At 37.9% G+C, this 144,179-nt stretch overlaps 3 protein-coding genes across 4 annotated transcripts; 1 reads left to right on the forward strand and 2 right to left on the reverse strand.

Annotated features, from left to right (window-relative positions):
* Positions 1-374: 374 nt before the first annotated feature.
* CAPZA1 (capping actin protein of muscle Z-line subunit alpha 1) lies at positions 375-23,884 on the reverse strand. Of its 2 annotated transcripts, none has more exons than XM_083358074.1 (10): positions 23,826-23,884; positions 13,655-13,718; positions 11,857-11,908; positions 11,596-11,659; positions 10,291-10,497; positions 9,925-10,004; positions 8,176-8,254; positions 6,637-6,708; positions 3,340-3,402; positions 375-1,413 (listed from the first exon to the last, which is right to left on the reverse strand). In XM_083358074.1, the coding sequence occupies exons 1-10, from the start codon at positions 23,862-23,864 to the stop codon at positions 1,273-1,275; spliced, it is 861 nt and encodes a 286-aa protein (XP_083214200.1). In that variant the 5' UTR covers positions 23,865-23,884; the 3' UTR covers positions 375-1,272. The 2 variants fall into 2 exon arrangements, with proteins under 2 accessions (XP_083214200.1, XP_083214201.1); XM_083358075.1 differs by lacking the exon at positions 23,826-23,884 and adding an exon at positions 17,980-18,247.
* Positions 23,885-24,484: 600 nt separating this feature from the next.
* On the forward strand, positions 24,485-73,435 carry ST7L (suppression of tumorigenicity 7 like). The gene is made up of 15 exons (XM_083357936.1): positions 24,485-24,844; positions 25,754-25,836; positions 26,870-27,035; positions 28,178-28,232; positions 28,904-29,019; positions 31,856-31,934; positions 32,902-33,056; positions 37,175-37,272; positions 38,023-38,137; positions 41,445-41,517; positions 43,096-43,198; positions 50,432-50,582; positions 51,981-52,073; positions 57,884-58,023; positions 73,076-73,435. The coding sequence occupies exons 1-15, from the start codon at positions 24,646-24,648 to the stop codon at positions 73,169-73,171; spliced, it is 1,722 nt and encodes a 573-aa protein (XP_083214062.1). The 5' UTR covers positions 24,485-24,645; the 3' UTR covers positions 73,172-73,435.
* Positions 73,436-90,208: 16,773 nt separating this feature from the next.
* On the reverse strand, positions 90,209-125,240 carry WNT2B (Wnt family member 2B; the record flags this gene model as incomplete). The annotated part of the gene is made up of 5 exons (XM_083360376.1): positions 90,209-90,438; positions 91,153-91,417; positions 92,538-92,815; positions 98,551-98,771; positions 125,083-125,240. The coding sequence occupies 5 exons, from the start codon at positions 125,238-125,240 to the stop codon at positions 90,209-90,211; spliced, it is 1,152 nt and encodes a 383-aa protein (XP_083216502.1).
* Positions 125,241-144,179: the final 18,939 nt, after the last annotated feature.

The following is a 144,179-nucleotide window of genomic DNA, read 5'->3' on the forward strand; positions in this document are numbered from 1 at the left end:
AGATAACAGCCAATGTATCTAAGCTGCATTCTGCAGCTTGCAACTTATTTGTTCCCATTTTGTTTCACCTGCCTATAAGAGTAAGTAAAATAGCTTAATATCTAAGCCTACCATCATTCTTTATAGTTTGTGAACAAGACAGAATTTTAAGCCATATTGTAACGAGTTATAGCTAACAAATCTTGCATACTTAGGGAGAAATACAATTTAAAAACAGCAAAGAAATAATCTGAAGTAAAACACTTAAATATTTTTTGCTTTGCTCTCCAAAGGAGGAGTATTCTGTATAATCTATGATTTAATTAGTTCCAATTTAAAATAATGTTAAATTTCCAAATTTCTCCAAGTAAACATAAACAAGAAACTCCAAAATATGCCTTGGTGCAAATATTTTATTGACTCACTTCGACATGTTCATTCATACATTTCTGATGAAAATACCATCAGCTTGCCACAAAGCATTAAAGCACAATAAATCCAATATTTAAACATTTACAGCATTTTATTTTTGTAATTTCTTCTCCACCTAAACATGTATCTGAGCAGCAGACATGTATTAAGAAAAATGGAGGACCCATCCTGTAAAAATGCAGACATTTATATTAACTGTACTTCCAGGAATACAAATGAGAAAAATAGTTTACTCGAAGAAAATGAGGCTCAAGTCTTTGGATTTAAAAAACAAAAACAACCATTCCCCCCCCCCGCAAACAGCATTTAATAAGACCTGGCCTTCTTGGCATTTCTAGGAGGAGTCTTATAAACACTTTGCAAACATGAAAAAGGTAAGCCTAGAAGATATTGCTAATTGGTGATTGGCAGCTTTTAGGGGAGACAAGCAAGGAAACGTCGTATCTGGTGTAAAGCAACACCATAAAGCTGCCAGCATTTCTATTGAACTGCATTTAATACCTGTGCTGGCAAAAGTACGGGACTGTAAGTCCAATATTATTACCAGCCTGCATTTCTAGAAAGACTCTTTTAGCGAAGACACTTTTTAGCAAATTACAAGGACTGATAGTACTTATCCCAGGGTGGCTATATTAAGTAAGCCTACTAGGAAATGCACTGTAACTTACACCAGATGTTTTCAAGGCAGGAATATACACAAACAAAATGTTATGTCTGTAACAGTCCTTTATAAGGCTATAAAACCTGTTAACGCCAAAAGCCTGAGACAAATGCCAATTTCAGGAAACCCACCTACTTGGCAAAGGACCATATTTGCTCTGTTTATTTTGCATGCTATTATTTCCCACAGCATCTTTGCTCTTAGGCATTCTGCATTTCTTTGCCGATCTTGTAGCTGAGAATTTTGTTCCAGTCAATTTTAGTACGGGTGACTGGTAGCTGGCGACGCAAGGCTTTGAATGTCGTATCTGACATTGTCTGATAATTTTCACTGATTGCTGTCTGCAAATAATTCAGAGATTAGAATGTCAAATGTACATATTTATAATGTATACTGATTAACCACTAACAGATGTTAAGCCAGTCTTCTATGCACATTGCCAGATTAGTTAAAGCAAGACAAAAGTACATTCTCTTTACTTCCTCAGTGCATGCTCTGCTTAGATAGATCATTTCCCCATGCAGAAAAATGAGTGCTGGTAAATACCCTTCCAAATAATCCCATTCTCCAAGAGGGGCAGAGTGCTTCTGCCTGAATTGAGAAAAATTAACCTATGGATGGCATGGTAAATTTTCTTTTTCTGAAGAACTGTCACCTGAAATCATCCAATCAAATGACTGAGGTATGTTAAGAAGAGAAAAGAAAATTGCCCAGAAGCAATTACTTGCTTCCATCTTCAAGCACAGAACTTAGAGAAGATCTCCGAGCCCTGTTCTCAGGAAGGGAATTAGATGAACTGAGCCATATAGTAGCTGTTGTGATTCAGGGTCAGCCTGTGGGTTTGGCAGTTGGGTCGGACGATTAAGAGGAGGAGGAGGGGGGTGTTGGAGAGCTTGCTGAGGGTGTTGGAGAGCTTGCTGATGAGAACCCTCAGCCAGGCCCCTCCCACCTGGTTACGATGCAGTCCCAGCTGTGTGAGCCTGACAGCGTGGATGAAGATGACCCACAGCTGGCCCTGTTCAAGGATACCCGACGCAGGAGGCAGTCAATCAGGAGTAAACAGAGGAAGGCAATGGGGCACCTCGGAAGGAGGCAGGGAGAAGCCACGCCCTGAACTGTTTAAAAGGGGAATGCGTGGGAGGGCTGGTTTGCTGAAGGCAACCGTTTGAATAGCTCCTGTTTCATGGTTTGTGTCTTGTTTTTGCTCTGTTTGCTTTTGTGTCCTTAAATTTGGCAGGCTTAGTTCCAGCCTCTTGCCTTCTTGTAAAGGGGTTGTCCCTGCCTTATCTGCAGGGCCGGTAGTAGGCTGGTACAGAAGAGCAGCAATAAGAACTGCTAAGCCTTACTGACAACTTGTGCATCAACAAATCACCAGCCCTGATGATGATAATCCTTCAACCCAAAAGGTATTAAGGAACTTGAAGCCGACAGTGTGCATCTTCAACTAACATATGCAACCTGTCTTTACACTCAGCCTTCTATAGTTGAAGACTGGAAAATTGCCAATGTAACTTCAATTTTTAAGAAAGGCCTACAGGGAGATCCAAGAAATTATAGATCTGTCAACTTAATATTAATTTCAGAGATGACAGTGGGAATTACTATTAAAAATAACATTACCAAATATTTGGAGACACAATCCAACATAGCTTCACTAAGTTTTAGGACTGGTATTTTTAATGAACTGGAATTGGGTGTGATGAGTGAAATAAGTATGATTATGTATGTATGTATGTATGTATGTATGTATTTATTTATTTATGGGACTTATATACCGCCCTATCTCCCGATTATTTATTTATTTATTTATTTATTTATTTATTTATTTATTTATTTATTATTTATGGGACTTATATGCCGCCCTATCTCCCGAAGGAGTCAGGGCGGCGCACAACAATAAAACAGCTATAAAAAACAGTAATACAAATATTAAAAAAGAATTAAATTACAAAGCCCCATAATTTAGATAACCTGTTTATTTTATTTGGAAAACTCATGTTGATCGGCAAGATGCAGCTCTAATTAACTGTACCAGACTTGAGGCCTGTATTAAAGGACAGCTGTATTGAAACTTTGAGTCAATTTGTGTGATTGTTGTATGTGTCAATTGTTGTAGTACATACTGTTGCTTACTGTAGTAATTGTACCCACTGGGGACAAAAATTAAGTTCCATGTCCTCGCTTAACAGAGAACTCCAAAAGAAATAGGGCGTTTTTGAAAATACATTTTTATAATATTAATAAGAAAAATATTCATTTTATCTTACCTGATACTCATTTTCTGCCTGTTCTATGATTTTAATAAATTCTTTTGCTGTTTGGACATCGTTCTACAAAAACAGAATGTAAACATTAGTCTTTTACATTGTATGATTCTTCAGGATTTTTTTAAAGTTTTAGCTGATGGAATTAGCAGAGATGGCCAAATTGACTGTGCTGATAAAAGAAAATCTTGGAAACCACTTCTGGATTTTGTGCTTCAGGGGGAAAAATGATATTGTGATTTTGGGTTTTACTGATTAGACTGATTTGCCGATACAGAAATTGCTAGTGCATACTACTATAGAAATGTAAAAAGCTGAGATCTGATTTTAATGTCTGATTTTACTGCAACAGAGTTGGAAGTCAATGCCTTGTTTCTTCCCATCTTTCTTCACACCTTGTTTTCCCTTTCTCTATTGTTGTCCCTTACTATTTGTTTTCACATTTGACATTTCATATAAATGAATAAAACTAATAAACAAAAAAGGATGTTTTAATGTTTTATTTTCAACTTTATGGGATAACCAGGGCTTTTTTTGTCACAGAACGCTCAGAACGGGGTTCCGGCACCTTTTTTGGATGGAACCTTGTAGGGTAGGCAAGGCGGGTTGTATGACATGAGTGAGTTCCGGCACCTTTTTCTTTTACAAAAAAAGCATTGGGGATAATGAATACATATTCCTAAATTTTGAACTGAACTTGCTGCCTCAGGCCTTAGGTTTTGGATGAAAATTGTAAATTTAGTTTGGACTGAAGTGTACTGCAGAATTTTTAAATCATTATTAAATAATAGATTTGTATTTGGTAAGAGACTCTAGATGAAAACCATTTTTGTCAATTTCTCACAGAATATTTATCAATTTATCTCAATCCTGCCAAAACTGAGTGGCTGTGTATACCGGCATCTCAGACTAACCAATCTTTTCCATCCTTAACTATGGGGGGTGAGGTGTTACCCCCCGTTGATAGGGCCCGCAACTTGGGTGTCCTCCTGGATTCATGGCTCAGTTTTGAAGATCATATAGGAGCCGTGGCCAGGAGAGCTTTTGCCCAGGTTCGCCTGGTGCGCCAGTTACGGCCCTATCTGGACCGAGATGCCCTACGCACAGTCACCCATGCGCTCGTGACCTCCCGGCTAGACTACTGCAATGCTCTCTACATGGGGCTGCCCCTGAGGACCACTCGGAGGCTTCAACTGGTGCAGAATGCAGCCGCACGAGTTGTAATGGGAGTCTCCCGATACTCCCATGTAACACCTCTTCTCCGCGAGCTGCATTGGCTTCCAGTTGCCCTCTGGGTGAGATTCAAGGTGCTGGTGATGACCTATAAAGCCCTAAATGGCATGGGCCCGGATTATCTAAGGGAGCACCTGCTGCCAGCGTCAATTTCCCATTGTCCTGTGCGCTCCCACAGGGAGGGCCTCCTCAGGGTACCGCCGGTCAAGGATTGCCGACGGGCGATCCACAGGGGGAGGGCGTTCTCTGTGGGCGCGCCTGCCCTATGGAATCAACTGCCAACGGAACTCCGGACTGCCCCCGACCTTCGTTCATTTCGCCGGGACCTAAAAACCTGGCTCTTTGAGCTATCTGGTCTGGACTGAGGGGTTTAATGTTTTTAAATTGTGATTTAATTTTTGTGGCTAGACTTAATTTATTTTAATTTTATATTGGATTGTTTTTAAATTTTGCCTTGTAAACCGCCCTGAGTCCTTTGGGAATAGGGCGGTATATAAACCGAATAAATAAATAAATAAATAAATAAATAAATAAATAAATAAATAAATTTATAAATCTAGCTTTTCCTCCTCCAAAATTGTTCTAGTTCAGGTATCCTGTAGCAGCAGATAGGAAGGAAATGCTGTATAAACTGAAATCAATTGTTTAATGTGGCTGTAAGCCCATTAGTGTGTTTTGAAATGTTTTCTTATTCTAATGTTTCTTCAAGAGCTCAAGGCAATTTAAATGGGGATATTTTATCATTATAGCTACATAATAACACATCAGGTTGTATTGTCATCAGTGACTGTGTGACCTCTGTAGATGTCATACGTTAAATAAAATAAAAACCACATTGGGTAACCAGCGTGCCACCCTCTCACCCGTTGACACAATGATCACCATCAATACACTATCAAATCATCAAGTATGCCTTTATTAACATGTTTCTGACTGCCTTATTATTATTTTGCAGTAATACTTTTTTCAAAAGATATGTTCATGATACAAGTGCAGTTGCTGTTAAAATTCTCTTTTTCTTAGCTTTTCTGAAAATACTTATTTGATGTCTCTTTTAGCATTTACCAAAAATATGAGTACCACATAAACTGGAGAAATCTACAAGATAGTCGGTATCCACAATACATTCTCACCTGAAAAAGGCCTGTTCGCAAATACAGGAAAGGTGTCCAATATAATTTAATGATAGACACACCATTGTTTAAACCCTGATTCCATAAAGGCTGATAAATTGACAATATAATATTTCATCTACTGAAAAAGCCTACACACATAGATTTTATCATTGCAGACTCAATGGTGGGGGGCACCTGGAAAACCAACAGTTTTTGATAACAGGCAGTTTTGACTTATGACCACAACTGAGCCCAAAATTTCTATTGCTAAGCAAGGCAGCTGTTACGTGACTCAAATCCCATTCAACAAACTTTTTTGCCATGGTTGTTAAGTGAATCACTATAGTTAAATGAACCCTGTGGTTGTTAAGCAAATCTGGCTTTCCCTATTGACTTTGCTTGTCAGTAGCTACCTAAGAAGGTTACAAATAACAATCCCAGGGCACTGGGTTGCTGCACCCATTGTAAATGCATGCCAATTCCAAGCACCCAAATTTGATCACGTGAGTATGGGAATGCAATGGTCATAAGAGTGAAAACTGGTCATAAGTCACATTTTCAGTGCTGTTATAACTTTGAATTGTCATTAAACAAATGATTATAAGTCAAAGACTATCTGTATAGAGCAGAGGTCTGCAACCTTGACAACTTTAAGACTTGTGGACTTCAGCTACCAGAATTCCTCAGCCAGACCCCTGGTATAGAGTATTCTTTGTTTATGTGCTGTAATAAACAAAGGTTTAATTCTCTGATGGAAAGAGAAGTCACTTCTGAAATGCAGAAATTACTTTACATTCTGGAGTAAAGTATATCTTTCACAGAAGTTTCTCCCTAAGCAAAATACTATCCACTACTGAATAACTACTTCATGAAGATTCATATCTTTGAAAGGAGAATTGCATGTAATAAAGACAGAAAAATAATGATAAATTAAGTAAATTTCCTCACTTACCAAAACTGCTACAGACTCCTGTATGTCTTTGTGGCTAACCAGCTGCACATTACCATCTTCGTAATAATGCACCTATATTAAAATGAAACCATTGAGGATTTAAATGCTTTGTACTAAATATTGTACAGGGACAAAGCCTTCTTTCCTAATTTAAAGAGAAAAACCTTTTCCTTGATGCTTCTGATCAAGTTTTGACAAAGCACAATGGTCTTGTTTCAAGTTTGCATACCACTGATATAGGATATTTTTACTTAAAAAAATAAATTACCTTTTCAAAAATGCTCATTAATTTATACTGAATGCACTTTTAAAAATTTGCTCATTATTTATAACTATTCAATTAAATTCTACATAAGTTACACAAATCCATACTGTGCAACTATCTTAATTTATATAAAACATCATTATAGCAATAAGAAAGCACAAACCAAATTTATTTCCTAAGGATATTACTATCTTTAAATGTACTGCACCATTTCTAAATAATGCTAGGTAAGCAATAACAAATTTATAGCAGTGAGAAAGGCTTTGTGGTATAGCTAATGAAGCCATGCAAGAAAGCTGTGATGAGCAATAACCAGTTGTATATTATCAAGCCAATAGAAGGAAATGCACATTATGCTTTAAATCTTTCAAACAGCTCATTGTATAAGACTTTCCTAATAGAAAGCCTTTATCTTGTTAACTAATATTAATAAGGCTGAATAACATTAAGTTTTAGAAGAGGCCTTAGAATTCATTAGTTTTAACCTGATACTAAAATAGAAATAGTGGCATATTTTAAGGTGTTGCACCCACTGTTTACACAAGCCTAAAAGAATCTTGTCCTTAAGGTACAGAATAGAACAGAATAACAGAATTGGAAACCCTATACCACAGGTCTGCAACATGCGGCTCTTTCAGCCATCTCCTGCGGCTCCCAGTCCTCTGCCATGTGCAGTCCAAAAAAAAAAAAAGTGGGACTAAAAAAGTTCAACCAATCAATTCAAATATGCAGGGTAGGTGCATATCTCGCCTTGGCTCCACTCTTTAGTCAAACCCTGTTCTGCGCATGCGCACATGTATGCGCATGTGCACACATTTTTTTGCAGCTCCCAGTTTTTCCTTTTTTGAGGGCACCGGTTCCGAGTGGCTCTTTCACTGTTTCAGGTTGCTGACCCCTGCCCTATACCATTTCAGACTGTCCAATCTCTTCTTAAAAACGTCCAATGTTGGAGCATTCACAACTTCTGGAGGCAAGTTGTTCCAATGATTAATTGTTCTAACTGTCAAGAAAGTTCTCCTTAATTCTAGGTTGCTTCTCTCGATTAGTTTCCACCCATTGCTTCTTGTCCTACTCTCAGGTGCTTTGGAGAATAGCTTGACTCCCTCTTTGTGGCAACCCCTGAGATATTGGAACATTGCTATCGTGTCACTTCTAGTTCTTTTCATTAAACTAGACATAACCAATTCCAGCAGATAAGACATGTAATTTCCTATTTGAGAGAATCAAATTTTAGAAGGTGGTTATTGGTACATTTTCTGTATAGCTTAACAAACCTGGATCTTGAGCACTGCAATCACTTGAGCTGTAGGTGGAGTGATGGTAAATTTCCACTCTGATCTCCAGCGTCCATTCCTACCAAAAACAGAAACTACAATTATTTATAGGAATGGAGGGAATGGGTTGAAAATTATTCCCTCTAAATGGTTTTCAGGTTAATACTATTCCTTTCAATGTAGTGTTTCCTAGAGTCTACACATTTACTGTAGCAAGCTCTTTGCCCTAAAATAGCACAGGTAGGGCTGAAAAATAATTTTAAATGCCTCCAAAGCGATGAGACTTGGTGAAGTCATAAGTTTATGGCTATTTCACACACACCGCTGGGGTGTGTGTGAAAGCCCTAATAAGCAGGCATATACATAGAATGAAGGCTAATGCTAAGCTTGTAAGCCGCCCTGAGTCTTCGGAGAAGGGCGGGATATAAATGGAATAAAAATAAAAATAAAAAAAATAAAATTTTTAAATTGCATTATTTATCTATTCAGGTACCAGAAAGTGTCATAATGCCTACTATTTAAAATATAATCATATAAGAATTATTCAGAGTCTGTCGATCCTCTTATAAAGACTGGCAGTTGTTTCTATTACAATAAAACAGGCATCAAAGAACACATATGTGCTCTTTTTGAATCAATATTCAATGACTTATCTGTACCACTGTAACTGTAGTCACTAAATGAGGCAGTTGCTAAATGAGGATTATCTGTATTTAATTTTGCCTCTTAACAGAGAGAATTTTGAAAAGGCAAATACCATTCATTTGCACAGGAATATGCAATCTTGATACTCTATACCAGGGGTGTCAAACTGCTGGCCTGCAGGCTGGATGCGTCACGTGGAAGTCGCACCCACCCCAGCTCTGGCAAGAGGGAAAAAGTCACGATACGTCACGACACCCCTACTCTATACATATTTTTGACTACAACTTGCATACTTCACAAACTTCTACAATATTGACTCAAGCTTTTAGAAGTAACTGTCGAAACTATGCTGGAGGTACATGTTTACCATTACAAGATAATGATTTGTTACCTGGATCATTAGAGATAGGAGAGATGAGTGTATTCAGCCAATAGAATCTTTCTTTTAATGCAAATTCCAAGTTAAGTGGATCAGAATTAAATTATCCTCCCCATTTTTCAGTAATTCTAAATACCCATCCCTTACGGATATCATTTGCACTTTGATGTGTATATACAGATAGTCGACTTATGACCTGTCACCTAGCAACTATCTGAAGTTACAACAGACCCACTCCAAAAGCTACTTACATCCCAGATTCCAAGTTCTGACATCTCCCTTCCCATGACCGCATTTTGGGCACTCGGCAACTGGCCTGCATTTAGAAGTGTTTGCAGCATCCCGCAGTTATCTAACCATGCTTTACGCCCTTGTGATTTCTGGCAAAAAATACCCTATATCAAACAATAGGTTTGCTTAATCTCCATATTTGCTTTACAACTGCCATGTTTGCTTAACTACCACCAGAAAAAAGTTGTAAAATCTGGCATGGTCAAGTGACCCACTTTATGACTTACAATCTAAATTGTGGGTTCAATTATGGTTGTAAGACAAATATTTATTTAATATAATTTCATATATGACACCCCCAAAAGAGGAACTTCCTCTGAGAAATTTAAGATTCTAAGGAATATGGGCAATTAATTGAAAGCATATAGGATTTTTTTTAATAATAAGGAGAGTTGTATGCTGAGTATAGATTAAAGAATTAGAGACATGCTTACCAAAAGTTTTTGGGTTGAAACTGGTGACTCTCAATGCAAGCTATAACTGTTGGCTGTCCATCTATAGTTTTACTATAAACCTATTCAAAGAAAAATAATTACATTGATAAAAAATAAAAGCACTGCAAATCCAATTGTCCTTAGCTGTTATGTAAGATGGGTGGGAAACTTTCCTGTATCAGCATACGTAGCCCTTCCCTGGAAAAAGATATATATCTTTGCTCTATGAGTTAATTTATAAATGAATATATTTTGATATAGCTGATTCCAACTTTGAAAAATTAATAACTCTGATTCTATCAGTCAAAATGCTTTTTTACAATAATTAATATAAGGTTTTAGCATAGGAAGAGGCATATACTTAACAGTACTAAATCCATGTGGATAATGATCTTTTACATAAGCTCTTAATGCATTGTCACAGGCATCCCTCCAGGACTTTAGTGATGTATCTATGTCTTCTGGCTGAGGATCGCTTCCTTCCTTCCTCAAATGATCAAATTTAAAGGAAATTTTGTTCCTTGGGTCTAAAAATCGACTGTTACCAAGGTCACCATGTTCTGTGATTAAGACCTAACAGAAAAAAAAAACCACAACAAATTTGTCACCTGCTTCACATAAACCTTAAAAATAAAATAAGAGATTGTACTGCTTGAAAATATCTGAAATTCTACAGATTATTCAAAGGAAGACATAATTTACTGTGACACACCAGGCAGAAATTGCTATTGTTGAAAACAGGATTGGTATTTAATTCCTACTATCTCTGTAACAGATTAATTTTTATGATCCTCTAAGACAGGAGTGTCAAACTCGCAACGTCACATGACATGTTGCAACTTTTTGCCCATTGCCGGCAATGGGGTGGGCGCGGTTTCAGCCTGAGGCATCCGGTCCGTGGGCCAGCAGTTTGACACCCCTGCTCTAAGATAAAAACTTAAAAAGCAAGTAAGCAACGGTTTCTCTGCTTCTGAATTGGAAAGTAATCAATTATTGGGATAAATTATTCTTTGCTACTTTGCTACTGAAAGAAATACCTCATAGAAATACTTTGCAACCCAATTCCTAAACAAATTCAGAACATAGTGTCTCTTTCCTTAAGAATGAATTTGTTCAATGTTTGATTATACATTTTTCTAGGATATGATTCCTTGATTTTATTTCTCTTTGAACATGAAACATTCTATTCCTTTTCAACTCAAATTGAATAAATAATACATTAATACTGTATGACCAAACCTCCCCTTTGCTATCATGATAATTCTTATCAGGTCTCATCTTGCTATGCTCATTTTATTGTTAAATTTAATCATCAGGCCTGAACAGTCTTTACGACAGTGCTGCATCCATACAGCAATTTATTCTAAATGCTGCAACCTATAAGCATGTGAAACTGCCATAGTATACTGTTATCACTATCATGAATACTCAATTTGACACTGGGAAAAAGAGATTGTAAAGAGTATTGAAGGAGGGCAAAAGATATCTAAGCTGAAAGTTCTCCATGTGCTGGTTCTTCAACAATCTTCTATTTCTTAAGAGAATACCACATGATGATATACAGTTTTAAAAAGGATTCCATACCTATTTCTATAGAAAGATTTTACTATGTAATTACTTGAGAAATTCAATAAGCAAATACAGTAGATGACAAGAATAATTACAATTTACCTGATCATCATATCCTTCTATCTTTACTGGAGTGAACTGATCCATATTATACTGTGCAAATGCACTGTCAGAAACAGATAAGTACATATTAGCTTCTGATTCTATAGAAAAATAGGCACATAACCCTACACTCTTTAAAGTATTTATAAAACTATGGTCTTGAATTAATATTTTGCTACTTAAGAAAACAAATTACATTAAAACTTTAGGTTTACATCAACAGAACAATTTCAGAAACAATTACACTTTCATAGTACTTACTGGGCTGCCCCTTCCCTGAGAAGGTTGTCATTGTTGAGCAGCAAACGAACATCTAAGGAAAAGAAAATATTCATATAGGTTAGCAAAAATGCTATGGCTTTGAAGCAATGTCAACTCGCATTAAGATTTATCTCTGAATAAAAAGTTGCTTAGCATATTCTATATTGTTCTCAACAGGAACTAATGTTCTCAGTAGGAACTGATAAGGTTCTCTTAGAAACACGAGAATTTAACACAAATATAGAAAGGACGTTAAAAGAAAATACTGTAGATTTTACATATGAAAACTATCACTTCCACATAGAATGTTTACATGATTCATATATACTTTTTGAAGATTACCGTATATTTCTGTCACTGAAATCTGCTCTGACAGTTAAGTTTTAAAGAATATACAGTAAAAAGAATATGAATATAAATATAAATGTGTATGTTAAGATGGATTCATTTTTAAATAGAGCTGAACTTTAAAAAGCTAAAAACTATTAATACTCTGCCTATTAATTTTAAATAAATTTAATGTTTTTTATTTCACAAAATGAGCATGTAAGAGTCATGGTGTCCTGATGTGAGATTTTGCATTTTTATGATTCCAAAAATTTCTGATAAATACTGACAGACATATAGAACACCAATGACAGAATGGGTAAAAATGAAAATTTACCCGGATAGCTTAGTTTTATCTTTATGTGCTATTGATGGCAAAAGCTCCCAGTATACCTTTGCACTGGTGTAACTGAATTCAGCACATACAGCTTCACCAGTCTTTTCCCAATCAGGCCCTAAACTACAGGCTATTGTAATAGATTTCTGTCTTAGTAATTCTTTATGCCTTGCCAGAAAAACAGGTCATTTTGAAAAAGTGCATAAGAAAGGCAAAGAACATCAATTGGGCAAAATGGGGCAATCCTGAATAAAATTTATCTCAGCTATTAAGTTCATAGAATTACCATTCATGATTTCTCAATTTTAAAAAAGTTCTAAGCATAAAATTATTATTACTGTGAGGGAGGTCTTCAGGAAAAAGACATAGAACAATAGTAAGAACAATTCCAAAATAATGAGAAGGCAATGTGGATCAGACTAGCTGAAGTAAGCATTCTTGTCTAGACTCCAGATCTACAAAAAAATTACAGAACCAATATACAACATTTGTACTGTAGCAATGCATGTGTAACATGAGGAATCTATCTTGTGACTCTCAAGTAAAAAATTGTTGAATGGCAAATGTATGGCATTAGAAATGTGTTTACTTAAAATATTTCCAGATTGCCTAAGGACAAAAACCCAAATATTTTTATATATATTTTTATGCCCATATATAGTGGGCATATGAAAAAGAACCAAATTCAGGAAAATTTCAAATACAAGAGAACATTGCCAAGTAATTGTATGGATTTAGGAACCAAGGATATTTATGAGGAACCAAGGATATACAAGTGAGATTTCTAAAATATTCCCAACTTCTGAGTATTATTATCAATTAACCCACCAAAAAAACTTTAAAAAGTCTTAAATGATTTGCTATTTTCTATTACTCTAAATCAAATGGCTTTCTAGAAACTCGCAAAGATAGGGCTTTCTAGATGATTTGTTTGTAGGGTAAATATCTTTTTTATTATTGTAATGTATTATTACTGACATTGTGTCTTTGCTTTAATATTGTTTTATTATTTTAAACAACTAGGAGTCAATGCAGATTAAATAGAATATAAATAACAAAAACAAAATAGAGTCTGTAAATTTTTACTAACAACAATACAGAGAAACATCAATAACCTTTTGTCCTTTTACTTACCATTAAACACTTCATTGAATTCCCCTGGGGGGGCATGAGTGATAAATTTTGCAGCAATACGAACCTATAGAAAAAAATATCATCTGAGCTTAGTAAGTCAAGTTTTACTGCAGTTTTTAAATTGGTATTTAGCTTTATTAATAGAATGGAGAGTCATAACATACTAAACCAAAGAGTAAAGTATGCTCCTCTAGCCCATGGAAAACCCTCAACTGTTCCACACTAGAAATCCTGAATCTCGTTTTCATCTCTTCTATAATACGCCTCATAAAAGTGTCAACTGGAATATTATATGAAATATTGCTAAGTACATTGATTTGTGCTTTAGATTGTAAACCGCCCTGAGTCTTCGGAGAAGGGCAGGATATAAATGGGATTTTTTTAAAAAAGATGTATTCGAATTTATTGATTAAACCTTTAACAGTCAAACAAAGGAGCCTTGGTGGAGCAGTGGGCTAATGCCTCCTTAAGTAACACCAGCTGCCTGCAATTAGTGCAGGTTCGCATCCCACCAGGCTCAAGGTTGACTCAGCCTTCCATCCTTCCGAGGGAGGTAAAATGAGGACCCAGATTGTTGGGGGCAATTAAGCTGACTTTGTAATAATGCTGCTTGGGGTGTGTGTGAAAGCCCTAATAAGCAGGCATATACATAGAATGAAGGCTACTGCTAAGCTTGTAAGCCGCCCTGAGTCTTCGGAGAAGGGCGGGATATAAATGGAATTAAAATAAATAAAATAAATAAATGTGTATGAATAAAGCTTTTCAGTTGCCCACAAAGTATAGTTTCATATATGCTGCTGAAATACTCTTATATACAGTCATGGCCGAAATTGTTGGCACCCCAGAAATTTTTCCAGAAAATCAAGTATTTCTCACAGAAAAGTATTGCAGGAACACATGTTTTCCTATACACAGATTTACCAGTATTCCCTTTGTGTGTATTGGAACACAACAAAAAAGGGAGGAAAAAAAGCAAATTGGACATAATGTCAAACAAAACTCCAAAAATGGGCTGGACAAAATTATTGGCACCCTTCAAAATTGTGTATAAATAAGATTGTTTTGAGCATGTGATGCTCATTTAAACTCACCTGGGGCAAGTAAAAGGTGTGGGCAATATAAAAATCACACCTGAAAGCAGATAAAAAGGAGAGAAGTTCACTTAGTCTTTGCATTGTGTGTCTGTGTGTGCCACACGAAGCATGGACAACAGAAAGAGGAGAAGAGAACTGTCTGAGGATTTTGAGAACCAAAATTGTGGACAAATATCAACAATCTCAAGGTTACAAGTCCATCTCCAGAGATCTAGATTTGCCTTTGTCCACAGTGCACAACATTATCAAGAGGTTTGCAACCCTGGTCGTGGACAGAAGAGAAAAACTGATGAAAGGTTGCAATGCAGGATAGTCCGGATGGTGGATAAGCAGCCCCAAACAAGGAATGCAAGCTGTCCTGCAGGCTCAGGGAGCATCAATGTCAGCGCGAATTATCCGTCGACATTTAAATGAAATGAAACGCTATGGCAGGAGACCCAGGAGGACCCCACTGCTGACACAGAGAAATAAAAAAGCAAAATTACAGTTTGCCAAAATGTACTTGAGTAAGCCAAAATCCTTTTGGGAAAACGTCTTGTGGACAGATGAGACCAAGATAGAGCTTTTTGGTAAAGCACATCATTCTACTGTTTTAACGAAAACAAAATGAGACCTACAAAGAAAAGAACACAGTACCTACAGTGAAATATGGTGGAGGTTCAATGATGTTTTGGGGTTGTTTTGCTGCCTCTGGCACTGGGTGCCTTGAATGTGTGCAAGGCATCATGAAATCTGAGGATTAACAAAGGATTTTGGGTCGCACTGTAGAGCCCAGTGTCAGAAAGCTGGGTTTGCGTCCGAGATCTTGGGTCTTCCAGCAGGACAATGACCCCAAACATACGTCAAAAAGCATCCAGAAATGGATGGCAAGAAAGCGCTGGAGAGTTCTGAAGTGGCCAGCAATGCGTCCAGATCTGAATCCCATTGAACACCTGTGGAGAGATCTTAAAATTGCTGTTGGGAAAAGGCGCCCTTCCAATAAGAGAGACCTGGAGCAGTTTGCAAAGGAAGAATGGTCCAAAATTCTGGGTGAGAGGTGTAAGAAGCTTACTGATGGTTATAGGAAGCGACTGATTTCAGTTATTTTTTCCAAAGGGTGTGCAACCAAATATTAAGTTAAGGGTGCCAATAATTTTGTCCAGCCCATTTTTGGAGTTTTGTTTGACATTATGTCCAATTTGCTTTTTTTCCTCCCTTTTTTGTTGTGTTCCAATACACACAAAGGGAATAAACCTGTGTATAGCAAAACATGTGTTCCTGCAATACTTTTCTGTGAGAAATACTTGCCAACAATTTCGGCCATGACTGTAGTCAATTATTACAGGTTCAAAAGCTTTATTGTACAGTTTGGTATACAAGAATTTCATTGATCTATGTGCATTATACTTTTATCCAAATCCATGGAAATCAGTTTTTTAATATCACTGAAAGTAGTACCTAATATCTAACAAACCTCATATAACAATTTATTTTTCTCTCACACACGAAGACGCTAGGAATCAATTCTCATATACATCCAGTTAATATATTTCTGATCTACTTTACTTTATATTTTAGTTTGTTGTATGACTTTTGACAGTGCTGATATAATACCTTATTCTTAATTTTATAGTAAGAATATCTGTAACCTAATGCTGCTCTTATTAAGTTACCTCAATGACTACAAATTACTTGCAGCAAAACATTGACAAATTAAATAAAAATACTTTAAAAAATCACTATTTGGGGAAGAAAAGCCCTATCTCATAAATTTCCTACACTTTCCAGAACATTGCTCTAGATGGTTAAGTTTCCTTCAAGCTACAGTATGAGCTTTTATTAGAAACTGCACCTGCAAGCAGTAATCATGACACTGATTACTTTAAAGCACTGCTACTCAGATTATACATTACTTAGTCTAATAATACTAACAGCCAATGCAATAGAAAATCATAGCATGAGAATCAAATCCTCAGTTAGTTTTCCTCAGAATCTCTGAATACGACAAGGATACAAAACAATATTGACACAATGAAAACCCTCCTTTTAAATTACTGTAATGCTGTTTCTTATAATCATGCTCAATATCTGTCTACTCAGACAATTGCTATCAACACAATCCTTGGAGACCATGAAGTGTTAAACTGTCCTTTAGTCAATGCTTTCCTGATTTTATCTCAAATGCAAATATGGGAAAAGAATATATTAAAAGGAGTATATTCCATTAGCAAATACTTTTAACTTCTATCTAAAAACAATAGTAATAATGTGCAGTATTGAAGAAAAAATGTGTAGCGAAGAAACTACATGTAGAACCATGAAAATAAGTGAACAGAGCCAAGAAACATATTGTATTTAATTTTAATAGATTTAATTTCTAGCAGGACTACCCGAGTCTGTAATAGTTTTGTTTCCTATGCCATCTGTCTGGTAAACTCATAAGATTCATTTTTCTTGCCATGTACATGTATATATAACCCAAACTAGACTGTTGTTTCACTGTGTCATATATGTAAAAAGGTAAAAGTAAAGGTTTCCCCGCACATGCGTGCTAGTCGTTTCCGACTCTAGGGGCCAGTGCTCATCTCCGTTTCAAAGCTGAAGAGCCAGCGCTTGTCCGAGGACGTCTTTGTGGTCATTTGACTGGCATGACTAGATGCCAAAGGTTCACAGAACGCTGTTACCTTCCCACCGGAGTGGTCCCTATTTTTCTACTTGCATTTTTACGTGCTTTCGAACTGCTAGGTTAGCAGAAGCTGGGACGAGTAACAGGCGCTCACTCTGTTATGCGGCACTCAGGATTCGACCCGCCAAACTGCTGACCTTCTGATCGACAAGCTCAGCGTCCTAACCCACTGAGCCACCGCGTCCCTTGTCATATATGTAGGTATATGCATAATTCTGTATTTATGTCATATTTATGTAGTGTATATCGGAGGTGGTGATCCTTTGAGAGCTGAATGCAATGAAATTTCATTTTAATCTATGCCGATCAGTGTACATTTAAAGTGACAATAAAGTTATTATTCTATTCTATTTTTGCTATATATTTGTGTTACATTAAAAAATAATGGCAAGTGACAGTACCTAATGTTTCAGGATCTACTTTTAGCCCTGCAATTATGCTCTGTCATTGTGAATACTATAAAGCATTTTGTTTTGTTTTGGTATTTTATCCACATTTAGACCATAGAAACATATGTTTCACTTGAGTTTCTACTGATCACTTTTTGAATTAAAATTTTCACTTACATTTTCATGCATTCCTTTCAACAGTTCAGATAGCCAGGCTAGATTTAAATTCAGATAAAATCCAGTCTGAATCTCTGCAAATGCTTGTTCTATAAGATATTCCTAAAGGAATATAATTTTAATATAATTCCAACAAGGCTTCATCAGTCCAACAAAGTTTGACCAGTTTCCTTTCTCACTCTTCTTGGTACATTTGTACTAAATATTTATTATCTCTTCTGTTCCCAGGGAAATAATTCTCTGTTATGTCGAGAATCATCATTTATTATGAGAACTGAGTATCTCATATCTTGTGTTTTCTTTGAAATCATCGCCTGGGTACTTTTCCACATGTTGTACTAGTTGAAACTTTCCTCATTAAACTGTTTGCCATTTTCAGCCTTCTTTGAGTCTGTCCAAAAAAAGCTATCTTTTTTCATCACCATTCACAGAAATACATGGCATAATAACTACACATTATTGCTATTCAATGACAATATGCTAATCAGTAAATAATATTGATACGTCTCATTAATATATTAAGTATTAATATTAATCTTACACATAATTATAAATGTTCTCCACTTTGATTACTTATTAAGTAATAAAGTTTGGATAAAAATATAATAAATAATAAATTAATAATAATGTGGTTAAACATGATTAATACGTTCTGATAGTTTCTGGTAATCATATAATTTTCCAATCTATTAAGATGGATATCTACAAATATACTTGCTGATCTTTGTAATTATTATATATAGAATATATTATAAAAATGCTAGTGTTGTCCATTGCTACTTACACTTAAGTAATTTTCATAAAGACTTCAATCTATTAATTTTCTTTCACTTTGCAAAAAGTTTTACATGAAGAAGAGTTTTGGTTTTTATTGTAGAAACTATATTAATTCAGATTAAATTAAATATTATAAACTGACAAAACTGCCTATAAAAACAAAATGACTATGACAAAAGAAAGCAAAGATAGTACAAATGGTAATAGATGCCTTGGGTGTGATCCCGAAATATCTGGAGCATCACTTGGACACCACCAGCATTGATAAAAGTGCCATCAAGTCAATTGCAAAAGGCATTTTTTTTAATAGTTTACATCCTGCAATGATACCTTTATACCATCAAATAACAACATCTGCTTCTCCCAGGACTTGAGGACAGAAGAAATGACAAATCCAGTCTAAACATCTGGCTGACTGTACAACCAACCATAATAATTCAAAAAGTAAAAAAAAACCTATTTTCACATGTGGTGGACTTGTAGAAATATAAAAGCTATTTGGATCAAAATTTGGTGGAACATTCAAAAGATTTTTAAGAGAGATAAAGTTTTCTCCGCAATTGTTTTTATTGGGTATTGTTGTAGATTGTGATGTTAAAGAAACTAACTTGATGTTGAACATGATAACAGCAGCACGGTTACTGGTGGGACAATATTGGAAGAAGGATAGTTTGCCCACTATAGAAGAATGGGTGTTTAAAGTTTCGAATCTTGCAGAAATGTCTAAGATTTCTGCTTATTTGAAAGATCATTCACAGGAAAGATATATTTCAGTTTGGAGGAGATGGATAAATTATATTCAGAACAAATATGGGACTAAAAAGTTCCATTTAGCTTATGAGTAGATTTTAGTGGGATATTGTTATTGGTACGTTGTTTGTAGTTATGTTAAAGGGGAGTTAAAGCACATTATGAATTTGGTTAATTGTATATTATGCATAATTTTTATTTAGAATATGATTATTGTAACTATAATCCTGTATTTAGCTCTGGGAAGTGGGGGGGGGGGAAGTGGGTGGGTTTGGAGTGGGAGGGATTTGGGGATATATTGTAAAATTTTGTTTTTGTAAAACTTTAATAAAAAAAAGTAAAATAGCAATATTCAGATCAGTAAAGGAACATTTCAGGATGCTATAAGTGATTTAAAAGTAACACTTTTGAATGAAGAAACATACAAGGAAATCAGTGAATTGTAGTACATCAGTTGGAATAATGGTCTTTATGCAACTTCACAATATGCAATACAAGTAGTCCTCAACGTATGATTACAATTGAGCCCAAAATTTCCATTGGTAAGCAAGGCAATTAAGTGAGTTATTTTATTACTTTTTGTGCCACAATTGTAAAGCAAATCACTGCAGTTAAGTGAATCATGTGGCCAATAATCAAATCTTGCTTCTAGTTTTTGCATATCTGAAGGTTACAAATGGTTACAAACATGGCACCAGGACAGTGCAACTGTCATAAATACATGCCAGTTGCCAAATGCCTAAATTTCGATCACATGACCTTGGGGATGCAACGGTTGTGAGTGTGAAAATTGGTCATGTCACTTTTTTCAATACCATCGTAACTTCAAATGGTCACTAGATGAACATTTGTAATTCCAGGATTAACTATATTAGGATGTATATCAGAAGCAATATTGTATAAATGGCTATAATTAATAATGTAACTCTCATTATCTTATTTTCCTCTGGCTTGATTTCTCAGCCTTCTATATGCATTCATCTATATAACCACTGCTCATGTATTTATTGAAGCGGACTAAAATTAACATTTATGAACTAAAGGTGCCATATCTCTAAGCAATATGCAAAATTCAGGAAAGAAATGCCAACGCTCCACTAACCATGATTCTCATATTTGCTACACCAGATAAAACTTCAGAAGCTAAATTTAATCAAATGTGATTTTTAAGTCAAAGTACCTTGCATTCTTATTCCTTGGCATTTCAGAGAATTCTTATGTAGCATTAAAAGAAATAATATTACAAAAACAGTATATTTCTCCAGTGTATCTGACACACAGATATGCGTGGTCTACAAAAGTATACAATTTTTCTGTGCAGCCAGGAGATCACTGTAAAGATTACTGTAATTGTATCAGCCAATATTAAAGAACTGCTGTGTAAGAAAAGGGATACTAAAGCAATTAGAAAAATGTGCACTTGTTTATTACTAACAGCACATGTAGAACTCTCTCATAATTAACAGCCAAAGGGAGAGCATTAAATTAGGCAAGGGACATTTCTGAAGGCAAGCGTATAATTTTTCTATTAACAACCCAAACCAGAAACTCTGTAAGGAGGCGGCTTCTAAAAATGCTTTGGGCAGACCTGAGGTATGTTTGTGGTTAAAAAGCCTGAAGGTACTCATACTTATCCCTGTATGCATGACTTGAAAGGAGTTTCCGTAGTTAATTCCCAGTAAAGCACAAATAAAATAGAACACACAACATACAGTATTCACAAAAAGCACAAAATCAAGAATATATTGTCTATGCCAGTTCTTCCATAATAGTTAAGACTATGTATATTTTCTAGTGTAGATTAGATTGAAGCTTAAGTGTAGACATAAGTCTTAGAAACTAATATGTGGTATCAAAACTTGCTGATTGCTATTTTAAATGTACTATCTCTATTTTAATTTATTGGATCATTTTTGTTTTTATTAAGGGTATTTATTAATGATATAGATTTATATGGCCACCCGAATTAACACAGGCAACTGAGTGATTAGCAAGCAATAAATAACCACTTTAACCATAAAAAACAAGTTAAAAAACATAGAGCACATGGAGCATAATTCAAATGCTAACAGCCATAATAGTAAACTGGCTCACCCAATACTCAGGCCTAAAACTATGGGGAAGATCCAAGCTTTTAATGTATTATAGAAAGTCAGAAAAGCTGGGGCCATTCAAATCTTGGATGATAACTTAATTTTTAATTTTAATCCCATTTATATCCCGCCCTTCTCCAAAGACTCAGGGCGGCTTACAATTTAAGCACAAACCAACGTGCTTAGCAATAGCCTTCATTCTATGTATATGCCTGCTTATTAGCCCCCCCAAGCGGCATTATTACAGTGTCAGCTTATTGCCCCCAATAATGCTGTTGCATAGGGAAGAGCACATCATTTTACATAACATGATGGAAAAGGCATGCCTCCTGTCTCCCGTTAGATGACACAGAATGTAAAGGATGCGTGTATATAATGTATGTTCTTATTTGTGGGTTTTACTTGTGAGTAGTGTGCACTGTGGACAGCACTTAATTTCATTGTGAGTTAAACAATGAAAATAATTTCTATTCTATTCTATTTAATGGAGGACATCCGTAGTATGCTCAGCCTGCCAGAACTCATTCACAACAAAGAAAATTTAAACATTTTTATGCTTTTCTAAGCATGCATCTGAACAAATTTATACACTAAAGCAAATAAGACCATCGTTTTCCAGTAAATCTTATAACTATAAATAACTGTTTATTACGAGTTACCCTGATCCTTTAAAGAAGTGTATTGTTCACTTGTAATGTGAACGTACAACTGCCACCTTCAGTACAGCTAACATCTGTATCCAACTCAATTCAAATTTAATGAGGTTATAGGTATGGAAGTGTTACAAAATATTATAAAATATTTTGCATTTTGTGAGATAAAATTTAGACAATGTCTATGAAATGAGAAAGAAGCAATTCTATTTATACTGAAGAAATTATGCAAAGATAAAATAGTTCTAATAGGGAATATACTGCTTTTCAAAATCAAATGCTTCCGTTCTTTATCTACAGCACAAACTTCTGTTTGAGATACATGCTCTTCTTTTATGCCTTAACAACTTTTGTATAACATTATAGGATCAAATAAAATCCTTTCCATTATTCCACATGTGAGATAAAGATGAGAAAATAGTACAACTTACATAAGCATGTTTTCTACAGAATAAAAGACATGTTTGCATTTGAAATAATCAAAGTACTTAGAACTACAAATTCTGCGTTGTTTCTGGGAATATGTGCTTTTAAAGTTTGTGTGTGTGTGTATGTGTGTGTATACACACACACACACACAATCATATGCGAAAATGCTTCAATGGGGTCAACAGTGGAACTTATATACGCAAGTAAATATTTATTTCAAATTGTTTTCAATTTTCTCAAAAACTGCCTATATTCACACTTGAATGTGCAACAATAAGCCTTTTAAATGAAGAATGGACAAAATTTCAATTTGCAAATATAATAATTTCTTCATCTAAAAACAGCCTAAATTATCCAGGTTTTGAAGCTTATTTAAAATCACAGACAAATATATATCAAGGTGGTACATTCCAAAATAATGGAATCTTCCCTCTCTCAAAATTATTTCTTACCTTTAATACTTGCTAGCCTAGTCAATATTTTTGTTAGGATTTCATGTCAAGTTCATTTATTTACATATTAAATACACTAGATGAAATATCAGGGGACAATATTTTTAAACAAGAATGCTATAATATACTACAGCTTCAGTAATTACTTTGGAGTATAGGCGTATTTCATAGAAACATATATTTATAGAATTTGTCTTTTCAAAGGAATAAGAATGAACATGGCTTATCACAGGACAATGATATTCTCTGTCCTGACCTCCTTTAAGGAAGGACAACACTGAAACATAATCCAAAAACTCAGTAACTATCAGAACCACAGTATTTAGTGGATGAACTGTTGGAATTAAAATACAAAATGGAAAGTTATAATTAAATCATATCAATGTAAAATTAACATTTCCCCAATGTTCACAGAAACTGAGGGCAGTTTCCCCACATGCCCCATTAATTTATGAAAAAAACACACACTCGAGTGGAGAAACAAATGAAATATAGAAAGACCAGAAAATTTTCCTGTCAACTAATTTTCCGACAAAAATGGTCCTCCTTAACTTACGAACCTCCTCAGTTTCAAGAATCTTAGTCCGGCTAAGAAAAATAAAACCAATGAAAGAAATCTCTGTACACTCAAGAGTAGAAAAAATATTTTTCTTCTGTTCCTAAACACATCCCAAACACCCCAGGCTTCTTACTTTCTCCTCATCCGACACCCGATCTTCGTAATCCGCCATTTTGACTTCTATCAGTCTAGCGCCCCACCTATCACCCCGCGCACAGCACGTCGGGACGAGAGAACGTGGGGCGGAGCCAGAAATTCGCCGGCCGGATGTCAGCGGAGCGGATGTGGCCGGCTTATTTAGGAGGCGATAACTGCCTTGTTAGGAACAGGGGTTTGGGCGCTGCTTGCCATACAGGCCTGCTTGGCGCCTGAAAGGGCCGTTTGAAAGAACCACTTTTGAAACGTGGATGCTATCCTACACCTTCGCTCGTTAATGCCGCCTCCCCGGCCCCAATCCCGGTTTTTGCTCAGCAAATCCCTGCAGGATAACTGCATCGAACCACGCTGGTCCAATTGCAAGGCTGCGTTTCATACGAGAGTGTTTTCCTTTTCTTCATTTCTCTCCAAACGCCCGTCTTTACGCGCAAACAATAAACCTTGTGCTCAACCAAGTCCTGATTTCTTCTCAGAAAAACAGATAGCTCCAATATATCCGCATATACTGGGCAAGATATAGCTTTGTTCAAAAGGACTTCCCTGTAGCTACAGCGCGAGCGGGATGGCAATCTCGGTAAAGCCAACAGGAGAGCTGCCTGTCTGAAAGCGAATTCGAACGAGGGAAGAGTACAGGGAGCCGGCGAGGGAGCCTATCCGGCTTCCCCACCCACCCACCTGCCGCGAGCGCCGGCTTCCATTAAACGGGGCGAAGCGGCGGCCGCGGCGGCGCGCCTGGTTGATCCCGCCCTCCTGCCTCCTTCAGCCAGCCAGGCCTCAGCAAGCCGAGGGCGGGAGTCATGGCGGAGAGTAATCCTGGGAGTGAGGATGCCGCGCCGACTCTCTCCCAGTCCCCTGGCCCTGGGCCCGGTCCTCGGCGATGGGAGCGGCTGAGGCTGGCCGCAGGGCCCTGGGCGCGGTCGTTTGGCTTCCTGGCGGCGCTGGGTCTTCTTTATTTCTTAAGGGGCCCGCTTCGGCTGCGGGACAACTTAGTGGCAGGTAAGGGGACGGTCGCGCCGTAGTTGTAAAGCAGCTCTGTGGGAGCAAAGGAAATAAGGTTGTGGCAGGGATAGGGGAGCCTACCGGGGGTGGGGGGTGTCCTTGCAAAAGAACATACTTAGAAAACAGGTAGTAAGTCATGGATCATTTAAGCATTGTTTATTGAATTACAGTTGTCTAGATTTGCATAATATCTTTCTGTAAAAGAGCCTGAAGACCTGACTCTTCAGCTGTGCCTTTTGGACTGAGGGAGTTCCACACTGGATGTGGCGTATTGACCTTCCCCCTCGCTCTCTGCCTTCTCATCTCCGCATCTTTTATTCTCATATCACTATATCAGTGTTTTCTTTTTCATTGCTTATTCTATTGTTCCATTACTTTATGATTACACTTTTCATTTATTATAACTCTCAAGGGTTTTTGGATTTAAATCTTACCTAGATAAGGGCCTGAGTCTATTCACTAAAACATTACAGCAGGGGTCTTCAAACTTGGCCCTTTGATGACTTGTGGATTTCAACTCCCAGAATTCCTCAGCCAGCAACGCTGGCTGAGGAATTCTGGGAGTTGAAGTCCACAAGTCATCAAAGGGCCAAGTTTGAAGACCCCTGCATTACAGGGTGTTTTCAGCTGTTTATTTTAAACTTGAATTTCTCAAAATAGAGCAACTTGCTATTAATTCTTAACACTGGCTGGGAGAATACAGTAAGTTATGCCATATTGTGATTTGTAAGGTTTTAGCCTCATGTGTGAGTGAATCCAGACAGTTTGGTTGCTTTAGCCATGGTTTATATTGTAATATGTATGAACAAGACCGCTGGCCTTGATCAATATATTCATCATTTTATTCGCCTGAAGTTTGTGAAACCCAAGTTTGTTAACTGACAACACTTACCTTTTCATTGGCAGTAACTGTTTTCTTGAGCACATTGACTCCAAAATTCTATGTTGCACTTACGGGAACGTCATCTTTGATATCTGGTCTGATATTTGTAAGTATTTTTCTGCATTTCTGTGTTCCTTAACTAATCAAGAAATATAGTAGAAGTGAGCTACATTGTTGCTTGAGTTCATAGGTCTTGAAAACACTGGAAGCAAACTGAGTATTAGAGGAATGCTTTACATATTCATATAAGACTGGTTTTATTTACCTCATCATTATACCCAGAGGTTAGTTTCAGTTGTTGTCATACTTGAAACACACTCATTTATATGAATCTGCCTTAAGTTAATCTTGTCTGGATCCCATCAGTTTCAATTGGCTAAAGCTAGAAGCAATCCTATGTTCATTGAACCGCAATTAAAAACTTGGTTCCTGGCTTGCTTTGAGGATTAAAACTATGCTTGCCCCAGCTATTGTTACATTTCTGTTCTAAGCAGAGAAAATAATTTTAAAAACTTGTTATATTTATGTATATAGCAATCAAGAAGGAGCTAGGTGTCTTTTAAAATGTTTACAACACTTGGACGATGGAGAACATGCCTAATATAATTTGATGTATCATTTCATCAAAGCTGTAGATTTTTAAAATTAGATTTTATGCAAAATATGCTAGTGCTAAATTGAAAAAACAGTGCATCTCATATTCTAGCTGAACTCCAGATGGTGCTATTTGATAGAATAAAAAATGTAGTCTGGCAAGAAAAAGATTTATAAAATTATAAAACTCATCTGTGAGGAATTCTGCAAGTTAAATGGCTTGTGATTTACTCAGAACAATTATTTGTTTAGATTATGTATATCTCATATGCTGAGGCTCATTTTGTGAACTAGAAAATGAAACCAACTATTAAATATATTTTATTTCTGAAATGAAAAGAAAAGTTTTGAGATATTGTATTCTGTTTTTATGTCTGGTTAACTCTGAGGAAATGGTCAGGTTTTTTCTGTTGAAGGGTAAATGTAAAGGCAGGATAAAAACATAATAACTCAATAAAAATGCCACGTCCAGTTTAAATATCTCTCTCTTTGTGCAACCTGTCATAATAATTGCATCCCACATATTTTTCTGTTTCTTGTTCCAGATATTTGAATGGTGGTACTTCAGAAAATATGGCATGTCTTTTATAGAACAGGTTTCTGTGAGTCATTTGCGACCACTCATTGGAGGGGCAGAGAATGCTAGTTCTGGACAGGCAAATTTTTCTGCTGCTAGTGGAGAAAATGAAATGAACAGACAAAATCTCTCAGGTGATTGTTTCTAAGACTAGGATTCTATAAATGATAGCAGTGTTCCAATATCTCAGGGGCTGCCACAAAGAAGAGGGAGTCAAGCTATTCTCCAAAGCACCTAAAGACAGAACAAGAAGCAATGGATGGAAACTAACCAAAGAGAGAAGCAACCTAGAACTAAGGAGAAATTTCCTGACAGTTAGAACAATTAACCAGTGGAACAACCTGCCTCCAGAAGTGGTGAATGCTCCAGCACTGGAAGTTTTTAAGAAGAGACTGGCCAGCCACTTGTCTGAAATGGTATAGGGTTTCCTGCCTGAGCAGGGGATTGAACTAGATGACCTCCAAGGTCCCTTCCAACTTTATTATTGTTGTTTTGTTGTTATTGTTTTGTTATTATTAAATGTACTTAATAACTAGCCTATATATTTAAGTTATTTAAGTGATTTTTTAAAGGGACATACCTACATAAGAGGCATGAAAAAGAAATGGAAAAGTTTTTGATTGGACAGTTAGTATTTGGAATCCTGAAAAATCTGTTAATTGCCAAACCATATGATTTGTGATTTACAAATACTGCCAAGAAAAAAACATGTGTCAAGGCATAATTCTGCCTGTCAGAGGGCGACGGACCGTGCTCCAGACGATGCATGATGTGTGTGGGTGAAGGAAAACAAAACCTGATGCATATTCTATTAAAAACCTTTAATTAAAGAAGAAAAATATATATAAACAAAGAAAGCTAACCGACCACATTCTATCCCATCAGACAGTAAAAGAAAAAGGTGAAGACATAAACTAGAAAAACTTTTTTACGCTTGCGCATACAGCAAAGCTAAATCATAACATGGCTAGACCACATGACATTCACTATGGTTACCAGATAAGTTATCAACACAGATGCAGAGCAGAAAGAGATGTACAATTAGAAATGAACTTTTCAGACGAACTGAAAAAACCCCTGCAGTGACAATATGGACTTATCCAGGCAGTGGCCAGGTCTCAAGATTGACTCAAAGGCACTCCAATTTGAAGGACAAGTTCTATCGACCCAGTTTAGATTTAGTGATTTCCCACACTCAGGTTTTAGAAAGATAGCTTTATTAAGTAAGGGTAGTTCTAGATTAATTTTAAGACTAAATTATCTTTTTCTAAAACAGAGTGCAAAGTATGGAGAAATCCACTCAATCTCTTTAGAGGAGCAGAATATAACAGGTACCCAACAATTCTATTTGTTTTATACCTTATTTGTTTAAACAATAGGTAATCACATGCAGATAATTATTTTCCTCATTTTTTGTGGAAATAATTGTTTGGATACCATGAATTTATCATTTTCAGAATATTATAAAAATAATTGTTATCATGAATTCCAGTGTACTATTCTCAGATCCCAGTCTGTTTGGAAATTTATGATAAAGACACTTATTCTTTCTTAGGCTACTATTTATTCAATCTGGGTTATGCTGCACAGGGGAAAAAAACCAAGCTATTCAGTTAAATATACTTCTTAGGTTTCTGCTTCTTGTGTTACTATTTCCTTAAGGCTGAAGTGTAATATAGGCTTGAGGACCCAATTAGTATTGGGGTGAATGACACTAGTAGAAAATGGGAGATTGGGAAGTCTAGTCCTTAGACACAAAGCCAGTGCAGTGATATTGGGCCATTCACATTCTTAGCCCTAAGAAGAAGACAACGTGGTAAATAAATAATAAACCAAATGCTAAGAAAACTATACGGATTATTCCATGTAGCTGTCTAGGCTCAGGATTGACTAGAAGACATTAAAGAAAATTTTAAAATTACTTTCATTTAGAAAGAAACTAGTTCTGAACAGATATACATAGAATTATGGAATTAATGGTGCTCATTTTTTTCTCTTGAAGATATACATGGGTGACAGGAAAGGAGCCACTAACATATTATGATATGAACTTATCTGCTCAGGATCATCAGAGTTTTTTTACCTGTGAAACAGACTCTCTTAGACCTTCAGATGCAGGTATAATTTCTTTTTCTTTGTGAAAGAAGAAAAAATGTAAATAAGGATATATTTTTATTGTTGAAACTGTCATTCTTCTTATAGTCTTTGCTCCATCCATAGATGTAGTGTAAGCATATGAAGGGAAAACCTAAGAAGCAACTCTTCTATTACTGTCTATTGAATATTAAAATGTAGTCTTCATTTTTTCCCATTGGTGCAAACTTCCATTTTATAACTGGGGCAGTCTGGATGAGATGACTGGAGACTCATATTTTATATGCAGATCATCATTTTGGTCATTATCTACTGCAGGATGAAGGCGATACTTGCTGATGTCATTAATCATTTTGTTTTAGGTCTCTTTCGTGGATGCTTTTTATCAAGTAGGATCCATTCTATGACTGTCTTGGTCCACCTGCCATCAGTTCTTGCTATGCGACTATTTCCATTTCAATTATTGTAGTCTCGATGATATCATATACTTTCATTTGTTATCCAAATCATGTGCAGCTCTTTCTATCTTGTCTTGTAATGCAGAGCATGTATCTTTCCATGGCTCTTTACACCACTCGTAGCTTTTGTATCAGGGACGTGGTGGCTCAGTAGGTTAAGACACTGAGCTTTTCGATCAGAAGGTCAGCGGGTCAAATCCTGAGTGCCGCATAACAGAGTGAGCGCCTGTTACTCGTCCCAGCTTTTGCCAACCTAGCAGTTCGAAAGCATGTAAAAATGCAAGTAGAAAAATAGGGACCACTACGGTGGGAAGGTAACAGCATTCTGTGTGCCTTTGGTGTCCAGTCATGCCGGCCATATGACCACGGAGATGTCCTTGAACAAGCGCTGGCTCTTCGGCTTTGAAACGGAGATGAGCACCGTCCCCTAGGGTTGGAAATGACTAGCACTTTACCTTTTTAGCTTTTGTATCACTTGTGAGGTTAGTGTCAATATTTCACTGGCATATGTTAGAGCAGGTGGCATACACTGATTGAAAACTTTTCAACCATAGAGAGATGTTCTTGAAAATTATGCTTAACTTGCTGAATGCCTGCCAACCACATTTAACATGCCGTTCAATTTCCTTTATTGTATCTCCTTCCATTGAGATCCATTGGCCAAGGTGTATGTATATGTAGTCTAGTATATCTAGTTATTCTCCAGATATAAAAAAAATTCTTTGGTGAATTTATTAAACATAACCTGACTCCTTTTCAGGTTTATTTTAAGCCAAATTATACTTGCTTATGTATGAATTACTTCATTTTCTATGCATTGGGTATTTTTTCTTCTCTGAGGCATGTCAAGTATAGTTTTTCTAGTATCTTGTGTAAATTGTGACCACCAGCTTTCAGCATCTCAACTGTAACACAGTCATTTCCTGAAGCTTTGGCATTTGTTCATTGATTTATGTCAATAAAATAAATGAAAAATGATTTTAAACTCAAACTGGGCAAATTTCTTTTTAGGGCTTGTTCTCTATCTGAATTAAATGAAGTTACGGTACTTTTCTGTAAGATAGAATACTCTTGTAAAGTTTGTAGATTCGAAATAGTAAAGAATGAAAAATTGTACTTATTTACAAAGGTCTTTTAAAAATGAGCCTGAGATTTTACAACTTCTGATCATGCTATCTGTCTCTGGGAGTTATTTATTACCTATACCTTTTTTTTTAAAAAAAAGAAAGGCACTCAGTGTTGTACACCAAATTTTTGGCAATTAATGAATTAATGCTTTCCAATTCATCTATCCATCACAAATTACTGTCTGTGTTACTCTAGTGATAATGCCCATTGCTAGAAGAGCAGGTTAATATTAATGTAGTCTATTATCTCACTCAGCAAGCCAAAGCTAACTTTTTGCTTCCAAAAAGTTGTTTCAGCATTTTTCACATTATTCTTGTTGGACATTTGCATTCTTGTTTCCAAAAGAACCATAAATGGATTTTTTAATGTTCTTGCCAAAATTAAGGGCGATTAGTTATTCAGACTGCAATCTTGCATTTATTTGTCTTGCAGTTAGCCCCATGGATCATAGTAGAGTTGATTTTACCATGATTTTTTATGATTAGGGCAGGTGTGGCTATTTTTTTCAAGTTACAATCTTTGCTTATAACCTTTTTCAGATTAGAGATTTGTTTTTTGTTAAATGAATTTAGCTATTATATCAGAGGACAGGAAGGCCTGGAGGAATGTTGTCCATAGAGTCGCGATGGGTCGGACACGACTTCGCAGCTAACAACAACAATTATATCAGAGTACTATACTGAAAATCTCTCTTCCTTTTTTACAAGTGAGCGAGATCCTCAGCAAAGTACTCTGATATAATAGCTAAATAAGCTTAGTGCAAATCAAGAGAAAGAAACAAATTCAAGTCACCTAGTGCAAACTGCCTCCCTTGGTGGCGCAGTGATTAGAATGCAATATTGCAGGCTGACTGCCGATTGCCAGCAGTTTGATCCTTACCATCTCAAGGTTGACTCAGCCTTCCATCCTTCCGAGGTCAGTAAAATGAGGACCCAGATTGTTGGGGGCACTATGCTGATTTTGTAAACCTCTTAGAGAGGGCTGTAAACCACTATTGAAGTGGTACATAAGTCTAAGTGCTTATTGCTATTGGCAGGAAGAACGAAATAATTAGGTTCATTTGTTAAAAAATATGTGTGTATATGAGGAATGTAATTGCTTTTGTATATTTTTGTAAATCACTTTTTAAACGTTTTCTTGTTAGAAAACACATAAAATTCATTGGACATTAATTTTCACAGAAATGTGTAGCATTGTCATAAAGTTAGTTTTACTTTTCTGAAATGTGTTTCTTGCATGAATATTTAACTAATTTTTACATAAATTCTGTTTAGTTATGCAGAAGGCATGGCGGGAAAGGAATCCTCAGGCCCGAATCAAAGCAGCGTATCAAGCTTTAGAATTAAATAATGAGTAAGTTTGCATGCTCAGTCTAAACCAGGTGTGTCCAAACCATGGGTGAAGGCCACATGTGGCCTGGAGAGCTATTATTGTGGCCCCCCAAGATATAATAAAATGTACAAAAATAAAGGAAGCTTGTTATTTATATATGTTAAATATTATATACTTTATATGCAGCCCAAGACAACATCTCTTTACTCAGTGTGGCCCAGGCAAGTGAAGAAGTTGGGACACGCATGGTCTAAAAAATTTATATGAATTAAAATTCTGAATTTTAGAATTACATTTTAAATTTAAAGCATAAATATAATTTTATATTACCTATTCATATTATTAGCAGACTTAAATGATATGTGTAATAACCATTCTAATTTCTTGAAAGTTGCCCCATGTTATTTTTTAGAGGCTGAACTCTTCAAATTATTATTATTATTATTATTATTATTATTATTATTATTATTATTATTATTATTAATGGGATTTATATCCCGCCCTATCTCCCGAAGGACTCAGGGCAGCTAACAACAAAACATATAATAAGTACAGAAATTAAGATCAAAATAAAATTAAAATCATCTGTGCAATAAATTAAAATTAAAATTAAAAATAAATTAAAAATTGTAAATATAATTAAAATGCCTGTCAGTCCAGGTCAGCCAGGTGGAAAAGGAGTGTTTTGAGGCCGCGGCAAAAGGACTGGAGATTTTGGGCCATCCGAAGCTCAGGCGGGAGCTGGTTCCATAGGACTGGCGTATGAATGAAGTATGAATCGATAATGTGAAGATACTAGATCTGTTTCTGTGGTTTAGTTCTTAAAAAGAAAAAGTACAGTGGAAGTAAATATGTGTTTCTTGGCTATGTTGCCTTCAGTGAGTGATTTATTTAAACACAATATTTCATTGTTTATTAAATTCATATACCATCCATCTCACTGCACAAGTGACTGGGCAGCTTACAAAATTTTCCCCTTCCCTTTCAGCTGTGCCACAGCATACATTCTTCTGGCTGAGGAAGAAGCAACAACTATTTTAGAAGCTGAAAAATACTTTAAACAAGCTTTGAGGGCAGGAGAAACAGTTTATAAAAAGTCTCAGCATAGCAGTTCACAAAATCCACACCATGAAGCACAGCTTAGTAAGTATTGTTGCACAAATTGTTTAAAAGTGGTGGATTTGAGATTGGTCTCACTGTGATCCTTAACACAAAAACTAATACTTTTTAAATGATAAGGAGTTAAAATCAATATAACACAAAATTCTAAATCATAGATTAGAACTGATTACTGTGCATTTTAATTTTACTGCAACAAAAAGCAGTAAAATTGATCTGATTGAGCAACCTATGAATGTCCATTTGACAGATAATCTGTCAAGCCCAAAGACGACACAGTGAAATCCAGTTGAGTCCAGTCTTTTATTTGCTTCAGTGTTTATTTGCCAAACTAAAGCTCTATACTAATAGATATTTCCTAAGAGATTCTAGGGTGTAGCTACCCTGAACTTTTCCCCCCTCTCCGATTCATCTTGGGACTGCACAGTGTGTTAGTTTGGGTTTTTCTCTGAAATGTATTGCCTTTTTCCTGGGAAAGCTGCAAAGATTCCCCTCTGCTACTTCAGGTGCGCATTCCATCACATCTTCCTTAATGATTCTTTGTTAGCAAACATTCAAAGTTACAAAAGCGATGAATGAATGTTTCTTACACCTGGTTCTCAAAGTTTGGCCATTAGAGCACTGCTCTGGTCATGTGATCAAAATGCAAAGGCTTGGCAGCACACCCTGGTCCCTTGTACTCTACAGATCATGTCACCTTGTGCTCTGCCATCCCCAGTTGACCTTCACTGTCGTCTTGCTCCTGGTGCTGATGAAGCATGCCCAGCCTGACCCTTTGTGAGGCAGTTCCTGGCCATGCAAGACCTCTTTGAGGTTGTATGTAGTGATTTCCTTGCAAGACCTTGGGAAGAAGCAGCTGGGGTTTGTACCACATAGTTAGGCTAGACTGCTGGGGCTTTGTGGGCTGGGGCAACTGGGACTTTGTAGTGGGCCGTTGAAGCTGTTTCCATGCCCTACCTGCCCCCTCTCATCAGTCACTCCTGTCCAGGATCTCCTTGTAACTTTCTGCCAAATATCACGTCTTTGCTTGTTGTAAGCCAGCAAGAAGTTATGAGGAGATCTTCATTTAACAACCTGTGAGTCTCACTTAATGATGGCAGCAGGAACTGCCAAGATTGCCATAGTTAAGTAATGCAGCCATACGATGTTGTGCTTTACTACCGCAGCATTTGATCCGAATTACCATTATTGACTACCTATGGTCAAATTTAATGCAATGGAATTACTTCTTTGTATGAGATTTCAACCTTAGTCCTATGTTCCAAATGTTACCGTTTGCAACTAAAATTGCAGCACTTACATGAAATGAAACAGCCAAAAAAGGTTTTTCCATTAATTGAATAATAACAGTGTAAGTAATTTATATCAGTGCTAAGGGTACTTTCACATATGAAAGCATATATATAGTTACATTTATCACTCAGAGCTTTAATTTCTATAAGGAAGTCTTTGTGAGTAGCCCAGAGCACATAAGTAAATGCTTCATTAATTTTTCCTCTTTTTATCATGGGACCGAAATGACAGTTTATTTTTTTTGTTTCTTACCTTTTTTGTGACATGAAGATAAAAGGATTGTTGTACTATATTATCTGTAGCAGTTCTGGACAAGACAGTATTTTTTTTTACTCTTTATTCTCAGTACTTCAAGTTTGTAGAAATGAAGTTAACCATTTACAAACTCTTTGAACAGATAATATTTTTTGCTTTCTTACTAAAAGCTTATTGTATTAGTTGTCAAAAAATTCCTGCATTACTGTACTTAATTTATAACATCATGTAAATCTGGAAAGTTCATTGAAATAACTCAATTTTGGTTTTAATAGTACATTATCCTATCCCCAGCGCTATCATTAAAGAGTTAGCTAACTAGTCTAAGTATGGTATGTACTTATTGACTTTTTTCCAATAAGGGATCAAGATTACTATAGCCATTTCTGTTTCTGTTTCTCTTCTTCTTAATGTTTTATGCCATGGAATAAAAGTCATAAAAAGTTCTCAGACTTCAATTATTATTACAATGGAGAAACAAATATGATTTGTTGTTTGGATGAGAGGTGGTTAGCAAGTTTCTGATTCCATAGTAACAAGTTTAGGAACCCTTTCATATTGGATTAGAATCTCACATGCCTCTAGACTTCCATTTTTCTTTCAGAGAATGTAATATTCTCTTTATCGTGTACAGGTGAAACTCGAAAAATTAGAATATCGTGCAAAAGTTCATTTATTTCAGTAATGCAACTTAAAAGGGGAAACTAATATATGAGATAGACTCATTACATGCAAAGCAAGATAGTTCAAGCCGTGATTTGTCATAATTGCAATGGTCATGAAAACCCCAAATCCACAATCTCAGAAAATTAGAATATTGTGAAAAGGTGCAATATTCTAGGCTCAAAGTGTCCCACTCTAATGAGCTAATTAAGCCATAACATCTGCAAAGGGTTCCTGAGCCTTTAAATGGTCTCTCAGTCTGGTTCAGTAGGAATCACAATCATAGGGAAGACTGCTGACCTGACAGTTGTGCAGAAAACCATCATTGACACCCTCCATAAGGAGGGAAAGCCTCAAAAGGTAATTGCAAAAGAAGTTGGATGTTCCCAAAGTGCTGTATCAAAGCACATTAATAGAAAGTTATGTGGAAGGGAAAAGTGTGGAAGAAAAAGGTGCACAAGCAGCAGGGATGACCGCAGCCTGGAGAGGATTGTCAGGAAAAGGCCATTCAGAAGTGTTGGGGACTTTCACAAGGAGTGGACTGAGGCTGGAGTCAGTGCATCAAGAGCCACCACACACAGACGGATCCTGGACATGGGCTTCAAATGTATTCCTCTTGTCAAGCCGCTCCTGAACAACAAACAACGTCAGAATCGTCTTACCTGGGCTAAAGAAAAACAGACCTGGTCTGTTGCTCAGTCGTCCAAAGTCCTCTTTTCTGATGAAAGCAACTTTTGCATCTCATTTGGAAACCAAGGACCCAGAGTCTGGAGGAAGAATGGAGAGGCACACACTGCAAGATGCTTGAAGTCCAGTGTGAAGTTTCCACAGTCTGTGTTGATTTGGGGAGCCATGTCATCTGCTGGTGTTGGTCCACTGTGCTTCATTAAGTCCAAGGTCAACGCAGCCATCTACCAGGAGATTTTGGAGCACTTCATGCTTCCTTCCACAGACAAGCTTTATGGGGATGCTGACTTCATTTTCCAGCAGGACTTGGCACCTGCCCACGCTGCCAAAAGCACCAAAACCTGGTTCAATGACCGTGGGATTACTGTGCTTGATTGGCTAGCAAACTCGCCTGACCTGAACCCCATAGAGAATCTATGGGAGAGTGCCAAGAGAAAGATGAGAGACATGAGACCGAACAATGCAGAAGAGCTGAAGGCCGCTATTGAAGCATCCTGCTCTTCCATAACACCTCAGCAGTGCCACAGGCTTATAGCTTCCATGCCACGCCAATTGAGGCACTAATTGCTGCAAAAGGGGCCCAAACCAAGTACTGAGTACATATGCATGCTTATATTTTTCAGAGGTCCGATATTGTTCTATTGTACACTTCTTGTTTTATTGATTGCATGTAATATTTTAATTTTCTGAGATTGTGGATTTGGGGTTTTCATGAGCTGTACGCCATAATCATCACAATTATGACAAATCATGGCTTGAACTATCTTGCTTTGCATGTAATGAGTCTATCTCATATATTAGTTTCCCCTTTTAAGTTGGATTACTGAAATAAATGAACTTTTGCACGATATTCTAATTTTTCGAGTTTCACCTGTATGTCCCAATGGACACGTTATTAACTTGATAATACTTAAGCTTACTAAGGAATTATTTCCATTTTATATATATTAGACAAGATCATTGAATAATATCTCTTTTATTTTTAAAAAACAATCTTTCTATATAGCAAAATCTGCATAAAAATATATTTTCCCCCAATGTAAAAGTATTCTATTAGAACTACATATATAGTGAGTATAAATAATGAAAATAAAATGTCATATTTACTGTATTCTCTGCATTTTATGTTTTTATGGTCAGTATATTATTTTAGACAAAATAAGAAAATATACTGTACATATGTAAATAAAAACTCAGACAATGGTTACTTTTGCCAACGATCCATTTGATTAATCTCTTTTCAGGAAGAGATACTAATGTATTGGTTTATGTGAAAAGAAGACTAGCTATGTGTGCAAGAAAGCTTGGAAGAATTAAAGAAGCAGCAAAAATGATGAGGGATGTAAGTAAGATATTTGCACAGAAGAATTCAAAGAAATACTGTGTTTTTCATTTTCTCATTTTCAGTTGTTTTGATGTATTAGGTAAAAGAATATCTGTAGTGTATTGTGATTAAAAATAATTATAATGATGGTCTAAATTTGCATAGTAAGGGCATGTAAATTCAACTCAAAACATTAATAGGATGGCCAAATTAATCAGTTCTGAATATGAAAGAGATGTAAGTAATTTGAAATAACAATTTTTGAAATTATTATACTTCTATCTGCCACAGTCAAAATGACTGTTGTCATCTTACAGTCTTCACAACTTGAAAATGAATTTTTGAACTGACAGTATGTTGTACACCATTATTGCATAAGAATATTTTTAAAAAACAATTATGGATTATGGTGGCTTCTAGCTTTGATTTATTTGGATGTTAAGGGTTATCTGGATTTATTTCAGGTCATCTTCACTCTAGGACTTTTCCAATTAGATGACTTTTCTTGTTTTAAGAGCTGACTTGGGTTTTTGTGACTTAGTGCTATGTTAAATGAAATCACAGCTTTTTTTGGTCTTGTACTGATTGGTCTTGTATGTGGTATAGCTGCATGTTGGAAAAAACTTTTGCTTACCCTTTTCTGCATCTCAGCTTCTAGCACTAAATAAAAACCTTGCAAATTTGTATTGTCTACATTTCTCACTCTACGCTCATTTTTACCAAAACTATAATTGTACGTAAAAATATTTTCCTCCCCCTTGTTTATAGTTAATGAAAGAATTTCCTGTCCTAAGTGTATTGAATATCCATGAAAACCTCCTAGAAACACTTCTGGAGCTACAGGCTTATGCTGATGTCCAAGCAGTTCTAGCAAAGTATGATGGTAAGAATGTATAATAATTATGGAGTTTATGTTTATTGCATTGGCAATAAACAGTGGAAAAGGGAGGGGTAGAAAGATTGTGTAGGAGACCAAATTAGGTGATGGTGATTGTTTCAAGTAAAGAAAGTTGTTGTACATAAATGAATGTTGGGAACACATATTTATGAAGCAAAACCGCCGGCTGTGTAGATCTTTAATAATCCAGAAAAATAAAACTTATAGATAATATGAAGTTGTGAAACAAAATAGTAATTTGCAACTGGTTCAAAAGAGTAGAATATAGATCATGCATTTCTTCATTGTTGTACCTATAATTCAAATAATAATAATAAGAAATTTGTTTTAAAACTACATAGGGCCTACTGTTACAAAGTCCCTACTCCTTAGGTAGATCATTTAACATAACAAAAGCTCCTTAGGTCTACTGCTTTGGATCTCTGAATTTTTGTTGTAGAAACCCATTAGTAATTATTACTACATTTATTGCTACTGCATTTATATCTTGACTTTTCTCTTGGATGCTCAAGATTGTACAGGTAATACAGGTAATCCCCGAGTTAAGAGCATTAACTTAATGTTTGTTCAAAGTTACGTGATGAGCACCCCCTACTGTTTATGAGCAAGTCTCCAAATTACGAATATTTCAGCACAATGTCTGCAATATTACAAGCGACTTCAGTGATGTTCCAACATTCACCTTATTCCCCCCCACACTTCTCACAACTGCTTCCCCCTCCCTTCCTGCCGCTCCAGACTCACCTTGCAAAAATCCTCTCTGCCGTGGTTTCTTTCCCTTTGAGGGAAAGGAGATTCGGCTTGGAAATGTTTTTCGTGCCAAGAATGGAAGTTTCTGGAGTTCGTGATCTTGCGTGAGTGTTTGCATCCAGCCTACTGGAGCTCACCGTGCTGGGGGAGAAAGTGACCCTATTTTCCCCAGAGGCCTCCTCCAAGTAGCCTAGAACAAAGGTCGGGGGGGCTTTTGCATGCAGCTAGGAAGACCCTTCTGAGGGCTGGATCCAACCTCCTGTTCTGGGGGCAACAGCCACGTTGCTCCGGAGTTGGGGGGAAGCAGGAGGTAGGCACCGCAAACAGCGCGAGAATTCAGGCACCCATTCTCTGTGAAAGAGGATCGGTGCCTGAACTTGTGCAATATTATGGCTTTCATTGACTCTCCTGTCCCTCAGAAGCAGGAACCGCAGCAGAGAGGAGACAGATCTTTTCAAGGTAAGTGAGTTTGGTGCGGCAAGCAGGGAGGGGGAAGCATGAAGTATCTCAGTGAGTCGAGGAGCCCTTGGGGGCCTGTTCCATTACTAGCCCCCCCCATGGCCTTTCCTACCCTGAGATACCTCATATGCACTTAACAAGTCACCTTCCTTTTAATGAGCAAGGTACGAGATTCACTCCACAAATTTTCGAGTTATGAATGGAATGTGCAGGCTCCATTACACTCGTAACTTGACTACCTGTAATTTTTATTTCTATGGCATGAACTGGTGAGCTAGGTTAAACTGAGAAAAAATGACTGCTCAGGGTCACTTAGTGAACTCTGGGATCAAGTTGGGACTTGAATCTCTTTAGTTCAAAACTGAATAGCTGTGGGTTTTAAGCCTTCCGTTCCGCCATGAATCTTAATGGTCTTCCATTGTTAATTTTGGATGGGTTAACACTTCCTCAGACATGGTGCTTGATCTGGAATCTTTTTGCACTAGTGCCTTTAGCAGGTGGAAGCTGTGACCAGGTAGGCCTTTGCACAAATGTATCCTATGCTCCACTTGCATTCAATACTAGATTGGGAGACACTAGTCATGGTCACTCATACCCTAATCACCTGACAGTTGGGTTATTGCAGTGCCCACTACATGGGGTTACCCTTAAAAAGCATTCAGAACCTTTAGTTAGTCCAGAATGATGCAGCACATGCATTATTGGAGGGCCCATGTAAAACACTACTGCCAGATTATCTGTGCTGGGTCCCAGTATGCTTCTGAATTTAATTCAGAGTACAAGGGGTAAGGTCAATTGCATGACTGCAATGCAAAATATTTCTCTCTCGTACACTAAATCAGGGGTCTTCAAACTTGACCCTTTTATGACTTGTGGACCTCAACTCCCAAGAATTCCTTAGTCTGCGTGCCTGGCTGAGGAATTGAGGGAGTTGAAGTCCACGAGCCATAAAAGGGCCAGGTTTGAAGACCTCTGCACTAAATCCAATAGAGTGGGGCATGTTTTGGGTTCCCTTGGTAAAATGCTATCACCTGGTGGCTTCTTGATTATAGTACCCGCTTTATGGCATAGCTTGTCCTATAGATTTGGAAGGCCCCAATCCTGAGGGGCTTTTGGAAAACCATGAAGAGTTGATTTACCCTAGGCACTGTTGTGGGGATGTCAGTGGAATTAATGGAGCCTGGTGTTCTGTAGAGGGACATGTTGATAAGGTGCTTTTTATAGTGGCCTCAACTTAATTTTTTAAATGATTGTGTTGTATATTATGTTTTATATTCTATTTATCGCTCAGAGTCTCATTGTGAGATATGTGGCTATATAAATTTGTAAAAGAAAGCAATCAATCTCCCCAGCACAAATCTAATATGTTCACTGAAATTCTACTTGGATGAATATACTAAATATAGAAATATTAGAATAGAATAGAGCTGGAAGGAACCTTGAAGGTCTTCTAGTCCAGCCCTCTGCTCAAGCAGGAGAACCTATACTATGTCATACAAGTGAATAGCCTCTCTTAAAAATCTCCAGTGATGGAACGCCCACAATTTCTGGGGGCAAGCTATTCCATTGGTTAATTGTCCTTACTGTCAGGAAGTTTTTCCTTAATTCCAGATTGCTTCTCTCTTTGATCGGTTTCCAACCATTGTTTCTTGTCCTGCCCTCTGGTGCTTTGAAGAATAATGTGACCCCCTCTTCTTTGTGGCAGCCCCTCAAATACTTGAATACTGCTATCATGTCTCCCCTATTTCTTCTTTTCTTTAGACTAGCCAAACCCGAGTTCTGCAGCCATTCTTCATATGTTTTAGTCTCCAGGCCTTTGATCATCTTAGTTGCTCTTCTCTGAATTTTTTCCAAACTCTCAACATTTTTTTGTGATATGGTGACCAAAATTGGCTGCAGTATTCCAGAGGTGGTCTTACTAGGGTTTTATAAAGAAGTATATGATTGGTTTTTGTCTTTCAGATTTTAATATTATATATCTAATATATAGATAATTTCCTGTATAAACGGCTGTTTGGGGAAGGAATGATTCTGAAATGTTTCTTACTTTAGGATCTAAAGACAACAATTTATTGTTTCATAGATATCAGCCTTCCAAAATCAGCAGCAATATGTTACACAGCAGCACTCTTAAAAGCGAGAGCAGTTTCAGATAGGTAAGTGAAATATTTGATAGGCATATTGATATACAGTAAAGCAATTATAACATGTTTTCATTGTTACATCCAATGAAAAGTCATGGCAGTTTTGCTTCCAAATTGATATAAAGGTTAAGATAAATCAAATTTCTTTTGTCCTCTTTTAAAAAAAGGACAAGTGATTGTTTCAAGTGGATAGGGTCGCGATGGGTCGGACACGACTTCGCAGCTAACAACAACAACTATATATGGCCACAACTGAATCCATCTGCCTATATATTGCATATATTCCAATAGGAGTAATTTGGATGTAATGACAAAGATTGGCTACGTTTAAAAAAAGAGGACAACATAGCCAATCTTTGTCATTACATCTTACTTTCCTACTAAATTATTCCTATTCGAATATATGCAATATATAGGCAGATGAATTCAGTTGTAGCCATATATAGTAGATATCCATAATATTCAGTTCTAAACAACCACTTAAAAACTTTTTTATGGGAAGTGACAAAGCTAATTACAAATATTTGCTTATCTAATTTCTTATTTTGAGTTAGCAGTGGCTTTTGCCAGAGGTATACCATCTTATTCAAGTCAAGGATAACATATATCCTTTGAGTGAAATGCTGCAAACAACGTTCAAACGGGGATAAAACTTGGTTAACATAAAATTGATTTGCTTACATATAAATGTAAATAAAATGACTTAAATAGTTGATATAAATACTCTCCATATATTTAAAATTAAAATTCAGAAGAAAACTTTGGAGGACTTTGGAAGCTAGACCTAAAATTTTGTGTGCCATTTTGCTTTCTGTGGATATAGGTAGATGGTTGAGACTATGTAGAATAATTAAAAATTAAGTTTGATTTAGCTTTCCTGGCTAGTTCAGCTGTATATTCGATTTATTTAGTGTTTTGCCATAAATAGATAGAATTACAAAACATTAACCATACTTAATACACAGCAATGGCTGGTTTCTTGTAACATATTAAGCCAAACAATCTTTATTAGTATTTGTGGAATTTGTGAAGCAAGGAAAGTTTCATGTATCTGAGATGCTTATACATTTTTATCTGACAAGTAGAAACAGTGCTTAGTTCTTTATTGGATTACAGTTTTCTGGTATAAACAATGTTAGAAAACTTTACATTTATTGTAGTAGAAAAATTATCTGAAAATACCAACTATGAACTTAACTCATATTTTTTGAATGAAAACTTACTGAAACATCTGTGGGCGCGCCAGCCCTTTGGAATCAATTACCGGTTGAGCTCCGGATGGCTCCCGACCTTCGCTTTTTCCGCCGTGATCTGAAAACCTATTTATTTGAACAGGTCGGCCTGGTTTAAGGGTTTGGGGTATTTTTAATTATTTATTGTTAGGGCTTAATTAATTTAATCTTACTTTTAACTTTTGTATGTAATGCTTTTATTGCCCTGTACACCGCCCTGAGTCCTTCGGGAGAAGGGCGGTATAGAAATTCAATAAAATAAAAATAAATAAAATAAATAATGATATTTATATTACTAATTTGAACGTTTGCTCCTATCGTATTTTGTAATATAACAAACTTTGGAATGTTGCTGTAGGTTTTCTCCAGAAACTGCTTCTAGAAGGGGACTTAGCACAGCCGAAATTAATGCTGTAGAAGCAATACATAGAGCAGTAGAATTTAACCCTCATGTTCCAAAGGTAAGTATATTTATTTATTTATTTATTTTATTTTATTACATTTATATACCGCCCTTTCCCTGAGGACTCAGGGCGGTTTACAGGGAATTAAAAACCAAGAATACAAAAGTTAAAACCAGTTTAAAAAAGATTAAATTTAACCCTGTGCAACTAAAACCCCAATTAAAATAAATTAATCCTCAGCCTGGGCCAGAGAGCTCGAAGAGCCAGGTCTTCAGGCCCTGGCGGAATGAACGGAGGTCGGGGGCAGTCCTCAACTCCACTGGCAGCTGGTTCCAGAGGGCAGGCGCCCCCACTGAGAAGGCCCTATCCCTGGGCGTTACCCGCCGGCAATCTCTTACCGGTGGGACCCTGAGCAGACCCTCCCTGTGGGAGCGCACTGGATGAAGGGCACTTGATGCTGTATCCCTAACCAGTCTTTGCCTCCCCCCACAGAAAAGTGTTGATTAAATGCTGATAACATTTAACTAAGTTTGAAAGCTTAGTGAAATAAAACTTTTCACTGATCTTCTAAATACCAAAATAATTTGTGTGTTTTATAAATTTTAAAATCATTTCTCCACATAATATATTGAGCACGAAATATTATTAGGAAAATATTATGAATCTATAATGTAGTAAAAAAATCCCACAAATAAACAGCGGGAGAGTAACTGGATGCATATAGCATTAAATAGAATTTGAATAAATTTCATAGAAGTCATTCCCGTCCAGATTATCCCAAATATCTGAGAATATTGTTATGAATTATGAAGCAAAGAGACATTGTTTATTGGATATCTGTAAAGGTTTACGCTTTTTATTATCAGTCTGGCTAGTCAGCCTATGTAATTGAAGACTTTCTAAGCCTTTCTGCTAAGGAGAATTATAAGGGGAGAATGTTTCATATTTACCATCCAATCTTAATAACTCTTCAGACATGCCTGAGAGGAAGGTTTTAGTTAGGAATTTCTAACTTTAATTAGGAATTCCTTTGCATAGCCATGTATTCATTAACAATTAAAACGTTTTAGTTTTGAAATGATAGGAGGAGTGAATAGCTGTTAAGTAGTGAGAATAGCTTCCATTATATAGCAGCTGCTTCTCCAGCTTCAACATTAGATTGCTTACACTATACCATAATAGTGCCAAGCAAAATAATCCAATCCTGTGTTCGTAGCTGTTCCTATTAACAGAGGGAAAGCTACTTATCTAATCAGAGATAAGCTGATAATAGATGGCAGCTTGAAAGTATAGGAAGTCCACTTCCAAACTACATCACTGTAGAAAAATATTGTCTTATCATGAGTCAATACTTAGTCAACTGAAGTTGAAGGCTAAGTAATCATGAAAGCACTATCAAACTAAATGTGATTATGCCACTTATTGTGTGAATAGACAACTTTACAATAAAGCCCATTAAAATCACCAGATCAAATTTAGGATACAACATGGGCAAAAAGCATGAGGAAGAAGTAGAACCTCCACGTTAACACTCTCCAACATTGAAGGCTAATAAATTATCAAGAAAAGCCCATGTGCAGGCACAAACAGTATTTTCCTAGTGCTATATCCCAGTCTGAAATCAGACTGGAAAGGTTCTGAATAATCTGCTTCCTCTAGTAGAACAAAAATCATTAAATTCTGTTGACTCAAGCAAAGATTTCTTAGGGTTGGGAGGAACACCGCCCCTTTTGAAGCTGGTGAGGTAGCTCCTTCTCTCAAGAATGTATTTACCAGTGCATCAATCCCTCCCATCTTAGGAGTTGTTTATCCATTACTGACATGTCCAAAGGGTTCAAAAGAGTATTGAGCTAGAGCAGACATGTCAAACACAAGGCCCAGGGGCCAGATCCGACCCGCGAAGTGGTTTCATGTGGCCCGCAAAGCCATCCTGGAAACAGTGAAGGAATGGCCCCCACTGCCTTGGCCCTGGCCCAGAGACCCTCCTTCTGCCAGAGACCCTCAGATCTGTCCCACTCCTGCCCAGGCCCCCATAGGCAACCTTGATGCAAACGATGTAGAGCTGACCATGCCCACCCAGTAGGCCATACACACTCTAGCCACGCCCACCCAGTAGGCCACGCCTACCCTGGCCATATCCACCCGGCCCCCTGAGGGCAACCGCAATGCTGATGCGGCCCTCAATGAAATTGAGTTTGACACCCCTGAGCTAGAGCTTAGATCCCAGTATAGTTAAGCTAGAATTTAAAAAAACATTTGAAACTAATGCACTTGGCACCAGGCTATCTAAGGGTAAAAATGTTCTTTTAAAATATATATTTTCTTTTGGTCTGTTATTTTTTTGACTGAAAATTGCATCAGGCATTTTTCAATGGATTTTATTTTTAAAAAATATATATGCTACTATATGTTCATTTTTCTTATTATATAATGAATAGATCAGGAAAGAAAAAGGGGAAATTCACATATTTCTTTCAGCCTTTTTCTTTAGTTTTTTATGTCCCTGCTGCCCCTTGTAACTCCAAAGTAAGTCCATGAATACAGATTTCTTGTAGATAAGTGAGAATATGGGGAACATGCACAGCTCTTTCACTGCCCATGTTGGTGAAATAGGGCTATGCCCATGAGTGAAAGACGAACACAGCATGCTTATGTTTCATAGAGTTATCTGCAGCCATGATGTGATGTGGCAGTAATTTGGTTTATATATAAATATGATCTTTGTACCAATATAAGAACCAAAATACAATTACTTTATTATTTACCTTTCCAAATATACTTTTTTAGTCATGTTCCCTACGACCATGGTATCTTGCTACGACGTCTTGAGGGTTTAGGAGTGGGAGGCACCGTTTTACGGTGGTTCTCCTACCTCTCGGGCCATTCGCAGACGGTGTTGGCAGGGGGGCAGAGGTCAACCCCTAGGCCCCTTAGTTGTGGGGTGCCTCAGGGGTCGGTACTCTCGCCTCTCCTGTTCAACATCTATATGAAGCCGCTAGGTGAGATCATCCATGGCTTCGGGGTAAGGTATCATCAATAAGCTGATGATACCCAGCTTTTCATCTCCACCCCGAACCAACCCAGTGATGCCCTCGATGTGATGTCCCGTTGCCTGGAAGCGGTACAGATTTGGATGGGGCTCAACCCGGCCAAGACTGAGTGGCTTTACATACCGGCATCTCGTTTACTCCAAGAGGTTCCATCTTTGGTTATGGGAGGAGAGATGTTACCTCCCGTTGATAGGGCACACAATCTAGGCGTCCTCCTGGATTCACGACTCAGTTTTGAAGATCATATTGGAGTCGTGGCCAGGGGGGCATTTGCCCAGGTTCGCCTGGTACACCAGTTGCACCCCTTTCTGGACCGAGATGCCCTACGTACAGTCACCCACGCACTCGTTACCTCCCGTATAGATTACTGCAATGCTCTCTACATGGTGCTGCCCTTGAAGACCACCCGGAGGCTTCAGCTGGTGTAGAATGCGGCCGCGCGGGTAGTGATGGGAGCACCCCGATACTCCCATATTACACCCCTCCTGCGTGAGCTGCATTGGTTACCGGTTGTCCTCCGGGTGAGATTTAAGGTGCTGGTACTTACCTTTAAAGCCCTACATGGCTTAGGCCCGGGATGCTTGCAGGACCATCTGCTGCCGGGAACGACTTCCCATCACCCAGTGCGCTCACACAGAGAGGGCCTCCTCAGGGTACCGTCGGCTAGACAATGTCGGCTGGCGACACCCAGGGGGAGGGCCTTCTCTGTGGGAGCGCCAGCCCTATGGAACCAGCTCCCCCCTGAGCGTTGGATGGCTCTAGATCTCCGGTCCTTTCGCCGCGGCCTCAAAACACTCCTTTTTCCATCAGGCTGACCTGGACTGACGGGGATTTTAATTATGGTCATATTTTCATGCAGAAAAACAAGGCACTATAAATATTAACATCAATAATAATATTACCATTTACAATCAAACTCATTTTAACAGACCTAGTGCTAAGTCAGAATTTAACTTGAAAAGCACCCTATTTCAAAAGTGCTTCAAATTTAGTAATTAAACAAAAACCTGTGTTAGTTTCTTCAGCTTTTGTAACATACATTTATTATTTCTTAATCCATTTACGAACTAAGATGGTTTTTATTTTTTATAAAATTTCATAAAAAGGTGTGTATAAAATAGTGTATAAAAAGGTGAAAAGGTTGGAGCTATAGTAGGTTAGATGGGTGGGCAATTTGTAATGGAAGGTTGTGATATGTGCACACAGAAAAGTGGAAGTTTACCATTCATTTCTTTGGGCTGTACTTTTTGTGACCTCTGTCACTTCTTACTATTATGAGATTAGTCAAAGACAGGTAGGTGCTGCCATCTAGCTGGGCAAGACTAACTTACTTTCAAGTCATAGTTCTGCAGCTGTATTTATAGTCATGCCGGCCACATGACCACGGAGACGTCCTCGGACAAGCGCTGGCTCTTCGGCTTTGAAACGGAGATGAGCACCGGCCCCTAGAGTCAGAAACGACTAGCACGCATGTGCGGGGGAACCTTTACCTTTACCTTTTATCTGTGTTAATGATGTGTTATTAATACTATTAAATAGGTAATAAAATTTATAGCAGTTCATTTTTAAGTTATCAGTCACAGGCTACAATTTATCTTTAAGCAATTAGCAAACTTCCAAACTCTTAAAGAAACCCTGAAGTTATGATAGCATACTTTTGTTGCAAATTCTGCAACAGACACAAGAAAATCTTGAATGATTTGTATATATGATTACACTTACAAGTGGGCAAATAATTGTAAATCCCAGTAACCATAATTTTTCACAACCATTATGAAAAAGCTATCCTTGGCAGTTCCATGGTTATCCCAGCATGTAAAGCAAAGGATTCTCTCCTCTGTATAAGGGAATTATAAAAATATTTTATATAAATACATTATTCTTAATTATTTTTGTTACAGTGAGCATACTTGGAATACTTAGATTTATTTTAATATATAGAAGTATAACAGATTAAAGCCTGTCTGTAAAATTTGTACTGCCCAATGGAAAAAAAAGAGAAATGTTATGCCCAATTCATCTTTTCCTAAATAAATATGTATACAGTAATTGGAACTTCAAATAGCCATGGCTGATCATTGATAATATATTACCCATGTAGCCTTAGTAATAAAAGGATGGCTTATCCCTAGATTTAATTTTGATAATCAGGGTGTCCAAATGGTTGTTTCCTTGAAGGTTTGACTTTATTCATCTAGTCTTCTCTTTCCTTGAATATGCATTGGGAGAGCTAATTGCTGTAAGGATTTTCTGCTCCCTTGCATGACTGATCAAAAGCACAGCAAATACATTTCAGGCAGTCTCATTTTTTCTAGCCTCTGCCTGTAGGATGGAAGACTGGGAGGTATTATCATTATCCAAGAATTACAGTAGGTGTCTGTCCTATTGTTTCAGGACTACTGTGTCTATGAGGAGTTTAATACCTTTTATGTACTTCTCACTGGCATCACATATCAAGAAAACCAGCATGTCATAGTAATAATTTTATATTCATATCTAGTAAATCTTTTCAGATTTCAGTTGTTGTATTATTATGAGTTATATGTCAAGGGGCTGTGGAAAATAACATATCAGAGTTTTTAGACCCACCGTTATCTTTGATTAAAAGATTATTTTAATTAAAGGTAACTGTGGGTCTAAAAACTATAAACAAATACCAAGCTAATAATTTCATGGACTAAAAACAATTATGACAGAGACTGTATATCTGAAGCCACTTTCACATTATGACAATGTGTGAATGATTCCTTACTGGTTTAAAAAAATAATCAAGAAGAATTAAATAGGATTAGTTAAGAGTATTTCCCTCCAGTAAATTGACTCAAGCACTAAGAGAAGAATCAGTCAGGCAGTAAATGCATTTGGTTGGACCATCACAGCTTTGGCTACATTCCTTCAAGAACCAGAATGGAGAAAGTTAAATTCTGTAAACTCGATAATTAAATAATCTCATTGTTTGTGGTATCTGCAAGCAAAAACTTGACTACGTTCTTAAGAGTTTTGTGGCAAGTCAGCAGAAATATTGTGCATAATCAAATATTCTACCTAATACTTCATATTATTAAATATGAAATTGATTTAACTATTAATAAATAGAATGGGCTAGTCCAGGGGTCAGCAACCTGAAACAGTGAAAGAGCCACTCGGAACCGGTTCCCTCACAAAAGGAAAAACTGGGAGCCGCAAAAAAATGTGTGCGCATGCGTGTACATGCGCGCATGTGCAGAACAGGGTTTGACTGAAGAGTGGAGCCAAGGCGAGATATGCACCTCCCCTGCATATTTGAACCGATTGGTTGAACTTTTTTAGTCCCACTTTTTTTTTTTTTGGACTGCACATGGCAGAGGATTGGGAGCCGCAGGAGACGGCTGAAAGAGCCGCATGCGGCTCCGGAGCCACGGGTTGCAGACCTGTGGGCTAGTCCATAAATTGTAGATATCAGTTAATTGAATGGTTACAAATATTTGGACTTTCCTCAAGGACATATTTCACATGTATAAAATATTTTCAGGGCATGACTGTAGTTTTTGATGAAAAGAATCCAAAATAATGCTGGAAGGAGATAGTTATTAGTGTCATTTACAAGTGAATTCTAAGTATTTGGAAATAATTTATTATATGCAGTTATCTTCCATTCTGCTTCAGGTTTAGAACCAACCATGAACTCAGTAAGAAAGTATCTTCAGTTGCAATACTAGGAAAGGAGGAAGGCATTGCAGCAAAAACATCAGTTTTTAAATTTGCTGCTTTTTTCAACATAGGAATTAGAGACTTTAATTTGAAACCTACTTGGAAATGGATAACTCCAACTAAAATGAGCAAGCACTATACTTTTGTAATCGTCTCTAACAATTGCATTACACCCCTAGTAAACTGCTTGAGCCGCTATCCTATTCTGTACACAAATCATTGTTTTATCAGAATTTTACCAGGATAATATTTTTGGAGGCATGTAATATAAATCTTTATCAGACTTTTGCACAAAGCAGTTTGTGCAAAACAATGCTGTTTTCAAATAAAATATCCACATTAAATTGATTTGATCTTTCCTACTGTCAAAGATTCACAAAAATGCCTTTTTAAATTTGAATTTGCCAAATAATTCACATTTTCTTACAATTATTGCTTTCTCTTACTTGTGTACAAATCAAGATTAAACTAAATTTAAAATACTTACAAAGAAAACACTTAAGTGTTATGTTCTGTATAGTTTCTCATCACTTCTCATTTTTTCTTCCAGTACTTGCTAGAAATGAAAAGCTTAATTTTGCCTCCTGAGCACATTCTGAAGCGTGGGGACAGTGAAGCAGTAGCCTACGCATTTTTCCATCTTCAGCACTGGAAACGAATAGAAGGGGCCCTTAACTTGCTGCACTGCACATGGGAAGGCAGTAAGTATTCTTCTGTCAGTAGTACGAACTTATTTTTTTTACTAGTTTAACACAATACAATAACTTAATACAATAAAGTGTACTCTGACACATTATAGCAGGATCTTTGAATGGATCAATTTGTTTTAATGGTGGTAGACTACACTTTAAAGCCATAATCTGTTGGTGGCTTATAGTAAATGACAGCTTGATAGTAAATTAGAGTTTGCATTACAAACCTTAGTCGGAATTGATGTCAGCTTTAGAAGTTTTTTTTTCCCTAAGGAAAATAAGTATTTATAAATGTCTCTTCACTCACCATATTTCTCTTTTGAACAGATACTTATTAGTCTGCTTTTCCACATTTCTATTTTCAAAGCTTCTAAATAAAATGCATTTAAATAAAATGACATTTTTAAACTCCCCAAATTTCATTGAATGTAATCTTTTTTTAATGAGAAACTTAATTCAAACTTATTTTCATTGTAGACTTGTTAGAAATCTAGAAAAAGATGGATTATAAGAAATCTTAGAAATCTTAGATCACAAGCAGCCATGTTTGATAATATATTTTTGACTACATCCTATTGTTTTCAGAACACTTAGAGGAAAATGCTGATTTCTGGAGATGATTATTTTTGTAAATAAACTGTGTAGAATAGAATCAGAAACTTAATTTTAACATTATTTCACTAACAATTTCCAGACAGTCTTTGAAATTCTCACTTTTAAATTGTGGCAAAATCTAGTATGTAGAAACACAGAAATCATTTTTTACCATCCCACTGTGGCATACTTTTTCAAAATAGTTGCATAGCAAGTTATTGCTGTGTTTATACCATGTCATCCAACAAAGCTTTTCTAAGTGGAATAGAGTGCTTAATTCATCATTAGGCTATATAGAAGGCAAAGCCTCTGTATCAGGGGTGTCAAACTGCCGGCCCGCGGGCCGGAGCGTCACAGAGAAACCGCGCCCATCCCATTTTTGGCAATGGGAAAAAGTTCTGATACGTCGCGAGTTTGACGTGCCTGCTGTATATCAAAGTAACACAATATAGTTTGTAAGGTATTTTGAGGCTTCCTCCCCCACTTGCATGTCACTGTGAAGGCAGGTGTTGAAATTAAAGAGGTCAGAAGCATCTTGATTGCAGGTTTGTTCAAGAAAACCTAAGCATGTTTTCCTGTTATATCTATTTTGAAACCCTCATTTGTGTTTTTATGGCTGCTAGTCAAATCTCACTGTATTTTATATTGGGATTATTTTCAAAATTCTCATGGACAAGTTTCTTATCCTTGTAACCTTTTTACAGACTTTACACTGAGAAAAAACTTTACCAAGGTCCTATATATGAATTTGTAGAAATTATAAAGCAGTTTTCCATGATCTGATGCCAATCATTATTTTTACCTCTTTTTCAGCATTTAGAATGATTCCATATCCGTTAGAAAAGGGACATCTATTTTATCCCTATCCCAGTTGCACAGAGACAGCAGACAGAGAGTTATTACCAAGTAAGTGGGTTTTTTCATACATTTTTTCTTTATCTAAGGTGTAGCATTTGTATACTGTATTTCTATGCAAACACATTCAATATTTCAGCAGGTTTAAATATTGTTAGTTTTAAATGTGACTGAGGAAGGATAGCATTGATCTGCTATAGTATAATCTTTCTTTATGTTGAATTTGCAATGTGCAGCTCCCTTTCTACATTTTCTATATTGAAAATTTTACTTTATAAAGAATGGTGTGGAACCTTAGTTCCTTAAGCTGTTCTTGATCTTCTGACTTCCATTAGCAATGGCTTGAATAATCAGTCATCAGAAAAGTTAGAATTGTATACTAATAGCATTTGGAGTCCAACAACTTGTAAAATAATACATGAGAGTAACTTTCAATATTCCTTTATTTCCAAGATGTAAGAGTATTATGCGATAAATGTTCTGCATATTTGAAGTCCTCTTTTTGTTTCAGCTGAACAGAATAAAAGAACTCTCCTTTGATATATTCTTGATTGATAGCTTAGTTCAAGGGAATTACATTATGTATTGCTTGTTTTCATATCCTTGGATCAGAACAAGCATTTATTGAACAAAGTTTTCAAACTATAGGAATTGCAAATTTATCAGTGATCTTGTGGGTTTGATTATTTTAAAGCAGACATGTCAAACAACAAGGTCTGCGGGTGAGATACAGCCCGCGATTGACTGTTTGGCATGGAGACAGTGGGTGAGTTGCCCTCGCTGCCCTGGCCCCGACCTACCCAGCCTGGCGGCCCACAAGGCACACACACAGGAGGTGGTGAGCGTGCAGAGGCCAACGGTGTCCGGCAGCAGGGGCTGCGTAGCCTGCTGTAAATCCTGGGCCAGCCGTCCAGTGGCAGTGCTGCAGTGGCAGTGCTGCAGTGGCAGCACGTGGAGTCGGAGCATGTGATGCAGACCACCGGACACGCCTACTCCGTCCCATCTCTTTTTGGTTGGAGAGCACATCGCCACTGGTCATCTCAGCCCTCTCACAGGTCTTGCCCTTGGCCCGCGGGTGGAGAACATTCCCCTCGCTCGCCTCAGTAGTTGCCAGCTACTCACGGAGGTCCATTAGGCTGCCGCCCAGAGCTGTAAGCCTGCCCAGCACGTAGGACGTGAAGCGGTCAGCTAGGAAGCCCCGACTAGAGCACGCCCAGGGCCAGCAGGCAAAAGGCCACCCCGAGTGGGGAAAGCTAGATCTCCATCAGCACTATGGCTGCCCAGGCCTAGCAGAGATGGGAAGGCAGGCAATCCTGACTGGGACTGGGTGCCATGGCACTGATGGGTGATGGCTTTTCTTGCTTGGGGTGGCCTTTTCTTTGCTGGGCTTGGGCATGCTCTAGCACAGACATGTCAAACACAAGGCCCCGGGGCCGGATCCGGCCCGCGAAGTGGTTTCACGTGGCCCGTGAAGCCATCCTGAAAACAGTGAGGGAATGGCCCCCACTGCCTTGGCCCTGGCCCAGAGACCCTCCTTCTGCCAGAGACCCTCAGATGTGTCCCACTCCTGCCCAGGCCCCCATAGGCACCCTTGATGCGAATGATGTAGAGCTGGCCACACCCACCCAGTAGGCCACGCCCACCCAGTAGGCCATACCCACCCAGCCCCCTAAGGGCAACCGCAATGCTGATGCGGCCCTCAATGAAATTGAGTTTGACACCCCTGCTTTACCACCTCTACTTGAGCTTCCTATCCAGCCACCTCGCCTTCGTACTGGGCGGGCCTGCTGCTCTGGGCAACAGCAACAGCCTAATGGACCTGCATGAGCTGCTGTGGAACAGGCTCCACACGCAGGCCAAGGGCAAGAGGAGATGACCAGCAGCGACCTGCTCTCCAACCACAAGCAAAAACATATGGGACAGAGTAGGCGCATCCAGCGTCCCTCCACGTCTCCTACTTTTTTTCCCCTACTCCACCTGCTGCTGGAGGGCTGGCCCAGTATTTGCAGCAGGCTGCAGAGCCTCAGAGTGCACCGGTTGAGGGGCCAGCAGGCTGTGGCTGCTGATGGACACCTTCGGTTCCCATGCACTTGCTGGCCTCTGGGTGTGGGGGCTGATGGTGTCAGGCAGCAGCTGTCCCGGCTCTTGCCTCACCTTGCCCCACCTCCCCTAACCCACAGGTGCCCCCCATGAGCAACATTGAAGTGTCCAAGCCCCCCGAGTCAGCCATGACCACCACTGCCATGCCCACCCAATGAGCCATTCCCACCTGGCCCCCCTGAGGGCACCACAATGCTGATGCGGCCCTCAATGAAAATGAGTTTGACACTCCTGTTTTAAAGGATCTGGGTTAATAGCAAGGCATTTTCAGTTAGCTTCTACTGACAATCTAAACACACATGAATAGTATAGAATGATATACAAAGATTCTATCCCCATTTTTTGAGAGGCAAGAAGGAAATAAAAAGTAATAACTAAAAGAGTTGGAGATAGGAGATAATAAAAAATAAAATTAAACTAAAATTAATCTGTTAAATACCAACATAGCTCATTATTTATTTTATTTTATTTTATCTTTTATTACATTTATATCCCGCCCTTCTCCGAAGACTCAGGGCGGCTTATACCTTTATCATTTCAAACCATCCTTGATTTCAACATGCTGCTGCTTATATTGCCTTTCCCTCCTTAAATTCTTATATTTTTCTTTCAGAACACCTTGCTAAATCCATCCAGCTATGACTTTCTTTGTCCTTTCCTCTCTATTACACACAGACACAGACACAGACACACACACACACAGAGAGAGAGAGAGAGAGATTGCAATTCATTCCCCTCTCTCTCTCTCTCTCTCTCTCTCTCTCTCTCTCTCTCTCTCTCTCTCTCTGTATTCCTTCTTGTGACCATGCCATCTCAGCATACTTATTTTGTATAAGTCAGTCACTTTTGTATGCACATTCATTGACTGCCTATTTCTTGTTCTTTTTTGTTTTACTGCATCCATTTCTTTAGCAACCCCTTCTCACTTATTTCAACTTATTTCTATGTTTTTCTGACATTTCCAACTCTCTTTTTCATATACTTTACTTCAAGCACAAAGATCACTGGACCTTTTCTTGTTTTTAGAAGATTCCACATTTTCAACAATTATGTTAAAATATGTCTCTTCAAATTCAGTTCTTTATTCCTTTATACCAGGGGTGTCAAACTTTTGGCCCACGGGCTGGATGCATCACCAGGAAACTGCGACCACCCTATTGCTGGCAATGGGGAAAAAGCTCCAATACGTTGTGCGACATCACATGATGTTGCGAGTTTGACTTGTCTGCTTTATACCATATGCACCTATGAAGTCCATTGGCTAAACTTATTCCTTCTATAATTAGTGTTCTGTATCCTCCATAGACAATTTACTCAGTAATATAATTTAAGGTTATGTAAGTCCATGTCTTTCTTTTGAGTCTTACAATATTTTGAATCTTACAAGCAATACATAATGTACTATCCTGGAACTAAGCAAACAATGAGGAATGTATGAAAGGAAGAAATGGAACCATGAATAGTAGATATTGACTCCACTCCTCACAGTTTTGTCAACTATAGATTTTACATAATCCTTTTTAATCACATAAAAATTAGACGGTTACCCTCTTTATACAAATACTATATGCAGTATTTCATGCTAACTATAGTGCCATTATGCTGTTCAGTTAAGTAGTCCTTGACTAATGACCCCAATTGGGATCAGAATTTCCATTGCTAGGCAAGTTAGTTGATAATGGATTTGAAGATAATATCCTTAAAAAGTTCTTACATATAATTCCTAAAATGCATATTGTTTGTTTGCAGCACTGTGGTTCTATTCCAGTTTATCATAAACATGAATTTAAACCCTTGCTAGGTTTGTAAAGATTGACTGATGGTGTTAGGCAGTGTGAAAGTATGTTACTAATTTTTCTGTTGCCAAAGGTGTAAAGTTTTCACATAATGTAAAGCATTATAAAGCATTGTTTCATAGTAGTTGGTGTTGAAGTTCTATGAAATGGTAACTTAGGCAGTCTTGTTTTTTTAAATAAAGTATAAGGAATGCTTATAACTAAAGCCAAGGAACACATCTGCCATAGAAAGATGTTATTTGGTAAAGATTAAATCTTAAAAAGCTGTACTTAAAAATTAATTAAAATGTTCCCCAGACTGCTTTAAATTACTCATTTCTCACTCATGCAGGATATTGCACAAGGAATACTTTGGCTAGTGGATAATTCTAAGTAAGCTTCCATTACAATTATACTCCTATGCATGCAGACATTTCAACACAGTAACTCATGCATTCCTGCTCATTTTATTTATGATCAGCTTTGTATTTAAACATAATATGTTTCAATGCCAAGATTAAATGTTAGGGAGTTTTCAGATTAATGATCTACTCATGCGCGCACGCGCGCACACACACACACACACACACACACACACACACACACACACACACCCCAGAGACACAAAGACCATATTCAACAGGCACCAGCTCTGCTCCCTTTAGGAAAACTATTAAGTCCACTTGAATTGGAATATCTTTTTGGCTGTTTTGTTACGTTGTTTGAGCATTTTATATTTTGTATTCATATTTTGTATGTTTTATATTTTGTATTGACATATTGTACGTATTTAATGTTATGGGGGATAGTGGTTCTTTGGTTTATTGTTTGATTTTTATGCTATAAGCTTAGGGTCACATTGTTTGAGTTAGATACCCTTATAAATTTCATAAACAAACAAACAAATAGATGGACTGTTGCCGAACAAAACTTCTATTTTGTAGTCTCTTCTTCTCAAAGGTAGATGATTACCAATGCAAGAGTCTGCTCAATGGAGCTACAATGCATTATAAAATTAGATCAGACTGACAGAGCAGTTTTATGTTACTTGCAGTAGCCTATTCATTTTTTAATAAACAATATATTAATTAAAAATGTAATATTAGTACTGCTTACATTTTTACCTGAAAAAGAAAGATTCTTTTTTTTAAAAAATGTATTGGAAATCTCTATTTGGATGGAATAATATAAGATACAAAATTATTGTTAGTTTAAAGTAGAGAGACTTAAAAAAGAAGTTCAGAAATTTATACTGACTTCCATCTGTAATAATATAAAAGAAAAACCTGGTGATTTTTAAATCACTTTTGAACTGAAGATCTCGGAACAACATATATAAATAAAATAAAGTATAATTGTGACATTAAAACCCAATTTTAACATCTAGTTACTGTATTAAATTCAACTTTAATAATAAACATTAAATGAATTGCAATGCAATTAGAGTTTAAAGCTATAAAAATAAAATAAAAATCAGTATTAAAAATAAGAAAATAAATGAAGGATAGGTATTATTTATAACATGATAATATTACCGTATAACTGTTTTTTCTAACTCAGTAGATAGCTGCATTGACACAATATATAGTCATAGCAATTGAAATATTTTACAAATATTTAAACTGCCCTGGCATGTTCTTCATGTGTAATTTAGAAAAAGTTTAGGAAAGGTAGAAAGGATACTCACAACCTTTTTTTAGAGCCCTCTTTCAGCTTGTTGACTTTATGCAGTTTGACTGATAAAATTTATTCCTGCTCTTAACCAACCCCTTTAGAAATCTTTATTTAGACCAAACTTTACCAACAATGGTTGGTCTTTAATTCCTATGTTTATTTAAAATGAAATTTAAGAATACAATTATACTTGTCGTTATAGTAGAAAAGGCTCCAGTATGATTTAGCGAAAAAAAATATGGTAACATAAAATCATTTTAAATTTCTAATTCATCAAATAATTGGTTTTCTTTATTTATTTATTTATTTCAGCATTTCATGATGTATCTGTGTATCCCCAGAAAGATCTTCCTTTTTTCATCCATTTTACAGCAGGGCTATGTTCTTTCACAGCAATGTTAGCCCTCCTCACACATCAGTTTCCTGAACTCATGGTCATTTTTGCTAAAGCTGTAAGTATTGTCTCTACTCCAGGGTTTACTTAAGATGTTTGTGAGGCATGCAGAAATTGAATGAAATTGAGAACTTCAGCTGCAGACCTTTACTCAGAGCTACAGACATCTAAAAATCTGATTCAGCATTGATTGTGGTTGCTCACCTCCCTTTTAAAGAAAGATTTATTAAAGATCAGATAAAAATATTAAGGTTCATTTAGGCCGTCTTAAATTAAGCAGTGTTTAATGTGTCACAATTTTTGAATTTTAAAGTTGGGAAGCTTATGCCATTTCAAATAAAGTTTTTGTAACTTAGGATTTGTTAATAATGTTTACTTCGTCAGCATGAAAATATTTAGACTGTAAGCTCTCTGGGCAAGAAGAAACTTTCCATCAGTATCCCTTCCTGTTATTAGACAAATATATTATAATAAATAATTGTATCTTTTTCTCCTTGACATTCATTGCCTACTAAATAAACTTTTGGGGGGAACTGAATGGAATTTGTAATATAGTGCTATGACCTAGATGTTATTACCACAAATTCAAGTCTATCTGCAAGTCTTTTCATCTTCCCCAAGTACAATATAATGTAATAGACTGATCGATATAGTGAAGTTGGAACCATGCAGAATTTTTCTATTTTTTACTTGTATTTTCAGAATATATATTTATTGAAATTTGGAAATAAAATTCAAATTGTTTGTACAATTGGTTAAATCTGAAATTATGTACCGTTTCGTGTTCTGTTGGTAATCTTGACACTTGTTAACTTGAAGAGAGAAAAAGAGAATTTGTTTCACCTGTCATCCAACTCCAACTCATTGCATCGCTTTAGACTCAACTTTTTGGTAGATTCAGAGTTTCATTTATATTTAATTTCTAAATACTTTTTACCAAACTTTATCGTTTTCTATTATTGTAAAACTGCTGTCCCAACTATATCCAAACCAGTGAGAAATAGTGGACTTCAATGAGTTTTTAAATAAGAGCCCCCCAAAAAAGGATTGAACTAACTAGGAAAATAGAATTAGTATTCCGAACTATGAACATCCTGCATAATCTTGAATCTGGTGGCAGGAAAATCACTTTAATTTAAAAGAAACAAGAAAATATTGTTGTAAGTATCTAATAATAAATGTTATGTCCTTAGATTATATTGATAGACTTGGACTTGTCCTCGAGTTATTTCCCTTTAATAAAATTCAAAATTATCTTTCATGATATCCATTTTATGGCACCAACTTGAATCTAAAATAGTACATATTATTGTTAGTAAAATAATATACAATTCACTCTAGTAGTGTTTAGTTTCTGTTCCATGATGGGTTTTGATGACATTAAATGGTAGTTTTTATTAAAAATTCACCCCCTAAGCATACTTTAATTATCATACAAATTGAAGAATTTCATATTAGTAAATGGTACCATAAAATAAAACATAAAATTAACAAAAAGGAACTAGGTGGAGATATAAGCTAAAAAAGAAAGAAAGAATGGGTCCCTCAGCAAGTAGTCAGATAATGTAATGAATAAAGTGTTGAAACTGAACAGAAGTGCTAGTTTATGAATCAAAGTCTCATGTAATCAGTATTTTATTTTAATTAGTCATTGCTAATATACGTTTGTATGATAAATAAATCTAGTTAGCACCAAATTTAAAAATTATTGTAGGAAAATGTTGATTTGTTGATGGGAAGAAAGAGCAAAAAGATGTATCAGTCAAATCGTAAAATAAGATAAAATGTTACATTAAGCAACAAATAATTGCTTATTTGCTTTCTTCCACTTGTGTGTTCTTCCACAAGTCTGCTCCAGAGGGCGCCCCCAACTTTAAAAATTAGTTCAGTATTATGTTCATCCATTAAATTAATGGATGGGTACATTCAGTACTTTTAACAAATAGCATATTTTATTTATTCATTTACGGTATTTTAATTCCATTTATATCCCGCCCTTCTCCGAAGACTCAGGGCGGCTTACAAGCTTAGCAGTAGCCTTCATTCTATGTATATACCTGCTTATTAGGGCTTTCACACACACCCCAAGCGGCATTATTACAAAGTCAGCTTATTGCCCCCAACAATCTGGGTTCTATACTAATAATGATAATTATTAGTATAGAAAGCTTGAAGCTTGAAGTGATTTATGTTTGCTTTTAGATAGCTTATTTTATATGTGAATGACATTCAAAGTTCTACTTGTTAAACAAGCTTTTTCAGTGAAATTGATGCTTAAAACATCACTGAACAATGTTTGAACTGGCAAAAGAGACAGCAGGAAGGCCTCTTTGAAATTTCTATTTAATTTCAGTTTTATCATTTCCCATGTTTTTTATAATTATAACAAAGTGATTTGTTATAAAATGGGAGGGAATTAGTCATCTTCTTTCCCCTTCTTTAAATTAGTTTTCAGTAAAGAAAAATGATTCAATGAGGTCCTATGCATACAGATTTAGAATTAAAAGCAGTTAACTTCTGGATGAATTTTAGGATTGCAGCTTTCATTTTTAACATGTAAACTGATTTAATTCATTTGTCCTGCTCACTCTGACACTGGAGTCTTGCTCTGGAATTGGAAAATCATGTGTGATTAGTACTGCTGTCATTGAAGTAATGACTTTTGTTGTTATCTAAACATTTAACATTTCTGAGAAAAGAACATACTCTATTATTTATAATTACTTAATCACCACCACCTGTATGAAAGAAAAGGACTCTGAGCTTCCCTTACTTGCCTCAGATCCTGCCCATCTAGCAATTTGAAAGCATGAAAATGCGAATAGAAAAATAGGTACCGCTTTGGTCGGAAGGTAACAGCATTCTATGGGCCTCAGCATATAATTATGCTGGCCATATGACCATGAAAATGTCTTTGGACAAGCTGGCTACTTCAGCTAAGAAATGGAGATGAGCACGCCTTCCCCTCTGACATGACTGGACAGGGGAAACCTTTACTTTTACACTTAAAAATATTTAATTCTGGGTTAATTGATACAGTGTAGGCTTTTTATTGTCTATTCAGAAGTAAGGGTAATTACAGTTTAAAAATACTAAGTCTGATAAGGCTATGGATACAATTATTTCTCATGATTAGTGGATCTATATAAAATAAATTACATCACTGAAGCTATAAGAAATGCATCTTAATGTGATTCTGTGTATCTTTAACAAAATATTTACTAAATTCTAGTGTTTTATAGAAAAAATATATTTAGCAAAAAAAAAGGGCGGGGGAACTCATCAAATTTGCAGATGATGCCAAACTGGCAGGAGTAGCCAACAGCCCAGAAGACAAACTGAGGATACCAAAAGATCTGGACAAATTTGAACAATGGGCCCTATCCAACAAAATGAGTTTCACTGTGGAGGAAAGCAAAATTTTGCATTTAGGTAGGAAAAATCAAAGGTACAAGTACAGATTGGGCAATATCTGGCTTAAAAACAGCAACTGTGAGAGGGACCTTGGAGTTCTACTGGACACTTAACCATGAGCCAGCAGTGTGCAGTAGCAGCCAAAAAAGCTAATACAATCCTAGGTTGTATAAACAGAGGCATAGAATCAAGATCACGAGAGGTATTAGTACCACTTTATAAACCCTAGTAAGACCACACCTGGAATACTGCAGCCAATCTTGGTCACCATATCACAAAAAAGATGTTGAGAGTTTGGAAAAAATTCAGAGAAGAGCAACTAAGATGATCAAAGGCCTGGAGTCTAAAACATATGAAGAATGGCTGCAGGACTTGGGTTTGGCTAGTCTAAAGAAATAGGGGAGACATGATAGCAGTAGTCCAGTATTTGAGGGGCTGCCACAAAGAAGAGGGGGTAATGTTATTCACCGAAGCACCAGAGGGCAGGATAAGAAACTGGGTGGAAACTGATCAAAGAGAGAAGCGACCTGGAATTAAAGAGAAACTTCCTGACAGTGAGGACAATTAAACAGTGGAATAGGTTGCCCCCAGAAATTGGCACTCCATCACCGGAGATTTTTAAAAAGAGACTAGACAGTGACTTATCTGAGATGGTATAGGTTCTCCTGCTTGAGCAGAGGGCTGGACTAGAAGACCTTCAAGGTCCCTTCAAGTTCTATTCAAAATCAGTAAACATTAAAATAACCCAGTCATAACCTATTGTATCACTTTGCCGCTAGATATTGATTGTTTTGGGTGGAAGAAATTAAGTGGAATGGAAAAAATAATGGAATATCATGGGTGGTATATTGAATAGGTATTGGAGAGTCTTAATAATCTTGTCTTTTAGCAAGACTCTTAAAAATATATAGACATATCCATGAGGTTAACATTATTTAACTGGAATAAAATCTTAAATTGGCATTTTATCTAATTTTCTCATGTCATTTCATAATTTGGATGTCAGTTAAAATACATAGGTTGCACCTATCTTAAAATAATCCTGTGCTTTTAAGTCTCTTTAATGCCAGTTAAAATGGTGCACTGTCTTGGGAAAGTATTATGGCAGGGGTGTCAAACTCAATTTCATTGAGGGCCACATCAGTATTGCGGTTGCCCTTAAGGGGCCGAGTGGGTATGGCCAGGGTGGGCATGGCCTACTGGGTGGGCATGGCTAGAGTGCATATGGCCTACTGGGTGGGCATGGCCAGCTCTACATCGTTCGTATCAAGGGTGCCTATGGGGGCCTGGGCAGGAGTGGGACAGATCTGAGGGTCTCTGGCAGGAGGAGGGTCTCTGGGCCAGGGCCAAGGTAGTGGGGGCCGTTCCCTCACTGTTTCCAGGATGGCTTTGCGGGCCACATGAAACCACTTTGCGGGCCGGATCTGGCCCCTGCGCCTTGTGTTTGACATGTCTGTATTATGGCTATTTTGAGGCTATGAGGAGACCTAGAATCACAGCAGTTGGTGTACTGTGTGTCTGAACTGCCTTTTTCAGTCACAAAAGTATGGTCTGTTGATAATTAACTTTTGTGATGGTGCAAAAATTAGTTTATGGACTTAGTGTTTTAGATCAAATCTTTGAAATGTGCCCCAAAGGCACTGCTATTTGTAAGAGGTGTGCTAAAAAGGTGTTCCTTTTGGTATAGTGCGTTACTAGGCTTCACATAATTCTGTTTACCCTGATGTTATAGAATGAATGCATTCATTTTCCAATCTTCTAAAAGGTTAAGGTTGGTTTTGTCTTTACGCATTTTAAATGTAGAAGATCTTGAGCAGTTGAATAACTGTTGTTGGAGCTATGTTGAACTTTTAACACACACTGGGAGTTATTTAAAAAGATCCAGCTAGACATTTTTAATCTCTGAAGCGAAATTAAATATTAAGACAACCATGAGATTGATTGATTGATTGATTGATTGATTGATTGATTTGTAAATAAATAAAATGTATAGGGCCACCCATCTTAAGCAACTCTGCTTAAGCAAAAACATAGTGGCTTACAACAACCATAAAACTAATAAACAAAAATCATAAAAACAAACAAAAACCCTGCACTGTAATTGTCCCCCTTGGGACATCCCGTACCTTGCTCAGCCTTTTTTTTTTGCTTCCTTATTTATTTTCATGCTATGGCCTGTGTTTCATATAAAACAGATTTAATATGGATTCCAGATTATTTGGCTATTGACCTGGACATTAAATAGACTTTATAATTCATAAAAGTGAGCTTGCGCGCCCCCCAATTATTAGATAAAAACTGTTCTGGTTGAATGTGATGAATTTGATTGCTGCCCATTTTCCAAGAAATGAAATGTGGCTTTTAGCCACCAACCTAATTCCCAGTGTACTAGAATGTTTGTGAACTGTTTTGAATTTTCAATATTTCTGTCTAAATATGACCTAAAACATGATCTGTTGTCCACATGTCCTAAAATTAAATAAATAAAGCCTAATTAAACAAAGACATTATACTTGTTCATTGTTTTATTGAGGAAAATGATCCAAAACTGAATAATTGTGTGTGGCAAAAGTATGTGGACCTTTGCTTTCAGTAACTGACGTGACCCCCTGGGCTGCAACTAAACATTTCTGACAACTGATAATCAGTTCTAAATGTTAGCCCATTCCTCCTTACAGAACAGCTTCAATTAAGAAATCTTGGTTGGCTTCCTGATACAAACTGCTTGCTTCAGGTACTTCCACAAGGATTTAATTTCTAAAATTAAGGTCAGGACTTTGACTTGACCACTCCCAAACATTAACTTTCTTCTGCTTTAACCATTTGTTGGTTGTATGGCTCGCATACTTTTGCCACACTTAAATGTGTAGCTTGGATCATTTTCTTTAATAAATAAATGAACAAGTATGTTTTTGACTTTTGTTTAATTACATGGTTTAGGCCATGGGTCGGCAACCTGCGGCTCCGGAGCTGCATGCGGCTCTTTGAGCCATCTCCTGCGGCTCCCAGCCGCCCGGTGCGCGTGCACCTCTTCGAACAGGCATTGGTGCGCGCACACCTCTCCAAATGGAGAGTGGCACCGCCCATTCTGAGAGGTGCACGCGCACCTTTCCGAAGGGCGGAGGTGTGCGCGCACCTCTCCAAGCCGCCGCCGTCCCGTCCGCAGACCTGCCGCGTTCGTCAAACATTGACGAACACGGCAGCTGTGCAAACGGGATGGCGGCGGTTTGGAGAGTGCGCGCGCACCTCTCCCAAGCCGCCGCCGTCCGGAGACCTGCCGACAGATGGCGGCGGCTTGGGAGAGGTGCGCGCACACTCGCCAAACCACCGCCATCCCGTCCGGAGACCTGCCGCGTTCGTCAAACATTGACGAACATGGCAGCTGTGCAAACGGGATGGCGGCGGTTTGGAGAGTGCGTGCACACCTCTCCAAGCTGTCCCGTCCCGTCCGGAGACCTGCCGCGTTCATCAAACATTGATGAACATGGCAGCTGTGCAAACGGGATGGCGGCGGCTTGGGAAAGGTGCGCGTGCACTCGCCAAACCGCCGCCATCCCGTCCGGAGACCTGCCGCGTTCGTCAAACATTGATGAACACGGCAGCTGTGCAAACGGGATGGCGGCGGTTTGGAGAGTGCACGCGTAGCTTTCCAAACCGTCCCGTCCCGTCCGGAGACCTGCCGCGTTCATCAAACATTGACGAAAATGGCAGCTGTGCAAACGGGATGGCGGCGGTTTGGAGAGTGCGCGCGCACCTCTCCAAGCCATCCCGTCCCGAGACCTGTTGCGTTCGTCAAACATTGTCGAACACGGCCGCTGTGCAAACGGGATGGCAGCGGCTTGGGAGAGGTGCGTGCGCACTCACCAAACCGCCGCCATCCCGTCCGGAGACCTGCCGCTTTCGTCAAACATTGACGAACACGGCAGCTGTGCAAACGGGACGGCAGCGGCTTTCTGATGTCTCCGGCTGGAATCGCACCCATTAGCAGCAGCGCCAGGAGTGTCCGCCGGGGCAAACGAGGGGAAGGGCGGCTCCCCCAGCCTCGCAGATCCTCGGGAGCGGCAAGGACCGGGTTTCTGCTCGGAGGGAGGGGGGAGCACAGCTCGCACGGTCCGGCTTCGTCCTCTGGCCCGGCCCAAACGCCGCCTCTCTCGCCCCCTGCGCCGGGGCCAGGGGCCAGACTGGGCACGCGAGGTGTTCCCCTCCCACAGGGCAGCCGCGAAGCAGACAAAGAAGGGAGGGACGTGCTCCCTCCTTCTGCCCCCCTCCAGAAAAGCGGGCAGGGGGCGGGCTTCCTGGCCAGGCTTCTTTGGGATGCTGGCGCCTGAACAGAGGGCGGGAGCCGCCCAAGGTGGGCTGCAGCAACTCACTTCTCTGCCCCCCCTCCAGGCAAGCAGGGCTTCGTCCCCCGCCTCTCCGGACCTGCCCGCGTCGCTCCAACCCTCCCACTTTTAAAAGCCGCTGTTCTTAGGACAAAAACCCCCGTCGCCCCCTCCCCCTGCGCACGCCGGCCTGGCCCCGTTTGACGAACGCGGCAGGTCTCCAGACGGGATGGCGCGCACCTCTCCAAAGGGGAGACCTGTCGCCGTGCAGGTGCCTCCCATTTTGCGCATGCGCAAAATCTTTTTTGCGCATGCACGTGAGTGGACGCACGCGCACGCACTTTTTGCGGCTCCCACTTTTTTGTTTGTGTGATGGAACCGGTTCTGAGTGGCTCTTTTCCTTTTTCCGGTTGCCGACCCCTGGTTTAGGCTATATTTATACAAAAATATTGAAAATTCAAGAGAGTTCATAAACTTTGAGACATCACTATAGATTCATGGCTGACAGGGAATTTGAATTCAATGGTATGTATGCTAGAACAATTTGATCATTGCAGACACAATTTCCCTCAAGGTTGTGTGTGAAAGAAACTCATAAGATTTTGTCTCTGTTTCTAAATTTTAAAGGTTGGTACATACTCAGTCTGTTCCAAGTTGCTCATGAATACAAATTGTATTAAAACAGTTGCCACTATGTCTCTTAGTTTAAAAACATTTTAAGTGGACATATTAGATAATCTCAGTTAGCTAATCAGTACCGTTATGGTGTATAATCTTATAAAAGAACAAAATTTAATAATATTTATTTAGTGGAATAGCAATGGTTTCAATGTTTTTACTGGGTCATATTTCCTTTGTTTCCTATACAGTCAGATTGCCAGACAAAACTGTAGCCAAACTGCAAAAACTTGTTGAGAAGCCAGAACCCACAGAGAATCTTTTAATAGCTGTAGTGTATGCACAATGGAATATGACAGCAAATAGCCCAGATTTGGCAGAGTTGCTCAGTGGAACTGAATGGAGTCCAGTGGGGTACAGAAATGTTGGCCAACTTTTGTTTCAGCTGGAAAGGGCTTTAGATTTTGAAGTTCTGCCTTCCAGAAGCTTTGGATGCCCCACTGGGAAGTAGGGTTACTATAACTGAACTGCATGGTTGTTTAATATGAAGAGGGAAAAACCAGTAGTGTGTCTTAGAGTTCTGTATTACAAAACAAGTGAATCTGCAGTAGATTTATATGCTATGAAAATCTATACATGGAATACTGTCTTTGTACAACAGTCTTCATCTTAATGTAGCCTTATTATAGATGCAAGTAGGATGAAACAGTTAAGGACCATCTGATATCTTTCTCCTTTCATCTTAGATGGTACTTCCTAAGAGCTGAAGTAACAGGGGTAGCTTTATTACGAAGCAATGCAAAACAGTTATTGATGACTGTTTCCAAGGTATGGAACATTTTCCTGTTGATAACTTGCATTTGCTTACGTTTAATTTTAAGAACCATCCCTAGTCTTGAATGCTAAGGGAAATGGATTTCTTTTATCCTATGAAATTTGCAGTCAATTAAAGTCAAGACTAAGAAGTAAAATCCATTATTTTGAGCAGTTTTAGGGTTGGTATAAGCCACAGGTTCATGAGAGAAATCAATTATAAAACTGTAAATTTGCTTTGATTGATAAATGTAGCTTTCAGTGACATTGTTCCTTTGGTTTACTTTATAAAGATTTTACCCACATCACAAATTAGAAAAATATAATTGTGTTTGGATTTCAGTGTTAGTATAGTATAATATGACTCTTAAACACCAAGGAATTTTATTTTGTGCAGCATACTTCAAATGGCTGGCTGTTCTAATGCACTTTTTAAAACCTAGTGTGAAGAGATGAGTGAGAGTGTGTGTGTGTGTTTATAATATATATATATATATATATATATATACATATATATATATATATATATATATATATATATATATATATATATATATATTTGTGTGTGTGTGTGTGTGTGTGTGTGTGTGTGTGTGTGTAAATTATTCAAATTGCTAATAAAGAATTTGGGAGGCTGAGATGATCATTTTGAACTTCTTATGTTCTCATCAGTCAGTCATACCCTTTTATCTGAGATTCGAACTTGGGCTGATTATATATTAGGCAGTTGTTTTAACTTCCTGAGCCACAGGTTCTTTCTCTCTTTTATTAGCTAGAAGGCAAGGGAAATATGTGTTAAGTATTTGTCAAGGCTTTTTGAATGCACCTTGCCAATTAACTCTTTTTCAAATCTCAGATAAAAGGGTATGACTGACTGATGAGAACATAAGAAGTTCGAAATGATTATCTCAGCCTCCCAAATTCTTTATTAGCAATTTGAATAATTTACACAAATAATGAGCTGTCATAAGTTGATTATATCCTGTGGATAAGCCTTGGGTCAGGCCAAAGCAGGAAAGAAAGAGTTAATTAGCAAGGTGCATTCAAAAAGCCTTGACAAATACTTAACAGACACACACACACACACAGACACATATATATATACCGGTATATGTGTGTGTGTGTGTATATGTATATGTATATATATATATATATATATATATAGAGAGAGAGAGAGAGAGAGAGAGAGAGGGGGGGGGCTTTTCAGTTCCTGTACCCTATTCAGGTTATTATTAAGTAATCTGAAGATTTATCAAGTAAAACATTTGTTTTTGTTGTGTTCTTGTGTGCAAAGAGCTTCAAATTAACTAATTAATCCTTACACAGCCTTTAATATAGTTCAGTCTTCAGTATATACAAGATTTAAATTGCTGTCACTCTCAGGCATTATGCTACTTCAGCTCACTGACCACTGTAATTTATTTGTAGGTACTTCTTGTTTTGTTTTCACAAATTAAAATTATGCTCAGTTAAAACTTGTCCAAATTTGTCTTTAATGCTAACTTGATTTCAGCTGAATTGGGACCTTTTCCATGCACACACTTTTAAATAGTATTCAGATGATTGGTACTATGAGATGTGACTATGTTTTTCCATAAAAGCAGAAAGTACAAAATGTATGGCCTGAGAATTGTGTCTCCATCTTTTTCTTCATTCCTCCTGAAAATCAGTTCTTTTTATGTCTGTTTTATACAATTTGCCTAACTGCCTTTTTTTAAAGAATTAAATATGATGTGCTACTATATTGCTTGGAGCTTAGCATCTAGTTCCTCTATCTTCAGTGAAAGAGTACATTTTAAAGTACATTCACCCAATAAACTCATAATTATAAGGGCTTGCTGATTAGATGAATTTGTTATAGAAATATTTAGTATAAAATGTTATAAAAGTAAAAAGTTGAGGTTACACGTTGTTACCTTATTCTACTGCGCCAAAAAGAGTTGGAAGAATTGTGCACATTTGTAAATTGAGCATATAGATTTCATATAGAAATCCATAAAATTTCTAATTATATTAGAAAAAATAAAATGTATGAAAAATACTAACACGCTAAAATTAAACATTTAAAACTAAATCATTAAATTGTAAAAATATTTTACAATGTTATCAAAAAACCGTACTCGGAGTAATATAAAATAATATAGGGTAAAACTAACAGATACTTGAATACAATTGCCAGATTACATATTTTGTTTGTGGTTAGATTGAATAATGGTTATTGTGTTCCAATCATTCAGTATCCAATTGTATTAAATAATAATCCAATTGAAACAAAATTTGGCAACTTTAAAGGTAGATCACTATTACAATTTGCAAGAAGAAATTAAATGTAGGATGTATTCTACTGGGGAATGTGCTTGGAAATAAAGTAAAATGCAAGTGACAAATTTCTTCATAAAATTAGTAACACAGCAATACATGGCTCATAGTTTCAGTTGATCCCAAATGACAGGGACAGACCCTCCCTCTGAGATGAATACATTATCTCCCAGGAAGGATGAAGACATGCTAAAATATCCTAGGGCAAAGACCCTACAATAATTTGCAGTAGCAAGATTGTTTTAATATTTAGCCAGGGCAAAAGGTTTATTTTAGTCCCTCATCTTAAAAAAGAAAGTTCCTAGCACTATCTCTGTGCAACTCTATTATTTGCTATTTGGCAATTTCTTTAGCTTTGGAAAAACCCAAAGAATGCAGAGCTGTTATAGATAAGCCAATATTTTGTAATTTTACCTCCAAGGTGGTCTTCCAAGTTGAGTAAAAATTATCTAATAGCATCAGTAGGTTTGGGCCCTCAGGGAAGAATGTTACTTTAAGCCAAAGATTGATTTTACGTATTCAAGCTCAGGCTTTGATTGAATTGAGATCTACCTTCAAAGTGGTACTGGGACCAAAAAGGGATCCTAAAGATCTTCAACATCTTAGATCAAACTCCAAGAGAGAAAAATTCTTGAGGATATAGGCCCACATTCTGCCTTGGCTTGAAATTTTCTAATTATAGAGGGGATATAAAAGCCACCATTTTTGAAAACTGAACCTGAGAATGAAAGCTACACACTTCAGGATGAACTTCATTGCATGCATAATCTATGCCTCACTCCCCTCCAATCAGAAGGCCTATAAAACAGCATCTAGAAATCCAAAAATTTTAGCTTGTAGTATTTCATATTCATTTATCCGTGAGCTATATTTTATTAAGTGCTACTGTTTTAGAGAAGACTTGGTCTTTAGTTAATTTAGAATGAACTTTTCTTCAGCATCATAGAAACCAAAAGACCTGAAGATCTTTTGTAAGTGCCATAAATAAGATTGGAAGAATGGCTGCCTCATCTGCATATAACAAAATAGAATTCTATTATGCCAAGATGTTTATTACCTACTTAACTTAAATTATAATCATGTAATAATTTGTTGTATTGCTTTCCAACTTTTTTTTAAAAAAATAGTTGAATAGAATATAATTTTAGAAAATTTAAGATACTATAGACTAATAAATATTCAGTTTGTTATATTTTATTTTTAAAAATGTTATCTTAGATTAAAAAACAACAGTTTATTTCCAGATTGTTGTACTTATTCATTTGACTGATATATCTATTTAATGACATATCAGATTAATTTCCATTACAATTCTTTTATTTCAATTTTTCTAAGAAGCCAGCATGGTTTTTCTTGCATACCAATGCTACATGTTGTAAACTTTGGAAAGATGTACAATACTTCTGCCTCAGTTCTAATGATTTTATATGTGTAATTATCAAACTCTAGGATCCGTTTCTTGTAGCATTTCAGGCTGTCAGACTTAACTACCAAAATAACTGTGCCTAATTTAACTAATGAAAAACTAAAGACAAAAGTACATTGGAACAATTGTATTGCTGTGTAGACTCTGTTTTCCATCCCATAACATTTAAATTGAGCTCGCATTTGATCCAAGGGCCCAGGAATTCTGAGGCTTTCAGCAGAAAATGCTTGCAGTGGGGGAAAAGTATCTTTTCTAACCTATTAAACTGAGTGTTTCCTTACACTGATTTCTGTTTTTGAGTGTTATTCCATGTCGTATTGGAATTGTTTCTTGCAGGGATCATCCTAGTGCCATGATCACTCTCACATCCATACACATTGGGAAATGCTTGGAATAAAGTACACTTGAAATACCTCTTTTTATATAGTAAAAAAAACATGTCCTGCTTGAGACCTCCTTGCTTGTTTCAGAAGCTGCACTTGAAACTGCTGTGTAGAATTGGGGGGGGGGGGGAAACAGGTGGTTGCTTTACTAATTTTTGCTTTCCTAAGTTTCTCAACTACTCCATTGCAGGAACATCCAGAGTTACTTCCTGAATTTTCTATAGGTATAGCTATACCAGTTGTAATCCCAGGGCTTTTATTATTGTGGAAGTTTTTAATGCTGGTGAGAATCAGAAGGAATCAATTCATAGCTAGCGTAATCTGCATTAGTATTTTGTATTGCCGTCTGTTGGTGCTAGGAGGAACTCTTCAGTTTCTTTAGTGTCACAGAATTTTAAGTCTTACAGAATTGTGTTGATTTCTTTTTTTCCACTTGCCATAACATGTATGAAATAGTTTTCCGAAAAGAAATTTCAAGTTTTCCTCAAAGTGTTCTTTTTAAATAAGATTGGTTTTATACTAAATTGTCACCCAATTGCCATTTAATCTGTTTGGTTCAACACATACTCTTTTAAAAATCTGGATTCTATTTAGATCTAAAATAGATAGTAATCCTTGAATCTCAAAAAAAACCCAGCCCTTTTAATTGTATGATCTGATTTTAGAACTGGAATAAATATCTTTACTGTTTTGTTAAGACTCATTAAGTGACATTGAAGACTTAAGCTGTTCCACAGCTGCTGAACATCTTAGATTTATAAACATTAGAAGCTTTTGCTTATCTACAAGAAATGTATATGGCTTAAAATGTGTAATGAACCAATTCTATATTTAAACCATCTGAAGTAGAGCTCCATAAATTCCATGTATCTTTATAAATTTTATGTTAATTTATTTTATTGATGTGAGAGAAGAATGGCATCCATAGGTTGATAATTTTTTATTCATTTCGGTGCATAATTTCTGAAACATGAAGAGTTGTAGCATGTTGATAGTATCGTGAAATCGTTATAAGGTCAGCTTTTTTAAAAAAAATTCTGCGTCAAAGCCTTACAGATAATATGTCCATGTTAGCGTGACTTTTTGCTATGTTAACTTTCTGGATTAATTTTATGATGTATGAACTACTAAATGCCTCAGATTGCTGACAGCAGTCATGATTGGAAAAAATGAGATTAATAAATGATGGCTGAATAAATTCATAGAATCTACCGTTCTTAAACTACTTGGCTTTTTTATAACAGTTTTAACAGGCTAAAAATCAAGATCACTATTATTACTCTTTCATGAAATGTCTATGTCTAATAAGGATAGTTTTGAAGTAATGAAACTGATATAATTACTTTAAGGGAAACAACCCTAACATTCTGAATATGCCATAATTTCATACAAACCTGTATTTAAAATATTTTTTATCCTACTACTCCGTAAACATTGATTAAATATTCCTGTTTGTTGGAACATTTTGGGAGCTTGTCTCATCATTTTTAAATCTTTATTTTTAAAGTACCAGCTGCTCCATTTCTCCACATTTATTGGATTGTATGTTTCAAACTAAAATTTTAAGTTTTACACAAATATTTATAGTCTTTTGTTTAAAAAAAATGAAAAGGAGATAATTTTTCTCTGCCAGGCACTGTCCCAAGTTTATTATGGTGTGATACCTAGACTATTTCCCATTCTCAGTGAAGTCTAATATAAGCTGGAAAATATTTCCTGTTTTTTCTTCAGAGGCCGAAGTTTGGGGTAACGTACATCTGAAGAGCTCTCTTAACTTCAGCACCATTTTTTATTACAGCTTTTTCTTTCTTTCAGTTTTTTGGAACTCTTTTGTCACCTTTGAGCTTCTTGATGGAGAAGATTGAACGCCTCATGCCTTCTGGTCTCTGGCATCAGCTGACCCAAATCTGAACACATCTCAGTTCACATGAACTTTAACATCAGCACCTCTTGATTACAAAAGCATTGGCAACTAAGAGTGTGAAAGAAGACTCACTTAGCTTTGTTTTACAGGCTGTTAAACATTTTCTGTACTCTTTCGTAAGCCTAAAATATTGTAGATTTAAAATCCACAATTCAATGTCTGGGTGGGTGGATGGGTGGAGAGAGGATTGTTGTACTTAAGGCTACTGCTTTCTCTCTCAGAAATTCCAGAAAGCAATAAATCTGATAGATTCTATGTTGAAATTTCCTTCTGAAGTGGAGATATGCTTACTTATGTTTATTAGCCAAGAATCTAACCCGCAGGGCTTGTGTTACTGACCACTTGCCAAGATGCACGGCCCAGTAGGGGGCCCACTGCCAGTACATCAAGTCTCCTGCTTCTTTCTGTTGCTGCATGTTCACTTGTTTACTCCTAAGGAAGGGAGCAGTTAACAGAAAAAACAAGAAGAAAGAACTATAGCCTGCACTTGCTTTACTCTCTCTCTCCTGATCTAAGGCAGCAAGATGAAGAAAAGGGACCAAGAAGTACCATAGAGATGCATTGCTAATGCTAGTCTTGAAAGCAAGATAATTCTGCTGAAACTTGGTTCTGAACCATTCTTAATTATGAGGATCTTCCAACTGGTCACTACATGTTGTGTTTTCTGAAGATTATCTGAATTACAGTTAACTTGGATTTATTTAATTCTGGGTAGCAAACAGTAAATTAAAATTAACAATAAAATCACACACACACACATATGTCATGCCTAGGCCACAAACAAATTGAAGCCAAGTTATATAATTCATTGCACAAGGCCATTAGTATTGGGGCCATCAATGTCTCAGGAATATGCTGTTCCACAGGGCATGCACAGTGAGTGACATAGAAAGCATGCCCCTAGTTCTTTAGGTTAAGAAAGAATGTAAATTATACTTTGGACAGGATCATGTGTTAAGTATAAGTAAATACATACCCTGTGCAGCCTAGTCATTTTATTAAAAGTTTAATTAGTTGCTATGTGTCCCATCTCCCCCATTTCACTGGCCTAAGCAAGTAGCAGTTCTTAGCCAACCATTGCCCATTACAAAAGCTAAGCAGGATTGGCCCTGGCTTACATTTGGATGAAAGACTACCTGGCAGTTCTGAAACTGTTGGCCAGATTAGGAAGTTTAAAAAAGTCCTGAAAGAAAGCAATGGCAAACCATTTCTATACAGCGATCCTTAAACGTTTATGAGCCCTTTTAAATTTTCAATATTTCTCTATAAATGTGACCTAAAATGTGATCTGTCAGTTGTTTAGAACTGTATAAAGTGAAAAGCAATTAAATGAGTCTAAAACATAACTTTTCATTTATTTGCTGAGGAAAGGATACAAAGCTACGTATTTGTCACAAAATGTATGTGAATTTTGCTTTCAGTAATTGCTAATGTTTTGGAGTGGCCAACTTAAAAGTCCTGCCCTTAATCCTAAAGAAATGTGGAAGGACTTCAAGTAAGCAGTTCATGTGAGGACGTCCACCAACATCCCTTAGTTTGAAGATACTTTGTAAAGAAGAATGCGTTAAAATTTCTTACACACAAATCTGTAGGACTGATCATCATTTTCATTACTGAAAATGTTTAGTTGCAGTTACTGCTGCCCAGTTGGGGCATGCCAGTGATTGAAAGGAAAGATTCACATACTTGCCACACACAAATATGTAGCTTTGGATCATTTTTCTCAATAAAGCAATGAACAAATGTTTTTAACTCATTTATTTAATTGGCACTGATTATCCAGAAATACTGAAAATTCAAAAGAGTTTGCAAACATTTAAACACTAACTCTGCCAAGATAACTGCTTGACTCAAGGGTGTTTTTACTTCTTTATTGTTCATCAAGCAATAAATCAGAATTTAATAAGTGGATTAGTCACTTGCACTTGTTTCTTAAATTGCTCAACCATTTGTAGAGCTTGATGGAGACTGATACCTTAGGAGGAGTTTCTCCTAACATCAATAGGCAAAATTGATTTTTATCCTTGACCTTTGACTATCCTGAATCATTTATAAAGCTCAGTTTATCCCTTCCCCTCTCTCCCATCTTCTGTCTTAGTTTTGAACAGCAACTATATGAAGGAAAGTGGGAGAACTAAATGTTTGAGTAATAGCATTGTAGTATTGGATGACAGGTGTATTTCTCAACTGCTGTTAGACATTATTAAAGCATGGCTAGTCTACTTCAGATGTGTAATCACAGCATACAAGGATAGAAGAAATATAAGGCATACATTCACAGCATATAAGGATAGAAGAAGTTGCAAAAACACTGACGTCTACATAAAATGATTGCTCTTTTTGAAGCTGTTATATTTCATAGATGTTTTGAAGATCATTTCTCTGTCTCTTACAGTATTTTCTTTCGCTGTGTTTCATAAATGTATATTGCAAGGCAGATAACGGCTTGTTATCTACAAGCCTATGATAATTTGGGAACATTACTACTTGATAAATATGTCACTTACCACTTTATCTGTAGTGGTGTTTGCATTCATTTGTGACAAGACAAGAAAGAGGAAACAGACTGCTGAATCCATGCAGCAACTAGGAGGTAAAACTCAAATGTTATCTGCCGAGTGAGCATAAGCCACAGGGGTAGTTTCTCACGGTGGTATCTCTGTAATGATTAATGGTCATGCTGTATTCATCCAATTTCACTTTGCCATCCACAGAGGCCCATAAGGTAAGCAGCATAATGCTTTTTAAAATTGAATCTTTTCCAACTTATGTGTGGGGTTATAAATGAAGCAGAGTCTCCTGTGCATCACTCCCTAAGGCTGGTTTCTCTCACTGTCTTCTCTTTGACATGAGCATATTAGAGTGGGATAAGCTTGCAAACAGGGCTGGCAATGTTCTGCAATGTCTGTTGCTATCAATAATTCTTACTCTGTCCTACTTTCATAACACAGAGACACACATTTCATCTACTAAAATATTTCCTTGTGCTGTGCCTTCAGTTACTTATGCCACTTCATATACCTATGGCATTGCCTCTAATTGCAGGTTTACTTAACACAGGTGTAAAATTCATGTTATGTTCTCCACTGATTATATGGAGTCTATTTGCTCCATGTTGGATATCTTGCTTCAATTTTGCACTCGTTTTTATCTGTTAAATTTATCCTAAATTTTACTAGCCCGAAGTTATAATCATCATGGTAGTTACTAGTTGTATGAGCATTGTCACTGTTACTATTTATTTATATATTGTTTGTTTTCTCTCTCTCTCTCTTTCCTAATAGAGTTGCCAGAAGTACAGCTAGATTACTGTTACCAGACTCCTGAATGAATAGTTTGTAGAGTTTTAAAATTAATTTTAAAATTAATTATTTTATTAATCCATTAAATTAATCCATAGATTGCCAAATGTGATGTGGAGGTAAAATAATGTTTTTAAATTCTCTTCAAGAAAAAAAATGGAAAGAGACCTGTAAGTATGCAAAATTTATATATACCTTCAAGGAAAGGAGGAATTTAATAGGTATCACACCATGGCTCTAACTGTTGGCAGACAAGATATTGTATCCTTTACTGCCTGGTAGCTTTCAGGCACGAAGAGCAACACCAAGTACATAACATTATTATAGACTGGTTTTCAAGTAATGAAGATAAAATATTTCAGTTGCTAGATCTTCCTAAGGAAGGTTTGAACTTCCTCAACAAAGCATTTTATACAGATCAGTGGGTTAAATTGCTGTCCTGGGTAATTAAAAGATAATTGCATTGTACTTCTCATATTCAAGTACATGACTTATAGTAGTTGTTGACTTACAACTGTTCATTTAGTGACCATTCAAAGTTACAATGGCACTGAAAAAAGTGACTTATGACTGTTTTTCACACTTATGACCTTTGCAGTATCCCTATGGTGACATGTTCAAAATCCGGATGCTTGGCAACTGACATATTTATGATGATTGCAATGTCCTGGGGTCATGTGATCTCCTTTTGTAACCTGATAAGCAAAGTCAATGGGAAAGCCAGATTCACTTAACAAGTGTGTTACTGATTTAACAACTGCAGCGATTCACTTAACAACTGCAGCAAGAAAGGTTGTAAAATGGGGCAAAATTCACTTAACAAATATCTCGTTTAGCCACAAAAACTTTGGGCTCCATCATGGTCATAAGTCGAGGACTACCTGTATTATTAAAATTATACATACTAGTATAGAAGAACTCATCATTTTAAGTAATTGGCCCTACTGTCAAATTCCTCTAATTATTCCTCAAATACCTTTAAGCAACTTTTCTTGAATTCAGTTGAAATACAACTTTCTCTATCTTGAGATCAGATGAGTATAAGGAACTGGTGAGACCCAATTCTTGAAGGGTGTTTTCATATAACCCCAGTCACCTCATCTAAGTTTATTTAAGGTCATAGAATTTATATTTTTCTGGCCTAAGAAAACTAATGAAATGATAGGATTGAATCCTGAAAAATCTTAAAGCAGCTTCTGGGATTGTAAATAATGAAATCAAAATGTCATAAAATGTAGGACACCAGAAAAGAGAAAGAGCCTTATTAGTTTGAATCTGGCAAATGCTTGTCAGATTGTGGATTTATTCCGCATAGTCAAATCACAGAGGTTTTATAAGGATTAAGGTGATGCAAATACAAGCCAAACTGACAGTCACAACTGTAATGCATCTTAGTTGAATGTTCATTGAGAAGCTTGGCATCTTACAACTAGGGCTTTGCAAAACTTTGATTGAATCCCCCTTTAAACTGAATTTTTAAGACACTGAATAAGAATCTAAGTATACTGCCCAGATTCACTGGGTATTCATAGATTAAGTGGACTTGCTAGGTTTGCAGAATGTGAAATATTCAAATGAGCAAAGCTGAGAGAGTGATGGGCACTGAGAGAGGCAGTGGCTCTGAGATATTGGCACAAACAATGACTCAAATAACTGGCTAATGACTTAATCACACCTGCAAATCCTCTTTGCCAGAACAATGAGTGCTACTCAACTTCACACTTTCACTAGAATGTATTCATGCAGATTTGCTGGGTAGGAAATATATTCAGATTTATTCTCCCATTTATGTTTTATACCTGTTTGTTGGAGTTTTTATCACTTCCCAAATCTATATTCCTTAAATCTCACATCTATTTATATGTCCTGTATAGTCCCTGTTATTCTCACTCTAATCTGTCTACATGTCTTCACTTTCTCAGTTCCACTTTCATCCCTTTTCTTTTCTACTATTCACTAAAAATTAATAATAATAATTCCTTTTTAATCTCCAGATGTTGTACTTCTCTGTCTCTGTTTTGTCTTACTGCATGGAGTGATCTAAGAGAATGTGTTTGCTGTTAGACTATAGAATATAACAAACTGTTTATATCATAGTGCAGTGATTCTGAACTTTGGCAACTTTAAGATGTGTGACGCAACTCCCAGAATTCCCCAGCCAGCGGGTTAAAATTGCCAAGACTGAGAAATAGTCATAATGCATTATATACGCAATAATACCTCAGTAATAAAAACAGTTCCAAGATTTAGCATACTAAATTAATCTCAACAGAGCAATAGCACTTAGACAAGAGCCTTGGTGGAGCAGTGGGCTAATGCCTCCTTAAGTAACACCAGCTGCCTGCAATTAGTGCAGGTTCGCATCCCACCAGGCTCAAGGTTGACTCAGCCTTCCATCCTTCCGAGGTAGGTAAAATGAGGACCCAGATTGTTGGGGGCAATAAGCTGACTTTGTAATAATGCTGCTTGGGGGGGGTGAAAGCCCTAATAAGCAGGCATATACATAGAATGAAGGCTACTGCTAAGCTTGTAAGCCGCCCTGAGTCTTCGGAGAAGGGCGGGATATAAATGGAATTAAAATAAAAAATATATATACTACTTCACACTGCTTTACAGCCCTCTCTAAGCAGTTTACAGAATCAGCATATAGCCCCCAAAAATCATTGTACCAACCTCAGAAGGAAGGAAGGCTGAGTCATCCTGGAGCTGGTGAAAATCGAGCTGCTGAACTGCTTTTAGTCAGCAGAACTAGCCTGCAGTACTGCATTCTAACTACTGCGCCACCATGACTCTTGTATTACATTGTCCTAAAAGCCATCTTGATAATTAGGCCACACTGAACAACCAAGTACTGAGAAGATAGTTGAGTTATTGATTTTTAATTCCCCTTCCCCCCTATTTAGATAGGACTTTATTTATTGGTTCAGTAAAACATCTCTATAGTCATTTTGCTGAATAATATGGAGGCAGCTGTTTTATTGTTTCCTCATCCATTCTATCTCTGCTTTAAAAGAGGTGGAGAAATGGTCTTTTTCCAAATTTATTGCTGGGAATCTTGCCCTCCAAAGGGCTAACATTTCAGCTACTCTCTTCATTCTGTCAAAAATGAAGCAATGTACTTTCTTATGATAGTCTATGATCTAACCAACTGATTCTTCAATCAATTGAAATCTCATTTTCTCTTTGAACCTCAAATCGAACCAGAACTTAGCTGATTCAAACACCCCTAAGAAATTAAAAATGAGAGCAAACCTGGCATGAATTCTATGATGTGGAAATGGATTGAATGAAAGTTTGGAAAAAGCCCATTGCATAGCTACTAATACATACTGTATTAGGTATGTCCTTTACCTAAAATCCATTGGAAGTCAGTCCACCATAGGCAGCTTATATTCATGGTTGTTTCATACCACACAACTTTCACTAGTTTCTTCATGGAAAAAGTTAGTGATGCAGTTCTTAAAATTAAATTCTGTTTTGTATGACCTAATCTAAACATCTATGAACAATTTTATTTATTCTTTTCCTACATTTAGGAGTGCCAAGGCTTGAGGATTCGTGACTCCAAGTAAAGCTAGGTTCAGAGGTCACAGTCAAGACCATTAATAACAAGGTGCAAACGGCTGGTTTATATGTAATGTGAAGCTTTTTACTTATTTCATTTATGCACTTCGGGGGCTCTGTTTGCTTATGGAGCACTTGGTGTCTGGTACTTATTTAGGAGATTGGGTTCATACAGGCCTTTGAAGGAATGCAGCAAATTGTTCTCTGGTGCTGTAATTCTGCAGTGGTAGCTGAACTTATTTGTCTCTGCTTATTACATAGGTCCTTAGCTCAAAGGTTATTCTTCACTTAAGAAGCAATAGTTGAATTCCGAGCCCTGCAAACTCAAAGGGTGCTTTGTATCTCTTCTTCTTTCTCATAAAAAGGTGGCTGGCCTTTAACGATAGACAGTTAAGAGCTCAAACTGATCATAATGATAAGAGATTAGTAGGAGCTCACACAGGAGTAAAGACATTTTCAATGAGGGAAAATAAGCAATATAATTTATTCTGTGGTGTGTAGGTACATGGTTAATCTGTGCAGTGACAGATGAATAGAATAAACTATGCATAGCTGGAGGGGTTTGTGTGATGGGTGTACATGCTGTAATGTATTGCAGTGAGTTTCAGATTCCTTGTCCCTTTGTGCTACTGGTAGAACAATTTAAGTAATCAATTGGCTGATCAATTATCCACTACTCATTAGTGATATATTAGTAGGCAGAGTTTTGCAATGTAAACATTCAACACTGTTGTTGGTAAGGCAAGTGGGGAGAATAGTGAAGTGCTCTCTCCCCAGATTTGCAAGAATTTTTTTAATCATTCTGTACCCTCAATTTTCACTGTGTTAATATTTACACTGAGCAACCCACTAACATTTAATTTTATTCATTCTATATTCAGAAGACTTGCATCTGCATGCTAAATTACCTAGCAGGCATGGCATAATTCACTCTCCAAGTGCTCTGTCTCAGATCTTTGTGATCCATCCTTAAACCCATTAACCTCTCCCTATTGGCTGCTTATATCAGACATGTAAGAATTGAAGATTATTAGAACACATCTTTTGTGGTAATTGTTTTAGACACTTAATCGGCATAATTTAGAAAGGCCATCTGAGTAGAACAGAGAATCCCTGACAAGACTCATCCCTTTTTAAAAGCAGCACTAGATAGAAAACATCTGCTTTTTAAGAGAGAAATGTGCACATTCAGTGGAAAAATGAGTGCAGTAGATAAATTATGTAAAAAAAGCACACAGAAAACTCTTATTATTAGAGTTACCAAAAGAGAGAGAAGATTTGTCCTTTTGACTGTTTCATCTAACAGTTTAAAGTAGCCTTTCCTATCTTGGACCCTTCCAGATGTGCACCCCACATTTCCTATCAACTGGACAAGAGCAAAATGAGGAATGTTGGTTTAAGTAACTCAGGAAGGATAAAAGTACTTACTAGCTTATTTTGTCATACTTTTGTCTTGCTTTGAGGTTCCTTCCATATACTAGTAACAGAGGAATTTGAGATTGGTGCTGCTCTTTTATGTCTTTGTGTCACTGGATTTTTGGCCAGATTAAGCAGTTTGGCTTCTGCTTCAGAGGAAATATTGCCACAATTACAAAAAGCGTCATTTTGTCACACTTCTCTGAAACAATGGGATAAAGTGTCTTCTTCCGGATGAGGATTCTTACTTTGTTCTTCTTAGTACGAGTGTTATCTCAATTAAGCTGCAACCCATTCTTGATCAAGTACAGAACAGAGCAAGTGGGAAGCAGACCCAGCAGGCCCAACAATGCTTCAAGTTGTGGAAGGGACGATACCTCTTTTACTGAACTCTTTGGATAGTAGGAGCAACAACATCTTTCCCTCTTCTAAGTATGTATCAGCTTCATTCCAGTAAAGACCTAGCAGACAAAAGCCTCATCCTAGTAAACAGAAAAAAGAGTCACCTTGTGGCAAGATAGGCAGCAAACACATAAATACCGTATTTTCCGGTGTATAAGACGACTTTTTAACCCATGAAAACCTTCTCAAAAGTTGGGGGTCGTCTTATACGCCGGGTGTTAGGGTTAGGGGCGGTTTTATTGTCTGATGTTACAGGAAAAACCAGAGGCAACACCCCTCCACACATACACACACGCAGGCAACCTCGGCAGCTCATTGATAGGGTGGGGAGGAAGGGGGAGAGAATCACAAAAAGTTGTCGAGCCCTGCGGGGGGTCTCGTTCCAAAAACAAGCCCTGCTTCACCTACTCACCCTCCCCACTGCACACGGCTCGCTCCATGACCCGGCGCTCCAACAAACAAGGGAGGAGGTCGCCCGTAATCAGCAAGCCCGGCTATCAGCTGATCGCCGGTTCCTGGCTCTGCAAACCCGATGACCAGCTGCTTCACGGCATTTGCACGTGCCTGCATCGCAGGGCTTTGCTGAGGACCCCGCAGGCACTCAGGAGGACAGCCCAGTCTGCCTTGCCATACAGGGAGCCTGGGCACTACAAAACATGCTAGCTGTTCCCTTGCCTGCCGACGGACATGTGCCAGGACTGCATGCTATAGCCTGCGCGCTGGAGGCAAGGGCCAGCTGTTTTCCGTCGGTGTCAGATGGACCGGAGCCGGGGACTGCTGGATGGCGGCCCTGGGACGTGTGGACGAGCCCGCTGGAGCCAGATACGGATGGGGGGGCAGTTGGTTGGAGAGGGATAGGCACACACTGGGAGCACGTTAGCGTTTTCACCCGGGTTGGGGTAGAGGGGGTTTGGAGAAGAGTCACCCAGGATACTAACAGCAGCAAGGTTTACAACGCTGAAGTTGTCGAGAGTCGGAAGCATGTGGAGGTTAAAGAAACGCAGGCAGGCTCTGGATGCCGGAAGTGTACTTTGTACATTGCTAAGCACATTGATTTGTGCTTTAGATTGTAAGCTGCCCTGAGTCTTCGGAGAAGGGCGGGATATAAATGGGATTTTTTTAAAAAAAAATTGCGTATTGGACACAGGGAGGGCTGGGCAGGCAGGGAGGGAGAGAGAGCTGACCCACCCAATCCAAGCAGACTTTGTTTGCAGTGGGGTAGTCTTATACGGCGAGTATAGCCCAAACCCTATAATTTAACAGGAAAAGTAGGGGGGTCATCTTATACGCCCAGTCGTCTTATACGCCAGAAAATGCAGTAAATAAAAACTTAATAGCCAGTTCCCATGATCAGCTGGATAAGGCCTTTGCTTTGTTCCTAGAGTTCTCTTTAGTAATAGGCTCCCAAAACATGAAGGGTGATTTTTCTCTACTGCTTGTGGCATCTACAGAGTTACACAAGGTCAAGAAATATTTCTGGACTAATATTTAGGGCCAATCAAAACTCTGTCTCTCTGTCTCCAGGTCATACCTTGTTATTCATCAGGTCAGCTTTAAGTAAAGTCTGGCATTCTGGACAGAAGGATCTTCCCAATAGTTGCAAAGAGAAGATGTTTTCTCAGCTATTTCCATTCCCCCTCAACAATTTTAACTTTTCCAGCCCATTGAGTGAACATTTCCCTCCAGGGGAGAAGAAAGTCTTGATTTGTTGTGGAGGGAGGCTTAAATTCTAAAGTGATGGCAGGTAGGGCAATAATGAAGATAGATTAAGGGAGTTCTTTCCAATAGATTAGATCTCAGTGCTGATGAACATGTCTGTTAGAGATGGTTTGAAAATCTCTGGGCCAAATTCAATTTCTCCCCTTTCAGCTACAAAAATTCCAATAATGCTATTTGGAAAGGTTAGGGTTAGGATTAGTGTCATTTGAGGATTTGGAAGACTTCAGATGAGGGCACCGGGCTGCAGTTTATCCAGATTTGACATAAACTTGAACCATAAGATGGGAAAGCCAAATCATGCTTAATATTTTTATAATTGCAGGAATTTCAGTCATTGGTACAGCAAGTGTTATGCAAAGTTCTACTGCCTGTCCAAGTGCATAGTCTGAACCTTCACGAAGAGCACATCAGCCTCAGCCTTAGCCTTGCAGCTGCAGTGTAGCCACGTATTTCCAAAGGTCAGCCTCACTTTACATGCAGGCTCAAATTCTACTAATGAACTTGCCAGCATCTAGTTCAACTAACAGGCCACTTGGAGCATTTGACTAGTCTGAGTCATCCCATTTCCAGAAGTCCTAGAATTACAATTTCAAAACAGAACATGAGACATCTGATCTAAACATTCTTTCAGGTCAAACTATTCTAGAAATGGTAATACTCTCAGTAAGCTTATATTGTCCCAGGTCTCTTACTTACCTACTTGATAAGAACAAGTATTTTCTATGTGTGTGTATGGATTATTGCTTTAATGTTTTATTGGCTTTTAAGGTTTGTAAGCCACCCAGAGTCACCTCTAGGAAAGATGGCTAGTGTACAACGTAGTAAGTAAGTAAGTAAGTAAATAAGTAAGTAAGTAAGTAAGTAAAATGGATAAATTGATCAGCATCAAAGCAATGACACAAGTAACAAAATACATATTTATATATTGGAAGACAATATGAAAAGCTATGAAAGCAGAGTAATTTCTCATTTTAAAGCAGCATCTGAAATAGAGTGTTGGATGCCAGAAAGATTTTTTTTTGCAGTGATTTTGTTTTTGTTTTATTATTAAGTTAGCATCTCTTGATTTTTTAAAAATAAACAAGAACAATTAATAGTTGATACAAGAGGTAAAGAATATAATTTTAATACATAACCAATTTAATTTCAAATACTTAAATTAATTAGGCATATACATCAAATAGATTTAATGAATATTCTTAAAGCTGTGAATGCTCTTGAGTTTTGCTAAACAGTTTCTTAAAACTGAAAAGGAAGCTGATATATATTTGGCATATGGTGTAACTAAAGAAAGCAAAATAAATATCTGCAATCACTAACCCTCTGATCATTATTGATTACAATTAGCAAATGTAGAACTGATTAGTCTGTCAATAAATCATGAATAGAGATGTTGATTTTCATGATTTTAATTAATAGAGATCATATGACCTCAGTCAAAAGGAGAGATATATTGAATGATGTTGAGAAACTGGTGCATTATGACATTTTTTCTTAATAAATTATTTGGTTTTGTTTCCTGGCTGTAACAGACATGGCTATTTTAAACCAGAAGAACAAAATATACCACAAATGTCATCAATGTTGCTGTTAAATTATTACCAAAGAGGATTGTATTGCAGTTTCATGAATGTATGCAACTTTGTTATAATTTGACTATATGCTTTACGCTTCATCATATTAATCTAATAAGTGGGGATAATAAATAGAAGAATTGGAAATGCAAATGAAATGCAATGGAAATGCAATAAATGCTGACATTGTGTGTTTTGGTAGGAGTACTTCAAGTAATGGGAATATTGCAAGACAATTTTAAAAATGGAGCAAGAGATATCCCTAAACAATAAAAATAAATAAACAGCTGTTAGCGCACATCTATGAGGACAATGAGATGCTTAGGCTAAATCCATAAACAAAATACAATGCAAGATTATCTTCTGCTTCATTCCCCAGCAAATAATATCTAGAGGCATATGACAGAGGTAGTATATAGTCATCATATGTCTCATGGTTAATTGCCATAAATTAATGATCAATATATCCTTACTTTATTAGGATTTTTATGTAGAAACGTGAGAAATGTAGAAACATTTGTTTACATGGCAAATTTTATAAAATACCAGATTAACCAAACAGTACATGTTCCTTAAATTATCAAAGTTATAAAAATACTAAATCTAAAGAAGGCAGAAAAAATACTTTAGAATGTGATATATATTTATTATTTTTTGCAGTTTAAATATATAACATAAATATTTTATTTAGAATTGCTTTTTGGTGTAATAATGCTAACTCACACTTATCCTGAGTTTTAAAAATGTTTAATGGCAATGGAAGTAGAGCCTCAGTGATTATGCAAAACATAATTTATATTCTTTTTTGCTGCTTCCTTAATGATACAGAATTTTCTATAACGGTTTGTCTAATTGCAGTCCTTTAGCTTCAACTTCTTCTTAAGCTGCTACTTAAATAATAACATTGTTCTTAGATGTTTGATTATAAGGAAGGATGGCTGAGATAATGTACATGAAACATTTTAGAACAGGGTTGTCAAACTCGCCGTGTCACGTGATATGTCGTGACATATCAGAAGTTTTTTCCCCTTGCCGGAGCTGGGGCAGGCGTGGCTTCCACATGAGGCATCCAGCCCGTGGGCCGGCAGTTTGACACCCCTGTTTTAGAATGTTCAAAAGAAGTTCCTACTAATCCAGGAGACCATGGGTTCCAGTCGCACCTTAAGCATGAAAGCTTGTTGGCTGACTGGGCCAATTACTCTCTCTTAGCCCAATTCATCTCACAGAGGTATTTGTTGTGCTGAAAATAGGAAGAGGAAGGAGTATTAGGTATGCTTGCTGCCTTGGGGTGTGTGTGTGTGTGTGTGTGTGTGTGTGTGTGTGTGTGTGTGTGTAAAATAAAAAATAAAATATGCATAAGTCGGACAAACAAAGATAAGCAGGACAGGTGAAGAACAGTTTTGAAATATCAGCTATAGAATGCAGAAATGTATTACAGATTTCAATGAAAACATGATAAAAATAGGCCAAGGAATTTTAAAGGCAGTATTACTCAGAGTGAATATAAATATGAGAGAGCCTTTGAATATAAAAATACAAGACTGATACTTTCTTCTTTTTTAATACACCAAACTCCATCTTGTTCATACTGCCTGATGCAGTCTCATAATCAAAGATTTCACAGACGAATAGCAAACTATGGCAATACAATGCTATAAAAGAATATGAATTATGACCTTGCAAAGATAGGGCATTTTCAAAGTTTTGCTGCTTGTTGCTATGGAAGCAGAGAATGATGTTCTCAGGTCTTCTGCCATTTTCTGTAATATATACTGGAAACCTGTATAACATTTATTCTTAACATTTCTTAGACCTATTCCATTCTTGTGAGCATCCCTTTACAAGCACATAATAGCTTTGGGAGCCTTTCAGTAGACCATTTCATAAGAGAAGAGATGATCTAATGATAATCCCTTTTCCTAATTGTTAAAAAAGAGATTTAAAAGGGGAGTACATATAGGGAGCCTGCTTTATATACAGTTGCCATTTAATCATTCTCAGTTGGCAATAATTTACCAAATGATCCTGTTGTTTTCAGTTTGAACAATGACAACAGCAACAGCTGCTGCAGCACCTTGAAAAACACAAGGTTTGCCATTTTGCCAAAGAATCGTTGTCTTTTTACCTTTATGTCTCCTAAAGATACATATAAAATATCTTCCAGAAGGTGGGAAAACTTCTTTTCAGATTAAAATGTGGAGCCATAAATAAGCATATGTTTTCTTTACTAACCAGTGCACCAGAGAAGTTAACAGTGCTGATAACTTTCATTAAGGTCAATCCACTGTTGATTTTAGATACTGTTTCCAGACAGGAGACAAACTTTTCTCTTAAGTTCTGGATTGTTTTGGTTCTATAAAGCTATTATCTCCAATCCTCCTGCTTCTGAGAAAAAGCAGCCATTTGAAAGTAGGGAATTAGTACATAGAAAACAGGCTGAGCCTTTGCTAGATGACAGGCCTATCTAGCCCAGGACTCATCCCAATAGGCAGTTGCTCTCGAGGGTTTCAATTGCCTTTTGTAGACCTGCTTGGAAATGCTATAAATTAAAACTGGAACGTTATACAAACGGTTGAGTATTTTGCATCGTCTAATGTTATTAACACTTTCTAGAATTATGTTACCTGAAGTAAGATATAATGTTGTACACATTAGGAATATTTCCCATTGGAACTTGCTTCTTTACAGAGGTACACAGATTCATTTAGTCTGACTGTGGCTCTATTGTGTCCTGCCTGGGTAAATATATAACAAAACTTTTAGCTAACTTTGATGTCCCTGTAAATGGTGAAGTAAATAGTTTTAGCACTGCTGTATCAAGGACATTTCCAGGACATTTGTATACGCATGGCATTGGCAACAGAAAGGAAGCAGTTTTTCGAATATTTTGTAGTATCCTAGTAAAATTGAGATGGGAGTGCCATAGTGCTTTAAAATAATTAATTAGCAATGTGATGAAGCTGAATGGACTTTAAAATTCTGAGTTCTGTTATAGATTTGAAGTCAACATAGTACAGTTTCTTTCATAAATACTTTTATAGCTAAGGGCTTTAATAATTTCCAAACATATAATTTTTACCAGTGCATACCCTCATCTACAGGTTGGATGAGCAGAAGAGTCTGGACAAAAACTTTTGTATCACCTGAATGATCAAAATTTATAGGACATAAGTCAGTAGCTAGACCCAAAGGAGTCAAATCCTGTCTTAGAATAGAGTTTGTTTATTTATTTACAGGACTATATGGTTGCCTATCTCATAATGATAAAAGTACCCTCCCCCATCAGTGCCAGACTAAACATCTCAGCAGATCAACCCTATCCTACTACAATGACTGCAGGAAGAGCCAGGTCTTTTATAGTCCTCCAGAAGGCTAAAACGGAAGAGATCCCTCAGATCTCAGGTGGGAGGCTGTTCCATGTGGTTGCAGTAGCTACTGAGAAGGTGCAGGTCCAAAGTCCCATCAAGTGGTAATATTAAGGGAGGAGATCTGGGTTGTGCTTCAAAAGCGATAATCAGAACTTTAATTGCACCCAGAAAGCAATTAAAACTCAGTAAAACTCATCCAACAAAGGTGTTACTTGGATGAACTATGGGACACTCAAAAGTCTGCATGCTGCTGAATTCTGCAGCAGCTGGAGCACGGGTGTCAAACTCACCACATCACATGATGTGTTGCAACATATCATGACTTTTTTTGCATTGCCAGAGCTAGGGTGGCCCTGGCCTCCATATGATGCAACCGGCCCATGGGCCAGCAGTTCGACACCCCTGAGCTGGACCAAAGATTTTTGTGTGCTTTTGTGAGATGTCCAAAGTAATGTGAAAATAATGTTGAAGACTGATTTTTTTTTCAGAATCCAATCTGGTTGGTCACCCGGACCAGAGGTTTAATTTTCTGGCTGATTTTTTTTTGTTCCATTCCAAAGGATCTAGAAGCAAAAGGAAGCTAAAGATATGATAGTGATTGTACATAATATGGTTATTGGAGGCCCAAAAACAGCTTATTGGGCTCTGGGAAAAGGTAGAATTTCAGAATGGCCACAATGAGACATGGGGAAAAAGAAAAAAGAAAGAAAAAGAAAAGAGAAGTTAAAAAAATAAATGGTTGCAGATATTTGTTGTTATTTTGAAGTTATAATGATCTCCTATTTCTCAAGAATGTTGCTTTGATTCAGTGGTCAAAAACCACATAGTTTACAGAGTTGAAACAATAATGAAGAACTAGACTTATCCATCACTTACCCAATTAGTCACGAATGATCATAAGTGCAGAAATTCACCAAATCCAAGAGAATAATTTTCCGATAGTACTTTTTATGTTGTTTTTCTGAAGTATTTAAAGCAATGCATATAACAAGTGGATTTATTTTAAACAAATATTATATTAGCTTCTTTTAGAGCCTACAACCTGTCCAGACACATACACATACTCTCAACTTTCTTTCACCTTTTTTATTCTGTCCTCTGTAGAATTGATTTCCTTTTTGAAAACAATTTTATAATTCCACTGTTTAATTTCAGTTGGAGAGGGAATATAATGAATGTCCCTTTATACAAAGTTGCTCTTTTTCAGCTGATGTCCATAATTCAGGCATGGTAACCTCTGTTTGAAAGATGGAAATAATATGCTTATTCCAGATTGGATAGAATAATTGTAGTTGTTTTCTCCTACTTTTGGGTGCATATGATATTTATAGTTTACTGTGTAAACTTCTTTTTAGGCACTAAATCACAGCCTGATTCTTAGCATCCTATGTTTATCAGCAACTTCACTCTCCCATTTTGGGACAGTAATACCAAGTAGAGAAAGCTGCACAGTTCACTGTCATTTGCTAATTTGTTTTTTTAAAAAATAGGGGTGTGAAAATCTGCTTGGTGAGCAAAGGAGCCTACTAATACCCCTTGGGAAATATAGTCTTCTCTTTATTTTTGAGAATGAGTTAAATAAATGCCATGCAGTTGAACTACAACTCCCAGAATTCTCAGGCCCACAGGTAGCACAGCACCATCTTTACTTTTCTTTTCTGGATCTGTCCAGCACTGTCTCAAGTTTGGTCAATCCATTCTGCACGCTTTGGTGCTTTACACGTGTGAATATCTACGGTGTCTTCACATTCCTTGCAGCGAACAGCGCAACACCAATGGAATTTGCACTCACATTTACTGACTCGAGTTACTTGAGTGGTATCATAACCTCTGCCACAACACATGACTTCACATCCATCAGTCCCACGTGATACCTTGTTGCATACACGACCAGCAGTTCCTAGTGAACCTGTAAGAAAAGAATAGTTTTATTTAATCTTGCATGATATTGGCACTGGATCTTGGGAAATATAGAATTCAAGTCACTTTTTGTAATGAATTTCCCTCTATAGAATTATAAGACCAAATTCTAGAAATTCACTTAAATTAGTAGTAATACAATTAGGTCTGCTAAAAATCTTAGAGTAACAGAGTTGGAAGGGACCTTGGAGGTCTTCTAGTCCAACCCCTTAGCCTGAATAATTTCTAACAACTATTTATGGGAAATAGAAAATGTATCATTTCCTGCCTCAAGAAAGGTGTGAAATAAGAAATATTGGTGAGTGATACTGGTAAGATGATTAGGTAGCAAGAGCAACAGAGTGATATCAATCCAACTCTTTCAACCACATTTTGCAAGTATATTTTTTCTCATAATTTAACATTAACTGGAAGTAAAATTGAAATTCTTGGATATGTACACTTTATACTTCAGATGCTAGTTTCCATGGAGATTTTCATGCAGATAGGAATTCTGAATACAAGGAAGCCTTCCTACAATGTTAGTGTCCAAGTCACCCTTTCCTAAGTGGGATACTCTCCAGGTGTACAAATTTCAATTCCAAGAATTACTCAACTATCATGATCAATGTTGTAAATTTGGGGAGTTGAAATCTGCCCTCTAGAGGATAGGTGCTAAAATTGGGGAAGGCCATTGCAAGCAAAATGTCAAATATTGTTTTACCTGCAGATTTATCCATCACACAATAATCAGGAGAGTTCTCAAAATACACAAGGTCAGTTTTTGTGGGCTTCCGAAAGTTCTTATTGGCCACAGTAAATCCAGAGCCATCTTGGTTCATAGTCACTTGGATGGCACCATTGTATTTTTTCCGGAGATAATCTCCAGTTTTGCGGAAGTCTGACATTGCCAGCCAGCATGTCCTTAATGTGCAGGAACCACTGACACCATGACATTTGCATTCTAGTTTCAGGAAACGCTTCACAGCCTGAAATAGAAGTTTTAATGTCAGATCTAAGATGGAAAAGACAAAAATTGCTTTAATAATACTCAGAATGGCTGCTGCTTTTTCTCAGAGATACTGCTTTATTTCTTAGACTGGGTATTTCTACTTAGATTTTGCTAGTTACAATAATGACCTTCCAGACCTATGAGCAATACTTACAGCTTCTCTTTTGTGATACATCTCTATCTGGTCAATTAGAGTTGAGATTCATTCTAACGGAAAGATAATAGAGGTGACCTTCAGTGATCTCACAAAAATGCTTCTGCTGGAAGGTGCATCTATCAGTACTTGAATGAAAGGAGTTATATATGCTTCCAGCAGAAGCATTTTTGTGATATATATATATATATATATATATATATATATATATATATATATATATATATATATATATATATACTAGTCTCCCTTTAACTCTGTCAGTCACAAAATTTTGAATTTACAGTGTTCACAGTAGTGACGTCTGCCTGCAAAAGATGCTCCTAGACTAGAGCGAAATGCAGAACAGACTGCTTTATATTTGGTAGACCAGGTGCTCCACCCAACACACACACACACACACACACACACACACACACACACACACAAACTGAAAATTCCTTGAATGTGGCCAAGAATCTGAAGAAGGTTCAAAGTTCCAGTAACAAATTCTTAGGCCTTCGTGAAGTTGGTGATGCTGTTATTTCTTGTTGTCTGAAAAGTTCTTAGGTTGATTATAAAATGCTACAAAGCATAAGATAATATAGGAATGGTTATACAGTCCCTAAGACGGAGTTAGATAATTTGTTCCTTTCTCAAAGTATAATATCGCCACATTATGCCAGTTGGCTTTAGTAATAAAACTACTTTTGGTGCTTTTTTTTTTTTTCATTTTCACCTTTCCCACAAATTTCAGTGTTCCAATTATTCATTTTAAATATCAAACCCGTCAAAAGAAAAAAGTTCAGCCCAATCCATCTGCTAATGATTCTGACATGCCATCAGTCAACCCTTTTGTGGCCTTTAGATGTCCCCCTCTCTCCATATTCATTCATTCATATATATTGTAGCCCTATGCTACAAAAAAATTGCCTCCCTCCAACTTAAGGTTGGCATTACTAACCGTTCTGCCACAACGATTGTTATGCAGATTCATTAAAGCACGGGCATCTTTCACTGTTTTCTCTTTGGCATCCACAAACTCCTTTGCAAACTTTATGCCATAATTGATGTTGTCACTGCAGCCTCCCCAGTCAAAGTCCCCTCTCTCATCCTTTGAGCGGCCCCGCTTATGGGGGTCACAGTTGCAGGCTTTTAGCTCGCCTTGGCTGCAGGCCCGGGTGATGGCATATACAACTCCAGCTGAGGAGATTGCATACACGAAGGCTGCTTCTCTACTACCTGCCATATAAATAAAAGAAATAAACATGAGTGAGTCAGGAAACAGCTAGATGGTTTGGAAAAGAGCACATATGTTTGTGTATTGTTGGGATGACTTATGGTATTTTTAATCCACCTAATAACAGTGGTTAGAAATCAACTATGCACACATGATGTTTTATCTTTACATGCCAAAATAAGAGGTGTTAAGTGATGCGCTAAGAGAATAACAGATGGATTCAATAAATTCTTTTGCAAGATATCCCTATCTCAACAATAGAATATGTATCTGAAAAGTAAAGCCTTTCCCATCCATGTTCAGTCCCTAACAGCTCCAAATAAAAGGCTCTGAGTTAGCAAGAACAGAAAAAGATAAGTTACTAACCAGAAAAATATTTTAGGAAACCTGAAAATATGACATAACAGTAACACTACAAATATTCATTTCACGAGTAATTGAGATAATGCTTGTATTACAGGAGTAGCTAAACTAAGGCATGCCAAGCAAATATTCTAAAATATTTTCTGGATCAAAACAGGGATTAGGAGTGGATAAACCAAAGAAGAATTAAACCCAAGTTATTATAAAATTTCATCTGGTGAGAATGCCAAAAAATGGACTTCTTAGCTATGTACTATCTTACAAAAGAAGTGTAACATTAAAGGGTGTGAAACCTAATTAGGAAAAAAATGTTCTGTCCAAGCAATATAAGATTTTATTTTCATTTTCTTTTTATGCATTGGAATGGATAATTTAGATATTTCAGTTTGTATGCCTCTATATCAGTGCCTTTCAGGTAGGTAGGGAGGACTTTATAAATTCCAGAGTTGTAATCTGAACATAGCTGAAGGACATTATATGGAAGATAGCCATCATAGGCTCTGTATTACACTTCAAGGGTTTCCCTTGCTTATTTATTATCACTATAGAAGCTGCTTGATTGTAGACTATATTCTTTGAATGTGAGCAACTATTATTCCAACTCATTCACATCTGCAACCGTCAGGGAGCAAGGTGTTTGGTTGGAAAAACAGAGAAGTACTTCTTCCAGAAATATTAAATTGTTTGGCAAGTCCCCATATAGCACAGACTACTGGCTAATATTTTATAGTTCTTCTCTAAAGTTGCACCTGATTTTACAACGTTGTAAAAGCAAGAGAAAATCAAAAACATACCACTGTATTCTGCAAGAACATCCTACATTTAATCAGTTTCATTCAAAGTAAGCAGTGCATTTTATTTGCCTTAAGGAAAACCAGGGAGGTCTCTTTTTCAGAAGATTTGGCTATCTCCCCACTTCTCCAACCCAAGCATCCTGAATCCAGGTAGCTAATTTGGATATTGTGCTCCCTGGGGAATTCTGGAAGTTGAAATCTACATAAATTCAAGGTGCCAAATTTGAGAAACACGTATAATATAGAATATTCTCTGATTTTTGTCATCTGTACACTCTTAACCAAAGCAAAATTCTATAATTAGCAGAATCAGCATAAAAAATGTTAACATATATCCTTTTAAAGGCTGTTCACTTATTAAAACATTTTTATGCTGTTTTGTATTTTAGAAGATGCAGAAGTGGTTTACAATAATTCCAAAAGAGATTTCAGGCTAAAACAAAGCAAAACTAAATTAAAAACAAGTTGGGAAAAAACTCCTTAAAATAAAAACTTTAGTGTGGATTATGGCTAGAGAAGGACTATATTAAAAAGTAAGCTTTTGAAAGAGGTATAAAAACATGTTGGCACTGAAAGGGAGGTCACATCAGATATTACTATGGAAAAGCTCATTTGGCACAGCTGCCAGGACCCTAATTACCTAAGAGACTTAAATACTTAGAAAAACGTTAAGGCCCCAGAACTGTTTAGAGCTTTATGTACTAGTAGTAATATTTTTTATGTGACTCAATAGCAGATTGGCAGCCAATGTAGCTATTTTAGCACAGATGAAATGTAGATACCATAACAATTCCATGCTGGAACCCAGTTTCTGTATTCTATATTATTGTGGGTTCCAGATAAGTCCAAAAAGCAGACCTATTGCAATATTTAGATTAATAATGTATGACCAATTGTAGTAAATTATTTCTGTCCAGAAATGGTGCAGCTGATGTATAGCCTAAGCTTGAAATGGTTGTAGGAGCATCCCCTAAAGCAGAGGTCACCAACCTTTCTTGGTTGGCGGACCAGAAGAAAAGGGAGCACGGTGCCCTGTTTCTGCGCCCTGAGGCACAGCGTCGGCCCATTTTTATTTATTTATTTTATTTTAATTCCATTTATATCCCGCCCTTCTCCGAAGACTCAGGCGGCTTACAAGCTTAGCAGTAGCCTTCATTCTATGTATATGCCTGCTTATTAGGGCTTTCACACACACCCCCAAGCGGCATTATTACAAAGTCAGCTTAATTGCCCCCAACAATCTGGGTCCTCATTTGTTCATCTAGGCATAGCAGCATCCCATTTTTGCTCCCTGAAGCATGGCATTGGCCCATTTTCACACAGTGCAACAGCGCAGCATCCCGTTTTCAGGCCCTGTGGCATGGCAATGTCCCATTTTTGTGCCCTGAGGCGTGACAGCATCCTTTTTGTGCACCCATGGCTGCAACACTAGCACAAATAGGTATGTGTGCACACACACGTGTGCATGCTGGCCAGCCTGTCCTGTGGCCTGGTGGCCAGCAGCCCGCAGCCCACTACCGGACCACAGCCCACAGGTTGGGGATTCCTGCCCTAAAGTATGAAATTCCAAGCATAGCAGAAAAATTCCTATTTCTGGATTTAGAAACTGTCCTTCTTCCATCTTTTTGGATGCAACTCAGCTTACGTTTCCATGTCCCCTCCCATGCCTGTGTGTTCAAGCATCAATTTAGATTGTGGCCTAAGTTGTGATCTAGAGATATATAGCTTGGTGACATCAATACAAATGACTTTTTGCTTCAGATCCCCTAGTAACCATATCCTGGGATGTCTTAGTACTAAGCCTGTTAGAAAGCAATTCTATGGTTTTCCAATGTTATTCTCTCAGACGGTCAGAAGCTGTTTCAGAGCTAACCATGGCTGATGGTATTAAAAGCTGCTGGACTATCAAGTAAGAAAATGGCACTTCCTCTCCATCAGAACAGTCAAGATAGATTCTGTCCTATAACACAGACTGGGGAGAATAATCATTATTTCCTCCAAATAATGGCAGCAATAAGAAAAAAGCTTAATTCAGTTTATATAGAAATAATGAGCTGTTGTGGATTCCAACTCCAAGTTATTTTGTAAACAATCTAATGATGACAATCAAAGCTCCAAAACTGATGCATTCGGATGTAAAGAGACTGCTGTATCTAGATTTCCTTTCTATTAAATGATCTTTTCACAGTGTGAATGCATCATCACCCCACATTATTTTGAGCATTAACCTATTTATTTATATTTCACAGTTCTTAACTGCCTGTGTAAAATTTAATCAATAAAAGTAAGCATTAAAAACAATATTTTAAATTTTTTTTAAAAATATAAAACATTATAAAATTACAAAAGATGGGAAGGTTAGCAGTTGGTAATACAGGTGTATGTGTGGGGGGGATTCTCATGGGAGGGGCAACTAGCTTCATGGTTGTGTGAGCCCTGGTGTCCCCCATATAAGGCTGCACAGACAGGTTTTTACCCCTTTGCAGAAGACCAAGACTGGGAGCTTATATAGGAATATGCATGTTTTCCATGGAAAACCTGAGTATATAAAACATGTCTATGGAGATTCTCAGCCATCTAGGACATCGTTGTTTCAAAGGTGCCATTTTTCAAAAGGCAGCTGGAATGTTTTTGAGAAAGAAAAAGACGTTTGGCTTCTCATCCAAGAAGCTTCATCAATTGAAAACATAATCACATAAAAATACATGTGCACACCTTTTCAGGCATGAAAGCTGTGAAAGAGGGATAATTCAAAGTATTCCCATTCGTCATGTTTTGAAATGAAATACTTTTTTTTCCCTGCACATGACTCCAGTGCATGCTCTAAAGCAAAAATAAGAAAACTAAGTTAACACTCACAGGGAGGTCAGCTCTGTGGCCTGGGCTTTATGTTTGGTGACTACAGAGTTTGCCTTTAGCAGTTGACTTTTTTGCCTGTGAAGGTGGGGCAGTGCAGCCAGCCTCCTTAACTCCACTTCCCTTAAATTTGTAATCAGTTTTTTGTCTCTCTTGTTTCTGGCTTCAGTTCATTTTTAAGCCAATTAGACTTTTACTTGTCGTTATTGTCTGGTTTATTTTTAATCATACAGAAAATAGAATGAAAAAAATGGTCTCTGTTTTAAGAACAGCTCTTTTCTAGACTTTTAACCATAACATTTGCATTTGTTTGTGGTTTTCATCTTGTATTCTATATTTTAATTACTGACAGTTATCTTGGGGGCTGAGCCGAATAGAAAGGCAGGCTACCAATCAAAATGATAAATAAAACCTTCGGTACTTAATGAATCAGACCAAATTTGCATATACCACTTTTTTTTCAAAATCTGAGGCATTTCAGGTATTTTGGGATAAGAATTCAGAAGGGAGTTGGTTAAAATTGTGTTGATCTGAAATATTAAAATTTAGGTTCTTGCAATGAAATAATCAAATTTACTAAATAAAGAAAACACTTTATTTTAACCTTGAAGAACTACCCCAAGCTCTGTTGTTTACAATTTTCAAGAGTAACTTGCAAATTTTAAACTCTGTAAACTTGTAAACAAGTGATAAAACTTGGTGCCAATCTTGTATTTTATGCAGTGATAAAAGCCATTTCCTTAAAAAGTTGGGCCATTTCCTTCTAAAAGATGGTTGCAGTTCTTCATGGAAGTAAATCTCACTGAATATAATAAGACCTCTGAGTAAACAGATGAATAAACAGTCATAATTCCTCGTTGCAACATTTCCACCATACTGACAACTTTTGCTTAAAGCTCGAAAGTCCTTCACATGATAAACATAATCAGCTCCAATGAATTTATTTTCCATTTAAACCTGCACATGCTAAATGTGCCTTAAAAACTAGCAAGTCAATATCTGACTCTAGAATTACTGATCTTCTCTAACTAGAACTAAGTCTTGTAGATTGCTAATTTTAAATAACATTTGTTTGTTCAAATATTGGCTAAAAAGTTTGGAATGAACAATCAGTTGTTCCTAAGCTGTTCTATAATAGCTTTGATTAAGAGAGGTTGTCTTCTCTAATGATCACCTGCTTCGAGGATTTCTAAGAGTTAAAATTCAAGAGTACAAATTTATCAACAGATACTTCATATGTCCTACATTTTCTGTAGATGTAGACTTTAACAGATGCTGGGAGAAGAAAGCAGGGGAAGGTAGTTCCCATCATGAGATTTTTGTGAGGTTATCCAAGGCATCTGGATGACCACTGATGGAAAAGAATTCAGAAAGCAATCTTATTGTCAGTGGGAAAAGACAGAAGAAGAAGAAGCAGTGATCAGTTTTGGCTATTTTACTCCAACTCTTGTTATGAAATTTTTGTGTCCAAGAACAAAATTAAACCAATGCAGTATCCCTATATTTTTATCTCAGATGTAAAATCAAAACAACATTGAAGAAAGAGAATTATTTATTTAGTGTGTGGCAGAAGAAAGAGAAAGATAGTACACACACACACACACACACACACAGAGAGAGAGAGAGAGAGAGAGAGAGAGAGAGAGAGAGAGAGAGAGAGAGTGGAAGAGAAGAGAGGGAAGTTCATACTGCATTATCATCACTGAGCTGATCAAGGGACTTACTTCGTAGCATGACTCTGCCAAAAACGGTGTGGTCTCTGTCCAAAGTGCTGCAGTTCCAACGATGGTGACGGAATTGGTGCTGGCATTCCCGAATCCACTCTTTAGCTCCTTCCCCTATGGATTGCATGATATCTGGGTAACTCTGGCACAAGTGCCGCTGTTTATTGACTAGTCCTGGTATGTTATCACAGATCACCCTTGTTCCTAGGGCCCCAATATACCTGTAGAGATATAAATAATGTCTGTGAAATCATCAGAACTCAATATTTTATAAAACAGTTAATGCTGTTAATGAATGAAATGACTAGGTAGCTACTGGTTTCCTTAAAACTTTTTATTTTCTTTCTCAATCTGGCACAAACTGCTCATAGTTTCCTGTTCATACACATTTCTCTAATGCTATGTATCCCACTTTTTACACAGCATAAAAATAAGTTTAAATATACCAACACTGAAGCAGTTAAAATGTATAAATATAGTCTCATGTAGGAGACATGTTTATCTAGTTAACAAGACAATAATCAACAATGAAATCTTTTGCAATGGAAATACAGAAAACTTAAAAGGGTAATAGTTTGAAATCTATATGTAGGCTTATATCTTTAAATGTTTGTTAACAACAAGATTATTCAAGATTATGCCAATAATGTTATCACTGCCAGGCTGAAAGTGTGTTAATACTATCATAAAGTGGATCCATAAATGGTTTGCTAACCACACCCAGAAAGTCAGTATTCGTAGCTCTATATCAGGATGCAGAGCATTAATAGTGGGTTTCTGCAGGGATTTTTTTTGAGGGCAGTATTATTCAATAGTTTTAATAATGACCTGGAAGATGGGATTAATGGGCTGCCTCTCAAACCTGCAACAACTCTACAACAAGATGGAGGAAATTGGTTTTCTGCACATTCCACAGGTTGGGCAAAGTGATCCTTATAGACCCTTCTCATTCTATAATTCTGTGATTAAAAATCGAGGAGACAAGGTTGAAGGAGCGTGGGGAAAATGTGTCCAATATTTAAGGAATTATAGTCTTACACTTGGAAATAATTTTATGACAATGGCAACTGGGCACTTGCAGATACAATCATTAAGTTGCACCAAGAACTATTCTGAAGTATAATGACAAGAAGAAACATGCAAATAATTATTGGGCTCAATTATTGGGCTTTTTTAATCTTGATATCTGAAATGGAAATGTAATCAATGATTTAGAATTATTTTCTCTTCCCACAGAATTTATGGGTTTTGCCCATAATAGTCAAATGGATTGAATTATGTTATGATGTTATGTCATGTCATATCATGTCACGACTATGACAAATTAATACTATAAAATCTAACTCTAGTACTCTGGATTTATTAAAGAACAATATTTTATATTTAGTGCATATTTAGTTCAAGAGCATTCTATTATCAGTCTTGCTTCAGCCCTCACTCACTCTTTCTAGCTGGCATTGTAGCAAGTAGAACAGGCAAATATTTTCATATGTTAAGTATCTTCCAACAAGAACAGAAACTTTGTGGGTGTCAAGATGTGTTTTGACTTGGATTTGAATTGCTAGCATGTTGATCTTATACTAAAATCCAAACAGTTATGAAATGGTTAAATAACAGGACATTGCTAAACAATTTTGTACTGCTTAGATACAAAATTATCCCAGGTCAACATCCCAGGTCAAAACAACATACATCTCTTTGAAAAATTGATGCTGCTGGAAGCCAAACAAGTTAAACAGCAACATTTCCCAACAGCATTAAAAAGCAGAGTATCCAGGTGCAGCTGGAATATAACAGTGGGTTTTAAAAGGTGCCATTTTTTCTGTGTGTTTAAGATTCTGCAAATTCATTGTTGGTGTCAGCTTAAAAAATTCCAAAGTTATGAGTCAACCATACCAGTATTAGATTTTTGAAAACCTTTATGTATTTAATGGGTTGCTTCAATTGAGGCTGCAGGCTGCAGTGCTTGAGAACATGGCTTTTATTTTACATAAAAATAAGATGAAATGTTCTTGCATATGACAGAAATGAGATTACCAAATAAAATATAATAAAACTCACAATATGTTATCACATTGCTCCTTAAGTTTGTCTATACATGGAAAGAGCTTGTTTTGATTATTTACTTATGCAGACCATTGCTTCATGGCATTGCATGGAGATTGCCTCAGTGTTTCTTGCTAACAACTCTGAAAGATACTCTATATTTCAATTAGGATGTGAAACTGAACCAAGAGTTTCTTGCCACTTTGCCAGATACGTACTTCATTCAGGGACTGTCAGCTTACCAGTAGTTCTTAAGAAATTGTGATACTTCATGTAAACACGGTCTTATGAAAAGTTATTTGGCACTAAAAACCTGAGTTCATTAGGACTTTTTCCCAAGATATTGTACATATGATTTCTGCTTTAGATTAATAAACCTTCATTGTCTTGCTTGTTGTTGATATTCTCTGGACTTCCATATAAAAAAATTGAGTATCTCCCACCGAGAATTTTAATATTGTTAAACATAAATAAATAAAAACAAACAGTTGTATCAAGTATGGAATTTTCCACATTGATCAAACAACTTTTTTTCCAGACAGAAAGTAATATTGTTTTAATATTTTTATGTGTAAGGCTATCATACTACATATCTCTAAAGCTGTATTCCTGGCTGAAAAAATGAAAGTTTTGGGTAGAGTTCAAATGTTTTGAGTTCCTAGACTGGAATTAAGACCCTCCCTTTAATGATAATAATAATAATAAAAAGGGCTATACGGCTGTATTTCACTGTTTTCGACACCATCTGCTATCATTTGTATTAGTCATGAAGATAACTCACATCCTTATGAAAGATCTGTGAATACAGACAAAGTCCCATTACTTTTCTCCTCTTAAAATATTTTGTTTCAACTCTGATGAGACATTGAGGTCATATAAGGCTGGCATGGTAGATGATAAATATTGCTCCCCACATCCTTGGCAAATAAGATCTGTTTTGGCTAACATACATTATTTTAACAAGCTGGCTGATCAACTGCTCAAGAGGCATTAGAAGGCAGTCTGTTGTCAAATGTGAAGCAAAACATGGAATATGTAGGAAAACATAAGGGACCATGGAAATCAGTCATGACCTTAGGAAAAGAAGCTTAATGCAACAACTCCATGGTTTGTTTGGACCAGGCTCTGTTGTATAATGGTAGAGACAAAATGTTTTCTTTTCTCTTTGGCTCAAAGTCAGTAAAAGCTAGACTGACCCTATTCTACCATGGTCTTAGTGGGAACTTACCACAAAGTGTGTATGAAACCACTTGAAAAGAAGATTGCCTATGATATCCTGCCAAGTGATATGGAGAATTTTGTTATTCTCTAGCTTCCGGACTGCCTGTAAATGTGTGGTAAAATTCTCACCACTTAGAAGAATGTCAGAGACAAGTAGTTACATGTGTGCTATGGTAGACTATTCTGGTGAATGGATATTTTGAGGCAACTACAGCCATGTCTAAAACTGCAGAACCCCTTTAGATTCTTCGTCTTCTGTGACTTAGAAAAACCAGGATGGAACTCTGATTCCATCCATAAGTCAGAGTGAAATTAGTTTTAATTTAAATAATGGAGAAGAAGCCTAGAAATTATGAGGCAATAGTCTGCAAATAAAAGTGCTCTTCCTCTAATATTTGGAATTCTTTTATCAATAATTAAGATATGGGATATGTTGCTCCTTCATTGAAACTTTTTCTTCACTCTGCATTCAGGAATCCAGATAACATCATTAAGAAACACAAAACCATTGTCTTGAAATGATGGAAATAGCAATATTTCCAATAGTTTTTTTCATGCAAAGAAAATAGAGTTAGAAACTTGTAAAGTTCAAAACTGTCCCCTAGAAAGTAAGCTTAGACCTTGACAAAACAACTGACAGTGCTACTCTGGAGTTATTTATTTATTGCTTGCTTTATTTTGCTTTATCTGTTTTGGTTTCTGTATTTTTAGAATTGTGTTTAAATACTGTTTACATAATTTCATAATATAATACACATAAAAATAAAGTGCATACATAGCTAGCCATTTTTATTTTTAAAACTTTTTTTAAAAAAATTTTAACCTGAAGGACAGAAACTATTTTTAACTCTGCAGGCCACCTTTCATTCCTTTTAAAAACAAAAATGAAAATGAATCCATTTTTCTGACACTAAAGACTGTCTATTCTTTTTCCTAGCTTCAACAGCTTGTTTCAGGCTATTGAAACAAGATTTTGGCTCCATGCTGCCTATAGATTTAGAAGCCTATAGGCAAAAATGCGTAGTTTAACTCAATATTTCTCAACTTTGGCAACTTTACGATGTGTGGACTTCCAGAATTCCCCAGATAGCACAGCATGATGGCAGTTATTTGTCATTTGGCAACTTTGAATTTTCTCTTGTCTGTAAACACATTTTTCTCCTATTCAAGGTTTCTTGATTTCTCATACAATATTCTACTTACTAGTATCTCCTCAGCCTCTTTTGTCCCTTCCACTTCTCAGTTCTTTGATTTCCTTCCATCTTGTCTTCTCTTGTTTTGTGCCTGTCATTTTTCAGCCACTCTGACCTTCATATCTATTTTCCTTCAGCTTTCTTCACTTTCAATATTTAGCTTTCCTTCTAGACCTCCAGTTTTCCTTACAATGACATCGCATCTGTTTTCTCAAAACAATAGCACTTCTTCCCATAACAGCCAGATATACTTTTCCATACTTACAACATGCTGCAGCACATACATGCAAAATCTAAAACCAAAAATCCTTGCTCCATCATGTGCAAGTGAATATTTATTTTAATGATAACTTTATCACTTAGAATCAATTTAACTGAATTCTTTAAGCAGGTAACAACTTTTAAACTGTGAATGAAATTTCCAAGCACTGAAACAATCAATTTGGTAGAGGCACTTGGACATTTTTCTCTTTATACAGTGTTTATTATAAATAACACTTGTAATATTTATTCTGCTGTTACTTGCAAATATTAGCAGAATAATATTAAAATATTCTGCTATATATGTGTTCTTGAGCTAATTTTCTCCTTTGAAATAGATATTCCCACATCTAGAAGTATAGTACATAAGTTTACTGTATATGTGCCACACCTCTTAGATTCTTTCATTCTTGTAATAGTACATATAAACATGCCTGTACATGTATCAATTCAAAAGGTCAAACCCATGAGAACAATATTTTTTACCTATGCTTGTGCTGAAGGGCTCACAAGGCTGAACTGATTCATTCCCAGAAGTGCTTAAAATTCTGTGTGTAGAATCCAAATATTTTGCTTTATCTCTTCAATGAATATCTATCCACAATCATTAAGCATATGTCCTTCCTATCCATTCATCAGGTTAATTTAAGTGGGCTTTCTGGGAAAGCAGAGTAAATCACCAACAACCCTGAATATCTTGGATTTGCTATGAAAAATATGAAGAAGCCCTAGTGGACACATCTTTTTCTGACTATTAACAGCCCAGGATATTTCTCTTTGACTATAATAGCTTGTTTCTGAACAGCAGATAGCATAGTTATTAACTGAGTAATCAATATAGACTGCCAACAATAATGCTCACTCTCTTTTTTTGGTCTAGTTCATGGTGTAATGTATATTACAGAGGTAATGTTAAATAAAATGTTAGACGGTCAATGACCATCATTCCCTGCACTGAATGCTGATGGTTTAAAGAACTCCTTCCAATTTTTATCATTCTTTGATCTTTTCAAGCTCTTTGACCTATAATTGGCTACCAGTATAGCATCAATTCAACTCATCAGCTCATTACATTCTAGATGGTTTGTTTATCAAGCAGAAATGGGAAGTCCTGAAACAGAAGCATCTGTGCAGTTCAAAAACTGTTTGACACAAGTGAGTGAAGGCCAACTTTGAAAAATTATTTAAACTTTGGAAGATAGTATATACAGTTTATTGACAATATATTATAGGGAGAACTGTTTCATTTGCTCAAACATGTGCATATTAGGTTCAGAGGCAGAACTTCCCAATGGCACAATTTTAAGTCATATTATTATTATCTATATTGTACCTACGGAGCCAATGATTTAAACATTTGTCCGCTTTTTCTGCCAAGGGTTTCAATTGAGGCAAATATTATTTTAAGGATAAAGCTGAGGAAGAGAATACAGAAATGTCACTGATTGCTTTCTTTTCCAGCAGTCCACTGTGCCAATAAAGTCCTACTTCCAAAGCGCCAGCTTCATGCTGTGTGAGATGATTACTGTCTGCAGTGACAGGCCAAAATAACTTAAAATACTTGTTCAGGGATTGCTTTGCATTAGAAGACAAGTTCCATATCTGCCTGTATGCAGGCTAAAGACCCAATTAAGAATTAGAAACACTACCAGTTGCTTGCATGTAACACAGTGCAAATATGTACAAAAAGAGGAAATATAAAAATTACTGAATGATTTTTCCTGATCTAAATGGATATATGTTTTATGTGACGCACCAATAATAATCAGATTTAAGTTATAATAGATATACACAATATAAGGCCCATAAACTGATCAAGGCAATTGGAGAATTCTAATATCCATGGATTATCATCATTTCAAATTTCTGTGTAGGAAACCAAGTCAATCAAAATCAGGAATAGGGAGAGTTGGAAACGACTAGCACGCATGTGCGGGGGAACCTTTACCTTTACAATAAGAGGGATAAGAGATATAAGCAGTGTTTTTTTTGTAAAAGAAAAAGGTGCCGGAACTCACACATGTCATACAACCCGCCTTGCCTACCCTACAAAGTTCCATCCAAAAAAGTTGCCGGAACTCTGTTCTGACCGTTCTATGAGAAAAAAACCCTGGATATAAGTAATATAGTATTTTTCATAATATATAAAATATTTGTATATTTAACATAAAATGTAAAAATATTGGGAATGAAAAGTTTGAAATTTAAAGGTAAATTAGGCTGAAGAGAATTAGTACTAAGGAATGACTGAAATACTGAGGAGAAATTAAGTTTAAATAAGAACTTTAAAATAAGATATCTAGTGATTTAACAAATTAATTTTTACAAATATAAGTGAAATATAAACTGATCAGAGAAGATGTTATAGATAGATGTCATAAGATATATAAACAGTATACTATTTTTATAATGCATGAAATATGAAAACATTGGGATGGTGTATCTAAATGGAAAATCTAAATATTTAGATTAATATTGAGGAAATTATGACTGATAAGAATTGTTTGAATATTAAGGGGAAATTAAGCTTAAATAACAACTATGAGAATAGGATATATGGTGAACTAATAAGATGATTTTTAGAAAAATAATACATTGATAAAAGAAAATCATACATGGATGTTATTATTTGTACAAACACGAAAAAAATGTTTATATTTAACCATCTATGCATCTAAAATATTAAGAATGATTTTTGTTTAAGGTTGAAAAAGGAGAATACTATTGGGAGAAGGGAAGATCAAAGAAATATACTATTAATTAATATACTTATTATGGAATTACAAAAAGTAATTATTATTGACTGTTAATTAATTACTATTTTTTTCAAAATATACAAACCAAGACAACATGCTGTACGCTAGGCACTAAAGATTCTTATTATAAAAAAAAATCAATAAAGCATTTTTTTAAAAAAAAGGAGTAGGGATGGATAATATCATGTTGGTGCCTTACTTTTCTAGCCTTTTCCCTTGTATTCAGAAAGTTCTGATGAAGCTGGTTTCTCTTTGCCCTGCTGCTGATGCATCCAAACCTCTCTCAGTGAGTGGTTGTCAGAGAAAGTAGAAGACCCATACTCCTAATTTTGGCAAGAAGGAAAAAAAAATCTAAAAATGGAGAGATGAGGGCAGGAGGACAGAAATAGAAACCAAACAGAAAGGGAACTGAAAGAATAGACAGCATGACTACTCTCTCTCAAATGTGAAATTTGAGGGAGTGAAGAATAATTAAGGTATAGTAGGAGTTGAAGAAAGCATGAAGAATTAGAGCTTAGGGGGGGAGGGGGGGAGGGGGGAGAGGGAGGGGGGGAGGGAGAAGGGAGGGGGAGGGGGGATTCTTAAAGGAAAAATTGTATGTTAAAACTCTTTAATAAAAAAAAAAGAATTAGAGCCAGTGGCTGCAGTAGTGCAAGTAGCCAAGGGATTGCAGGGCTTCACACCCTATGGCCGATTTCTTTCTGTTTGGGGACCCTACATGGGCCGAAAGTCACTCCGGAGAGGCAACGGTCAATCCAGTCATTCAGGGAAAGTCCTCCAAAAACCATCAGGAGAAAGGTTAGCTTAACTCTAGAGTCTAGCCCATGGGTAGGCAACCTCGGCTCTTTTATGACTCATGGACTTCAACTCCCAGAATTCCTGAGTCAGCTATGCTGACTCAGGAATTCTGGGAGTTGAAGTCCATGAGTCATAAAAGAGCCGAGGTTGCCTACCCCTGGTCTAGCCCAAGCTACAAGCAGCCGAAGCCCAAAAACATATTTTAAGCTGATTGTAAACAATGTGATTGGAACTGGGTAAGAACATTGATTTTCTCTCTTCTACCTGATAATTAATTTCCTGGGGGGGGGGAAACCCAAGAAGCAAAAAGCCTCCAAAAGTGAGAAGGAGGGGGATTTTTGCCTCACCCTCCTATAGACAGAAGCGGCAAATTAAACTTTTTATGGGCGACAGAACATCAAATTTTCAAAAGTTACTTTTAAAACTTGGAACTCTGTTCCAGTGTGTTCTATGATAAAAAAAAAGGACTGCTTATCCAAGGGCAGGACTTTTAGAGAAATATAGAGCCCTTGCTCAAAGAATCAAGCACTCCTTTTGAAACAACTCCAAACTCTGAAGATTTTTCCCCAAGCCAAACATGTAAGCAATGCTTAAATTGCATCAAAGAAAACCATACCTCATAACTATAAGGAACTATCCTTATAGAACTATTTTATTAAAAAATAAAATAAGGAAAAGCACAAAAGGCACAGCTTCTGGAATTCTTTTTGATCCCTCAACAATAGCTCTCCTCAGAATGATGAGAATGGTTTGAAGGGGATGGAGGCATAAGAGCAGAGGAGAACACAGCATTTAGAGGTACTGCCAAACTCTCTCTCTCTCTTATAGGATGCATTTAGTCCCTTCCTGATTTTGGAAGTGTTGTTGATGGACAGAATTCTGAGTTTTAGTTCTTCACACAATTCCTTTCCAACATTCTGCAAACCCCAGTGGAATCAGGGCTTTTTTTTGTCATAGAACGCCCAGAACGGAGTTCCGGCATCTTTTTTGGATGGAACCTTGTAGGGTAGGCAAGACGGGTTGTATGATGTGTGAGTTCCGGCACCTTTTTCTTTTACAAAAAAAGCACTGAGTTGAATAATAGCAGTATCCTTGTTGCTTGAGCTAAATAATGTTTAAGCATTTGGACGTTCTTAATGAAGTTGAAATGGTTTGGGAGAAATTTCTATATCGTACATACGTATGACTTTGTTTTGTTACTGTTTATACTAAATGTTGCAGGTGTCTGAACTACCTGCTTGCCAGAAATAAAATGGGATGGGGGGGGGGGGAAACAGCTGGAATTATTGTCATGGCTTTAATTACTCAAAGATTTTTTTTAAATAATAATGCCCAGAAATGCTCTCTGTTCTTTATTACTATTTTATGTTTTTGGACCGGACTCACTATTGAATGGTTTCAGGGTTGAATTCAAAGTAAACATGACACGCAAATCATGAATCATGCATCTTAGCAAATAGCCAGCATGTACAACTTTCATTTGACAAAGATGTTTGCCATAGAATGGTTATTTAACTAAAGAGACTGAACCAGCAAAGAAACTGATTGGTAGGACTCAGAAAGGCTACATTCCTATCAGGTGCATCAGTGCAAACTGTTATGACATGTAAATGATAATGTCATCATAAAATATTTGCATCACAATAATTATTGCAGAACATAAATTGCAATATTTGCATCATGACATTATTTATTTGCTTCCCTTCTCTTTGTAGATTGCTATTTATTTACTTATTAGATTTATATAGCCACACTTCTTATTTATGTGAACCTGGGAAACACAGAACAATTAAAAACTACAGTGAGAAAAGATAATACAAATATAAATATAAATGCAATAAATAAAAACCATAAAAGCTAAACATAAAACATAATCACAGCAGTGAAAACAATCATACATCCCATTCAGTACAACTACTGAAAAGTTCCTAGTGGACAATCACTTAAATATTAGCCAGCAACTGCCAAAAAAGCCAACACAGTTCTAGCCTGCATTAACAGAGGGATAGAATCAAGATCATGTGAAATGTTAATACCACTTTATAATGTCTTGGTAAGGCCACACTTGGAATACTGCATCCAGTTTTGGTCACCATGATGTAAAAAAGATGTTGAGACTTTAGAAAGAGTACAGAGAAGAGCAACAAAGATGATTAGGGGACTGGAGGCTAAAACATAAAAAGAACAGTTGCTGGAACTGGGTATGTGTAGTTTAACGAAGAGAAGGGTGAGGGGTGACATGATAGCAGTGTTCCAATATCTCAGGGGTTGCCACAAAGAAGAGGGAATCAGGCTATTCCTCAAAGCACCTGAAGGCAAGACAAGAAGCAACAGATGGAAACCAATCAAGGAGAGAAGCAACCTGGAACTACGAAGAAATTTCTTGACAGTTAGAACAATTAATCAGTGGAACAACTTTCCTCCAGAAGTTGTGAATGCTCTAACACTGGAAGTTTTAAAGAAGTGATTGGACAACTATTTGTCTGAAATGGTATAGGGTTTCCTGCCTGACTAGGGGCTAGACTAGAAGACCTCCAAGGTCCCTTCCAACTCTGTTATTCTGTCCTGTCCTATCCTGTCCTATCCTATCCTCTCCTCTCCTATCCTATCCTATCCTATCCTATCCTATCCTATCCTATCCTATCCTATCCTATCCTATCCTATCCTATCCCTCTATTACTAGAGTCCCAAGCATGATGACACTGCCATTCCTTTAGTTGACAGGACCCATAACATGCCTCTCCTTTTGGATCTGATGGTATGGGTAGAGATGTAAGAGAATTGAATTGCATCTGGAAGCATGCTGGTAGTCAATGCAACTCATGGAGTACACATAACTGCCCACAATGCTTCATTTTGCACCAGCTGCAGACTCTTAAATTCTCATCAAGGCAAGTCCCATGTACAGCACATTAAGTAATCCATTCAGGACACAAATTAGGCATGAGGGACTGAGAGCAGAGCCTCCTGATCCAGGAAAAGATGCAACTGGTGTACAACATGAACTTGTACAAAGGCCCCCCTGGTCAGGGTTTTCACCTACTCTTCAAACAGGAGTCCCAGATTCCACACACAATCTGTTTGAGGCAGAGCTACCCCATTCAGAACAAACAAACAAAAAAAAAGATAAATCCCTGGAACCAGAAAGTCCCCAAACCCAAAGCCACTCAGTTTTGCCAGAGTTGAGCTGAAGTCTGTTGTTCCCTATCCAACACCCCTCAGCTTTCAGACACCAAGAAAGGACATAAACAACATTGCTTAGTTTGCAGGGAATGTAGATGTAAAGCTGGACATTATCAACATGTTGATGTTACCTTATTCAATGGTGATGGAAAATCTCACCCAGCACCTTCATGCCCTGCCTAACAGTGTCATATACAAACCTCCAATCAATTGTGCAGCTGGATGGAAAGTAGCACAAGAAAGTCAGCAAAAAAAGACTAGCATTGATGATGTTACATAGTTTGGGTAATGAAATGTCTGCAAGAAAACAAGCAAACTCAGAGAGCACCAAGGACCTCTCATTTCAACCCTTAGCTACAAATATTCTCCTTTATTGGATTAAACAGGAGTGGCGAGAGTACCGAATCCTGCAGAAGCTTGCAAAGCAATCTCACCTTCCAATTAACACCTAATGGAACTGGCCTCAGGACATGAAGGAGTACTAGAAAAATACAGTTGCCACACTCTGAAGCCGATCCAGAAGGATATCATGGTTGATGATACCAGATACAGCTGAGATGTTACCAATAATGTTATGAATAAACTGTTTGCCCTTTAACAACTAGTAAGAGATAGAAATCAGCAGGAAAGCTTTTCCCATTGCTCCCTCTTTACAATTAATAAGCAATTTATTAATTTATTCAAGATGTAGATGTTCAAAAGGTATAGTCTTTGTCCCTAAAAAGACAAAAACAATAGAATTGATACCTTGATCTCAAATGTATTTCTTAAAAGAAAAGGCCACTTACAAAAAACATTAACATGTTTGTTTATTCATTAATATATATCCACTGCCAATTTAGCAGAATAACAGAATAATTGAGTTGGAAGGGACCTTGGAGGTCTCCTAGTCCAGCCCTCTGCTCAAACAGGAAACCCTACACTGGTACTGGGCTGTGGCACGCTAGCAACTGGTCTGCACAAACAAGCAAAGCCCCATTTGTGGGATGCAGGCAGCATACAAAACCACACACTCTCCAGTCCATGGAAAAACCTTTCTCCAAGGAACCGGTCCCTGGTGCCCAAAAGGTTGGGTACCTCTGCCCTACATTATTCTAGACAAGTGGCTGTCCAGTGATGGAGCACCCACAACTTCTGAAGGCAAATTGTTCCACTGGTTAATTATTCTCACTCTTAGAAAATTTCTCCTTAGTTCTAGGTTGCTTCTCTCTTTGATTAGTTTCCATCCATTTTTCTTGTCTTGCTTTCTGGTGCTTTGGAAAATAGGTTGACCCCTCCCCCTTCTTCTCTGTGGCAATCCCTCAAATATTGGAACATGCTATCATTTAATTTAATAATTTGATTTCTATACCGCCCTTCTCCCGAAGGACTCAGGGCGGTGAACAGGGCAATACACAATAAAAGTCGAATACAAAAATTAAAAAGCCATTAAACATCATGCCCATAAAATCAATACATATTAAAGTTAAAACTAGTTTTAAAAATCCAACCCCATCCCGTCAGACCAGGCCAACTTGTTCGAAAAAGTATGTTTTGAGATCGCGCCGGAAGGAGCGAAGGTCGGGGGCCATCCGGAGCTCAACCGGATGTCACCCACAGACCTTCTTTTCACTATACATACCCAATTCCTGCAACTTTTTCATATGTTTTAGCCTCCAGCCATCTAATCATCTTTGTTGCTCTTTTCTGAACTCTTTCCAGAATCTCAACATCTTTTTTATAATATACCTACCATATTATTATCCGGATCCAGTTTCTGATGTTCTCATGCTATACAGTATGACATCCCACTCCCATTCCATACCACTGGCAAGGAATTTAAACAAATAATTGCTGCAAGTATTGAGAGAAGATCTGATAAGGAAATACCATTATTAGAGGTAACTCAGTTTTATAATACTGTAGTACATTCTTCACCTAATCTAAATATAATGTATGAAGCCCAGAGGTACAAAAATGTATAAAACATCTTCAGCATTATAAAGCAATGATTATTTGCAGCTGAATAGCAGGACTGGGGCTTTATATGTGGTTTTGAATGCTGAATTAGACATGAAATACTGTTTGCATTTAACCTATCTAATTTCTCTGCTCTATATAGCAACCATGGGGGAAAAGGATAAGAATTCAGATTTTAATGCACAAGAAAGATTGGTTCAACTTCTTCCCAAATGAAAATTGTAGCTCCTTCCAGTGAGAATACTAGTTTGAGGCTGCAATTTTAAACTGGACTGCTATGTGCATGAAAGGGTTAATTTGTGTATACCAGAGTCCCAGTTGTAGTCTTCTCCCTGCCATGATTTCTATTTTAAATAAATAGAAAATAGATGTTTAACACAACACATTAATTGCATTGTGACGTCTGATTCTGAGATTACCATTTCAGGGAAGCACTTAAAAGTTATTTCAAAATAATTGCTCCTCTTTTTTCCTGCTCTAAATCTGCTTAGCACTTCATAAAAGTATCTACATAAGTATCTAGATAAGGGAAATGCTTCATTTTTCCTTTCCTTTTTTTTCTTTTTCTGTGAGTGAAGCTATTATCAATCCAAATCTGGACAGTCAGGATAACCAAAGACTTCTTAACGCAGGCTGCCTTAATGCAACCCTTACGATAACAGAAGAAAATTATCACATGTCACCACAGTTGGTTTTTTTTATTTCTTGTTGTAAGAATCTTCTGGGTCTTCTTCCAATAAACAAGGAGAATCCTAAATTGCCTCTTAGATAAACAAAACAATCAGCCACAGCCACATCTATTTACTCAACAACATACGTTCCATTTTAAATCTCAGCAAGCATGGATTCCTGGAGAGCATACATGTTTCTATAGATGAATAGTTAGAATATCCAAAGATTTCAGCCATTCAACCACCCAAGTTACTTGCTATCCATTCCAATTTGTGGAACAGTAAGGAGTTTTGGGGTCCTAATCATTTCAAAACTCATAATATCATTTATCTAGTTCTGTTGGCTTAAGAGGTAACAGAATGAAAGGAAGTCAGTCAAATATGTTTCAGTGAAAGTGGCAGTAAGAAAGCAGATAATTTGTATGATGCATTCTTCCACACTCAGGAAATCTATGTTCTTTGTCTCACAAAGCAGCAGAGTTAATGGCATTCTCTTCGATAGAGATGCACCAGTCAAGCTGAGGGCCACTATTGGTTTTTCAGAGAAGGCTTCACTCAAAAGAATGGATAGAGACAAAGGGAAATTAAATGTGATTATATTCAAGTCTAATTAAAATTAAAGTAGTTTTTAACAATGACCATGTTTGCTTCACATAGGTTTAATTGTTATTCCACATGGGTTTAATAATTTGCTCCTTATGACACATTAACAATTACAATTCACTAGGAACCTCTGGAAGTTCAAGGCTATTAGGGCCATATGCAATCCTGAGTCTACATTCAAGATTGCTTTTTGCTCTACAGCAAAAAGTGTCACTTGTGGCAGGTATCTCCCATGATTCAGCCTTCCATTCCATACAAGCTATTTTTGAGTAACTATGAATGGACCATTTTAATACTATCCAGTTCTTTTGTTCTTTTCATAGAACAAAACCAGAAAGCTATAATTAAGAAATTATAGTAGAAAGTTTCAGAACAAGCTTAGATTCAAAGCCATCTCCAGGAATATATAGCTGCAGAACATTTCACTGCATTAGAAGCCAAGGGCATTGTAGTTTCTCACCCTTCTTCATATACAGAAGCAAATTTAATTGCCATTTTGATCTTACTTCAATATTGGAATTGAATGATCTTAACTTCCATTATACTTGAGAGTGAAAAGTGAGTCTAGGTTATAATGATAAACTAGTAGTGCACACAGCATTGTTACCACAGGTCTCAAGGCTTTGGATGAATAGGCAAAATATTGTTACTTACGAATGATTTCTATCTAGAGTTAGAGTCAGATTGACAGTTTGAACTAGCTCATTGAATCTACAAAAAAGGAAAAAAAAGAAAAAGAAAGTCTGCAACTCTAGAGAAGATATTTGCCATAAGTTTAGCAGTGACCCATTAAGAAACCATTAATCATCATAGAATGATATCTTTGGCCCCGTAAAAGGCAGATCTAAGTTGCCAGCTATGAGCAGCTAGATACAATTAAAGAAATGTTCTTAAACTTTGTGTCAGAAGATTATTTATGATTCTTGTTGCATTTTCAGAGTCTCATTGAAACCTCAATGAAAACAGCTAACTCAATTTTCAGTGTAAACATTTTAAAAATGGAAAACAAAGCTTTTCAATTTGGATATGGGAAGAAATCCTTTTCTAGGCCATCAACTTCTGATTGGTGGTAATGATCATGTTGATTTGTCTTTCTGTATTGCAGAATAGATTAGTGCACTTGGAAGACCCATATGGTTTATTAAATTAAAAAATATCTTTAACAGGATATCTATCTCTTTCATGGATTATTTTGTTTCTGGTTGTAGAACTAAGGATGCTTCTTGCCTATGTAGGATGGTCAGTATGTGATGTGGTGTGGTGTGATTGCATATGCACAATCCTGTTACAGTATTATCATAGTTGAAATCAGCCAACACTGAGTCAATCCTGTTTTAAGTAACCTTTCAGTGAAATCAAGAATGCCTTACTGAGACAATGATTTGCCTCCATGTACTAAAATTCCTTTCTTCTTGTCCTCCCACATTCTGCTAATCTAGTATTGGATAAGACTAATTTTACATACACATACTTTTTAAAATGTCAGTGGTATTGCTCTTTGCCAGAGTTAGAATGACTGCCTGTGGTATTTTGTGATCTATATTCTGAACTACTACTCACAGTGTCCTGTAGAAGAAATATTAAGCATATAATTCCATCATAGTTAAAAGTTGATACATTTCAGTTTTATTCTTTGATTTAGTATTAGTGAAGTCCAAGAGGATATACAGGATTTTTTCTCAACTGCAGGTAAATGGGTGATTAAACAGGTTGGCAGGAAGTTATTTAGAGGCTTAAAGCTAGTTAAAAATCTCACATATGGAATGAGTTATTTTTTTAATGCATTATGCTAAGGAAATCCACACCTGCAAAACTCAGAAAACCCTTATCATTTTCAACTACCAAACCAAGTTCATGGTTTTGCTTTTGACGTAGAAGGCATTAAACAGTTTGGGATCAGAATTACTAGAAGACTACTTTTTATTACTTTGTTGATCATTAAGACCCTCAAATACAGGCTCTCTGTGTTGAGATTAATTGTGTCACTGTGGGCTCCAGGCCACAAGATTAGAGGCAGGATAATTCTCCCTTCCCAGAATTTGTCACCTGAAGCACAATCGTTTCATCTTGCTTCTAATAATTTAGCTATGTTGTCTGATCATGTCACTTTGATACCAAACATATTGGCTCAGTTCACACATCATACCACAGTTGTTTAACCATACTGAATAAATCACAAGCAGCTGGATTCACTCAATACATTAAATCAAAACCAAGGAAACTCTATTATGGTTTAGTTTGACTTGTGAAGTGATCCACTATCCACACTGAAATCCTCATAAAGTAAATGCTTGAAACGATAATCTTATAGTAATCAAGGTGTTTTCAAGGGAATAAGTAATTGCCTGGGCAAAGGAGGGGATCCCAATCAAAATATGTCTCAGTATTTCAAATGATTGAATATTGTAAACCATCCAGAGTTCCTTGTGGTAAGATGGGCAGTCAATAAATTTAATAAAATAAATAAGTGGATTGATACTTTTCATGAAATACAGTAAAGTTAATTACAATATGATCCCAATGTTTTTTTTCCAGGACTTTCTCTACACCTTTTTGTTTATTGGGCCATTTTTAATTTTTGATTATTTATTTGTACTTTGAAAATGTTATTTATTTATATCCTGCCTTTATTATTTTTACAAACAACTCAAGGCAATGAACATAGCCAGCACCTTCCTTCTCCTATTTTCCATCCGACAACCCTGTAAGGTGAGGTGAGGTGAGAAAGGGTGACTGACCCAAAGTCACACAGCTGTCTTTCATGGATAAGGTGGGACTGGAACTCACAGTCTCCCAATTTCTAGCCTGGTGCCTTAACCAGTAGACCAAACTGGATAACATGTCATGGGAAGAAAGTCATGATGGTGGTGGAACTCAAATGACCCGTCTGCTTCTGAACCCTGTTTAGAATCCTCAGGAAATCTTAAAGTGCTTTTTCCCACATGGCATAATAAACACGAATAAGAAGTATGTTAATAAATTATTATTTTAAAATACCTCATTTCATTTACTCAGTTTAGTAAAAGCTTCTCCAGGTTTGTTTTTTTTTAAAATATCCAACTTCACGTCGACTGTTTCTTTTTCCCTTGGCAGATGTCCAAAGTTGACATGGGGACCATAGAACTGGAGAAAACACTCATCAATTGCTAGGCAATGGGCCACATTTTTTCTTAGTTTCCCTGTCCATTGACTTGGAAAGGGCAATATGTTAATATTATAGTAGTGGAGTTCTGAGTAACTGTTTGAATCATTCAGTTGCTTATTGTGGCTAGTCGTAGACTAACTGGAGAAAAGACATGATGTATTTTGCAATCTGCACAAGAAACACTAAAAAAACCCCCACCTAAATGCTTTTTGAGCTTATAATGTCTATTTTAAATAGTGTTCCATAAAAGCAGTAATAGTTTAGCTGCATCAAACTCTTACTATTTTGTTAAGCCTTTATAGAAACAGGGCTATTTTAGTCTGCTACAATTTGGAATGTTAATTTACTCATGAACAGTTACAGTTCAGAACACATACAGGTCACATACCGGAAAACCTGGTTTAATTTCAGTGAGGGGTACATTTGTTTCTTTTTCCTTCATTCTATAACTGCTTTAAACATACTTAGAATTACTTATTTTTATAATACTGAAAGTATTCCCACATCATCCCGTCAAAGGAATCCCTGAAGTCAGAATTCTTTGTGAATTTTCTGTGACAATATGTCGACATAGGAAAATAAGATATTCACAATTGGCATTTAGTTAATTTCTAAATAGCTCCAAATGCACTCTGCACCTACAGGTGATTTTAAAACTATTTCAAATAATTCCAACAAAAGACAAATGTAATATTTCTCTCATTGTGCCCCGGAGTTCTGCAATTTATTGTATATGAAACTTTAAAAGCACAATAGCTACTGATAGCTGCTGCCTGTCATAATTCTGATGCTTCTGCTCACCTCCTCTGTTTGCCACCAGAATGTTAATAGCCTTAGGAATTTGATGGATGGATATAGATAATTTGAAGTTATTAAGAACTTTGAAATTCCAAATGAACTTTATAATTTAGGGAATTCACTTATCTTTTCAAAACAAATCATCAACAACAACTTTATTGATTAGCCCTTGGGCCATATCAAAGTACAAAGTTCCAGCAACAAACCGTCACCAAAACTTGATAAAAACAATCCAAAATGGAATTTGATAAAATACAATTTAAATTGGAATTAAAATACAATTTAAGTTGAAATAGTAATAAAATACAAATTTAAGATATAGATAAAATATGATAACATTATATTTCGGAGTCGCCCTTACAATCTACCCCAAATCAGTCCCACATATGCAGATCTTAACCGGATCATTTTGTTTAAATACTGTGCTATGTTGAATGTTATTTTGAAGTTCTGGCCGGACATAAGGTAAGTTATTTTGATATGGGGATCCCAATGGGTCATTTGTTTGGTATATAGACCAAGATACCTGTCTCTCACCCTCTTATACAGACAACAGTCAAATAGGATGTGAGCCAGGTCCTCTACCTCTGCCGCTCCTCAAATGCAGAGACGCTCATTGTACGGTATAGCATGAAATCTCCCATATCTGACCATTGTATCAAGCTGTTCGAATCTCGCTCTCGTAAATATCTCCCTAAGATGTTTTGGGAGTTGTAACTTCAAATAACTGTCCACTTGAAAAGTACATTTGTATTTACTCAGCCATTTCAAGTTACCCACCTTACTAAGGATAGCTATATCAGTTTGTGCTTCTATATCCTTAATTCTTTGGGCAACTCTTTTTTTAGATTGTTCTCCTGTTACGCAAGAAACAGGAAGGCCACAGCTTCTTACAAAATTTGTTAGTTTGGTGATCCAGGAGATTTGTGATTGCAGTTTTATTTGCTCTAGTAGGCATAATTTGGGGAGTCTATCAGTCTCCATTTCATTAACTTTGCACCAGTAGTTATAAGCTCTAATTTTAGATAATGCCTGAATTGTATGAATTCCCAATTCAGCTCTAACTGCTGCAGCAGATGTTCTTGGATCAAAATACATCTCAGATGCTGGGACTGTGTTTGTTCTAAAACTGTGGTTGAATAAAGACCCCAAATTTCTGCTCCATACAAGAGCATTGTCGTAACCTTAGCCTTATAAACTTTGAGTAGTGGAGCTAGGGACCCTGGGTAACTATGGTTCTTTAGTTTGAGCAATAAATTCAAATGGGCTTTTGCTCTAAATGTACTTCGTTGATGATGGCAAGCCCAAGATCCAGTCTTGGAAAAAGTTACTCCCAAATATACAAAGGTATTAACCTGCTCAATTGGTTCACCATCTAATTGCCACTTATGTCTCTGATGGTTTCTTCCAAACACCATTATTTTCGATTTGGATTTGCTAATAATTAGGGAGTTATCCTGGCAATAAGAGCTGAATCTTCTTAATAGCCTACGTAATCCTACTTGTGAGTATGATAATAAAATCATATCATCAGCATAAAGCAAGCTGTTACAGTAAGTATTTAGGATCATCGGCATGTGTACCATGGTATCCTTCATTAACCCTGGCAAGTCATTGATGTATAAATTAAATAATAATGGGGCCAGGATACACCCTTGCCTTATCAACAAATCATTAAGCAATCGGAAAAGTACAATAATAAAGATACTAAACTATAATCATCATCATACTCTCTTTTGGGTGTACCCTTTCTCTTCCATTTAGCATAATGGTAAGGTGGGTAGGGTAGGTCTTATCTGTCCCTCTGATAGGTGTGGCAGTATGAATAGCCAAGAGCAGCCTTCTCCAGTTCTGAAGAATGAAGGGCATGCTAGCTTAGACAAAGCTAGCCAAAAGCATAGCTGGTTTGTTCAGTTCCCTTTTTCTGTCTGTCTTTATTTCCCCTTCACTGTGAATCTTATTAGTTCCCTCTTCACATTTGAGACGATCACTAGACATTATTTCCTTCCTGTAAATAACAGCCCTGTATTTTTACCGCCCTTCATCTGAGCTTTTTTTATTTATATTTTAGTTTACTTATATCATTATTTTTATAAATAAATAAGGGGGCAAACACACACAATACTCCTTCCTCTTCCTATTTTCCCCACAACACCCCATTAAGGTAGATTGGGCTAAGAAAGATGACTGGCTCAAAGTCATCCAGTTGGCTTTCATGCGTAAGGTGGGACTAAAACTCATAGTCTCTCAGTTTCTAGCCTGGTGCCTTAAGCATTAGAGCAAATTAGCTCTCTTGAGTCTGCTTGCTACTTGGCCTTTCCATTTGCTCTTCCTGATTATTTACCCTACTATCCTTCTGCTTGGAATATGAGATATTATTTTGGAAGGACGCCAATTTAAATCTTATTTTGCTTACAAACTGATTGGACAGCATTAGATAGCCAATTTTTTTGCAACTCAGTTATAACCCTAGCTCACTGTCATAATAAAGATAATACTCTTGAGTCCCTAATTTGTGGTTTAATCACATCATCATTACCATGGACCTTGGCAATTCTGTACATGTCATGGTGATTGTAATTATACATATTTATGCACTTTTATGGAAAGTCGAACATTGTAAAATATATATTCAAGAAAATTTGATCTTTGTTCTCGTGCAGGCTGGGAGAATGTGGATACTTTGAGGAGGAACAGTGGTTTTCAGTTAAAGAGCCGAGTGAAGGAGCGTTTATGTGAGGAGGGGAAATGTATTTGCATTCCTGTTGATGTGTGGTGTTAGTGCAGTCTCAAACATATGTGCTTGCATGTGGCTCAAGACTTTTAGTTTTAAAATAGTCTCCTATTTTGTAATTGCTCATTTTACTTTCAGCTATAAGTAAACTCTACTTAGTTATTTACACCAAGCTTGTTTATTGTACAGATTATGTTTGGAAGCCACATACTGTAGCTCTAATCTACTCCAAAGAGTTCTAAAACAAAGCTTGTGGCTAATGTTTAGGGCAGATCTTTAAAATGTTTATTGACTGCCTTGAATATATGATGTGTTTCAGTATAACTGATCGTTTTTGCTTGTTTGTGTATTATTCAGTCTTAGTAATAATGGTTGACAAGAAGTTATTTATCAGCTTTGATTCTAGAAAACCTTTTAACTAGAGCAGAAGAAGGCCTCTGGTATGCTTCTTTCAATTTACTACATATGCATGAATTATTAAAAACAAGTTGCTATTTCAGAACTTTTTAAATGATTAAGCAATATTTTCATATCTCAATAGCTTCTAGTACAAGCTGATGAAGGTATACTTTGAAATAATACCAAGAGGTTTACAAATGATACATGTCTATGCACATGGTAAATCTTAAAATAACAATGATTTCTTTGATTTGCTGATTTGTTCTTTTCATTTAATCAATCTAAACGATCAAATAGCAAAAACACTGTGAAAAGGCTGCAAATTTTGTACCTCAATTCTCAACCAATCATTCTAGTATTTACGTAATAACTAAGCCTTGCCTTCAGGATCTAGCTGTTAAAGCTGCAATCTTTTCCAACTTACACAGGACACATACTAAACTCAATGAAATTATTCAGTTAATCCTGCATTTTTGTGTTCCACCAAAAGAAAATGTCAGGGATTAAATTTTAAGACTACAATTTTTATTAATTAGTTTTTTATGTATTCTAAAGTACTTCGTATAAGTCATCATTCTCTTCCTGTTTACATAACCATTTCAAAACATGATGCACAATAACAAGGTAGCATTTCCCAACTAAGTCTTCTGTAACTTACATAGAATTTATCTGGCACACATTTTTTAATCTGAGATACAGTAATAGTCATTTACAATTATTAGGAAATACATGCACACAGACTATATAGAAACCATCATGCTGTAGAAGTCCTACAATTCATGCAGGGTTTGTGAAGCAATCCATGCTATCCCTGATATTACTGAAAATTCATAAATTGGTTGCTGTTTAGAAATGTGTATTAGATATTTTCTCTTAGTGATAACCAAAATTGATGTAGCGTACATTAGGATTTAGTTCCACAAAGCTGCTGGAAGAAAAGGACTAGCATTTTCCTCTAGGCACAAGTAGAGAGGTCAAGCATCATTTCCCTCAAAGCTTTGGCAAATCAAATGAAAATATATTCTACCTACTGTTGGTACTTTTATGCTAGTGATGCTACCTACTTGGGCCTGCAGAATAAAATTTAAGCCCCAAACTGTAGAAACAAATTCCCTAGATTTCAGCATGGCAGAAGGTTGCAACCTTTTTTGCTCTGTGAAGACTTTACAATACAAGGACTTATAAATACAAGATAAACATGTCACCATCTAATAAAATAATACTTAAGGCACTACAGTTTGACTCTTGCCCTCCCCCTTGCTATTTATAGGGAAGGAATTTGGAATCACTGCTCCAATCCTGCCCTCTCCTTTTCTCCAAACCCATCAATGAATGATAAAAATGAACTTCTTCAGATTCTCTGACTTAACATCATCTGCTTTTCAGAATGCAGGCAATGACTAAGCACACATAAATGGATATGATTAGGAATGGATTTCTAAAATTGAAAGCTTGTATGTAAGCTTTCCCCTGAAAAATGGAAACTGAAAAGGAAAAGAAAAACTCTTTATGTACTCTGATCCAACTTACTTGCGTTCAGTGAGATTAAACTGCAATATTTATTTGGGAATAAATCAGAGTAAGAGAAAACAATGGAACACAGGTACTGAATTAGGTATGACTCACTTTTTCCACAATTTACTTATTATTTTGGTGTTCACGTGATTCAGTGAGCAATAAAATAATGATATTCAATTTTCTATCATGCCCTAAGCTAACATGTATTACCATCACAGGATTTCCTTCTCCTTCTGGGATGCATTATCATACACCTATCCAACTATGTGGTCAATGGCAGCTGAACAGCTATAGTAGTTCAAGGGTTATTTAAATCCAGTTGGAATAAGCTCCTATCTTGAACTTTCAATTGTTGCTAAATATATGCTAAATGCTGATATCCCAAAAAACAAACAGATATCTTCTTTGCCTTCCATCATCCAGCCTTCTTATCTGGTATTTGGCAAGTCACTTTCAAGGCAAAAAGAAGAGTCATATTCCATCTCTACCCCCCCCCCCCCCGCAAGCCTTTTACCTGTTCAGGATGGCTAAGCCTAACAACTTGACAGTTGCAGTTATAACATCTAGTAGGTTTCACAGAGCTTTATCTACAGATTTACTTGCAGATAAATTGCTGGACATCTGAATGTACTGTACATTTGCCCAAACTAAGCAGCCAAAATTACGGTACATTTAAATATTAGCTGAATGTGAACTCTTCACTAGGGCGATTGGGTGAAGGAACATGAAGATTCAGTCTGTCTACCATGTAAAGAATGAAGGATGTCAGCGGCAAGAGGCCTAAGGAATGGATGGCAGAAAAGCGCTGGACGGCCCAGGCGATTCCACGATAAGGCCCGAGGGGTGACGAAAGGAGAAGAGAAGCTCCGGACTAGTCTTTCCGGCTATTCCTGGGAGTAGAGACAGTCCTGCACACAAGTTCCCGCTTCTGCCATAATCCTCCAACGGGAAGCCTCCACTTGTGTCCTCAGCCACCGCTGTCCATTCGCTTCCTCAGCGAAGGCACTCACTCCCGCGCCTCTCATCCAGGCAGCAGCGGAAGGCCGGGTGAGGCAGACTGACGGCTGTGGCAGGTTGAGACCGAGAACTATTCGCAAGACTTTTCCGAGGAAACGATTCTGCCCAGAGGCGCTCATTCTGCCGCCAACGGCAGCGGCGCCAACCGTGACGGGCCGAGGTGTGGGATTTGGGCAGCCCCGCGAGTTGGGCAGAGAGGCTTGGAGCTTCTGTTCCGTCCCTTCGGAGGGAACGCTCTCTCCGTCGAAGGCGGCCCTGGGTATTGCCGAAGCCGCCTGGCCCGAGGTGGTGCCCGGACGGCTGAGAAAAACGAAGTTTCGGGAGCGACGGATAGAGCCGCCCTTCCCGCAACGCTGGAGAGGAGATACCTAGGCAGCAACACTCCCTCAGGAGAGGGCGGGAGAGTCCAAACCCGGAGGCTATAAATCCCATCCTCCATGACCACCGCAGGGCAGGCCAGCTCAGGCTGGGATAGCGGGAAGAAAGTTCGAAGCAGAACCGCCCTGAGTCCTTCGGGAGAAGGGCGGTATAGAAATTCAATAAATAATAAATAAATAAACTCAGGGCGGAAAAGGCAGAAGACAGCCAAGTTCTCCTGCCTCAGTTCGGGAGCCTCAGCCGACAATTGCTGTCAATTGCGCTGCCTTCGTCCGGCTGCTTGCGCCTCTTTGGCCTCTTCTCCGGTGGTTTTTTCCGCGAAAAGCCTGGGCCCTCAGCTCGGCCGTCGCATTTTAGCCAAGCGTCTTATTCGCGGCCAGGCCCTGACTTAGATTATGGTTCAGGGTGTGGATTTGGTTAATCGGACGGTCAGTGCGACTTTCCGTGGCTGTGTCCGTCCGTCGCGCTAAGCCAGGAATGGGTTTGCCGAAAACCAAGTAAAGCCAGTGTTTCTCAACCTGGGCAATTTGAAGATGTGTGGACTTCAACTTCCAGAATTCCCCAGCGAGCAACTGCTGACTGGGGAATTCTGGGAGTTGAAGTCTACCCATCTTCAAGTTGCTCAGGTTGAGGAACATGGAAGAAGCCCCCTCCAGACTTAGCGCGAGGTGGAAGCTAATCGTTCTCCCTCCCTCCCTCCCTCCCTCCCTCCGGGGTGGGAGCGAGGCAGGTGGCTCTAAGGAAAAGTGGCGGACGAGGGCCATTGGCAAATTAGAAATTGATCCCCGGATAAAAGGAAGGGGGGTTTGTTTTCCCCCCATGATCTCTCTGAACTCCCGCTGGTTTCCGAGGGGAACGCTTGTGAGGAAAGGCTGAGATGCGATCCGGCGAGAGTAAAGGGATCCTTTTCGGGGTACAGATGCTGCCTCCTCGGGTCCACCTGCAGGTTGAAGCCCGTTCCGCGCCTTCAGGCCTTTCCACAGGTGAGGAGCCACGCAGGCGTGCTGCGGGGCGGCTCCGCAGGCTCCATCGCTCAGGCGCTGGCCCGGACTTTGCTGTCAAGCGGAGGCTTTGGAGCGCGGGAGGCGACACAGAAGAGGAGGGGCTGGGTCCCGCCGTCCCGATGATAATCGCCGGCTGCTGTGGAGTCCCAACAGTTTTGTGGGCCGAACATGATAAACCTGTAGCATGTTAACCGAGTTTAAGTCTTGTATGTTTAATGAGTCTTTTTTTTTTGGTTAATTTCTGGTTCAGGGAAGGCATCGCGCGAGTCCCGAAGCCCAGCTCAGGTGATGGAAGAGGAAAGGACCGCAGCTCGTGTCCGCGAGGCACGACGCCATACTGTTCGTAAGCCTGAACCGTTGGACAGCCTCCGCCCGCATCCCCTTTCCGAAATCTCAGCCCGCTTCCTACGTCAAACTCGCCCGGTTTTTTAGACAGCTTCTCTCGGATCGAACCGTTTCGGAAAAGAAATGCCTGCTTCTTGTCCACGCATCTCCCGCCGACTTTTCAAGCTGCCAAGTCCCATCACCAACTGTGCCGGGAAGAGGAACCTCCTGCCTCTTGGGGGGTCAGATCTCCGGAACCTGCAGCCCCGCAGATTGATCCGGTGTAATTGAGAACCCTCACCATCTTCTGAATCCACCCCAGAATCCAGGCGCTCTGCATATGTTCAGGCGCACCCCTTTTTTAAAAAAATATCACCAGCTGTGGCAGCTCAAAAACACCCTGGAACTGAGCCCACTTGAGCACCACCAGTCAGCTGCCGCATCTCACTTTCTAGACGCGAGAGAAAGTTTCCGGGCAGCCGTCCCTTCCCGCTCCCGCTTCCCCCACTCCCCCGCGGACTTACCACCACGACGAGTCCACCCGCGGCGTGAGAATCAACAGAGTCAGCAGCAAAGGCAAAGCGAGGCGGGAGCGGATTGGCCTGCCCTGGGACGCTCGTCTGGTGGCTTCGGGAGCTCTGGCAATCCTAGCGGAGCTTGCCAGACGGTTTGAGCCAAGCATAATTCTCTTTCGCGGGAAGCGGAGAAGGAAAGAACAAGCCCCAGATCGCAAAGAGAAGAAGACGGATTCCTGGACCTCCAATTGCCCGGGGGGGGGGGGGAGTTGTGGGAAAGAGCAAACAGAGGCGGCTCTTAGGTTGTCCCTGAAGGCGGGAGTCACGACTCTTCTACCAGGGCTGCTGCGTTAGGCATGGCTTCGGAAGGCGGCCAAGTCAAACTAATCTAAATCCCAGGGCGGGCCGGCTGATTGCCTCCTGAGATGGACTGGCCGTCTCCTGGGCTGGCAGGAGCGTCTGCAGAGCAGCCCCAAGGGCCGGCATCTGCTGGGAATGAAGATGAGGACACGCTGGAGGGGTGGGCTTTGGGGCAGGCTGGGGAGATGGACACCTCCTTGGACTCTCATTGGGCAAAACTCCCAAGCACAAAGACAAGGCTGTGGGTGGAGGGGGGGGGGGAAATCAAGCCCAGCCAAAGGGTTGGGACCGTGCTTTCTCTATTGCCGTTTGTGTTTTCTCCACCGGGATTTGTTTTCCCCTCCCTTGCTAGCTGAATACTCTCACCTTTTCCCTCCCAGGCACCACCTGCTGCCGAGAAAGAAAGACAGAAGAGATCAGAGACGGTGCTGAAGTCTCCCTTGCTGGCAATAGACAGATTCAGGCAGCCTCCCCCCGACAATCCTATTCCTCCTCTGGTCCTAGTGCCTCCTATAGCTGTCCATTCTCTCAGACCCAAAGGAGAGAGCAGGCAACTGAGAGCTAACCCAAATCCAGATCTGACACTTTATTGGATGTGTTAAGTGCCAAGCCAATATATGGTTTGTAGCCTAAGATATGCCTAACAGCCTAAGATATGCAGATGATACCACTCTAATGGACGAAAGTGAAGAGGAGCTAAAGAGCGTCTTGATGCAGGTGAAGAAGGAAAGTGCAAAAGTGGGCTTGAAACTTAACATTAAGAAAACCAATATCATGGCATCCGGCCCTCTCAATTCCTGGCAAATAGATGGGGAAGAAATGGAGGTAGTGACAGATTTTATTTTCCTGGGCTCCAAGATCACTGCAGATGGGGACTGCAGCCAAGAAATTAAGACGCTTGCTCCTGGGGGAGGAAAGCTATGGCAAATCTAGACAGCACACTAAAAAGCAGAGACATCACCCTGTCAACAAAAGTGCATATGGTTTTCCCAGCTGCAATGTATGGCTGTGAAAGTTGGACCATAAGAAAGGCTGAGCACCAAAGAATTGAAGCCTTTGAACTATGGTGCTGGAGAAGACTCCTGCGAGTCCCTTGGACTGCAAGGCGATCAAACCGGTCAGTCCTAGAGGAGATCAACCCTGACTGCTCTTTAGAAGGCCAGATCCTGAAGTTGAAACTCAAATACTTTGGCCACCTAATGAGAAGGAAGGACTCACTGGAGAAGAGCCTAATGCTGGGAAAGATTGAGGGCAAGAGAAGAAGGGGACGACAGAGAATGAGGTGGCTGGATGGAGTCACTGAAGCAGTAGGCGTGAGCTTAAACGGACTCCAGAAGATGGTAGAGGACAGGAGGAATGTTGTCCATGGGGTCACGATGGGTTGGACACAACTTCGCAACTAACAACAACAACAAGCTTAATGGATGGTGTGAATAAGTCCTGTTTAAGCAAATCTTGACTTAGTGTAGTGTGAGTTTAGCTCCAGAGTTCTGGCCTCTTTTCCAATTGTTCCAGAGGCCTGGAGACAAAAAAAGAAGAAGAATGATTGCAGGGTTTGGGTTTGGCTAGTCTAGAGAAAAGGACTGCGGGGGACATAATGGCAGTATTCCAGTATTTGAGAGGTTGCCATAAAGAGGAGGGGGTCAATTTGTTTTCCAAAGTACCAGAGGGCAGGACAAGAAACTATGGATGGAAACTAATCAAGGAGAGAAGCAACCTGGAGCTAAGGAGAAACTTCCTAACAGTGAGAACAATTAACTAGTGGAACAGCTTGCCATCAGAATTTGTGGGTGCTTCATTGCTGGAGATTGTTTGGGGCAATAAGCTGACTTTGTAAAAATGCCGCTTGGGGGGGGAAAGCCCTAATAAGCAGGCATATACATAGAATGAAGGCTACTGCTAAGCTTGTAAGCCACCCTGAGTCTTCGGAAAAGGGCGGGATATAAATGGAATTAAAATAAAAAAAAATTTAAGAAGAGATTGAACAGTCATTTGTGTGAAATAGCAGAGTGAGCGCCTGTTACTCGTCCCAGCTTCTGCCAACCTAGCAGTTCGAAAGCATGTAAAAATACAAGTAGAAAAATAGGGACCACTACGGTGGGAAGGTAACAGCGTTCTGTGCGCCTTTGGCGTCTAGTCATGCTGGCCACATGACCACGGAGACGTCCTCGGACAAGCGCTGGCTCTTCGGCTTTGAAATGGAGATGAGCACTGGCCCCTAGAGTTGGAAATGACTAGCACGCATGTGCGGGGGGAACCTTTACCTTTTAAAAGTCACCCACTGAATTTAATGGCTGCATTGATATCCATCCTGTTGGCAGAGCACCAAACTGAAGATCAGGTGGCACTTTAGTTTCAAAGTGCTGCTTTTAACACCCTCCACCAGAAAAGAAATTCTTCAGAATATTTGAAGATGTCTTCCTGCCTATTTTAATAAATTATCTTCATATGCTGTGTGGATGCGTTTACTGGAGAACAGGACTTTTTGGTGGTAGCTCTGACCTTTGGATGGGAATTGCCAGGCGCCATGTTTAGTTTTTCAGCTTTAGCTTTCTATTGCATTCTTGCAGGACTTCCACTGCTGCAATATATTAATTTGCTGCTGCTGCTCTTCATTTTCTGTTTAATTGACAATTTGTCTTGGAAACTCTATATAATATTTTATTTTTTAAAAATGTGTTTCTTTCTTAATCTGTTTGGATTTTAGTGTAAATTTTTTATTTTATTTTATTTTATTTATTTAGATTTATATACCGCCCTTTCCCGAAGGACTCAGGGCAGTTTACAGGATATTTAAAAGAAAATCAATACAAAAGTTAAAACAAATTAAAAAAGATTAAATGAAACCCTGAGAAAAAATAAAAACCCAGTTAAAATTAAAAATTAAAAAATTCTCAGCCTGGGCCAGAGAGCTTGAAGAGCCAGGTCTTCAGGTCCCGGCGGAATGAACAGAGGTTGGGGCAGTCCTAAGCTCCGTGGGCAGCTGGTTCCAAAGGGCAGGCGTGCCCACTGAGAAGGCCCTACCCCTGGGTGTTACCCGCCGGCAATCTTTAACCGGCGGCACCCTGAGAAGACCCTCCCTGTGGGAGCGCACTGGACGAAGGGAGCTTGATGCTGGCAGCAGGTGTTCCCTCAAATATCCCGGACCCTCGCCATTTAGGGCTTTATAGGTCATCACCAGCACCTTGAATCTCACCCGAAGGGCAACTGGAAGCCAATGCAGCTCGCGGAGTAGAGGTGTTACATGGGAGTATTGGGAGACCCCCATCACGACTCGCGCGGCCGCATTCTTATTAATTAATAAACCTTTATTGTCAAAGTACAACATGTGTACATTGAGATTAGCTGAGCCTCCCCCTGTGCTCTCTCCCCCCAACACACAGTGACAACAAACCCTCCATCCCACCACACTATGTGAACCAACTACACCACACACCGGCCTCCCAAGTCAACTCTGCATAAGATTACATCCCATTCAAAAGCCTAACAGCCCACGGATAAAAGCTGTTCTTCACCCTGTTGGTACGGCTGGCTATATTCCTATATCTCCTACCGGATGGTAGGAGAGTAAAGAGATACCGTCCAGGGTGTGAGTCATCCCTGAGAATCTTCCTCACTCTTCCAAGGCAACGAGCCCTGGCGATGTCATCCAGTGTTGTCAGGGAACAGCCCACAATGTCTTGTGCTGTGCTCACTACCCTCTGTAATACTTTCCTATCCTCGGCTGTCAGACCGGCATACCAAACCACAATACCATATGAGAGGACGCTCTCTATGGTAGACCGGTAAAAGAGGGTCATTAGCTGTTGTTCTACCCTGTTCTTCCGCAAGATCCTAAGAAAGTGAAGCCTCTGTTGGGCCTTTCTAGCCACCTGGGTTGTGTTAACTTTCCAGGTCAGATCTTCACAGAGGTAGACTCCCAGAAATTTAAAGGAGGGAACTCTCTCTACACAGTCCTCCCGGATGTAAAGTGGGGCAGGTTCCTCTTTTTTTCTCCGGAAGTCTAACACCATCTCTTTCGTCTTGCTGATATTTAGGTGCAAGTTGTTGTTACTACACCATATGGATAGTTTTTGTACCTCCGCCCTATATGCTGTCTCATCCCCACCTGTAATAAGACCCACCACAGTTGTATCATCTGCGAACTTGATTATCACAGTGGATGGGTCAGATGATACACAATCATAAGTGTATAAAGAGTACAGGTAGGGGCTAAGCACACAGCCCTGTGGCGTGCCGGTGCAAAGCTTCAGGGGGGTGGACAAAGCAGACCCGACCCTCACTGTTTGTACCCGATCCCTAAGAAAGTCTTGAATCCAATCGCAGATAGCGGGGGAGAATTTCAAGTCAGTCAGCTTCTCGATAAGAATGCTCGGCAAAATGGTGTTAAAAGCCGAGCTGTAGTCAACAAAAAGCATCCTGACGTAGCTTCCAGGTTTCTCGAGATGACTTGCTACAGAGTGTAAAGCAGTAGCTATGGCATCGTCTGTCGACCTATTTCCCCTGTAGGCAAATTGATGTTTATCAAAGTCCAGTGGGAGGCATGTCCTAAGATGTTGGAGAACCAATCTTTCGAAGCATTTCATGACTACAGACGTTAATGCAATAGGTCTGTAGTCATTCAGGCACTCAACTGCAGTTTTCTTGGGGACTGGGACAATGGTAGCTGCCTTCAAGCATGATGGTACACATGCCGTTTGCAAGGAGATGTTAAAAATCCTTGTCAGGACCCCTGCTAATTGATCGGCACAATTCCTAACCACTATCCCCAGCACCCCATCTGGGCCTGCAGCTTTGCTGGGATTCACAGCCTTTAATAAAGCTCTCACTTGGTGTTCACACAGGGTGAGTGGCTGAGAGTCAGAAGGCCGGCCAGCAGAGGCTACGGGGTCTGGTCTTTTAACCTCGTAGCGGGCGAAGAAGATATTCAGCTCCTCAGCCAACAAGGCATCGGTGTTTGCCATGCTCCTCGCGCTGCCCTTATAGTTGGTTAAGTGCTGCAGTCCCTGCCATACTTGCCTCAGATCGTTGTTCGCTAAATGGTTCTCCACCTTTTGTTTGTATTGTTGTTTTGCCATCCTAATGCCTCTTCTGAGATTTGCCCTGGCCTCTCTGTATCTGTCCCTGTCCCCCGCCTTAAAGGCAGAATCCCGGGCTCTCAGGAGTGTTCGTATCTCCGCAGTCATCCAGGGTTTACAGTTCCCATAAACTCTAATGCACTTATCCGTTGTTACACTGTCCGTGCATGTTCTAATATAAGAGAGTACGCCATCTGTATATGAATTTAGATCTTGTTCTTCAAATACACTCCAGTCAGTGGTTTCAAAGCAGTCCTGCAACTGACTGAGAGCACCCACTGGCCAGGTTCTGACCCTTTTTGTGACTGCCTGAGTCCTTTTCCTGAGAGGAACATACTTTGGGCACAACAGGAGTGAAAGATGGTCAGATGTACCCAGGTGGGGAAGAGGAAAAGCTCTGTATGCCTGCTTAAGATTGGAATACACGTGGTCCAAAGTGTTCTTCTGCACCAGCTGAAGCCTCTGGGTGGACCTCAAGGGCAGCCCCATGTAGAGAGCGTTGCAGTAGTCTAAACGGGAGGTCACGAGCGCATGAGTGATTGTGCGTAGGGCATCTCGGTCCAGGTAGGGTCGCAACTGGTGCACCAGGCGAACCTGGGCAAAAGCCCCCCTGGTCATGGCTCCTATATGATCTTCAAAATTGAGCCGTGAATCCAGGAGGATGCCCAAGTTGCGAGCCCTATCAACGGGGGGGGTAACACCTCACCCCCCATCGTTAGAGATAGAACAGTCTGGTTGACCCGAGATGCCGGTATGCACAGCCACTCAGTCTTGGTAGGATTGAGACGAAGCCTGTTTCTCCCCATCCAGACCCGGACCGCTTCCAGGCAACAGGACATCACGGCAAGAGCATCGCTGGGTTGGTTTGGGGTGGAGAAAAAAAGTTGGGTATCATCAGCGTACTGATGATACCCCACCCCGAAACCACGAATGATCTCGCCCAGTGGCTTCATATAGATGTTGAACAGGAGGGGCGAGAGAACCGACCCCTGAGGAACTCCACAAACGAGAGGCCTTGGGGTGGACCTCTGCCCTCCTGTCAACACCGACTGCGAGCGGCCCAGTAGATGTTCTGAACCAGCCCTCTTCTAACAAACCCCTATTCAAAAGAAGAGACTGGAGAGCGTCCAAGGCTAAAAGGCTTCTGCCAAGATTTAATTACGCAGTTAACAAAAACACTAGAGCTTGTCTTCTCAAGCGGAAAAGTTGCTTTCAGCAACCAGCCCCTCCCCAAACACTCCTTTTATAGAGAGCTCAGGGCGTGGTCTCCCTGTGCCTCCTCCCGAGGAGTCTCACAGCCTTTCTTTGTTTGTTCCTGCTCGACTGCCTCCTGCGTCGGGCGTCCTTGAACAGGGCCAGCTGTGGGTCATCTTCCTCCGCACTCTCGGGCTCACGCAGCTGAGAAGAGGTCCCCGGCTGAGGACTCTGCAAAGCCTCCAAATCATCATCAGCCGGTTCGTTTCCCTCCTCCCCCACATCTGAGTCCTCCGATACATCGGAGCCGGCTGTCGGACCCACAGGCTGGCCCTGAGTCACAACACTAGATAGGAGGAGAACCACCGCAAAACAGTGCCTCCCACTCCCAACCCCCTGAGACGCCGCAGTAGGATACCATGGTCGATGGTATCGAAAGCCGCTGAGAGATCTAATAGGACTAGGACAGAGGAGCAACCCCTGTCCCGAGCCCGCCAGAGATCATTCACCAGCGCGACCAATGCCATCTCCGTGCTGTGGCCAGGCCTGAAACCCGATTGGTACGGGTCCAGATAATCAGTTTCAAATCACTTTGAAATTTTAAGAGAAAGTGATATATTAATATTACAAATAAAATAATGCCCTAAGATGGAGTGCGGTGGCTATGATTTATGACAATAAAGAACTTTGCACAGCAGGAAAGATACAATTTACAGTATCTGTCATGATAAACACCTTAGCTTTCTCTCTCTCTCTCTCTCTCTCTCTCTCTCTCTCTGTGTGTGTGTGTGTGTCTCTATCTCTATCTCTATCTGTATCTCTTCTCCTACTTTTAGTGCTTCAGGCAATTGGTGATATTTCCTGAGCTGGATTCAAAATGCCATATATCTAATTACTTCACCAAATTATTTTCCATTTTCAAAGCTTCCTTTAACTGCTCTGCCTACCATCTGATGTCTTGGGGTTGATCAACAAACTTTGCTAAGTCTCTGTAAGAAAAGCAGGTGCTTTTCTAGCTTTTGTGACTCTAGTGTTCTACTAAGTAACATTATGTTTCATGACTAATTAATTTCTCAGGATTGCAAACTTCAGTATCAACAGGTGTTCTGGTATCTGTGGCTTCTTCTTTTGCCAAACGTGTTTCTTCCAATCCAATTGTTACAGTGGAATAATGACTTTATTTGGACCCAGAGAAATTGAGACCAGCAACTGACAGTTCTCATAATCCATTTAGATTTCTTCAAGTTACTATGCTAGAAAGCAAAAACTGTTTGAACTTTGCATTTTTCTTAAAAATTCAACTGAGTGATTGTATAACAATGTATTCATAAAACAATTTAAGGGTGTGAAGGTGATAGGAGAAAGCCTGATGTTTATAGACTAAAGCCTGGACATTCGTTTGAAAGCTAACACAATGTGCAATGATCCTCTGAATGTCTTTAAATTATTATACTATTGAATATTGATTTAGACCACCAATTTTGAAAGTTCTGTTATAAGGATGTTAGAAGTGACAATGCTGCTTATCAAAAAGCATGTGGTATTAGTACCACTTTATAAAACGCTTGTGAGTCCACAAGTGGAATACTGCAGCCAATTTTGGTCACCATATCACAAAAAAGATGTTGAGAGTTTGGAAAAAATTCAGAGAAAAGCAACTAAGATGATTAAGGGACTGGAAACTAAAACATACAAAGAATGGCTGCAGGACTTGGGTTTGGCTAGTCTAAAGAAAAGAAGAAATAGGGGAGACATGGTAGCAATATTCCAGTATTTGAGGGCTGCCACAAAGAAGAGGGGGTCACGTTATTCACAAAGCACCAGAGGGCAGGATAAGAAACAATGGTTGGAAACTGATCAAAGAGAGAAGCAACCTGGAATTAAGGAGAATTTTCCTGACAGTGAGGACAATTAACCAGTGGAACAGCTTGCCCCTAGAAATTGTGGGTGCTCCATCACTGGAGATTTTTTAAAAAGAGGCTGGACAGTCACTTGTCTGAGATGATATAGGTCCTCCTGCTTGAGCAGAGGGCTGGACTAGAAGACCTCCAAGGTCCCTTCCAGCTCCTATTCTATTCTGTTCTGTTCTAAAAGTTGAGATGACAGACATACTTTGGTTGATTCTGCTAGGATTTAGTCCTGGTGCTCTGACAATGAAGAGAAAGGAGGAAAATGTGACCTTCCTCTTCCTTTTCCCTTTTCATCCTTGGGTGCCACAGCTTTGGGAGGGGTGGAACTCAGCACCATGTTATGTTGTTGTTGATAATAATAATAATAATAATAATAATAATAATAATAATAATAATAATAATAATGATGATGATGATGATGATGATGATGATGATGATGATGATGATGATGATGATGTTGGAAGGGACCTTGGAGGTCATCTAGTCCAACCCCCTGCTCAGACAAATGGCTGATATTTGATAGCTTACCTCAAATTGCCTTGGACCTCAGAAAATTCTACTTGCCCTCCTAGAATATTCACCAGCTCCCTCCATCATTATTTGTTGTTCTGACTTTTTAATAGAGTGTTCAGATTTCTTGAAGTCAAGAAACATGTCTTACATGAGTGGGGAATATATTTTCACATGACCTTTATGTGGGTATAACTGGTAGATTGTTATAAAGTTGTTCAAGCAATTTTGATGATGTTTCTGTGTAAACTATTTCAGGATTGGGTAGGACAGGACAGAATACTTTATTGGCCAAGTGTATTTAAACAAAAACATTTAATGATGTTCTTTTAAGTTTTTGCTTTGGCTAAAAAGAGTGGGAAAAATATAACCTAAAGGGAGTAGAATTTTACCATTTCATTGTTTAAACATTGGCAATACATTATTAAATCTATTCCCAAGCTGCAGGAAACGTTAGCTAAATATATCAAAAGTTAGGTTAACTCAGTAAGATTCTAATTTGATATCTTTCTACTGAAAGAAATGGAATATAAATATGAAGAAATTAATCATGTTTTCTATTTTTATAAATATTAAGAAAGCTTAGGATGAATCAAACTCTATCCATATTAAAGTTTTGAAAGGTAAAGAGAACATTTCACAAGCTATGTTTTTTCTTCTTTTACAGAGTATGTATATTTTAAAATAATGATCTTATGTCCTGAGACATACAAGAACACATACATTGTGTCCATATATTCATTTCAATGAAGGTTGGGTTTTTATGCTAAGATGGTGAAGATGATAGTGATAATAATGATGATGATGTTCATTGCAAGGATTATTTTTTCCATAGAAACAAATGGCAATGGTATTCAGATGGAAGCTTCGTAGATGTGGTGGAACTCCCACACCTAGTACAGGTGAAAGGATCAAGGTAATGAGTTTATAGGGTATGGAAGAAGAGTAAGTCAGAGTGAACTATATAGAGACTGAAGTATCACACATTTCAGTGTGATACTGATCCTACTTTCTGTCAGCAAACAGATAGCCTACAAAGAAATGCAACTTTAACAGAAAAATGGCTCCTTTTTATCAATCCTTTCCAGAATATATTCATTCACAAGATATTGAGTTTTTCCTGACAGTCTGGTCTATGCTGTGTCTTGTATAAGACTTTGTAAACAAAGAAGAACCTCCCACTGAGACAGAAAGCACGTTTTCACTTGTTTGGCATCATTACTAAGAAACTGTCTCCAGTGATGCTTGACATGATTCAGAATCTGGCCCAATTTTTATAAGCAGAGGCCACAGGAGACAGAACATTTGCCTTTCCAACTGCCTCACATGGTTCTGCTTGCCTAAGTTTGATCTTTCATTCAAATTAGTGGTGTGTACCAAATGGGTTCCTATTTGCTCCACAGGAACAGCAAGTGTGTGTAAACAAACAAGGCTCACTTTCAAATGCTTCATGATTCATTAACTTCAAAAGTCCCCGTTTTCATAAAAGGTCAGAGTTTCAGAGTTTCTCCCCATTCCATCAACACTGAAGGAAATGACTTGACTTGGCTGAGGTTTTGGGACAGTGGCTCTGCTGTTGTGATTATGTTTTGTTCTGCTGGGCAACCTGGGCAACATAATAAATTTTTTTATTTAAGGAAAGTGCTTCAACTTGTACACTAAACCAAGGTCAGCATTCTACAATAACTGAATGGTCAGTGTAATATCAGATTTTCTTTTAATATGCCATTTTGAAATATAACACGTTAGGATCACATTGGAGATAGGAATCATTGGTGGTGGATGAGGTATAAAATGTAATCCTGGTAGTTCAGGGATGCATTTAGGAGAGTATCTGTTGTCTAACGAGATAACTGTTTTTATATCAGCCTGCCTGTATCCAAGATCAGGTGAAAATCCTTCCTATATGCCCCAACATTGATAGCAATAGCAATAGCACTTAGACTTATATACTGTTTCATAGTGCTTTATAGCTCTCTCTAAGTGGTTTACAGAGTCAGCATATTTCCCCAGCAATCTGGGTCCTCATTTTACCAACCTTGGAAGGATGGAAGGCTGAGTCAACCTTGAGCCGGTCAGGATCGAACTGTTGGCTGTCAGCAGAATTAGCCTACAATACTGCCTTCTAACCACTGCGCCACCACAAAATGCAATTGATGAGGTTAGAGGAAAACAGATCTTCTTTGCGATCACATGTGAACTTTCAAATCCTCTGCCTCAAGGCTGATTTGGCATTTCTCTTAAGGTATTTAAGTAGTAAAAAGTCCTATTTTATCAGGTGTACTTTTTTAATCTAGTTTTTAATGATTTGTTACATATATTGTTACTCCCTCTAAGCAATGTTTAAGAACCAGCTTAGAAAATACAATTTTATATGTAAATTTAAAAAAATGTTTAAAAAGAATTTCATCAAGTTTTTTGGGGAGGAAGGGTTGAAGGGAATGTTATTTGCTGCTAAGAACCAAATAGAAATAGTTTATTTATATTACATGGAGAGATATTCTGCATTTGTATCTCAAAGTGAAGAATATATAAATATGACTGTTATCCCTTGTAAACTTTTGTTGTGACAGTTATGAAGTCAGAAGATAGAAAATACGCTGTACTACAGTAGACCCCAACCTTTCTGGCAGTAAGGATCGGTTTCATAGAAGACAATTTTTCCACAGACTGGGGGGGAATGGTTTCGCGTGTAACTTAGATCCTGCACATGTGCAGGCAAAGCTTCACTTGCCTGCCACTTGCATAGCCAGGTTCCTTGCCTGTGGGCTGGAGGTCCCTGCTATACTGTATAATATTATCATAACTCAGTCCCCTAGCTAAGGGCAGTACCTTTAATATTCAGATGTTCATATGAAGATTCATTTGAGTCTTGATGCATTTATTCTCTCTCTCTCTCTCTCTCTCTCACACACACACACACACACACACACAAACACACACACACACACACACACACACAGAGAGAGAGAGAGAGAGAGAGAGAGAGAGAGAGAGAGAGAGATTTAATCTCATTCACAGACTTTTCTTTATTGATTCCCTTTAAACAACACAAGCAAAACAAAGCAATCCATTACAAAAGACTTATCATCTAAAAGGGCAGGAAGGGGAAGACATAAGAAGCCTGGGTACCAATTCTAAAATCACGATTATTATATAATGATCAGCTGGATGCTCTTCAGGTAGGGAAAGTGCTTAGTAGAGTGGATGAAACAGCCCTGTAGTCCATTTTGATGGGTTGAAAAAGTAAGATTTTAGCTTAAAAGATTTGGGGCTAAATGTAGGAAAAATTGCACTTTCAGTGTAGCCTATAGAAGAGAAGCTTTTGCAGCTGGCCAGAAGAAAGGAACCTGGAAGATTCCATTCACAAAGTGATTAGGTTCATTGCATTAAACCATGATTTTTGAATTATTGAATGTTTCAGTGATTTTCATGCACCATGCTAAGCCATCGGTTACAGATGGAAAACCATCATGACTAGGTTTATGCAACATACTAAGGAAAATTAAATAAATTGCACAATTATGAATCCAGCTTTTGTTATATGTCCATGAAAGCTTGAATAATTTTACTTGAACAATCTAACAAAAGAGTTGCTACCAAAGATGAAGAAATAGTTGCTTTAGGAGGGAAAAAGAAACAATACAATTTACCCCAGTTTTAAACATCTCAGACTTCCTGAAGCAAAATATTCTTGTCTGTTCACATATATGACCATCTCTAGGCCAAGTTCTCATTAGGGATTTGATGCAAGTACTTATCAACCAGTATTGGGCTATACTTTTTTTCTTATTTAGACCATGGCTAAATTCAGCCAGCTAAGGTTATTTTAATCTCCTAGATATGACTTTCCCAGAGATGCTTCTTCTTTTTCCAGGTTAGCACACCAGTTATCAAGCAGTGTTTAAAAACTGCTGTGTATACCAGAAAGAGGGGTTATATTATCAGCAGCTGGCTAATAGATTCTGCAGAATTATCTACCATGCTTAGATATATACGTATCTGGAAAGGTTGGTTCATTGGCCTTCAAGGGAATCAAGTAGGTTGAAGAGAAATAGTTGCTTTCAAATGGGTAAACCATTTTTGAAACACAAGGGGACCCACAGATCAGGAGGTTATCCCAGGTCAGGATCTGCCTTTGTAACCAAACTCAATTATAATACTATAATGAGATTCTGGAGGTTGAGGAACAGGCTGTCCTAGAAGGTAGCTAATGAATAAATCACTTTTCTTACTTTAAGGCATGCAGCAGAATTATACAGCTTTTAGCAAGTTATACTTCACACATTGTTAGTAGCATTGTTACTGTCTCAAAACTCTATTATCGAAGGGAGGTTTCTGTACTAAATGAACATATAAAAATTAATGCATTGCCTATTCAAATATTGAGGTTTCGCTCAAAGTGAGCATTATGTATATCCCTGCCTTTACCACTCATCCTGCTTTTTTATTATTATAGGTTTATGTTATTGAATTAATTTATTTAGGAATGTTATGAGATATTCTTCTACTGTATTTTTTCATTGTAGTTCACAAAGGAATGGTAGTAAAATGCTTCCCTACTTAGCATTCTCTGGTGAGGAAGCCCTATGTACAAAGCGGAAAATGAGCTGGAAAAATACAAGTAAATATTCATTTTTTAACAAAGCAAGCAGCACATTCTGAGTCTTCTTTTTTCAGTTGTTGTGGTGCAGCTGCTACAGCCATCCTCTATTAGAAACCACTTAGGATCACTCCCAATGCACTTGCAAGAGGATGCTCGATGCCAGATCCCTCCTGAGATGTATTGTCTGGTAAGATAGCGTCCAATGGAACAGGAGTATAGCTTTGGTGGGAAAACAAAACAGCAAAACCTGTAAAAAAACAAGGAAAAAATCTGGGAAGAAAGCAATTTTAAATTAACTTTTAATTATGCTGGTACTTTACACCAGTGTGTTTTCATGCTGTCAGCAGAATTCTTTGAGTTAAAGACCAAATTTCTGAAGGTTACTCAGTACTTTTTTTGTAAAAAAAAAAGAGATGCTGGAACTCATGCACAGTTTCAGCTCCAGTCGAAAGCCCTTTATGGAGCGGGGGGGGGGAGAACCGCTTTAGGGAGCTTTCGAGGTGTAGGTCATGTGAGCAGCATCAGCTGATGGATGACATTGCTGCAGTTTTTGAGAGGGCGCTTGTTCAGAGCTGACATGTCTTCTGCCACCTCGTCCTCCTCCAGCTCTGATGACACAGAGGCTTCCTCTGGAGCCAGAGTGATCAAGGTGGTGGCAGCACTGCTGCTTTGGGAGTGTGCCTGGTCCCTCGAAGAGATTCACTCCAGGAGTCAGTCCTGGTGGCCAACATGGGGCTGGACAGGTAGCGGGGGGAGCCCCATGAACCAATGCAGAGAAGAGGTCTGCTTTCAGGGCCGTGGAAGTGTTTCCAGGTCAAACTTCAATGCCCCCGATTTACCCGGGCAGCTTCCTTTCACCGAGCCAGAGCTTTACTCGCACTGGTAGCTTGGAAGGAGCCAGTTCTTCCATTAAAAAAAAGGTGCCAGAATGCTGTTCCGTGCGTTCTATGACAAAAAAAAAGCACTGAGGTTACTAAGTTTGAAAAACACTGTTCTGCATACACACAGGCACCTAAAAGATTGGGTTTCCTTTAAGCTGAGCTGAGGTTCTGAAGATTTCATAGACATAAAAATTAAATAAAATAAAATATCAATGCAGTGTTCTTGATAACAAATAAAAGTGATATACTGTTGCTCTCTTGTAAATACTTTGTTTTCAGTTCCTCACCCTTGGTCTGTGATTTCTTGATAATCATGTACTGAAGAGGTCTGTCCCAGCTTAGACTTTCAAGAGCAATGTAGGTGCTACCATTTAGGTGGGCTAATAAGCACTTCCAAATTAATCTGTAACTTCCTACTTCACAATTTTCTCTTTCCTTTCATTTGTCTTGCACCTCAGCTTGTTGAAAGTTTTCTTTAGAAAATAACAGAGTAATAGAATAATGGAGTTGGAAGGGACCTTGGAGGTCTTCTAGTCCAAACCCCTGCTCAAGCAGGAAACTTTATAACTTTTCGGACAAAATGTTTGGCACAATCCTGTTGAGGGTGCTTGGAAGAAACAACAAAGAGGTTGACAACAGAACAGGTATTTTTTATATTTAATGCAGGGATTCTGTAGTGCTGCTTTCTTAATCTTACAAATGCTTCAGATTATATTTCTTATCCCTGACAATTCCAATACTGTCTAGGGCTGTTGGAACCTGAATTATAAAACCAAGGAATTCCAAAATTTGCAATGGAAGATATTTGTGATCTGTATTAAGCAAGAATTGGATGTGATCAGGGAGAACTGTAAGATGCCAGGCCAATGTCAGATCTTGGAATAACATCATACATGGACTTTTCTGTCTAACTCCAATATGATGTTGGCAGGGATACCATATTTGGGTTACAAATGTCTGGACAACCACTAGATGGTATAGCATAGGTAACGCCAAATCTTTGCTTCCATAAGGACTTTTGAATCCTAGGTATGACAGCGCTTTTCCAGCCAGTGTGGCTATTGTTGAAATTCAGGGAGTCTAATTCCACTTTTTTGGTGGACATTCAAATGGTGAAGGTTGAGGTAGAATATAGACAATAGCCCACTTTTCAACAATTCATAAATTAATTCTATAGGAACAAGCCTTGGGTTTAATTCACAATCACCTAAACTCTATTGTGGTTTCTTTAGTTTTAATTTAGTTTTAATGTAAAATAGCAAATGTAGTTGGTAAGTCATGGTCAGGTATAAATCCAACTTTTGACTTAATATATTCTGCATCATCTCTCATTATTCCAGCATGGCTTTAAAAGGGAAACTAGAAGCTTCAACTTCCTAATTTGAAATGATTGAAGTGTTTCATTATAGTCAAATAGGAACTCACAATAGTTGTGGACATAAGCTAGAATAGACAATACAGTGCCCATGGGCAACAATGCACTTTCAGGCATCTCCCTGGGTGTTCATCCAGTTTTCTGCTCCACTTAACTTTAATTATGTTTCTGATTCTTCTACTGAAATAGACAAAAGGAACGTTAGCATGTAGTAAGCCATAAAGCCAACTCTCTGCCTCCAAAATCATCTTTATTTATGGGAATGCATTTCCTGTACTGTTGATTTGTGATTTATCTATGTCTATGTCTAAATAGAAGTTATCACAGTGTAGCTCTGGATGAATTGTTGTTAATGTTGTAAGAGAAAAAGGATACTTTATCAAGCATAATGATGTAATAATAACAACAAAGTGTAGGAGTCTAATCCTCTTTTGTACTTGGTTACTTTCAGAGTGCAGAATGATTTTTATAGTTGCAGGTGAAAAACCAAATCAAGACACTATTCTGGACAAAACAGATACTGTAGAACACTTCTGCTGGAGGTGTGGGAAATTTTCCACAGCTTTTCTACCTGAAATCCTTTTCACTTTGAATCCTATGTATTCAAATACAGGATACATGGTCATCTGCCAGAAAATGCTGTATTCTAGATTTCTACTTCAAGTAAAGGATTGGAGCAAATGGTCTAATTGCCCCCTTAAAATGCAATGTTTCTAGGATATTGAGATCTCTTCGTTTGGATCACATAGCTAGGCATGGCAATGCTTATTTGTACCCAAATCAAGTGCTATCTATCTAATTTGCTTAACAGTGGTTGATTTTGCTCATGCTGTTTTCTTTCTGTCCTTGGAAGATATAGCTTTAGAAACTAGGTAGGCTAGAGTGGTCTAGGACTATCTCGCCGGGAGCCTCAGAATAATGTTGTTTGAGGATGGATCATAATAGCATCAGAAATTAAAATTGAGGAATAGGGATAATGGCCTCCTTAATTAATTTGGTCTCCCATTCTTAAAGTGATAGTATCCCAGTGTGATACCATAGCAGTGACTGGAATGCAGCATAGTGATTTTCAAGCTTTGCAATCAATGCCTTCTTGACAGCAGGAGGGAGAGAAAGCTGAGACTGGAACACTTACTGGGTTGTGGCAGTTCTTTTTTAATTGCAAAGAAGTCTGGTCAAGATAATATCCAGGGCTGAGTATAATGTGGTGGGTCTTTCCTTCTCAGTAGGCAGGATGAGCTCATGCGGTGAGCTCATGAGATTAAATGAAAATATGCTTTATTGTAAACATTTTTTTAGAAAAGAAAAAGGCTAGGATGATACAGATTAAGGAATTATCAGATAAGTTCTGAATTTCATGGGATACAATTTGTGCTAGGACAAAAATACTGTCACGTGCTGCTTTTAAGAGCTATCTTCCTAGAATTCAGAATAGTTTAATAAACTGTTGTCCTTCATTACTTGTATAAGCAAAGCAGTTCATTTCCAGAAGAGCTAGTGATGGCTGCCAATTTGGATGCCTTCAAAATGGGTTTAGACAAATCCTGGAGAATAAGACTTCCCAGCAGTTATATTGGCTATGTATGGTAGACTTTTAAAAATTCAAGCTGTTGGATATTTGCTCCTCTATAACTTATGAGCTTGTTCCAATAAGCTTCTGGTTGGCTCTTGCAGAAGCAAACTGCTCAACAAAAATGGCATTTAATCAGATTCAAAATGGCTCTTACTCTCCTGTAACAATTCAGAGTTAAGTTTACATTCGTAGATATAAAGTAATCAGCAAATATGATTTTATAAATTACCAGATTTTTATACTCTAAGACTAACAAACAATCTGCCCATTACTTTTGATTAATTATAAGTTTCTGGCCATATGGCTGTAATAAACTGATTTTATTTGATTAATTATATTTATTTTCTAATCTAAATTGAATACAGTAGTCCTCAATGTACAGCCACAATAGAGCTCAAAATTTATGCTGCTAAGTAAGACAGCTGTTAAGTGAGTTTTGTCTCATTTCACAACCTTTCTTTCCACAGTTGTTAAATGAATCATTGCAGTTTTTAAGTTAGTAACTTGGTTGTTAAGTAAATCTGGTTTCCCTATTGACTTTGCTTGTCAGAAGGTCACACAAGATGACATGGCCCCGGGACACAGCAACTGTCTTAAATATGAGTCAGTTGCCAAGCAACTGAATTTTGATCATGTGACCATGGGGATGCTACAACAGTCATGAGTGTGACAAAAGATCAACACCACTGTAACTCCAAACAGTCACTAAATGAACTGTTGTAAGTTGAGGACTACCTGTATATACAAAATATCTAATTCGAATAAAGAATTCTGCTGGGGTCCGTACTTACTGTTCTTTCAGAATCAATACAGCAAAACATATCCTACTTGTTATCTCCAGGAATGTTGGATTATTGCTCCTATCACATCTAAAAGACAATCAATTTTGGATCCAGAGGGCAACTGATCTAAAGCTTTTTTTAAAAAAATATGATTTTTTATTGTGATGTTTATGTAAATGTTGTACAACTTCTGTCCTTTAACTGCACATGGAGAGATTAGGGAAGAGGGACAGTAATGACATCTTGCTTGCTGTCTGCCTCCCACCTCTACTCATGGAAATTAAGGGTATTCCTCAAGAGGCTTTGTCTTATTTCTATATAACATGAATGTAATGTTTTCCATCTCAGAATAGTACATTAGGATTAACGCGATTAAGCTCAAATCTCAAAACAAAACTGTCCTTGAGCACCTAGTCAAAATGAGAAGGGAGAAAGATTAGAGACCTATCCAACAGTAGGACTCCCTCTTCTTTTGCCTGAACAGATTACATCAATTATCTACCCATAAATGTGTTATTTTATTAAGTATCCTATGCTATTCTTCCTTGTAAGATATCTGATTTATACAAAAGGAAAACAAGCTATACAATAACAATCAGGAAAAATAATATTATAAACTTTTTCTGATTTAAAAGGCAGATTTGCAGAGAGTAGAAAATATTCAAGGCTTCTTCTAAGTCAGAAATGTTGGCTGTTTGATACATTCTCATTCTAATGGTGAGCTCTATGTATTTGAGCAATTCTTAATATAAATTATAATAATTAATTTATAATTATTATCAGAGGTTTGGATACCCCTAAAAGGTAACTATATATATTACCTGTGAAGCCTATTTA

Source organism: Vipera ursinii (assembly GCF_947247035.1).
Source record: "Vipera ursinii genome assembly, chromosome: 3".
NCBI classification, from domain to species: Eukaryota; Metazoa; Chordata; class Lepidosauria; order Squamata; family Viperidae; genus Vipera; species Vipera ursinii.

What these genes read in the sequence shown, in the direction of transcription:
- CAPZA1 (XM_083358074.1), bottom strand. Translation starts at nt 23,864, where the DNA reads ATGGCGGATTACGAAGATCGGGTGTCGGATGAGGAGAAA. An exon ending in CTCAGGGAAGGGGCAGCCCA is followed by an intron (nt 11,660 to 11,856) that starts GTAAGTACTATG and finishes TGTTTCTGACAG; the next exon opens with TGCATTTGCACAGTATAATA. An exon ending in TTTCAACCCAAAAACTTTTG is followed by an intron (nt 8,255 to 9,924) that starts GTAAGCATGTCT and finishes TGTTTTTGGTAG; the next exon opens with GAATGGACGCTGGAGATCAG.
- ST7L (XM_083357936.1), top strand. Translation starts at nt 24,646, where the DNA reads ATGGCGGAGAGTAATCCTGGGAGTGAGGATGCCGCGCCGACTCTCTCC. An exon ending in TTAACCCTCATGTTCCAAAG is followed by an intron (nt 43,199 to 50,431) that starts GTAAGTATATTT and finishes TTTTTCTTCCAG; the next exon opens with TACTTGCTAGAAATGAAAAG. An exon ending in AGACAGAGAGTTATTACCAA is followed by an intron (nt 52,074 to 57,883) that starts GTAAGTGGGTTT and finishes TATTTATTTCAG; the next exon opens with CATTTCATGATGTATCTGTG.